At 41.7% G+C, this 144,179-nt stretch overlaps 2 protein-coding genes across 2 annotated transcripts; both read left to right on the top strand.

Moving 5' to 3' along the window:
- Positions 1 to 41,499: 41,499 nt before the first annotated feature.
- Positions 41,500 to 110,874, top strand: LOC147612213 (pyrroline-5-carboxylate reductase-like). The gene is made up of 8 exons (XM_086784101.1): positions 41,500 to 41,747; positions 109,047 to 109,095; positions 109,186 to 109,277; positions 109,565 to 109,637; positions 109,722 to 109,842; positions 109,992 to 110,097; positions 110,215 to 110,293; positions 110,410 to 110,874. The coding sequence occupies exons 1-8, from the start codon at positions 41,553 to 41,555 to the stop codon at positions 110,517 to 110,519; spliced, it is 825 nt and encodes a 274-aa protein (XP_086640227.1). The 5' UTR covers positions 41,500 to 41,552; the 3' UTR covers positions 110,520 to 110,874.
- On the top strand, positions 96,049 to 96,621 carry LOC147612214 (uncharacterized). The gene is made up of 2 exons (XM_086783883.1): positions 96,049 to 96,265; positions 96,383 to 96,621. Exons 1-2 carry the CDS (start codon positions 96,049 to 96,051, stop codon positions 96,619 to 96,621), a joined length of 456 nt encoding a protein of 151 aa, XP_086640009.1.
- Positions 110,875 to 144,179: the final 33,305 nt, after the last annotated feature.

Raw genomic sequence — 144,179 nt, 5'->3', positions numbered from 1 at the left:
TTGACTTTGACACAAATACTGTGTTTGGCACTAACTAGTATGGGATCATTGACTTTGACACAAAAACTAGCATGGGATCACATAGCGAGTCACTAGTTAGCACTATAGATATGCCGTTTGCTGCGAGCAGGAGGATGTCAAGATGTAGAAAGAGATCGATTGAAGGAGGAGTGAGTGTGCCTCCAAGACCTATGCGAGAGAGGTGGAGTGCGGTGTGTTTGAAGACATAGAGAAGACCGTTGATCAAAGGAAATTGTGCCATCATAATCAAAGCAAGAGAGAGATGCGAGTGAAGGCTTCATTTCTAGCGCGCAGCTGCAGACCCTACGGAAGCCCCATTGGCACCAGGTTGCAGCTAGGCCTGTCCAAGAGCAGTGCGTGAGGTGCGAGGAGGTGCTAGAGCCTACGCAGTGGCCCAAGAAGTGCTCCCAGGCTACCTTCAAAGAGACGAGAGACTCTTGTTCTCTGCGATGGCAAGGCGTTTCCATGGCTACTTGAGTAGAGGAAAATCCATAGCAACGACAGAACAAAAGCAAGAATGATAAGAGTGCAGACATGGGAGGCAGAGCTGCGTAAAGCACAAGAAGTGAAGTGGGTGTCACTCTTTTTCTGGACAAGAAAGGGGGGGGGGGGAGGGGGGGGGTATATTTGGGTGTCGGTTCCCATATGACCCCACCTCCTTTTTGATCCTATGCATATGTTTAAAAACATTGGAGAGTGAGGACATTTGACAAGGATCAAGGATGTGGTTGCATGTAGGGCCGCCGACCTTCAAAAATCCAGCAGAAAAACAAGAGTTATGGCCTAAATATAACTTCTTGTAGTGTACTCATATCACTTACAAAAGAGCACCATGGATCCTTACTAAAGAGGAATACAAATTAGCTCTACACTACTCGAGGGGTTCACCTAAAAATATGTAAGTGTAGTCCCTGAGTTCACTAGGAGGGGTATATTAATTCAAAAACGTTATAGAATTACATTTGCATGAGGGGTTTTTAAACCAATTTTGAAAAAAAAATCATAAGTTTATGAAGAAAAAGGGATCATTTTATTCATAAAAGTATGTAAGTGTAAGGGGTTTTTTTAATACCCCTTAAATGCACGTGATACATAAATGTTTTTAGAGGTGAACCCCACGAGTTCTACACACTACAACAGAATGAGGGTCTAACAGCAGCGAAAATAGCACTGTTTTTATAGCTAGAAGCGCAGCTAGGTATCGCGCCATTTTTCGCTGCTAGAAACACTGCTGTTTTCGCTACGAGTTTGCTGCTCAACACAGCGACTTATATTTTCATTGATGAGCAGTGAACGCTCTGTACAGCAAAAAAAGAGATGGGACAGAGTGGGGAGTCTACACAAGACTCCCCAGTGGCCCTAGCTCTTATTTTTTTTTTTTGAAACAGAGTCACAGATTCAGATTTGTAACACAAACACAAATACAAGAAACACATACATTGTGGAGAATGCAATTGAGCCCAAAAAGTTATTGTATTTTAGAAATTGTTGGGCCTTTGGTCATATATACATAATTTTTTTACAAAAGAGGTATGAAGAGGTAGGTGTCTAACTAGAATCCTCATTGGATTCCGAGTGATCTTCATCATCCGATTCCTCATCCTCTTCACTTGCTTCACGTTGATAATCTGGATCCTCCTCTTCTTCTTCCCCTTCATCCTGCATACATGCTATCAAGCGTAAGGTAAGGAAAGCATGGAAATACAATTAGACTTAGAAAAGAGAATGGTTTAGGCAACACATTACCTCATCAGCTTGAGTTCCCAAAATGGACTCATCCAAGCATACACCTCGTGTATGCATCCACACCGACAATTGCGGACGGCGGGCTCTATACCCAGAGTCAATTCCTCCTTTGTTGGGTCATGCCCAACAACCTCCCTCTACAAAAAACAATTAAGAAAATATACAATTATTCCTAGAAAACAATTTAGTACAAAATCAAATGAAGGTAGAGAAGAAATGATACTTATTACGAAACAAGCAAGAAAGGAGGATTTCCCATTGGATCCGAAGTGCGAAGCCCCTCACTTCCGTAGTCGGGAAGCACTCGCCGTTTATTGTTGAACAATGGAATGGGTCTCTTGGGGGCTTGCTCATAATGTGTAGATAATGAGCCCCCTATTGGGGAGACGCATCGGGAGAACTAGTGCTGCTTTTTCAAAAGCAAAAGCAGCCAGCTCCCCCCTCGCTAGCACGTCTACTATCCCCCCAGACTCCCTACTACGTCGTGGTGATGGTGGTGAAGATGGATGTGAGGGAGTGAGGGTGGCTCTAGTAGAGGAAGGTGGAACAAGTGTTATTGATGGCGAGTTAGGTTATGTAGGTATACTCTTGAAAATCATTGGTTCTCCAAAATCCACTTATTGAATGACATTCATATGGAGCATGGGCAAGGCCGAGTACAAGTCTTGGGTTGCTTGGAATAGATTAAAACCCCTCATCCATGGCATCTTAGACAAATGTGAGAAATGCACTATTAAATTCTATTATTTAATAGTATATTACAAGAAATCTTTGTCCTCAAATAAAAAAGAAAAAGCAATGTATGTTACTTATCCATATAAATGTTACAAATGTATAACTTTTTTAAGTTAAACCATACAAAGCTTCTAAAGCATACAACATAAAATAGTTAAAGAATATGCATAAACCACACAAAGAATATATAGAGAATACACACAAAGAATATAAAACCATACAAAGCTTCTAAATCATACAATCATAAAAAGTTAAAGCATATGCATAAACCACACAAAGAATATATAGAGAATACACACAAAGCATATAAAACCATACAAAGCTTCTAAATCATACAATCTACAATTGTTAAAGCATATGCATAAACCACACAAAGAATATATAGATAATACACACAAAGCATATAAAACTATACAAAGCTTCTAAATCATACAATCATAAAATAGTTAAAGCATATGCATAAACCACACAAAGAATATATAAAGAATACACACAAGGCATATAAAACCATACAAAGCTTCTAAATCATACAATCTACAATAGTTAAAGTATATGCATAAACCACATAACGCATATATAGAGAATCCACATGAATGAGCTAAAGAATATACAAGTTAAATGCCATACCTCGCATTATCACATCTATGTTGTCTCATCTCTCGTATCTCTCAATACAAGAACACAATTGCATCCACCCCCGAACTATTCCTCCAACTGGTTCAACACCATTTTCTTTCTTTGGTTCAGTAAGTTTCTATATTCAAGGTATTCTATTATCTTACAATTCATGTGGTAGTGCTAGTTACTCCTAACTACTTCCATTAGAACTACATTTGAATTGGTAGTTACTCCTAACTACTTCCATTAGAACTACATTTGAATTGGTAGTTACTCCTAACTACTTCCATTAGAACTACATTTGAATTGGTAGTCCTTCCTACTACTACCACTAAAACTAGCATTTAGATTGGTATTTTAACATAGAAACGTTCTAGAGACTTATGTAGCTAAGTAGGTATTGCTAGCAGTTACTGTTAACCAGTGATACTATTAGACATTGGATAGCAGTGTTTCAATGTCTTTAAGTTCAAAAGATAGTGTTGGTTAGTGCTTAACAAGTCCTTGTAGAACAAGTATCTTGATTACGAATTATTATAGCAGTGTCCTAGTGCCTTACAGATTTTCATAGAAGTATCCTAGTGCCTCATAGATTATCATAGGAGTATCCTAGTTCCTTACACAGTATCAAATGGACTGCTAGATTTTATTATAGCATAATCTGATGCCTTTCACTTCACATGATCGTGGTATCTAATGCTAATAAGTTCCACTAAAATAGCCTTTTGGATTGCTAGTTACAATGGTAATGTTCTAGTACCTATAGTAGTTCTTTGTAGTTAGTGCTGACAAGTGCCACTAAACTAGCCTTTGGACTACTAGTTATCATGGTACTATTCTAGTTCCTTACAAGTCAATAGGTAGTTCTAGTTAGTGCTAATTAGCACAACTAGCCCTACTCAATAGGTAGTGCCTTACAACTTAGTAGGTAGTGCTAGTGCTAGTGCTAGTTAGTGCTACCAAGTTACCATAGGTAGTTAATGAAAACTATGTTATAGTGTTTTATCGCTCTTTTGGTAGTGATAGTTAGTGCTAGTAGCAATTACAAAGAACCTGGTTTCTGTTGGACAGATATGGTTAAGCAGGGTCTGCAAAGTGAGGTTTAATCCTCAAGGATGTTTTGTGGAAGACTTCAAAAATAAGTGCCGCTTGGTTGCAAAGGGTAACAGAAATGGTAGGATGTATACTTTGGATGTAAGCATGCCTGAGATAAAGACAGCCATGTTTGTGCATGTGGAACATGTCATTACAGATATTGACATATGGCACAAGCGCTTGGTCATGTCAATGTACAACGACTGAAGTCTATGCAGGCCCAAAATATTATTTTGTAGGCTTGCCAAAGTTTAAGGTTGATGGTATGCATAAGGTATATGAAGCATGCCAAGTTGGTAAGAAGGCCAAACATGCTTTCCTACACATGAAAAGCATGTCAGTGCAAGGCCATTGGATGTCATACATTCAGATTTATGGGGACCCGCAACAATTGCAGGTTGCAGGTACTATGTTACATTCATTGATAAACCACACTAGGAAAGTGTGGGTTTATTTCATGAAGGAGAAAAGTGAGGTGTTTGCTCACTTTAAGAGATTTAAAGCCTTGGTCGAGAAGGAAAAAGGCATGCAAATAAAATGCCTAAGATCAGATGTGGTGCCCGAGAATATTTCTCTAATGACTTCAGCGATTTCCTAAGAAAGCAGGGAATCAAGATGCAATTTACGTGCAGGTACACTTCGCAAGAGAATGTTGTTTTAAAAAGGAAAAACAGGCACATTGCAAAAGTGACAGGTGCCTTGATGGCTGAAAAGAATATGCCACATTACTTTTGGGCAGAAGCACTAGCATCTGCTGTGTACATTATGAACATGACACCCACTCCAAATTGTTCATGGTATGACTCTTGAACAGATTCAGTTTACAGGCATAAGACCGAATGTGTCTCACTTGAAAGTTCTTGGGTGTATTGCGTATGTACATGTTCCTCCTGATGAAGTGAGAACAAAGTTGGATCCAAAGGTAGAGAAATGCATCTTCCTTGGTTATGCTATGGAGCAAAAAGGTTATAGATGCAATAACCCTACCACTTGTGAGATGCGAGTAAGCAGAGATGTTGTCTTCGATGAGATGAGTAGCTGGTATACACTAGTAGTGAAGGCAACAGAAGATGTAGATGTAAGAAGTGCTGATGTTGCACCACATGTAGAGTAGCAATCACAGGTGTGCTGAGTGGACCTGGGGAGTCCTCGAGCAGTGGATCCAATGTTAGCCCATGGTGGAACCTTTTTTTCCTGATCTATCAGCAGGTCACTCATATGTGGATGGTGACTCTAGTGGCTTTAAGCAGAGCCTTGATAAGGAGCTTGGCATTCCGTCTGTGGTTACTCCTGGTGGTGTAAGGAGAACCAAGGCTATTTTGAGGACACCTGGCAGTGATCTAGGTGTACGTAGGTCTATGAGGGTTAGATACCTTGATGACAGGTTGAGATATGATGGATATACAGCCCATCATTATGCTTACATGGTAAAACATTGGATGCAAATGCAACATGGGAGTTAGTGCCTTTGCCTAAGGAAAATAAGGCAATTGGATGTAAGTGGGTGTATAAAGTCAAGCACAATGGGAGTTAGTGCCTTTGCCTAAGGAAAATAAGGCAATTGGGATGTAAGTGGGTGTATAAAGTCAAGCACAATAGTGATGGTTCAGTGTGAGCAGGTACAAGGCAAGATTGGTTGCCTAGGGCTATGCAGCACAGACTTATGGCATAGACTATGAGGAGACATTCAGCTCAGTTTTGCAAGAATGGCAACCATGAGAGCTGTCATTGGCTATGGTTACAATGAAGGGTTGGTCTTTACATCAAATGGATGTAAAGAATACTTTCTTGCATGGTGATTTGCAAAAGAAGAAGTGTACATGATGCAGCCACCAGGTTATAGGAGTGGTGCACATCCAGATTTTGTGTGCAGGTTATACAAAGCCTTGTATGGCTTGAGCAGGCACCCAGAGCATGGTCAAACAAGATCAGGGAGTATCTTGTTACCATTGGATTTTAGATATCCAATGTAGATTTTTCACTATATGTGAAAAAGACAAATAAAGGGATCATGCTATTAGTCATCTATGTGGATGACTTGATTATCATTGGTGATAGTGATTCAGACATACATGATGTTAGGATGCTTTTGAAGCAGAAGTTTGAGATGAAGGATTTGGGTGAGCTGTGGTATTTCTTGGGCATAGAGATGGTGAGATCACCTCATGGCATTTTGCAGAGGCAGTATGGCTTGGACATGTCGTCCAAGTATGGTATGACAGGCTATAATCCTATTTGTACGATTCCTCCCCCAACCCCTTTTTGATGTCTAGTATCTTCTCATGTAATCAATCCCTCTTCAGAAATATAAAGGCCTTGTTTCTAACTGTTTTAGCCTAGAGAGAGAAAAATATGCTAGAGAGAGAATATTCAGATTATGAATATTTTTGGATGGAAAAATAACTCATCTTATTAAAATAAGTTCCCCTGAAACAGAAATTCAAAAAGAATTTTCCAATGTGCAATTGGAATTAATTGGAAATAAGTATAAAGAACCTTAGTCTAAGGGTCTAGATTTTCAGAAATTTTTAGATTATGGTCCAATTAAGGTTCCTATGGGCCAATAGCATCAATCCATGTGTAGGGAGGAGATAAATCCAATTTGTAAAAGAAGATACCCAAAAATGAGTAAATGCTCACATAAGATGAAGAGTTGAAAATGTACAAGGTTTATTAGTAAAAAACTATGAGCAATATTAAAAATATGAGATATTTTGGGTATCCAAAAATGAGTAAATGCTCACATAAGATGAAGAGTTGAAAATGTACAAGGTTTATTAGTAAATAAACACATATGTAAGGAAGGGGAGTTCTTTAAAGGAGGTGCATATTTCACATAAGATGAAGAGTTGAAAATGTACAAGGTTTATTAGTAAATAAACACATATGTAAGGAAGGGGAGTTCTTTAAAGGAGGTGCATATTTCACATAAGATGAAGAGTTGAAAATGTACAAGGTTTATTAGTAAAAAAACTATGACACATATGTAAGGAAGAGGAGTTCTTTAAAGGAGGTGCATATTTCACATAAGATGAAGAGTTGAAAATGTACAAGGTTTATTAGTAAAAAACTATGAGCAATAAAATTTTGACACATATGTAAGGAAGGGGAATTCTTTAAAGGAGGTGCATAATTCACATGCTTGAATGAGTTTTAAACTCAAAAATAATGTGATATTTTTATCTCTCATCTCTCTTGAACCAAACCAAATCAAAATGGAACCAAACCGAATCAAAAAGTAACCAAACTAGGTCCAATTCTAGTCCAAATTCAACCAAACTGACTTGGAAAATTCTAGAATCAGTTTGTTTGGTTAGGAGCTCAAATTTTCCTATAAATAGAAGCCTCCCCTTGTTGAAAAAAATATAGAGTCTTATGCCTTGTTACTCTACTCCACCTAAGCCAAAATATATAGTGTCTTATGCTTTGTCACTCTACTCCACCTAAGCCAAATTAGATAGAGTCTTATGCTTTGTTACTCTACTCCACCTAAGCCAAATTAGATAGAGTCTTATGCTTTGTTACTCTACTCCACCTAAGCCAAATTAGATAGAGTCTTATGCTTGTACTCTACTCCACCTAAGCCAAAATATAGAGTGTCTTATGCATTGTTACTCTACTCTACCTAAGCCAAGAGTTGTGAATTCTTTAATAATTCACTAGTTTTTGATACTTCTCTCTTTCTTCAATCCCCATTGGTGGCTCCATCAACATACTAAACCAATTGATTGGTTGGGGGCCTCTACCGTGAATAAAGAATCAAGCAAATTATAAGGTAAGTATATTGAATTTTGATCTTTCTATAATTTCTCAATGATTCTCTCTTCTCCACCCCTCTCAAGCTTGAGAAGTTTAATTGGTATGGTTTTTTAAATGCTATTGAAGTTAATTGGTGAATAGTAGTGAAGAGTTACATAATTTAATAAATGCTATAGAAGTTAATTTCCATTTATGTTTAAATTCTAATGGTTTTTATGTAATTTCTCTCTCTCACTCAAGAAATGGTCATACTCATGAACCATTCTCAATCCAAATGAAGCTTTTCATAAAGCCTTTCCTTAATCCAAGATTAAGCTATGCTTGAGGCCAAATTAATGGCTTTTTGCTATGCTTTTAGTTTATGCACATTGATGATTCAATCCATTATGGATTGATGATCCAATTAGAGACCATTCTAATTGTTTTCTTAATGATCCAATTAGAGACCATTATGGATTGATGATCCAATTAGAGACCATTATGGATTGATGATCCAATTAGAGACCATTCTAATTATTTCTTTAATAATGAACTTTATCCCTTAGAAAAAAAATTGAGATTTATCAGTCATAGTAGCGGAGCTATGGCAAAATTTTTATAGAAATTACGCATAAAATAAATTCATTCAAAGTATAAAAAGAGGAATTCCTACCATATTCTAGAAACTATCATCCTAGATTAATTAAAAGAATTTTATTATGCATGGAGATGTGGATGTTGCATGTAGACGAAGATGTATGGATGTGAGTGTGAATGTGGAGGTGGATGTATGCATGGGACGTGGATGTATGCATGTAGAAATAGATGTGTAGATGAGGATGTAAATGGAGATGTGGATGGATGCATGTAGATGTAGAGGTATAGATGTAGATGTGAATGGAGATGTGGATGTATACATGTAGATGTAGATGTATAGATGTAGATGTGGATGTGGAGGTGGATGGATGCATGTAGATGTAGATGTATAGATGTAGATGGGAATGGAGATATGGATGTATGCATGTAGATGTAGTTGTGAATGGAGATGTATATGTATACATGTAGATGTAGATGTATAGATGTAGAAGTGGATGTGGATGGGGATGTATGCATGTAGATGTAGGTGTATAGACGTAGATGTGGATGTAGAGGTGGATGTATGCATGTAGATGTAGATGTATAGATGTGGATGTGAATGTGGAGTGGATGTATGCATGTAGATGTAGATGTATGGAGGTGAATGTGAATGTGGATGTGGATGTATGCATAGGGATGTAGATGTATGCATGTAGATGTGAATGTATGCATGTAGATGTGAATGTACGCATATAGTTGTGGATGTATGGATGTGAATATACGATTGTGATGTGAGGGAATCTGAAGTGATGAGATGGAAATGATGTGATGGGATGAGTATACATATAAATGGAATATGGAATAAGTAATGTAGATTGAGGAGGGATAATGTGGAAAAATGAAAGTTAAAATAGAAATTGTATTGTAAACTGTTTATAAATGCTGTTTGTAAATGCTGTCTGTAAATGATTGTTTTATGTCAAGAATGCTGGGGGGAGCATTTTGACCATCTTGTGATTAAGGTCGTGATGAGAAAGTTGCAACTGCTGACGGGGAGTCAATGAAGGACGTCTCGCGTAGCAAGGTCGGCCGAGGTCTTGACCAGCCTCGGTGCGATTAAAATGGTGAGCTTCCGGTACGGTGGATGAGGGGCCAAGGAAGCGGCCTATGCGTGAAGCGCTAGGTTACCTGCGAAGGATCCTAGAGGGTGCTGACCATACGGTGCTCGGGCTCTGGGTCGCCTAGGATACCCACGCGTGCGTCGAGGAAGATATTGGAACAGAGTTGGAGTTGTTTTCTGAAATCGAGCATGGATCTGGTTGATTGACCTTGCTGGTCTTCAATGGATGAGTCCATGGCTCCTTATATGGATCTGTTGGTTGATCTTGCTGATCTTCAACGAGAGTCCATCATGTTAAGTGATTATATTGCCAAGTATTATGGGCTAGGAACTATCGAAACGGCTCCTGAGCGTTCTAGTTGCCAATGATGCCATAGATACTCTGATGAAGGAATGATGGGAAATTAAGAATCAATTGGATAAATTGGAAGATGGTGATCAATGATACTATGGTTTTATTAAAGGATTGTTTTAAACTGGTTGAATCTGGTTGAAAAAGGCAATTTCATATTGGGTGTGTGAGTGGTGTGACTAGTTTTATTTTGCATGAACATCCGGCTAGGGGCCTTGGAACTCTTTTCCTTGGTACCCGGGACAAAACCTAACCAAATTTTTAATTGGATCCCATCACTACAGTGGTTGGGTGGTTGGCTAACCCATGGGATTGGATGGGGTTAGGCTGGACTGATGGATCCGTAAATCGAGACTCAAATTTTTGTTTTTACGATAGATAAAATAAATCCCGGACAGTAACTGTTCTATGGATAGGAATCAACGGCTGTGCCTCTTGAATGGGGAAAAAAGCGTTGATCCCAATGATCCAAGTGCAAGTTCTTCCTTGACCTGACCAAGTATCTTATAGATGCATTTGGATCAGCTCGATCAGAAATGATCTTGACTACGTTAGAGTAAAAAGTTATCCTGGTGGAATCGCCCGTGCTTTCCGGTAAAGGAAGTTTTTCCGGGTTCGGTTTTGGAACAACCGACGGATTAGTCTCTTATCCGGATATCCGTGGGTGAGGCCCCGAATGTGGGACCCCTGTCCCACGCGAGAAGTGCTACTTCCGCTGCCAGTATCCTGAATCTGTTGCTCGGTGGGAACAGGGATCTTACACTATTTCAGTATGGCATTTTGCTATTGCAGAGGCAGTATGGCTTGGACATGTCGTCCAAGTATGGTATGACAGGCTATAATCCTATTTCAGTAGTGCCATTGGAGCAGAACACAAAGCTTTCTGCAGATACATGTGAGATTTTGGAGGATCCCACTACAGGCGCATAGTTGATAGTTTGATCTACATGACCATTACAAGGCCATACTTGAGCTATGTTGCTGGACTTGTGAGAGTCAGTTTATACAGGCCCCTAGGAAGCCACACTTGGATGCGGCTAGATGGATTCTCAGGTACATAAAGTCCACAGTTGATTATGGACTTTTCTCTAAGGCTGGTACAGAGATACAACTGCATGGGTACACAAATGCTAATTGGGCTGATAGTATTACAGATACGAGTTCTACCAATGGTTTTATGTTCTCATTTGGGAGTGCTGCTGTGAGTTGGAGTAGCAAGAAGCAGTCAACAATTGCCTTGTCGAGTACAGCGGGCAGAGTACAGAGGTGCTGCTATGGCAACTTGTGAGGTAGCTTGGTTTCAGAAGCTACTTGGTGACATGGGGGAGCCCATTGATAGGGCAATTGTCATATATTGTGACAATATGAGCAGCATACAATTGGCCAGTATAACAGAAGGTTTTAGCAGGAGACGTAGATCTGGTATATGTCAGCATAGAGGATTAGATGGGTGACATCTTCACGAAGGCATTGGGCACAGGGAAGATTCACAAGTTTAGGAGCTTACTTGGAGTGCAGTGTGTGGAGTTGAGCTCGAGGGGGAGTGTGAAGATATTGAGCTCAACTAGTGACATTGATGATCCGCATGGGTGATAGCTTTCACATCTACACCATTGGCATGGTGGTTGGTGAGATTATGGGTGATATGCGGCCAGTGGGATGACAGGCTGTGTGGTGACAGCCATTTTGGATTACTAGAGACTGGCATAGTTATAGCGCCAACTCATTTAGTCGGGTGTGGACCGACCCTTATATGTTGTAGTAGTTTTACTAACCCATATAGTGTGTACTCTTATCTTTATGTTATGTTGGTTGAGTAGAGAAGAAGAAGATAGAAAAAAATTCAGCCATCCATCTCTCTCTTGTGTCTTGCTCTCTCTTGTGTGTGTGTGTGTTTGCTTGCTAGGGTTTGAAGCTCTCCCTCTCCCCCACATTCTCTTTATGAACCTCTAAGGTAGTTAGCTACGGGTCAAAAAGATTAGTAGCTGGTCGAACTGATGAGATCTGTTGAGGGTTCTAACTTCTTGGGACTGGGGATCCTTCCAGTGACTTGAAGTCAGATGAAGGATTATTGGCTCCTAATATAGGTCCTAGTACAATGCTAAAATGGGTTCCGACGATCGAAGGTCCTGAGTCTAGTGTAGGCAAGTACGCACCTACCTTGATAGATACACTATCATTCTAAATACACGTCCAGACTGTAAATGCATGTGAATTAAGGCTAGTTAGGGACAAAGGAATTGAATGGCCAATTTTATTTATTTTTTATTTTTTATTTTTTATAATTTAATTTATTTGTTTCTTTCTATAGCATTGATCTGTGTCATTGAGATAGTTCTTTTAAAAAAGAAACACACTTTTTCCAAAAGATGTGACATGCAAAAGTTAACAATTGTTTATTTTTGTGGTGTTCAAAGAAGGTGTGGAAATGTTGACTTGAAAATAAGGTACAAATTTGTTAATTTGAAAAAGAAGACACATAAATGTTTTGGGTGTGTCCATTCTAGCTTTCGAACAATTTAATGAAAAGGGAATAAATGTGAAAATAAAGTAATTTTAGCACTAAGTGTAATAAGCCATTCTATTGGCCAGTATAACAGAAGGTTTTAGCAGGAGACGTAGATCTGGTATATGTCAGCATAGAGGATTAGATGGGTGACATCTTCACGAAGGCATTGGGCACAGGGAAGATTCACAAGTTTAGGAGCTTACTTGGAGTGCAGTGTGTGGAGTTGAGCTCGAGGGGGAGTGTGAAGATATTGAGCTCAACTAGTGACATTGATGATCCGCATGGGTGATAGCTTTCACATCTACACCATTGGCATGGTGGTTGGTGAGATTATGGGTGATATGCGGCCAGTGGGATGACAGGCTGTGTGGTGACAGCCATTTTGGATTACTAGAGACTGGCATAGTTATAGCGCCAACTCATTTAGTCGGGTGTGGACCGACCCTTATATGTTGTAGTAGTTTTACTAACCCATATAGTGTGTACTCTTATCTTTATGTTATGTTGGTTGAGTAGAGAAGAAGAAGATAGAAAAAAATTCAGCCATCCATCTCTCTCTTGTGTCTTGCTCTCTCTTGTGTGTGTGTGTGTTTGCTTGCTAGGGTTTGAAGCTCTCCCTCTCCCCCACATTCTCTTTATGAACCTCTAAGGTAGTTAGCTACGGGTCAAAAAGATTAGTAGCTGGTCAAACTGATGAGATCTGTTGAGGGTTCTAACTTCTTGGGACTGGGGATCCTTCCAGTGACTTGAAGTCAGATGAAGGATTATTGGCTCCTAATATAGGTCCTAGTACAATGCTAAAATGGGTTCCGACGATCGAAGGTCCTGAGTCTAGTGTAGGCAAGTACGCACCTACCTTGATAGATACACTATCATTCTAAATACACGTCCAGACTGTAAATGCATGTGAATTAAGGCTAGTTAGGGACAAAGGAATTGAATGGCCAATTTTATTTATTTTTTATTTTTTATTTTTTATAATTTAATTTATTTGTTTCTTTCTATAGCATTGATCTGTGTCATTGAGATAGTTCTTTTAAAAAAGAAACACACTTTTTCCAAAAGATGTGACATGCAAAAGTTAACAATTGTTTATTTTTGTGGTGTTCAAAGAAGGTGTGGAAATGTTGACTTGAAAATAAGGTACAAATTTGTTAATTTGAAAAAGAAGACACATAAATGTTTTGGGTGTGTCCATTCTAGCTTTCGAACAATTTAATGAAAAGGGAATAAATGTGAAAATAAAGTAATTTTAGCACTAAGTGTAATAAGCCATTCTAATATATATATATGTATTTAAATACATGGTGTTGAGTGGGGGTTTGCATAAGCATGTATATCATATATCTATCACCACAAGGACCATTTTAGAATCTTTTTTTGACATAATCTGAAATAGCGAATTGATTCTGATGTTGAGTGAATTATATCATAAATATAAATAGTAATAGTTGAATGTACACAATTGAAGGTAAAGGGTGGATTGACACACCCTAGGTGGCCACTCAATATAAATGTATAATATCACCTAAGTTAACTAGTAGGGTATTTAAAATCATATAATGTACACTATATACAAGGGTTGTATTTATTGGCCTCCTTTAAGAGCATGTATACAGTAAGAGAGCTGTCTAGAATATAGGAGGTTGAATCCTGAAATACACATGAGAGATAGGAGCACTTCTTAAAAAGTGAGACTGCCCCAAGGATAAAAATATTATAGCCATGCTTTTACTTTTATTGTGTAAATGTGGTTGGCCTTAAAATTTTGTATCATTTTGTTGTGAAGATGGTGCCTCCCCCCCCCCCCCCCCCCCCCCCCAAACTTTGATGAATAGCAATTGATGAATAGCAAATACAATGGGATGCATTATTGTTGTGAAAGGGGAATTCAAGGCCACCTTATGTTGTAAGATAATGGAAGCAAGTGAAGAAGAAGAGACAACTAGTAGTAAAGAATCTTGGCGAGATGGCTCTATAAGTTGTATTCAATCCACTTCAGCGGGTGATAGGAGTGTCGTCTTGAGAGGATCATTGGACAAGAGTTCAGGTCTTCCACGACTCTTGTAGAGAAAAAGAGTGATGTGTCCTGTCCTGCACTGACCCTTCTTCTACGACTCTTGATTTGTAGTCGTCGTCGTCGTCTGCTGTCAACTCTTGATTTGTCAGAATGAGAGCCTTGTCTCGCGAGGAGGAGGAGGAGGACTCAGGAGGCCCTTGCGTGCTAGGATTGACTACATCGATCTAGAATTTACAAATTTTAGAGCGCTAAATTTTCGCTTACGTATCTTGAAATTTCTAAATATTTCTAAATTGAGAAAATACAATGTACAAGTTGAAATAGAAATACTGCAGCTCTATTGTTTATGGTTTTCATGTTTGTTGTTATTTTAGAGGCTTGGAGATGAGGGACATCACATGTCCATCACCACAACAGTCTCATTCTAGAATATATACATGATCTTGAGTGGATAAGGTTAAGAAACTTCTAAAATCCAACGAGAGACATCGACTCTCAACAACTAATAGTTTCTTCCCTCAATCCCTTCACTCTCTAACTGCATGCCAATAATAATATTAAATAGATGGTGGGTTATTGGTTGATCGCATGAACATATAAAGAGCAGTATATGGACTTTCCATAAACTATAATAATAGACTATAATAGTTGAATGTAAGTACAAGAGATGTACCTAGTACCGACATTTTTAAGAACATAGTTTCTTTCAGGGATGTAATCTTACTAGCTTGTAACGTACTCATATGTACGTAATTTTTAGCATCTGTATAATTTAATGTTAAAAAGTGGGAAATACTTATATAAACATATCATCTCTAATTCGGTTCATGATCATGTTTTTAGAAGGGATTTCCATCTTTATCGTTTTTGTGCGTATTAATCTACTAATTCTCATGGGTTGTTTTTTTTGGCTTCTTTCAGAGCAGCCTTGAGGTGATTTCTCTGCAGGATAGAGAGACACAGAGAGAGAGAGAGAGAGAGAGAGAGAGAGAGAGAGATTTTGAGATTCGGGCCAGCCGTCCTTAGACAAGGAAGGCCGGACAAAGAACATGATTTATGCTCTCTCTCGGAGCCATGTGTGGTAGAACCCAGAGAGGACAAGATTTAGAAGAGGCATACTCGGCCGGGATAGCGCGATGTCCAGCATGGAGGTTGGGTGGACGGGCATCGGAGAAAATCCCTAGATCTTTTTGTTGGTGATTCTCTCTCTGATTTTGAGATTTTGTATTGGCAATTATTATGTCACTTTGGATTGTCAACAATTATGGTTTATTGAAAATCTCTTCATTTTTCTGAAGTATGATGTGATTTTTCTGTAAATTTTGAGAAATTTTGTGCATAGATCATGAACCAAAATATGGATACATTTTAATTTGTATCAAAAACTAGGTTAGGCAATCCGCACTTGATTGCGGCGGCGGATAATGCAGCTCTTGGATGACTAACATTATTTTTTATTTTTGTGATACAGCCCCAGGAGTTTATTTCTCTTGAGAATTGTTTTGCAATTTTGTTGTACAATCATAAGATGGTTGCACAAACACATACTGAAAAGTAGCAGGTGCATTTATTAATCCAAATGGCATCACAACGAACTCATAATGCCCAAAACACGTTCTAAACGAGTCTTTGCTATATCACTGTCTCTGATGCGAATCTGATGATAACCAAATCTGATGATAACCAAATCGCAGATCAATTTTAGACAATATGCAACTCCCTGTGCAAGCTGATCAAAAAGATCCCCTATTCTTGGTAATGGGTACTTATTCTTGATCGTCAACTTATTGAGCTCCCTGCAATCAACACACAGCCACATAGGCCCATCCTTCTGCTTTTTACACCATGGCAACACACCCCATGCGACTCCCTGCTCAAGTAATTTCTGCAATTGCATTTCAATAATCTTTACTATCATCTCCAATCATGCAAAACCTCTTTTCATGACATAATATTCTAGCCTTTCTCGGCACTAACCAATCCATCCCTAAAATGGCATCATACCTTCCTAATGGCAACACATGGAAATCTGCTTTTGACTTGAGGTCAACTATGTGACAAAAGGCATATTCTTGACATAATCCTTACATGCATGTTGTTTTCCCAAAGCAAACAAGCTCTAACATAAGCTTTTTTTGATAAAATTCAGTTATTCCTAAGTATTTTATCACGTGGGGTGATAGAAAACTATGGGTGCTTCTCGAGTCAATCAACACTTAAAAAATACTATTCGCAATCTTAATAGGAATTTTAATAATTAAAGCTCAGTTTTCAGCCTTACCTACATTAACAGTAGCATTGACATGTGCATATTCTTCAATCTCCTCAGCCATCGTTACATCTTTTCCTCTTGCTCCATGAGCATTGTCATTACTTGAAAATTCACGTACATTCTCCTGCACATCTTGACTTGGTTTTTGATCTCTTGTAATTAATCCCTCATGTTCCTCAGGTGATGCTCGTTTGTTTTTGCACTCATAAGTTCTATGACCCTTTTGTGAAAACCAAAAACATAGGCCTTCATGCCATGCCTTTTCTACCATCTCTGGCCACAAATATGTGAAAGGTTGATTACCATTCTTCTTCTCGCCAGTCTACATTCTCTTATTTTGCATAAAATTTCCCTTCTCACATCATAAAACCGATTTGATCTCTTTCTTTTATTTCCAAAGCTTTGTTCATTCTTTCCTATTTGTTCATATGTCATGGCACGCAACATAGCATCTTGGATTGTAGTTGGCTTGTTACCCTGAACCAGAAATTTGATTGCTTATTTAAGCCATCCACAAATCGAGAGGTCTTTCCTTTTTTGTTAAAGAGGGTGAATATTTCTGTAAGTCCCAAAATATATCATGCTATTTTACAACAACAGTAAGTGCCCTCTGTTCCAAGTTTAAAAATTCATTCATTTTCTCCATGTGATATTCTGGGACAGTAATGCTGAATCATATGCTTTTTTATTAGAGGCCATGTGATGTCCTCATTCCAAAGTCCCTGCTGCCTGCGGATATAATAGACTTCCATCAATTCGCAAAACCTTCAAAAAGAAGTATGTCGTCTTTGCCTTAGCTTCATCATTGAAGTTACTTGTTTAAAAATAATCTTCAAGCTTCTTAATCCATGCTTCCGCTTCTTCACTCCTCTACCCCTTTCATCTAAAGGTTGGTAGTGACCTTTTCTTCATAACTTGTTTGAGGGAGAAATTATCTACATGTCTCGATTTAAATCCTCTGCCCATAGCAGTTTTCACGGCATGCACTAAGTCCTGTAACTCCTTAATAGCTTGACGTACTGAAAGATTGAAACCAACCTGTGCAACAACTCTTGGTTGAGGGCTTATAGGAATTTCACCAAGTTCTTGCTGCTCGTCAGAATTTCTTGGTCCTTGGCCTTCTCGTTGACCATGTCTATCATCAAAATTTAGACGATCTTCCATCTCTCCATCTTCTTGGTCATCTCTGTCTTTTTCATTCAAATTCATGGAAGCTCGAGCACGCATGGCTCTCATTCTTTCCTCCAATTCTTGATTCTTGTCAATAAGTCTGATTACTTCCTCTGGAGTTACACCCACATGCAATAATCCTTGTAAAATATCCTCTTCTTGCCCCGAGTTGACTACTGAATTTATTTGATTGGCTAAACAAATGCCTCAAACAAGATTGATTAGTTTGCAACTGAAACTTAACTCTAAGGAGATAATGCCTCCATACATGCAATGCATGCACTATAGCCAATAATTCCAAATTATATGCTGAATAATTGCTCTCATGATGTTTTAGCTTACATGACTCAGATGCGATGGGATTTCCATCTTACATCAAAACCCCACCACGCGCTATAATACTAGCATCTGTTACAACCAAGAAGGTTTTTCCAAGCTCACGCAATTTAAGCACAAGGTCTGTAGTCAATGCATGTTTCAAAATTTGCAAACTCTGGTCACATTGTATAGTCCATATATGAATATTCTACCCTTCCTCAAAAGCTCTGTCATAGGACTTGCTTTATGAGAAAACTCAAAAATAAAAATTCAGTAAAAACCTGCAAGTCCCAAAAATCCACAAACTTGTCTAATAGAAATGGGAGTTGGCCATTCCACAGTGGGCTGCAATCTTCTTGGGATCCATTGAAATACGTTCTTTAGATATATAAGTCCCAAGTACTCCAGAAGAATTCACATTTGGACCTCTTTGCATACAACTTATGCTTTAGCCAATATGTGAAACACTTTCTGCAACTGTTCTTCATGCTCTTCTTTACTTTTTGGAAAACATCAATATGTCATGTAAAAATACCAACACAAAGTCATGCAAGGTCTCCTAAAAAATGCAATTCATGGTGGATAGAATTTTTATAGGAATATAACTTTGAAATCATTTATAGACCAGGACAAGAAAACAAAGTGGCTGATGCATTGAGAAGAAAACCAGAAGTTGCTTTAGTGAGTGCAATCATTGTCATACATAATAGTTTGGAGAACATGTAAAGAGTGAAATCCCAAGTGATTCTTTCTTCAAAATAGCTTTTGCGAGTTTGAAAAAGAAATAGAGGTCACAAGAGGAAATAGATGCATTCGCAAAGTATGAAGTAATTGATGGAATATTATATTATGAGAAAAGGTTATGCATACCTGATGTTGTGGAGATCAAGAGTAAGTTGATGCATGACCTTCATGATATTGCCATAGCAAGACATCTAGGATTTTAGAAGACATATAATAAGGCTAGAAAGAGTTTCTTTTGGCTAGGAATGAAAGCTTATATAAGGGATTATGTGGCGAAATGTCTAAAATGTCAACAGGTGAAAGCTAAGCATGTAAAGAAACCAGGCTCTATGTTACCATTAGATGTGCCAGAGATGAAGTGGCAATGTATATCAATGGATTTTATTACTGGGTTACCAAGGACTAGAGGAGGTTATAAAAGCATTTTTGTTGTGGTAGATAGGCTTACAAGAGCCGCTCATTTCTCGCCTATCAAGAGTTCATATACCGCTATGGATGTGGCAAATGTGTTTGTGAAGAATATCTTCAAGTTACATGGTATGCCTAAAAGTATAGTATCAGATCCAGATTCTCGATTCACTTCAAAATTTTGGCAAGCATTCTTTAAAGCTGTTGGGATATCACTTGGCATGAGTACATCATATCATACTCAAAGTGAATCAAATCTTGGAGGACATGTTAAGAATGTATTGCATGGATAAACCTAGAAAGTGTGATGAATACTTATATATGGTGGAATATGCATACAATAGTAGTCCCCACATTCTACTATTGGAATGTCTCCATTCAAAGTAGTTATATATGGTGGAATATGCATACAATAGTAGTCCCCACATTCTACTATTGGAATGTCTCCATTCAAAGTATTATATGGGCAAGATTGCATGTCACATGTATTATGGTATGATCCTATTGGGAAGGTTGAGATAAGTAAATAGATGCTTGATAAAATGGATATGCAGACAAGAGACATAAGGGAATGCATAAGAGTTGCTCAAAGTTGTCAAAAGAGTTATGCAGACACAAGAAAAAAAGCCAAGAGAATTCAATGAGGGTGAAATGGTATTCTTAAAGGTGAAACCAAAGAAGAGTTCTTGAAGACTTGGAAAGTTTAAGAAATTGGCACCTAGATATGCAAGACCTTTCAAGATACTTAAGCAGATTGGAACACAAGCTTATAACCTACAAATTTCAGGAGGAGTTAAAGCACATAATGTATTTCACATTAGCTTACTGAAGACATACGTGGTTGATCCAAATCACATACTGGGTGATAGTACAAGAGTGGAAGAAGTGAGAAATTTTGAGATAGAACCAGAGACAATTTTGGATTTCAAGGTTAGGAAGCTTAGACATCAGGACATAATTGATCTCGTAATAAAATAGAATACTTATCAAGTTGAAGATGCCACTTGGTTGTCCAAGGATCATGTGAGGAGTCACTATCCTTAGTTTATGCGCTGAGGACAACACTGTTTTTTTGACCCGGGGAGAATGTAACGTACTCATATGTACGTATTTTTGGGTCCATTTGACTCGGTAATTTTTATCATCTATATTTAATGTTGAAAATTAGGAAATACTTAGAGGACATAAAATATTAAGTTTGGTCACAAATATAGTAGTTTTAGAGATGTCGATTTTTGGTCAATTTTGGGACTTTTTATGCATGTTTTGTGGTGTCATTTTAAGTGATTTCTATTCTATAATTAACCATGTTAGATAATGTATAAGAGGGTCTTAGTGAGTAGTTTAGCCTAAAGGAAACTTATATGGGGGTTTACATAGTATATTTAACCGCAAAATAGGTGCCCGAAACAAGGCTCAGACACCAAATTGACCCTTAATTTTCAGTAACGGTCTCACATGAGGGGGTAGATAACTTTATTTTTCAGAGAGAAGTATTAAAGAAAGTTAGTTCATCACAATAAGAACAAAGTCTATGTTTCGATAATTTGGAGATTCCGCACAGTGTGGCCTATTCGTCACAAAATGAATTGAACACCACTTTCCAATGTTTTTATATAATAATAAAAAACGTATCATCTCTAATTCGGTTCAAGATCATGTTTTTAGAAGGGATTTCTATTTTTATCATTTTTGTGCATGATAATCAATTCTCGTGGGTTGTTTTTTTGGCTTCTTTTAGAGCCTTGAGGTGATTTCTGTGCAGGATAGAGATAGAGAGAGAAATTTTGAGATTCCGGCTGGCTGTCCTTAGACAGTGAACGCTGGAAAGAGAATGCGATTTATGCCCTCTAGGAGCCATGTGGTAGAACCTAGAGAGGACGAGATTTAGAAGAGCCATACCCGGGATAGCCGTGACATCCAGCATGGAGGTTGGGTGGACGAGCATCAGAGAAAAGCCCTAGATTGGCTAGATTTTTTTGTTGATGATTGATTTTGAGATTTTGTATTGGCAATTATTATGTTACTTTGGATTGTTACCAAATGCAAGAGCCATGGGATCCACGTATCCCAATAGCCAGCAACCCTTCAACATTGAGCATTTTTCCATGCTCAAACCAAAACTTTGAGGCAAAACTTCACAAAACCAACCTTCTTGAGGCATAATCAGTAGCATATCTTCTCTTGGCAGCTTCTCCTTGTTGACGATGATGAAGACTTCATAGCCTTCATAAAGCTAAAATCTCCATTTTTAGCTTCCATGATGATGAGCAGGTTTTCCATGTTGCAAAAATCCCATTTGCAACTCTTCGGCAGCTTCTATGCAACCTCCATGTTGCAAATCTCCTCTCAAACTTAAGAATGGTAGCTCCAAATCTCTCTCAAATCCTCACAAATGCAAATCCAAATGATAATATGAGTGTGCATATTTTTTTTCATATAACTAAAAATAATGCTTAATCAAAGAACTCATAACCAAGAAAAACTATACATAAATAATCACCATGACCAAGAGCCCACCCAAGCTCTGATACCATCTTAACAATCCAAAAATGGGATTGATCATGGTGATAGACATAGATTAAGCAACATAATTAAGGTGGGTTATACCACAGATTAAGTAACATAATTAAGGTGGGTTATACCACACTAAAAACTCCATGAGAGAGAGAGAGAGAGAGAGAGAGAGAGATTGCACACTCAGCACAAGTTCTATTACATATCTCAAATGAACCATACAATGATATAGGCTCTCTAGCCTTATCCCACTTTACACATCATCATCCATGTGGCACTCCCTTTTCCACTCTTTTGGTTATAACACTCACACACCATTCAATATTACATGTGGCATTCTTATCTTGCCACAATATCTTGCACCTCTAGGGTGCTTTCCCACATACACACAACACCACGATTACATCTCTCAACACGTATGTCAAGGCTATCTCTCCATCATGGAACCGTTCCCTGATATAGTGATAATGCACCTCAATGTGCTTCATTCGCACATGGAAAACTAGATTTTTCACAATTTCTAATGTGCTCTGACTGTCATCAACATAAAGGGTGGTGTGGAAAGATTGTTGTCTGATACCAAGATCAACCAAAAGACCATGGAGCTAGACACACTCCACACTAGCTCTGTGAAGGCTGCCCTGTATCTAGCTTCACAACTACATGTGGCTACTATTGGATATTTCTTGCTAAGCTATGAGATGCATAAACTACCAAGAAGGAAACAATATCCACTTGTTGATACTCTTGTGTCGGAATATCCTACCCAGTCACTGTCTGTGTACGAACACAAGCATAAAGAAGATGCTTTGCTATAAAACAATCCATAGTGTTGTGTGCCTTAAAGGTAGCAGAAGACATGCTTCACTGCTTGCTAATGTTGAGTGTTGGGACAATGCATAAACCTGCTCAATTGTGACACTGCATATTGAACATCCATATGGGTATTGCATAGATATATAAGGCATCCAATAGCTTGCTGTGAGACAGGTGGCTACATCAAAGGGCTCAAAAGAGTCCTCAATTGATAGTTGGAGACTGGGTTCCATATGAGTAGAAATAGGTTTGCAATCTATCATTTGAAACCATTCCAAGAGCTGCTGAATGTATCTTCTTTGAGATAACATGATTCCCCCCTTAGTTGGAACAAATTGGATACCCAAATAATAATGCAGAAGACCCATGTTGGAAACGTCAAATGTATTCTGCAGGCAACGCTAAAAGCTGCAATGTGCCCCTCATCAAGGCATGTCTAACAAGAAGATTGTCCACTTAAAGGTGAGGATAAGGAGATAATCCCCTTATTTGTGGACATAAAGAGTGCTTTCAATGGGCCATTCAAAAACAAGCAAGAGAGCACGTATGCATGTATCTTCTGATACCAAGCACGAGGAGCCTATTTGAGGCCATATAGTGCTTTGCACAAACTGCATAATTGATGCTTTGCACTCTACTGAACAAAGCCAAGAGGTTGTTATACAACATAAACCTCTTCTTGCAAATCACCATTCAAAAATGTAGTTTTGACATCCAACTGATGCACATTCCAATCTTTATGCACATCCACCAAAACAACTAGAGTCCAAATGGTTGTCATACGTGATGTAGGTGCAAAAGTCTCATCACGGTCAATGCCTTTCCTCTGGGCATCAACTTTGGTGACCAATCGAGCCTTACACTCGTTGCAATCATGGATGGGTCTGGGACCTGATTATATCTACAGATGAAGTTGTGGAAGCGCTTGATCATGGTCTCCTCTGTGTAGGGCTACTGGAGCATTGGAAGAGTGAACCATAAGGAGTTGAATTGCAGCTTGGGGTTCTTGTGCTACTCCTCATGGAAGAGGTTCCAAGCCCACCTTCTTTGAAGAGTGAACCATGGAGCATTGGAGGAGTGAACCATAAGGAGTTGAATTGCAGCTTGGGGTTCTTGTGCTACTCCTCATGGAAGAGGTTCCAAGCCCACCTTCTTTGAATCGAAAGGTACTCTAGGTTGATGCGAAGGGGTTGTGGTGCCTCGTAGTAGTTCTCACAAATGAATGACTTCAATATAAAAAAGGGGCTCCTCCATGTTGGTTGCTCGCCCATGAGATCAAAAGTTCTACGATGAGCAGCGCACGCAGCGGGTGGCCAGCGATGGTAGCCTCCCCTTGCTGTCAGGGGGGAGGGGGGGCTCACACCGCTAGGTGCAATGCTTCACGTCGATGTACATATGCAGGACATGGATGGCCATGTGATCCGTGATATGGATGATCAGTGTCGCCTGGAGTTATCGATCGACAAGCAAGATTTGGATGGCCTGCTTGAATTCCATTATGTCAAGGGGGTCTTGCCAGTTAAGTGGATTGAGCAGTGGGTTGACTGCTACACACTTGAGTGGTGGCGGTTGAATTTCTCCTTCTTCCCCAAGGGTGGATGGGGGGAGGGGTGTTTGGGTGGTGGCGGTGAAGAAGAGATGAGGTTGGAATGAAGTATGGGGGGAGGCTTTGTCATTGTTGAAGGTAAATCGGTTAGGATGGTGTGCATGCCTAAATTTAAAGATAAGGATGGATGTGAGGGTGGGTTTGGTGAGGGAGGTGGAGTTGGAAAACAAATGGGAGTAGAGGATCGAGGAGGGGAGAAGAGGGGGAGGGTTGTGGTGGGTGGGGGTGGGGGTGGGGGTGGGGGTGGGGGTGTGCTAGAGCTTAGGTAGGAGGTGCTAGGGGGTGGAGGTTGATGTTGGGGGAGATAATGGGGGTGGCTGAGGTGATTGTGCACCTTAAGCATCGTCTCCTTCGTCGTAGCTTCCTTAGGTGTAAACTCCATCGAGAATTCCACGTGCAAGTCATCCAATTGGATGATGCTCGTGCTTACATCACCTCTATCTATACATGGCATCTCTGGTGGTAGAGGATTAGTATACTAGCTGCAGGGTACATGGGAAGATCGTCTCTTAGGGCAGAGGGAGCAATAGGCAGCATTCACTATGTGTGACAACCCTTACGGTGGAGATATTGAAGGCTTCGGCTGACCTTTGAGAGGAGTAAGGGTACGGATACAAGTAGTCCAAGACTGAGAGATCTAGGGGACTAGCTGGCTCAGTGGGCTGACCGAATCAAAGTAGATGGCACTAGATGATGAGGGTGGCTTGGAGAGGGTGGGTAGGGAGGTCGAAGAAGATCTGGGGGTGGGGGAAGGAAATGAGACCTTGGAAGAAGCATAGAGAAAGGAAGGAAATGTTGGCAAGCAAGTGGGAGCTTAGTGAGGACATAATTGTATATCGTGTCGAAGAGGGGCTCATCCAAAAAAAGGTCATGCTGTAGAGTAGGTTGAGCTGGACACTTCTCTAGTGGAGGTTGAGGAACTAGAAGGGGTTCTGTGGGAGAGGGCAAGGAGGGGTAGCTCCATTGTTCAGTGTCCATGAGGGCATCCACCTTCGTTTCTGTGGCACTCTCGAGGAGGGGGCAAATGGCGTCAGTGGGGACTATGTTGCTCGTGCCTTTGTTGCATCCAGTTCGGCCTCCTTCTCATGGAGTATCTTGTTCAGTGTCCATGAGGGCATCCACCTTCGTTTCTGTGGCACTCTCGAGGAGGGGGCAAATGGCGTCAGTGGGGACTATGTTGCTCGTGCCTTTGTTGCGTCCAGTTCGGCCTCCTTCTCATGGAGTATCTCCTCCGAGATTTCCCACTATCGTTGGAAATAGAGCTATGTCTTGCTAAGTTCCTCTTCAAGGGTAGTAGCTCGGGTGCTAGGAATCTGGCGACAACTTGGGCTAAGGAGAGGTCATTGTGGGCCCTTTGTGCGGCTTCTTGTGCTTGTTGAAGCTGGTGCTAGAGCTTTAAGATGGTGGAGATGTCCTAGATTAGCTATTGTTCCTTCTCACCAACCATTGTCTAAAGATGGAGGTTGTTGAGGTTAGTTGTGTACAAATCTTCAATAGTCTACCTGTTGCTCTTGAGCTTTTGCCAGAAACATTTCTCGCTAGGCCATGACTGCAACCTCCTGCTGCTTGCTGGCGATAAATAGAGTCTGTCATTTGGGTGATGAGCTCATGGTCCATATGAGAGAAGCCCAAGGAAAAGTTTGAGACTACCCCATGTGCCACATGTACACTCTCTACATAGGCCTCACTAGATCAGAGGCTACCTGTTCTTTTCGAGTGAAGGGTCTCCAGCATGTTGAATGGAGAAGAGTGAGGAGAGGAGGGGCACGTATTTTTGTAGTGAGGAGGGAAATCTGTTGAGCTCATCAAGGGCAGGGTTTCATAAAGATTCTGGTTAAAGAAATCATGTTTCTGCCTATCCTCCTCAGTAGCCTTGCGCCTTGCTTCCTTAGCCTCCTGCTTCTCTATTGTAGGACCTTGGTTGGGTGGTGGGGGAACGGGCTCCTAGCCCTTGGATTCTGGTTGATGGCTCTTTGCTAGTGGTGGTTGGGTAGAGAATGGCGGTGGAGGCATGGAAATGGGTACTGCATCTGGCCCACTGAGCTGGATGACCCTAGGAAGATCCTCCCACCCTGTAGTATGGTAGAGGACTTTGGTTAGGACTATGGTTGTGTGAGCTTTCCTTGAGGGTTTGAGTAGACTACTACATGTAGCTCCTTGTGTAGATATTCTGCCCAATTCATGGGATGCCCTTGGTGTGTAACCTAGTCGAGCTTATCTATCCATTTGGTGGCCTTAAAAATTTGCAATGCCCTTGCTGGCATCACCAACTCCTCTTGGGTGATATTATCCCATTCTACTCCATCTTTTTTTGCGGTGCCTCTATAAGTGCCTTTAGTCAACTTTGGGGCATTGGTTGGCTGCACGTAAGGTTGGTCTAGGTGGGGGAGCTAGAGGGCGTCCACACTGAGATGCATTGTTTGCCTCTGCCCTTCATTGTCGATCACCGTGCCCATTTGCACATTGGCATCATAGGTTTCTGTAAAATATAAGCACTTATAAAGATCTAGCTCCCACGACTCCATAGTTGGCAGGCCTCCGAGCCCCAACTACTCTAGGTGGGTTACCATTGCTAGTTCGGCTGCAAACGGCCCTATAGCATGGACCTATGAAATAAAAGAGTTTGTGCTTAACTTTATGGTTATTCTTCCTTAGGGAGTGCACGGTATGGCCGGCTGACCTCCTTCATTAGCGGCTCCCCCAAAAGTAAAATTTGAATCGGCGGGTGGCGGCCGTATTCCTCAAAGCATTGGGTGGTGGAGGACCCCCATGGATAAATCTAAGGTGTCAGCCACATGGGTGAGAGAGAGTGCAGGAAGTGAAATCTTGTGAAATTATTTTGCAAGAGTTTTGTTACGCTGAATGCTAAAAGTGAGGAAATGAGGGGGTGGAGCCCATATATATAGTTTTCCAGAATGACACGGCTGTGGTAAGTTGAATGGTACGGGTGTGGCATCCCCAGCGAACGAGCATGGCAACATGAATGGAATGGGCGTACCAATTGGAGCTGATGATGAATGGTCATCGCAACTTGAATGAAAATGGTACAGTCGTGGCACTTCATGTTGGAGTTGGTACGATCGTGGCATCTAGAGAAAACATTAGAATGGCCGTGGCACATTTGAACGATTGGATAAATTCAATTGGATATTGGTACGACCGTGGCAACTTAAATGATGAATGATACGGCCATGGAAAATGTGGTACAGCCATTGCAATTTGAAGTTCTAAGTGGTCGAGCCATGGCAAAGGGGGCTGTGAATGGTATAGCTGTGGCAAATTTGGTACGGTCGTGGCACATTCGAAATGGTCATCATGGCACTTCTTTTTCTTTAGGTGGACACCCTGAGTCAGGTTTTGAAAACTAAGAAAACAATATTGGTTGATACATAACTGAAAAGATAGTGTGGGATAATTAAAAGTGGTGGGATAATTATTTTTTCGCATGCATTCTCTACGTACACTGTTTCATTTGAAAAAATTCATTAGGAAAAATTTGGACTATGAAATGGGCCCTGTTAGAAATCTTAATTTTTAGTAATCTTTTGATTAAAATTGTTAATTTTGACTCCATAGTGGGAGACAAACCAAATGATTCTCCTATTTTTTATAGACTTTTTAGGTCCTACCATCTACATTTTATCCACTCTCTCACTACTTTTATAGTCTATAGTTTTGAAATATTTTAATCCATTACTTTTAGATGCAAGTTGCATCACCATTCCCAATGTTTCACTTTTCGGCCACCATAAGGGGGGCCCAAAAATTGACTTTTTTAAATTTTTTATTTTTATTTTTTGACTTTTTTCATCAAAAAAACTTTCCTTATACATATATAAACCCAAAAAGTGAATTTTTTATATCATTTCTTAGTCATAACTACCTCATAACAATCTTGTCATATCTTTCTAACTTCTATGATATCTAATAATTGCAAGGTACATTCTAATATTTTATACCAAAAGAATGCAAGTTGCATCACCACGTCCATAAGGGGGGCCCAAAATTTGATTTTTTTAAATTTTTATTTTTTTGAGTTTTTCCATCAAAAAAACTTTCCTTTTACATATATAAACCCAAAAAGTGAAATTTTTATATCATTTCTTAGTCATAACTACCTCATAACAATCTTGTCATATCTTCATAACTTCCTCAGAATCTTCACTATTGTCATACCTTCCTAACTGCTATGATATCTAATGATTACAAGATGCATTCTAATATTTTATATCCCAACATAGAAGGGCATTTTTTGAGACCACTAAAATAATGACTTTTTGATACTTTTCACATTTTAGTGTATTTTCATTTAAAACTTTCTTCCCCAATATATATATATATATATATATATATTAAAAAGTTTATTTTTTAATATCATTTTCAAAACCTTATCTCATTTAATGTAATTTTTTAATGTCATTTAATGCCACCCCACTCCTTTCATTCTTCACTCTCGTCATATCTTCCTAACTGCTATGCTATATAATGATTACAAGATGGATTCTAATATTTTATATCCCAAAATAGAACTTGGGCATTTTTTGAGGCCACTAAAATAATGACTTTTTGATACTTTTCATATTTTAGTGTATTTTCATTTAAAACTTTCCTCCCAAATATATATATATTGAAAAGTTCTTTTTTTATAATCATTTTCAAATCCTTATCTCATTTAATGTAAATTTTTAATGTCATTTAATGTCACCCCACTCCTTTCATTCTTATCATCTCTCTTAATCATAACCAAAATCTTTATTTTTGGAATATCAAAAATGGCTTTTTTAGAGAGATATATTCATAACATATATTTCTCTAAGATCATTCCAAATGTTAGAATATTATTATCTAATATAAATCCCTTTTCTAATCTTCTATTAATTTTATTTTTCTGTCATCTTGAATTAGACGTGCCTTTAGATGATATTACGAATGGTAGAAAGCATAAAGTAGACATTCACATTCGTATAGATGAAGATTATGCACTAGCAAAACGTCCCTATGTTAGGCAACCATTACCTAATTCAACCATGTCCACACTAAGAAATGAGGGAAAGAAGAATATTGATCTTTGGGTGGATGGGAATCTCTTCCCCTATGATCCTTTAACCTTGTACAGTCCACCATTTTGTGATTTGTATGCACGTTTTCAAAGCCTGCATGAAGAACAAAGAGATAACATCAATCATCCGTGATCCAAATTACAAGAGAGTCATTGAGGTGGTTTCAAAGAACATTATGCAAGACATCAAGGGGCTTATTAGTGCAAGGGATGTACAAGATACATGTGATGAAGCCAACATCAGTCTTGCAAGGGTTACGAGGGAATTTATGGAGTCATCAAAGGAGCTCTTCGTACCCAAGGGATTCAAGGAAACTTTCTTTCTCCTTCCTACAAAGTATCATTAAAAAAGAAGGCAAGCAATGCAAATGTTAAATCAATCCTTGATGAGTATATTCATGTAGAAGGAACAATGGTTTTAGATTCTAAGTCCAAGGATAGGCTTGAAGTATAGTACAACACATACAACAACCTCTTTGTGGACCTAAAGAACCTTCGACGACATATGATCCGATTCTATAAGGTTTCACATCAAGGTTGGGTTTGAGCATTTATCGTTTAACTTACAAATTTACCTTATCAATGGCATGAATTACATGTGTTTTTTGGCTTGGTTTATGTGATATGTAGAATCAGAGGGAGTCATATTGCTTTTACTGAAGTTAGATGAGGCTCAACTAGTAAAAGGGAAAATACTGGGAGCAAATGGGAATCACATATATGAATGAAGCAATGGCAAATGCAAAGTACAAGGATAAAATCCCTTCTTTCAGTGTTCAATCTGAGAAGGATAATTGGTGGCTTGGAGCCTTTGAGGTTCCAAAGGAGAACACTGAGGTGTTGAATTGGATGCTTCAACGATGCCCTCAAATTCTAGAAGTCATCAAACAACAGATGAATGGGGAGGATCTTGAAGTGGATGGTGTGGGCTCCTTTCGTGTGGATTGAAATCTAGGTGGTGATTTCAAGACCATAAAATGCATGTGTAATTGTGACAATAGTGCACAATGCCTCCATCCGTGTCCATTGTGCATGAAGCAGTCAATTCTCAAGCCAAAGAGTGAGGATGAGCTCCGATGGTGGGTGGAGGAAGGATCCAAATTGGGCAGCAATTATTCCTTTCCCAATGAAAAGTATACACTTTTGCACATTGCATGCCATGATGAGGATTTTTGATAGGTTGATTAAGCTTCACATTGACTATGCATTCATCACTATGCAGCCAGTCATGCTCAGCCCAAGGGAATGTAAAGATTGTGAAAGATCTTAAGAAGTCTGGGGCACATCATATTGTTGCTCAACAAGTGTCAATGAGCGGTGCAAAAGCGAGGCGATTCTTGCATCCTATGAACGATCAAGGGAGGAGCCTACGATGGGAGCATTGGAAAGATCTTTGCAAGTGCACCAGAGATCTCAACAAGGATCCAACTCTACAAAACAAGCAAAAGAAGGTGTGGGCTTACTTTGACAAGGTTGTGACAACTATGTTAAAGAGCACAACAACTCAAGAAGAACAAAGTGTGTTAATAGATGTGACAGAATTCATCAAACTTGTTAGTGAGAGTTGGGGAGATACCTCCATTACATATTACATGGTAAGATATTCTCATCTTAATTATTGTCGTTCATTAATTACCATTGTAATTGTTAGAAAACATGGGAGCTCAAGGATGGATTGAGCACATGATTACAGCAAGGATTAAGAACTAGGAAGCAAGACTATTCTTAAGCATGGCTAGATTAGCTAAAGACAAATCATATGAGCATAATGACAATGTGAATAAGGCAAAAGCTGAGTATTTTCTTCATTAGATGAGGAGCCTTTAAATAGGCTGAAGTACAAAAGGATTAAGGAGGAGATTAGGATCTAATCCTAATCAAGATGCTTATCACTTGCCTAGAAGTGAGCACCCAAAGCCTAGAGTAGAGTGCAAGAAGTAGAGATTCTCCACTAAGGCATATAAAAAAGCTGAAAATAGGACCATCCAAAAAGGAGCTACTAACCCTTAGAGAAATAATCTGCTAAGGTCTAAATCTAAAGCCAAGCTACTAAACCATAGAGAAATAATCTACTAAGGTCCACTACTAAAGCCATGTAGAGAGGCCATAAATTCCAATACCCTCCCTGGACCTCAACATGGCCTGAAAATAAGGCAAGAGCATCCAAGAAGTGTGAAGGAATACCAAAATACCCTCCCATGTTCCAAACACTAACTATGGGACTAACCAAAAAGATTTGCCCTCCCAGGAGGCAAATGTCTAAAATGTTACATGAGCTACATCATGTGGTACTTAGAGGTAACCATACAAAAGTCCCACTACTACTACTACTAAGAATGTTACATGAGCTACATCATGTGGTTCTCAGAGGTAACCATACAAAAAGTCCCACTACTACTACTAAGAAAGTTACATGAGCTACATCATGTGGTGCTCAGAGGTAACATATATTAAAAAAGACTTCAAAAAGCCCAATCAAAATCAATAGAAGCAAAATTTGCTTCTTCTTCCTTTGTCAAAACTTCTTTTTCCTCAACCAAGTGTGCTTTATCCTTCTTTGTTGGTGTAGTTCTTTGTGCTCTTGGTCTTCTTTGTGTCTTTACATCCATGAAGAGCTTTTTCTCCACTTGGATTGTAGTCCTTGTCTTCCTTCTTGTGATGATGCTGACATCTTTTCTTTTCTTGATGAAGTTCAATCTGCATGGTGTGCATGCCATCAATGAAGGATTTTGAGATGAGTACAGAAATCCCATTGTCCCAAACAATGCTGATACAGATTTATACCCGATTTTGGATTAACAAATTGACCACTCAAATCAAGGGGCAAATCTGATTTGATGCTTTTTTACAGAGGTTTAGCAACACTCAAATGTGAGATATGAACCATTAATGGCCCTAAAAACCTCAGATGATTAGCACTAATCAAGGTATTAGTGAATGTAATTTTCTAGTTTTTGAGCAGACAATACCCTCATTTGTAGAGCACCGTCGGAGGGGCAAATCAAGGGGCTTTCTTGATATGAACCTTTGGCAAGCTGTAGCAAGTCCTCAATGGTAGGTTTGAACCCTCAATGGTCCAAAATCACCTCAAAGATTAGCATTAATCACTTGATTAACAGAGGTAAAAAACTGTTTGCAGTGTAGAAGAAGAGGTAAAAAACTATTTGCAGTGTAGAAGAAGGGGTAACCTTGGAGTGAAAGAATGGATGTCTTTCACTAAACATTTTCAAAAAGGCTTCAACATGCTTCAATAGCAATGTGTCCACATGATAATCATCACCCTAAACACTTGATTAAGCAAAAAAATCATTACTTAATCTCTATTTTGACCAAAGTGCCTTCTGTAGTTGCCACAGTGCTAGAGGAGCTACAAGCAAACGTTTTCAGCCAGATTTGTGATGCTACACGCGTGTTTGCCATGCTGCCCAAAACCCCGGGGCTCAGAGGAATTAGATCAATTTGTGGTGATTGGCTCAATTTTTACAAAAAACGAAAATTTTTCCTTCAGGATGGCGATGGCGATTCCGCCTGTTGTGAGCGTCATTTTGCTTCGAGCCTCCACATAGAGGGTCGCCTAGGGGTTAGCTTGAAGCCCCTAAGAGGGCTTGATCATTGTTGAAGTGGTTTGTGCATAGCAAGGCAATGTTCAGCTGTGGGTGCAGATGGGCTATGGTGAGAAGAGGTAAAAGTGACTTAATTAATGAGGGATGATTAGCAAAAGAGATTAGGGACTACACACAGCTTGAGGGTGACTTAACCTGGCTCTGATACCATGTTAGAAAACATGGGAGCTCAAGGATGGATTGAGCACATGATAAGAGCAAGGATTAAGAACTAGGAAGCAAGACTATACTTAAGCATGGCTAGATTAGCTAAAGACAAATCATATGAGCATAATGACAATGTGAATAAGGCAAAAGCTGAGTATTTTCTTCATCAGATGAGGAGCCTTTAAATAGGCTGAAGTATAAAAGGATTAAGGAGGAGATTAGGATCTAATCCTAATCAAGATGCTTATCACTTGCCTAGAAGTGAGCACCCAAAGCTTCTAGAGTAGAGTGCAAGAAGTAGAGATTCTCCACTAAGGCATATAAAAAAGCTGAAAATAGGACCATCCAAAAAGGAGCTACTAACCCTTAGAGAAATAATCTGCTAAGGTCCAAATCTAAAGCCAAGCTACTAAACCTTAGAGAAATAATGTATTAAGGTCCACTACTTAAGCCATGTAAAGGGGCTATAAATTCCAATACTTTGCTTACTAAAATTCCATAAACATTTGTCTTCATAATTTCTTACTTGGACATTTTTTCATAGCACATTGTATATGCACATGGACCATATTTTCTACAAAAATACGGGTCTTTGGATATGTTCAGCACCCAAGGCATGGAAAAATCACATTACGCAGCCAAAGAAGTGTACTTCAAGAATACTCGACAAGGTGGAGGGAAGACACTTGCAAGAAATTTTACTAGGGAAAAGGCTCAAATGTCAGCAATTGCTGAAGCCGCACGACTCAAAAGAAAGGAGGCAAACAAAGAGAAGTGGAATGGAAGTTCAAGAGCAGGCCATGTTGCATGGCGTGCCACAATGGCAAGACATGGTAGATGTTGGGTTAAACGTGTCTAATTTGGTGGTTTTTGTAATTTTTGGCCAGTTTCAGACTATCTGAACACATTATAAATGACTTTATATAAAGGTCTAATAGTATCATTCATTCTCATTTTTCTATATTTTGACTTCACTTTTTGCCATGGCTTGCACGAAAAACAATGCACGTAGTAAGCTTCCACCATCACCTCATCGTCCTCCACCACCACCTCCACCTCCCTCTCTCCCCCTCATCCAGACACCACTGACCCTGATCGAGAGACAGGGAGTGATGTTGACCCTGATGGAGTGCCATGGGCTAATACTCCTATCCCCCCAATACGTTCCACAACTCTGGGGGGAAGAGCTTGCATCGAGGCATGGGTCCGTTGCCAACACGAGAAGAGGTGGCAGCAGCAAGGAGGAGCAATGGAAGCAATAGCAACAGAAGCAGCAGCAGCTAAAGGAGCTCCATCATCCTCTTGGCGTAAACGTGCATGAGATTGGAGTTCTCATGCACATCCTCCTCAACCACCCACAAGAAACCCTCCTCCTCGTGCCCCTAGGAGGAAACAATGTAATGGCATGGTAGCTCTAAAGGAGATTCGGAGGTTCTAGAGAAGAGTGTCGACCTCCTCATCCCCGAGGGCTCCTTTTGCACGTCTTGTCAAAGAGATACTATACGATTTAGGGGGCCAAGACAAGAGGATGCAAAGCCTTGCCTTGGCTGTAATCCAAGAAGCAGCAAAGACATTTTTGGTCACCATGTTTGAAGATTCTAACTTGTGTGCAATCCATGCAAAGCGGGTCACAATCATGTGTAAAGATATGAAGCTGGCACGCACCATTCGACATGATAACCTATGAATATTTTTTCTTATGATGTACATGATTGGACAATGTAAAACTTCATTTAATATATTCTCTTTTTAGTGCTTCTCAAGTTGTCCATCAAAGCCTTGACTGCATGTGTATCTGTATCAAAAAAATTTAAATGTATTTGATTTGTATATTTCATTTACAAGGGTGATTTATGTATTTCACTTGTTAGTATGTATAGTTTGAAGGCTTAAAAAAGTAAAAAAATCCCCAACCTGAACAGGGCGACTTTTGCCTAGACAGGAAGCTTGTTTGGGCAAAAGTCAACCTGTTCAGGTTAGGGGTCTTTTTGCCTCCTTTGTAAACCTTCCTCTCAACCATATGTATTAAATTTTTTTTTGTTTTAATATTATTTAGTTGTAAATTTCTTGGTGATAGCAAAACTTGCAATGTATGATAACTAAGTGATATCAGGCCCAGTGTGAAGGTACCACATCTTTTATGATCTTAATATTACTTTGTAAGGTAGTATATATCTTTAATTTTAATTTCTTAATTTATAATAAGGTCTATATAAATCTAATAAAAAACTTTATCAGTTAGGTCTCCACGACCTCATTCACAAGATGGTCAAAATGCTTCCCCAGCATTCTTGACATGAAATAGTCATTTAAAAACAGGTCATAAATACAGTTTCTATAACGAACTCTCATCTTTCCACATTGTTCCACATCAATTCACATTACTTAATTCACATCCAATTCATATGTATTCCCATTCTCATCCAATCACATCATTTTCCATCCAATCACATCTTTCCTCATTTATCCTCATTTTCCATCCAATCACATCTTTCCTTATTTATCCTCATCACATCTCATCCACTCGCATCTACCCATATCCACATCACATCACATCCATTTCACCACATATCTCATTCATTCACATCTATCCCGATTCACATCCCATCACATGTCATCCATTCACATCACATCTCATTCATCCACATTTATCCCGATTCTCATCACATCTCATTCATCCACATTTATCCCGATTCTCATCACATCACATCACATTCATTCACATCACATATTATCCTTTCACATCTATCCCAATTTACATCACATCTCCTCACACCCATTTCACATCACATCTCATTCATTCACATCTATCCAATTCACATCACATCACATCATCGCATCCATTCACCTCCATCACATTCATTTACATCACATCGCATCCATTCACGTCCATCACATTGCATCCATTCACGTCCATCACATTCATTTACATCACATCCATTTACATCCATCACATCACATCCATTACATCACATTCATTCATATCCATCACATTCATTCTTATCACCATCCCATCACATATATTCTATCCACATTACATCACATCCACATCATATCTCATCACATTCATACATATCTCATCACATTCATTCACATCACATGTCATCCTTTCACATCTATCCCAATTTACATCACATCTCCTCACACCCATTTCACATCACATCTCCGATTCACATCACATCACATCGCATCCATGCACGTCCATCACATTCATTTACATCACATACATTTGCATCCATCACATCACATCCATCCATTCACATCCATTACATCACATTCATTCATATCCATCACATTCATTCTTATCACTATCCCATCACATACATTCTATCCACATTACATCACATCCACATCATATCTCGTTCATACATATCTCATCTCATTCATCCATATCCATCCAATCATTCACATGTAGTATTACCCACATCTATTCATACATTCATATCTATCTCCACATATATTCATGTCACATCACATCATATTCTCACATACACATCCACACCATTCATACACATCCACATCCATTCTTTCACATACATCCACATCCATTCTTCACATACACATCCACATCCATTCTTTAAAAGGTCATTGGATGTAAGTGGGTTTTTAAGTTGAAACGAAAGCCAGATGGCAGTGTTGATCGCTATAAGGATAGACTTGTTGCAAAGGGTTATGCTCAAGAAAAGGATTTTGATGAGACCTTTGCTCCCACTTGTCGTATGACTACCATTCGTAGCATTTGTGCATTGGCAGCTCATAATGGTTGGAATGTACATCAGTTGGACATAAAGACTGCGTTCTTGAATGGAGATTTGCATGAGGATGTGTATGTATCGCAGCCTCGTGGTTTTGTTCAAAGAGGGCAAGAAAACAAAGTGTGCAGGTTGAAAAAGGCTTTATATGGTTCAAAGCAAGCTCCACGAGCTTGGTATGAAAAGATACATGCATATTTGACTGCACATGGTTTTCAGAATAGTCCAACAGAAAGCACTTTGTATATTGAATGTGTGGATGATGTACATCTAATCATTGCTCTCTATGTCGATGACATGCTGCTCACAGCACCAAATGAGAGTCATATTGCTGATTTTAAGGTTGATTTGAATGCCTCTTTTGAGATGTCAGATTTGGGGCATTTGCATCATTATTTGGGGATACAATTTAAGCAGTGTGATGTCAGATTTGGGGATATAATTTAAGCAGTGTGATGGAGGTATTGCTTTGTGTCAGACAAAGTATATTGAGACATTGTTGCGGAGATTTGGCCTTGAAGACTGAAAGCCTATTGCTACTCCAATGGAGACAGGTTTGAAGTTGAGTCTTTATGATGCTGGAGATCACTTTGATGTTACACTCTATGAGCAAGCTGTTGGTTGCCTCATTTATGTATGCATTACGAGGCCAGACATTTAGTTTGCAGTCTCACAGGTGAGCAGGTTTATGCATAACCCAGGGTCTCAGCATTGGAAGGCAGTTAAACGCATCTTTCTCTACTTGAGTGGCACCATACATCTTGGGCTGTTTTGTCCCAAGGGGGGATCATTGCCGCCAGATTTACATGCTTTTTCAGACTCAGATTGGGCTGGTTGCTATGACAGAAGAGTCTCTACAAGTGGTTTTTGTTTCATGCTCGGTAGCTCATGCATATCTTGGTTGAGCAAGAAGTAACCTACTGTGGCCACTTCTAGTTGTGAAGCTGAGTACAGGGTAGCTTTCACAGCTACGGTTGAGTGTGTGTGGCTCAGATGGCTTATGGCTAACTTGGGTGTTGGACAGGAGTCTGCCACCTCTATCTACACTGATAGTCAGAGCGCATTGGCAATTGCGAGAAACCGAGTATTTCATGCTCGCACAAAGCACATTGAGGTGCATTATCACTATGTCAGGGAGAGACTCTCAGCAGGAGAGATCAGCTTGGCATATGTGCCAACACAGGACAACCTCGTCGATCTTTTCACAAAGGCGCTTCCTCGTCGTGTGAGAAGTTTGAAGCTTTCCGCAAAGCTTTGGGCTTGCTCCCCTTTGTGGACTGATCTACTGCGGGAATGGCACTTCCCTATACATGAGTGCCAGCTCTCGTTCACACCATCACGCCCAAGGGGGATTTGTTGCCATATATATAGGCAGTGATGTGTGTGAACACACTTAGGACTGCCGAGGCACTTTTTCCCTCCTTAGGAGGTTTTTTCCCCTGGCTTGTATATACGCCTATCATTCTAGGGCTAACTTATCTTTTGTACATTGACACAATCTAATACACTGTGTGTTGTGTGCATTCTCGCTTCTTCTTCTCCAAGCTTTGTGTGCTTTCCTGCAACCCTAATTCCAACAAATTCTTTGAATTTAAATAAAATATCCATTAATTTCAATATGCTAGGAATTTCTCTTTTCCCATTTGAATGATTGAATTCCAAATGTTATAAGAATTCCTTTTTTATCATTTAAATATTTCTCATAGATAAAATAAATTTATCTAAAATTCATCTTTGGATTTAAATAAAATATCCATTAATTCCAATATGCTAGGAATTTCTCTTTTTCCATCTAAATGATTGAATTTTAAATGTCATAGGAATTCCTCTTTTACCATTTAAATATTTCTCATAGATAAAATAAATTTATCTAAAATTTATCTTTGAATTTAAATAAAATATCCAATGATTTCGATATGCTAGGAATTTCTCTTTTCCCATCTAAATGACTGAATTCCAATTGTCATAGAAGTTCCTCTTTTATCATTAAATATAATTACTATAATTTTCTCATTTCTTAATTATTTAATTACACATAAACTTAAAAATTAGTTTTCCATTGAATGTGACAAAAACCATTCTTTTAACCTAGGATATTCAATCCTAGAATATGATAGGAAGTCCTCTTTTCACGTTAGCATAAGAATGAATTATGCATCCATTTCTTAAAAATTTTACCATAGCTCCGCTGCTATTACTAGCAATTTTTTATTTTTTATGAAAAGAATAAGACATAGTAAAATAATTATGATAGTATAACCATCTTTTAGCATTAAATCCAACTTATAGATTTATCCCATAATATGACCATATTTTTCAAGCATATAAGTATTAAAACCATTTTCTTAAACCTCTAGCTTCACAAGCCTAGAGTTTGATTTGTGAATAGAGAATTTCTCCATGAGAAGCATTAATTGAATATAGAATAGGTCATAGGAATGACCATTCTTTGGGGGAGAGAGAGATATGCAAAAAAAAAAACATTTTAATTTAAGCATAAATGAAAACTTTGTGTTTAATCACTAAAATCCATTAGAGAGCTTCGATTGCATTAAAGAGCCTTTCAATTGAATACTTCTCAAGCTTGAGAGGGGTTGAGGAGTGAGAAACATTTAGAGATTAAGAAAAAGACCATAAATCACACTTTACCTCTTATTTTGCTTGATTCTTTAGTCTAAGGAGAGGCCCCCAACCAATCAATTGGTTTAGTATGTTGATGAAGACTCCAAAGAAGGTTGAAGAGAGAGAAACTCCATTCTCTCCAAATTGTAGAGGATTTTTAGAGGATAATAGAAAATATCATTATTTCAGTATAATACAGGCATGGTATAGTTTACATATTTTTTTACAAAGGGCTAAGGGTCTATTTATAGGTGAGGGAGGCCTCTAACCAAGTCCAACTAGTTTCTAGACTTTTCCAGGTTAAGTTTGGCTAAATTTGGACAAGATTTGGACCAGTTTGGCTCTCTTTTTGATTTGGTTTGATCCAGGAGAGAGGAGAGATAAAAATATCTTATTATTTTTGAGTTTAAAACTCCTCCACATGTGAAATAGGCGCCTCCTTGAAGTGCCCCCTTCTCCTTACCAAGGTGTCAAAAATGTATCATTATACCCAAAATATCTCATTTTTTAAAGTAATATTCATAGTTTTTTACTAATAAACCTTGTACTCAGTCAACTCTTCATCTTATGTGGGTATTTACTCATTTTTGGGTATTTTTCTTTTATAAATTGGGTTTATCTCTTCCCCACACTTGGATTGATCCTATTGGCCCATAGGAACCTTAATTGGACCATAATTCAATTTTTTTTGAAAATCTAGAGCCTTAGACTAAGGTCCTTTATACCTATTTTCAATTAATTCCAATTGCACATTGGAAAGTTCTTTTTGAATTTCTGTTTCAAGGGAAACCATTTTAGACACTAGGAGGATTTTTATATCAAAAAATATCTCAATTTTGGATTATCTCTCTCTAGACATTTTCTCTCTCCAGGCCAAAACAGGGTAAAACAGGATCTTTCTTTTATTTTAGAGAGGGGAATAATAAGATCAGAAGGGGAGGTTCTTACACCTGTACACCTCAAAAGCTGGAGGGAGGAATCTTACAGATATTCCCATATCTATCCAAACTGAGGGATGAAAGAGATCTACCTGGGATATCTCATCCTTTAGTTGCAAGTCTTGAATGATTATCCGAATGAGTCTCGATGAGCTTGAAAGGTACACTAGCTGATTGGTGAGCGATTGGTATAGTGTTAAGTCGAGTATTACTCCACTTAAGTGATTAGTTGCACACTCACAAGTTGCCAACAATGGCTGACTTGAGCATATTGGGATCATGTACACAGATTGGTAATACAACCCATCAATTTTCATTCACCCACCTATCTTCACTACTTGTGTACCTTGGTCTTTCGAGAACCCTAGTCCTACTTGTTAGTGCAAAGTGATTGCCTCTAATATAAAAGGAATCGACCAAACCTGACCGTAGAATAGCACCAAGTTTGACCTAACACCATGGGCTATTACGACTTGGAAAAAGGAGTAATATCAATGGAACAAACAAGATTGCTTGCATTTACTTCATTGTGACTTTCTGTAATAGCCTTCTCCATGTGACCTTGCCCTTAGTAATGTTTCAAAGTTATAACATTGTTATAACATTGATTGATATTTTGAAAATGGTTTTATTAGGACCAGGTGACTCCATTCTCTCTCTCTCTCTCTCTCTCTCCTAATGGGTGGATAGCTAGATTACCTACTCATGTACTTTAGTCCCTAAGATGCCTGACCCGATTTTAGTGTATTTTTCATTATTAAAATTTAATAATCATGGTTCAAAGTTGGCAATGCCTTTATTCCAAGGGATAAAATAATCCCTACATCACCTTTATATATTTTAGTCATAATCCCTACATCACCTTTATATATATATATATATATATATATATATATATATATTGGAAACTCTCTTTTTTTTTTGGCGTTGGGCCACACTACCTTTAGGAACCACGCTGGACATTGTAGGGGGCCACATTGGGCATCTTTATGTGTCCGAGGCATACAAGGCCTTGTTGTGGGGAAGAAGTATGGCTGCTGCCCCGCTTCTAGAGAGCAAGTCCCTAGGCTTTATCGGCGCAGGGCAGATGGCGGAGGCCATCGCTCGCGGCCTCGACCGTGTAGGCGTTCTGCCAGTTAGCCGCATGTTCGCTGCCGACGTGAATGCCCACCGATGCCAAGTGTTCCGGTCCTTGGGCGCCTCCGTGTGTGATTCCAATGCCCAGGTTTTTGTCCGCTTCTGGCCTTTCATTCTATCTTTGGTTTTACCATGTAGATATGCAAGCACATGTAAAGCCTTAATGTCTAGCTCTCTCTGTGTGTGTGTGTGTGTGGACTCAAAAGGAAACGCCATAGGAAAAAAGAAAGAAAGAAAAACCCTCCTAGTCAGCTGGAGAGAGGGTTCATGTGTAAAGCTAAAACTAGTCCTTGAAGATAAGATGTGTTACCATAGGAAGAAAAATCAACATTTGTTTTTTTGTCACATGACGAGTTTCTCTAAATTGTAGAATTAAGAAGCAAAATTTTCCAATTTAAGCACATCAATTAAATATTTTACATAGGAATAAAGAACTTTCTCTTGTTGGGGCTCATAGAAAGAGTGTCATTTTGTTGCATGTTGATAATTCTTTATCCTTCATAAAAGACAATAGCACAAATTTTTTATATTCACTAAAAATGTGCTTCCAATTAAATATATATATATATTTTATCATGAGTTCATATTCCATTCCTAGTCGCACACGGGAATTTCACCCGGCTACACACATACCATACTAACCACACACACACCATACTAACCATGCACACACCCGAGTACGACAAGGGGTACCACCCTTTCGAAATATTGGCCACTTTATAGGCAGTGGACAAGCCGCGGACGAACCCCACAAGTTCGTCGTTCGGCCAATTGGAGTGAACACCTTGCATAGCTTTGGTAGAACTGGGCGTCCTAAGTCGAGTCACGATCTTTGATGTCCATGGCAACCATTGTCTTTGATCCAAAGTGTGAGCTTGAAGGGCAAGCATTGCACATTGATGTTGCCGCAGGATCGCCGAAGAGGAAGGTGGAAGCAAGCACCATGACGATCGAATGATGACGACCTAAGGAGTGTGGACAGCTGCCTACGTGCCCGCTTGCACGCGAGCACACCCTTAGTATAAGATGTCCCAAGAAGATTTGAATCCAAGACCTCTTGTAGAAAGTCCAAAGTCTTATCCACTAGGCTATCGCCTTGCAATTAAACATTTTAGATTGGAAAACTTAATAAAAAACTTCCTCTTTTTGGGACTCGCATAAAGAGAGTCATTTTGTTGCTTGTTGATAATTCTTTATCCTTCATATAAGACAATAGCACGAACTTTTATATTCACTAAAAATGTGCTTGCAATTAAATATTTTAGTTTGGAAAACTTTAAATTCTTTTTTTTTTGGGAATCACATAAAGAGAGTCATTTTGTTGCATGTTTATAATTCTTTATCCTTCATAAAAGATAATAGCACAAACTTTTCTAGATTCATTAAAAATGTGCTCCATTGATGGAGCTTCTTAAGATCCTGTTTTCAAAGCCCTTCTCACTATATGGCATTGACTTTTGCTTTCTTGGAGTGGTCAAAGCGAGAGAGAGAGAGAGAGAGAGAGAGAGAGAGAGAGAGAGAGAGAGAGAGAGAGATATTTACGTCTATGGAAGACCTTAAGTCTCTATGAGACCATAAATAATACAAAGGTACTATGGATATATTGAGCCATAGAAAAACTAAACAGGGAATGAAAAAATGGAAAAAAACACCAAGGTGTGTATATGATTGTAACATGCGGAAGCTTCGGGGGAGATTGGTAACTTCAATGCTCAGAAATAAGTACACTTGTCGCGACGAAATTAACGCACAAAACTGAATGTAGATGTTTTTTAAATTAGAGAGAGAGAGAGAGGGAGAAGAGGACACAATATTGGGTCCCAAATACCCTATATAGGGCTCCCACCACGAATGGTGTATTTGCTTTTATTAGAATGTGAATAAAGAGTTGTGGGGTCGAGTTTACCATTATACTTACTGAAATTTATTTTCTCGGGAAAATGATTTGAGGAAGCCGCTGTTGTCAATCTTGCGTCCAAAGCCGCAAGGTAACGCTCATGTTCCACGCGTCGCATGGCTTCGCCTTCGCGTTGTCAGATCTCCAATGCACGCATTTGCAACTCAAGCATTGAACTCGGCTGCGATCGTGACTCTTCGAGAGGGTCCCTATGTAGAGGATCTGGAATTTGGGATACGGAAGGAGAGGGAGGAGGGGATGGAAAACTCGGCGCTCGAGAACGGATGCGTTCTTCTAGAGCTAGTATCTACGCCTTATGCTCTTCCTACTTTGGTTTGCGATTGCTCGCTAACATCTCTTTAACACTCATGCCTGATGCCCTAGCTGGGCTGCGTGGTGCACTTTGGTCTCAAGGTTTTTGGTCTCTCTCATCGTCGAAGCTTCCATAGCAGGAAAACGCACTTCCTTTCCGGAGCGCAATCTGACCAACCACTATGTGTGCGGGAGACTTCCGGAGGCTGAAAACCAACCGTCCTTCGAGGGACATGAGTCACTCCGAAAGGGGTAGTCTGAAAACCAACCACACGAGCGAGAAAAAATTTCTGGTTTCTTGTTGAATCTTTACACTTGATGTCACCAGCCTGGACATTTCCCAGTCTGAAAGGGGTCTAGTGGACTCCAGGATGTTTAAATATTTGGAAAGTACAAGCTTTGGGAATGGGGGATTATCCTAGAATACAAAGGACCACACTCCTAAAATTTAGGAGAGTTGCTATTTTTGGCCCAACTCCGATGGAAATTCTGTTCGCGTCATTACATCTGGAATTGAGCAGATACCAAGAGTTGGTAAAGTGCCTATGGCAGAATGTCTACGAGTTGGGATATTTTTAGAGATAAAGTTTATGGAGATTGGGACATGTGGCAAGGAGGTGGACCAAAGTGAGACAAGTGGCCTGACATTTGTTAGAAAGTGGATCAAAGTGAGACAAGTGGCCTCACACTTGTCACTTCAGCTATTGTGTGGCTCTCCACTTGTCATCGTAGCCTTCTCTTGCCATTTTAGCTCATGGGAGTCCCAAATCTATAAATTGGAGCCCTCTCTCTTCATTAATAGAGGCTCTCTTGCTGCACACTAGCCTCTACCACCGTTGAAGGTTGCTCTTATGATGGCTACTCTCTTTCTCTCTGTCTTGAAGGCTGCCCATGAAGAATACCGGCTGTTGGGGATTGTTTTGGAGGCTTCCATCGCGAAGAAATACTGAAGGCAAGGGTATTCAATCATTTATTATGATTTCTAGCCATTGTATGTGTTGTACCAGCATTTGTACTTGCTGTACCTGTTGTACCAGCCACCGTACCGGCTCTGTACCAACCATTGTACTTGCTGTACCGGCTGAATGGAGAGTTGTACTTGCTGTACTAGCTCTATTGCATGAAGACTCATGGTTTTTGGGGAAGAATCAGTACCCACACGGAGGTATATGGATTATATTGTTGGCTTGGCATTTCTACAGCCTATGTTCCGGCTTGGTAGCCTTGTGTTGGGCTGTGTTATGGCATTTGTATAGGGATAATCCGGCATCTACTGTGGGGAGAGTAAGGCCCTCAAAGCTTGTACATGATATTATTCTCCTTGGGTAATAAAATACTCCAATGGGGGGGGGTCGGCCCATTCCGGCCTCTATGCAGTGTCACTCGTGCAAGCTCCATTTGCAGCATTTGTGGATGTTTTGTCCAGCTTTATGTTTTATGCAAAGTGATGATGGATATGTGTTAAGGTTGTGGCCATGTTTAAATGTTTTAATATGCATTGACGGTATCAACAAGTGTGTCAAAGGCCCTAGTCCCCCAAGCACCGCCGCCGCGAGTTACATTGGTATCAAGCATAGGCTTTCTTGGAAGCGGAGGCTTCCTTCTATCAATAAGGAAGAGAAAAGATCTCAAGTGGGGACCACACTTACCATCATTGCTGTTAAGCATGGCCAGCCGCGTCATAGCTTATGAAGCAAGAGCATGAGCAGTAGACAGCTTGTTGATCTAAGGATTTATGAATTCACAAAATTTATCTTTGAAGTATGGAGTTGGCTTTATGTGCACATGTTTAGCACTCTTTCCATATGGATATTGTGGATTATATTATCAAGCTTACAGGCAAGCTATATGGAGATATATCTCAAGATATCTTAAGGATATGGTGAGGAGATATTTCTTTTGGCTTCATGGCCAACCTGGCAAAGAAAAGCTAAGTATACTTTGAGTTTGCAAAGTTAGTGCTTTTGCTATGAAGTGTTTTTAATGTTCACTAACCCTTGTATAGCTATGCAAGGAGAAAGGTGCTGTTGTTTGCCTTGAGATGGTTTCAGGGAAACATTGTTTATGGCTCCCTTTAATGGGATGAATTCTTTTCATGGCTCTCTTTATTGGGATGGATTATATCTATGGAGATTTCTTGGACGAGATTTATATAGATATTGGGCTTCACAAGCAATTTCTATGGACGAATCTGTTCAAGTTTATAGAGAAGAAATCTTTGGATATCTCATGGATATGATGCTTTTATGGATAAAGTCCACCTCTACTCCAAGGTGTGTGGTTAGCACGGAGTATGTGGGCGGAGTACCTGTGAGGATTGTGATACTCTTGTGCAGGGCGGATGTACCTGTGAAGAGGCTTCTATAGGGCGGATGTACCTGTGTGTAGGGCGGATGTACCTACAGATTCTCTTGTTTGAAATGTATTCATTCATAATGTATTTGGAAGAATCAGGTGCAGGCTGGTGGTGAATTCCCAAGCACCCGTAATCTTGTACTTGCGTGTCAGGCCTAGAAACATGCGGATGCATGTATGTATTATACCTGGGCATGTGTATGGATCATATGAATGGATGCATATGAGTCCAAGGACATGGCAGGACATTTGTGGACTTTCGGGCGGTGCCCGTGTGGATTCCGGCCATGCACACATGGTGTGTTATGATGGCAGGCGGAATATTTTCAAGTACAAGAATGATGATAGGTGCAGAAATGCGTATGGAACACCAGGTTATCTATGCCTGCGACTGATTGTTTTATCTTGTTACTTGAGCCCACAAGGTGTGTGGTCAGAGTACCAACACGGAGTGCAAGTGGTAAAGTGGACATGACGGCCGATGTCTTGTTGGTAGGAGACTTATTTTGTCTCGCCCATTTACTTGGGACATGGATTATGATATCTGGACTTATGGGACTGTTTTGTCTCGCCCATTTACTTGGGACATGGATTATGATATCTGGACTTATGGGACTGTTTTGTCTCGCCCATTTACTTGGGACATGGATTATGATATCTGGACTTATGGGACTGTTTTGTCTCGCCCATTTACTCGGGACATGGATTATGATATCTGGACTTATGGAACTGATTTGTCTCGCCCATTTATCTTGGGACATGATTATGATATCTGGACTTATGGGACTGTTTTTGTCTCGCCCATTTATCTTGGGACATGATTTTGATATTGGTATTATGGAGACTTATTTAGTCTCGCCCATTTCTTTGGGACATGGATTCTTCAGTTATATTGGATTTTTGAGACTGTCTCGTCTCGCCCAATCGATGGGACATGATTATATCTTGAATATATGGCTTGAAGCTTAAAGTTGCGGACAACTTTTAAGAAGCTGGGGAGGATGTCACCAGCCTGGACATTTTCCAGTCTGAAAGGGGTCTAGTGGACTCCAGGATGTTTAAATATTTGGAAAGTACAAGCTTTGGGAATGGGGGATTATCCTAGAATACAAAGGACCACACTCCTAAAATTTTAGGAGAGTTGCTATTTTTGGCCCGACTCCGATGGAAATTCTGTTCGCGTCGTTACATCTGGAATTGAGCAGATACTAAGAGTTGGCAAAGTGCCTATGGCAAAATGTCTACCAGTTGGGATATTTTTAGAGATAAAGTTTATGGAGATTGGGACATGTGGCAAGGAGGTGGACCAAAGTGAGACAAGTGGCCTGACATTTGTTAGAAAGTGGATCAAAGTGAGACAAGTGGCCTCACACTTGTCACTTCAGCTATTGTGTGGCTCTCCACTTGTCATTGTAGCCTTCTCTTGCCATTTTAGCTCATGGGAGGCCCAAATCTATAAATTGGAGCCCTGTCTCTTCATTAATAGAGGTTGAAGGTTGCTCTTATGATGGCTACTCTCTTTCTCTCTCTCTTGAAGGCTGCCCATGAAGAATACCGGCTGTTGGGGATTGTTTTGGAGGCTTCCATCGCTCGCGAAGAAATACTGAAGGCAAGGGTATTCAATCATTTATTATGATTTCTAGCCATTGTATGTGTTGTACCAGCATTTGTACTTGCTGTACCTACTGTACCAGCCACCATACCGGCTGTACCAGCCACTGTACTTGCTGTACCTACCACCGTACCGGTTGTACCACCATTGTACTTGCTGTATCAGTATTTGTACTTGCTGTACCTGATGTACCAGCCAGTGTACCGGCTGTACCAACCATTGTACTTGCTGTATCGGCTGAATGGAGAGTTGTACTTGCTGTACCAGCTCTATTGCATGAAGACTCGTGGTTTTTGGGGAAGAATCAGTACCCACACGGAGGTATATGGATTATATTGTTGGCTTGGCATTTCTACAGCCTATGTTCCGGCTTGGTAAATCTATGGTTTTCTTGATTTTCTTGTTTTTTATAGTTGATTAAAGTAAATTCTGATGCTATGCCTTGATGAAAAGGTCATCCCCTTCTCTTCTTTACAATTTAGCCTTTCTTTATCCTAAAATGTTTAACAAAAAGATTAATTAAAGTTTTCTTATTGTTTACTCTCTTGGAAATTGAAAATTGTGTAGATTAGAGTCCTAGACATCTAATTGGGGTTAAATTAAGTTGAAAATAGAATGCTAAAATTGAGAAATGGTCAGCCATAAAAAGGAGGTTATGGTAAAATTTTTTAAAATTTTGTGGAAAAGAAAGTTTATTTTTATGTTACTCTAAAAGAGTAATTCCCACCGTTTGTGCATTCTAAAAGAAATATTCTAATTTACTTCATGTACATATTCATCTATGAATATGCATGGATATCACTGATATTAATTATTGAATTTAATTTCTATGGATAGAAAGATGCATAATGGAATTTTTTTTAATTATAAAAGTGTTGTTTTCATTGAGTTTAATTTCTATGCATAGAAGGATGCATAATGGATTTTTTTTAAAATATAAAAGTGTGATTTTTATTGAATTTAATTTCTATGCATAGAAAGATGCATGATGGAAAATTTTTATTACTATAAAAGTGTTTTTTTTCATTGAATTTATTTTCTATGCATAGAAAGATGCATAATTGGGTAATAAAATACTCCAAGGGGGGGGGGGGGTCGGCCCATTCCGGCCTCTATGCAGTGTCACTCGTGCAAGCTCCATTTGTAGCATTTGTGGATGTTTTGTCCAGCTTTATGTTTTATGCAAAGTGATGATGGATATGTGTTAAGGCTGTGGCCATGTTTAAATGTTTTAATATGCATTGATGGTATCAACAAGCGTGTCAAAGGCCCTAGTCCCCCGGGCACCCGCCGCGAGTTACACTTGAAGTAGGTTCTGATACCACTGTAACATGCGGTAGCTTTGGGGGAGATTGGTAACTTCAATGCTCAGAAATCAGAACACTTGTGGCGACGAAATTAATGCACAAAACTGAATGTAGATGTGCAAAAAAATAGAGAGACAGAGAGAGAGGAAGAAGAGGACACAGTATTGGGTCCCGAATATCCTCTGTAGGGCCCCCACCACAAATGGTGTATTTGCTTTTATTAGAATGATGCAAAACTGAAATAAAAGATTGAACCTGAACCTTCTTGGCTGAGGAGAATCCTCTGCCCTTGACCTTCAATCCTTCACCCCTTTTGCGTTAGCTTATCCTTGGTTGTCCTGGCCCTTTGATAAGCTTCAGCACTTGGTGAAATAGGAGATGAATGACCTGAATATATGCCATGGGTATTTATACCCCTCCAAGGTGCTGGTCGGCTGTCTAAAACCCAGGCGGCTATTTATAATAAACCTCACGACCTGAGTAAATAGCATTTAATGCTAAAACAGCTTGCGCCTCACACAAGTAGGTGCTAGCCACCATGCGCATGAGCTTTTGGCTGCTAGGTAGCGCGTTTGGGCTGCCCCACACGTGGCCTACAGCCTTCTAGGGACTGGGTACCTTGTCAGCTGCCTGTCTAGGGGCACTAGGGCTGGCCTACAACCCTTCTAGCCCATCCCATGGCTGGTGGGCACAGCCAAGGCCTGCCTGGCCCCTGTGGGGGTGGTTCTACACCTCCCCCATGCCCACATATATGTCCTTGGGGTAGCCCCATGGGCTGGCCCCTTTCCTATATGCAAACCCTAACGGTCTACACAGTGGTCTGGCATCCAACATCATACCAGATACACAGAACCACTGACATCAGTCCAGAGGGAGACTCACAGCGCGGATTGGCACTGTTTCATTTGCAAGACAATTGGACGCATGTGCAGGACAATGCACACCTGACCTCGGATGACTGGAGTGGGACCCTGGTGGCTGACTCGTCCCAGACTGGGTCGGACGATTGGAGTGGGACCCTGGCTGACTCGTCCCAGACTGGGCTCACATGGGACCAGTTTTCCACCCCAGGTCCTGCACCTTCTGTATAGATATGTCTACGTGGCATCCAAGTGTGGGATGCACGTGACAATGATTCTCCCTCGTCAATGAGCACCAATATGAGGGCAAAAAGAGGGTCAGGCCTCTATGATGGGAGCATGCCATGTCGGCAGAGAACCTCTCAGATTTGTCTGGATGGTGGAGGGTCCTCACGCTCTAGGTTGGGGGTGCTTGGCTTCTAGAATGGATCGAGCTCTCTTGCTAAGAACTCCTCTGGGGCACGGACATAGTTGTCACGGTATGAAAATACGATACCGTACGGTACGATATTGTACGGGAATTTTTCGTATGATATGAAATTTTGGGATACCGTATGATAAAATACGGTTTTTTTAAAAATAAAGAACACCTACAATGTCATGTGCACAGTGTGTATCTACCGTGTGCTATACGCATGCAAGACTAGTTTCGAGGCTTGGGGAAGCTTGGAACTAGGCAGACTGATTGACGAGCTGAGTTAGGGAAATACTAACGGGCGGGCACCCAAGTATGGACGGGCGGGCGGCCAAGTGTGGACGCCCGATGATTGGCCAAGAGCCTATAAAAGGGTGGCCAAGGTTAGTTATTGTATCATAGAGAGTCTCGCGAGTTTGTGAGAGCTCTATGGTCTTGGAGCCTGGATCTAGTGCAGACGTGCACCTGCTTTATGCAGCCGAGGCTGGCAGCAATCTCGAGGCCCGCGAGGGCAGCTTCGTGGCGGTATGGGACGTCGCGAGGAGGAGATTGGTCGGTACGTCATCCTAGTTAGCTCAGCTCGTGGCTCGGTGGGGACAGCCAAGACTGTGGGCTTGCCCACGGCTGTCATGGTTGGGAGGTGAGTCAGGCCTGCACCCCCTTGCTTGTTTGTTTGTTCGTTTGTTTGCAGGATTCGAGTTTCGAACCAAGATCGATCACGAGGGGATCCGTGGGGATTTGACAGTGGTATCAGAGCATACCTCGTGAACGAGCAAGTCGGTGGTAGAGAAGAAGAGGTCGAAGAACGGTATGTGTTAAAAAAGCTTGCTGTTTTTTCTGTGCATACTGCAGTTTTCAGATTTGGTATGTGTTTTTTCTTCATCAAAGAACCCCATGTTGATGGGGAGATGGTAGTTTTAGTAGAGTTGATTGCTTTTGCAAAGAAGAGGCATGTTTACGCATAAATTGCAGGGAGAGAAACAGAAAAAAAGAAAAAGCATGTTGCTTTTCGTTGTTTTTTGGCGTACAAGAGAGAGTGATCGGTTTTGAGAAGAGGCGCTGCAGGTTGGGACAGGTGTTGCTGGCGTTGGGCTACAGGCGGCTGAAGGCTAGGCCTGCCAAGCCAGGCGGCCAGGCAGCCAAGCCATGTAGGCGCCTAGGCTAGGCCAGGCGGGCTGGTGCCCAGGCCAGGCAAGGCGGGCTGATGCCCAGGCCCGGCCAGCGCCCAGGCCACGCACAGCAGGCCGGCACACTGAGGCCCACGCAGGCTGGCGAGGCACATGCCGGCGAGTTGGCACGGGTACAGCCGCACGTAGGACACGCAGGCGCCGGCAGCTCACCGACGGGTTAATCCAGGAGGAGAAGAAAAAAAAAAAACCAAGGAAAGCACGTTTTTTGTAGCTTTCGTTTTTCTTTTAGAGTTTAAAATTTTTCTAAGTTTTAAAAGACCCTCCTCCAAAGTTTAAAGGTGTTTATTTTTATTTTTAAAAGAAAAAAGAATATATATATATATATATTCAAGAAAAAAAAACAAAAAAAACAAAACACAAAAGCTAAAGCAAAAGCTAAGCCTAGCTTTTGGAGTTTTTTTTGGCTTTTGGAACCTTTATAAACCCCCTGAAGTGGGCTTCTTGCCACACATCTCTCAAGTTCTCAAGTTTTCAAGCTCTCAAGCTCTCAAGTTCGCTCGCACTTTTATTGTGCAAAGATCGAATTTTCTCTCCACGTACCCTCTTCACGATGTCAACCCAAGAATCAGAGTTGGAGCCCCTTGTGGAACGCGAAGGCTTGCCGGCTACGGAAGGTACCGATGCCAATCTTTTTGACGATTTTGTGTCAAAATCAGATTTCCAAGAGTTCAAAGTAGCTCTCGAAGCTTCTTCGACGGAACGTCAGGCTGTGATTTACGCCCGATGACCGGCCAAGAGCCTATAAAAGGGTGGCTAAGGTTAGTTATTGTATCATAGAGAGTCTCGCGAGTTTGTGAGAGCTCTATGGTCTTGGAGCTTGGATCTAGTGCAGACGGCCCGCGAGGGTAGCTTTGTGGCGGTATGGGACGTCGCGAGGAGGAGATTGGTCTAGTCATATTTTTTCTTTTCAGCATAGGGACACCAAGTATAGTATTTTAGGTGATTGTATCCATCCCTCTCAGGGACCTCTTGTAAATACTATTGATTTTGGAAATATAATGGATTCTTCTTTGTATACCGCTTTTCATTGTGTCTTGATTCCTCTTTCTTCTTTTCTCATCCCTTCCGTGGATGTGAATGAATTAAGTGTGTTTGAAAGCAAAGAATTACAGAAGATACTTGATTCATTTCAAGATGTATTTCCTAAGGAATTGCCATCGGATTTACCACCTGAACGGGCAGTAGATCATCGTATTGACTTGATCCCTGGTGCTCATCCTGTCAGTATTCCACCTTATAGGATGAGCCAAGATGAGGAAGATGAGTTGGCTAAACAACTCGAAGATTATTTGAGGATGGGCCAGATCCGTTCAAGTAAATCACCTTGGGGTGCACCTGTGTTGCTTAGAAGAAAGAAGGACAATACTTGGAGAATGTGTATAGATTACAAGAGATTGAACAAGCTGACCATTAAGAACCGTTATCCTCTCCCTAGATCAGATGACCTGATTGACCGGTTAGCAGGAGCGAAATATTTCACGAAGATAGATTTACGTACTGGCTATCACCAGATACGTATTCATGAAAGGCATGTCGAAAGAACCGCCTTTCGGACTAGGTATGGCCATTACAAGATATCACCAGATACGTATTCATGAAAGGCATGTCGAAAGAACCGCCTTTCGGACTAGGTATGGCCATTACGAGTTTCTTGTATTACCTTTTAGGTTAACCAATGCTCCAGCCACTTTCCAGCAAATGATGAACGATCTTTTTCGTGAACATTTGGGAAAATTTGTGGTGGTGTTCTTGGATGATATTTTGATTTATAGTCGTACTCTTGAGGATCATGTCAGACACCTCATGATTGTCTTAGCTATTTTAAGACAGAATCGACTATATGCTAAGTTGAGTAAATGTGAGTTCTTTATGACCGACATCATTTACTTAGGACACAAGATCACTCGAGATGGGTTGAGCATTGACTATGACCGAGTTCAGAAGGTTTTGGACTGGCCTATACCACGAACAATGAAACAACTTCGTTCTTTTCTCGATTTTGTTGTTTTTCTTCGGAAATCTGTACGGGAGCACTCTCAGCTCACACTACCGATGACTGCATGTGTGTGATGCGGATGATTTGAGGAAGGAAAGCTCGTTGGGCAGAGTTAATGCAAGATTTTGATTTTGAGGTCCGTTATTGGAAAGGGTCCATGAATAGTATTGCAGATGCGCTTAGTCGGATTAGAGAGGTGAATACTTTGTCGTTCACCGAGATTTCTACTGACTTATTTCAGTCATTGAGAGGGCTTTGCTGGACTGATAGTTATTTTGGTCCATTTTGGCAGAAGATCCAAGACGGGAGCTCATTGATTGACCAAGACTCGATGACTGAGCAGTCTACCATTCAGGCTGTAGGAGGCCAGTGGATGATTCGGAATGGTTTACTGTTCCGTAAAATGACAAAATTTGTGTACCACAGATCCCGGACATTAGCTCCAAGATTCTTAAGGGGTGTCACGACGCCCCTTCTGCTGGACACCCTGGGGTACACAGGACGCTATCATTAGTGAAACACACTTTTTATTGGCCGAAGATGAAAGGGTATGTAGAAGATTATGTTCTCAAGTGTCCAATTTATCAGGCAAATAAAGCTGAACGCTTTAGACAGGTTGGGTTGTTGCATCCTTTGCAAATCCCAGGTAATAAATGGGAAAGTATTTCCATGGATTTTATTACCGGATTGCCAAGAACACATCAAGGCTACGATTCTATATGGGTTGTGGTAGATCGCTTGACAAAAATGGCTAGATTTTTATCGACCCGGAAGACTATTACAGCTACGCAATTAGCTCGGCAGTTTATCGAGCAATTGTTTAGACTGTACGGGTTACCGCAGGACATAGTTAGTGATAGGGACTCTAAGTTTACGAGTGATTTTTGGAAACTTGTTTTTGAGAAGTTGGAAACAACTTTGAATTTGAGTTCCTCAGATCATCCTCAATCTGATGGCCAGACTGAAAGAGTGAATCAGATTTTGGAGGATATGCTTCGGGCATATGTATCCAAAAGACAGAGTTCATGGGAGGATTATCTTCCTATGTTAGAATTTGCATATAACAGTACTAAGCATACGAGTACAGGTTTTAGTCCTTTCATGCTTATGTATGGTTTTCAACCAAGATCACCTGTTACAGTAGGATTCTTAGGACTTCAGCATGATGCAGCACGTAATTTTTTGCAAGATATGCAGGAAATGTTACAAGTTGCAAAGGAATCTATTAGAAGTGCTCAAGACCGAGACAGGTTTTATTCTAATAGACATCGTTCACCTAGAGAGTTCTCTGAAGGAACGATAGTGTATTTGCGAGTTCCGAAAGATTCCGAGACTTTACGGACAGGTAGATCTCCGAAATTATCCCCTAGATACTGTGGACCATTTCGTATTACACGACGGATTGGTTCAGTTGCATATGAATTGGATTTGCCTTCTCATGTGAAAGTTCATCCTGTATTTCATGTCAGTAGACTTAAGGAAGTACTGGGTGGAGCAGATCAGTTAGTTACTCCTCAAGAATCTAGTGCAGACGTGCACCTGCTTTATGCAGCCGAGGCCGGCAGCAATCTCGAGGCCCGCAAGGGCAGCTTCGTGGCGGTATGGGACGTCGCGAGGAGGAGATTGGTCGGTACGTCATCCTAGTTAGCTCAGCTTGTGGCTCGGTGGAGATAGCCAAGACTGTGGGCTTGCCCACGGCTGTCATGGTTGGGAGGTGAGTCAGGCCTGCACCCCCTTGCTTGTTTGTTTGTTCGTTTGTTTGCAGGATTCGAGTTTCGAACCAAGATCGATCACGAGGGCATCCGTGGGGATTTGACATACAAACATAGACATTTTCAATTTGGAAGGGTAGAGTCTAGAGAAGTTGTTTCAAACCAAAATATCATTAAAAACAAGTTTTAAGTGACAAACAAAAGTACATAAAGCATAGAGGTGCGATGCGATCAAGCGTGCTAGGCGCGAGTACAAAAAGAGAGGCTAGAGCCAAGGCCCAAGGAGTGACTAGACAAAGGCATCACTATCAGAGCTCTCGTTGAAATCATCCTCATGAGAAGAGGACACATCAGTGGCCTCGCCGAAGTCGCCATCGCTAAGAAGGTTGCCCTCATCATTGAACTCGGGCTTTGTAAGCTCATGTGAAGCCAAAGGGAGTATCCTCATCTACAAGAGCGAGTGTGGAGCTACCCGAACCACGCTGCACATAGGTATGCACTAGGTCCCTGGAAGCACCACGAACCGTGCATCCACGGCTTTCTAGTTGCACTCCTCTGCCACTACCTCCACGCCCACGACGAGTGCGAGTAGGTCGTCGATCAAACGACTCGAGCTCTCGATAGATCTCTGCATAGATCCTCTCCGCCTCCTCATCTTGCACTTTGTTTACACTCTCAAGAGTGCCCCTTGTGAGCTTGAATGCATCCACATTCACCTACATTGTACAATGATCAAGTGACGAGCAATGTATTAGACTTTAGTTTCAGATTTCAATAAACATTGAAGTTTGAAATTTGAATGCTTATAACTTATAAGTTGTAACTTATACGTGTCTCGCCGATTCCATCCTTTGCATTGCGCGCACCATGCGCAAGTTAGCGCGGCAATACACTAGCTGCCCTAACTGTTGTATGCTCAAGTGGTTGCGTAACTTCGTGTGTACAAGTGAGTAGGAACTCCAGCTCCTCCACATGCACCCGAAGAGCAATCCTGAGCTAGGATTCTCAAAGCCACCTTTTGGAGGCTTGAGAGCGCATACCCAAATGTCTCCCACCAAAAGAGGGGCTTCACAAGGGATTCCCTCTTCCAACAGGTAGTAGATGCAAACGCGGCTCCTCCCCTTTGGTCATTCTAGCTTATGAGCTCCTCAAGGAACTTCCTATGGCGATCCTTCAGCAATGTTTTGGGCAAGTAAGCATCTCGGGCTTCAAGTAGCTCCACGTTGGTGAAGAGGGCGGGTGATTTGTAAGCTGGATGCAATAAAGCGGCAAGACCATGGATAGGTCTTCGCATCCACTTCCATCTCTTCTCCACAATGGCCAACATACCATTGCGCTTCTCCTCGTCGATGGAAGGAGAAGCGCGCAACTCTGCTATGGCCTCTCTCATGAAGTGAACGAGAAGGTCCATGGTGGCTCCCTCCATGTCGGTCATCCGCAATACCCTATAGAAGGGCGTGACCGCAATGACAATAGTGCGGACCGACTGCCAAAACTCCTCCTTTAGGCAAAGCCGTTGCATGGCTTTGGCCTCCGCCGATTCTCGCTCATCCCACTCATTCCACATTGTGGAGACCACTGTTTGGCGAAGGGAGGATTTCACATCATGGAGGCGCTCCAAGAGGAGCCACATGTAGGCGAAGCGTGTAGATGACGACTTCTTCAATTCCAACTTGCTATGTTCGCGGAACATGGCAAGCACCTTCACCTTTGTGGTGAAGAATTCGACAATAGAGATAGCTTCGGTCATTACTTCCTTCATCCACACTAACTTGCCCATATCCTCCATGAGCAAGTCAATGCAATGGGAGGCACAAGGCGTCCATACTATGGAGGGATAGTCCTCCTCGAGCAACTTCCCCATCCGACGGCAATTTGAAGCGTTGTCGGTGATGACTTGCACCGCGTTCTCCGATCCGACCTACATGTCACAATGCACATGAATGGATGCAATGAGCGTATGCGGTATGAGACTTGAGTCATGATATAGCCACATATGATATCACATATACTAAAGCCTAAACTTTAAAGTTTAAACTTTAAAGACTTGAGTTCAATTTGAAACTTACCTCCATGATGGCTTGCTTGATATGGCGATATATGAATGCACCCAATGTTTTCCTCCCCGCCTTTCTGGAATCCACGCCCCGCACAAAGTATGTGCCAAGAGGGCAAGAGACAAGTATGTTGATGATGCGTCTCTTCTTCCCGTCAGTCCATCCGTCGGAGAGGATGCTACACCCATACTTGGTCCATGCTGCCCGCACCGGATTGAGAGATCTATCGATTCTCTCCCTCTCATCCACAAGCCTCTTCGTGCACATGTCATGATAGGAGACGCTGGTCCATCCTTCACATGGGCCCACATTTGGAATGGCTTTCACCATTGACTTCCATTGATCTACCTTGAGCACATGGAATGAGAGATTGCACTCAATAATGGTGCGTGCAATCTCTATATCCGCTAGCCGTTGCCATTCTCGGAGATGTGATAGAGAAGAAGAGAACCCCCTGGTGGCTTCGGCTAGAGTGGCTTGCCTCATGGGAGACTCAAGCCTTTGTCTCTTTGAGGAGGCGGAGGCGGCGTGTCACGATTGTAACGTATGTATGTATCAGATACTCTCTTCATTGCTGATTGTGACGTATGTATGTATCAGATACTCTCTTCATTGCTGATTCTTGTTGCAGATGCAAAGAGTAACCAGCCAAGGGAACCCCTACCCTCGACTGGTTTTGCGACTCTTCGCCAAAGGATGTACCTCTTCATCGAATAGCCACATCCCTTCGACGAATGGTTGTATCCCTTGATGAATGGTTGTGCCTCTACATCGAATAGACACATCCCTTAGCCTAAAGTTGTATCCTTTCATCTATGGTCATGTCCTTTCGTCAAAGGACATGCCTCTTTAAATTTGTCTCTTCATCTCCTATATAAGAGACCTATTGTACTCAGTTTAATCAATTCAATTCAATTCAATCTTCGTGGGACTCTTAAAAAAAAAAAAAACGGGCGTGTGCTACTGTGAACCGACACCCCTTTCCGTTGGCGATTCGGCTACAACCACCTCCCCCGGGCTGTCAGGATGCCGCCATCTTCACGTTCGCCCCCCTCTCCCTGGCGATTCGGCGACCATCTTCCTCCCGGCTGTCAGTGGGTTCTCCCGCCTCTGCCCACGCCACATAGTCTGTGCGCTCCTGCCATCTACGTGCATGCTTCATGGACAACTTTCCAGAGGAGCCCGACATGCACATCTCCTACTTGAGTTACATCGACAAGATCCCCGAGGCTTTTCTTCCCGAACACAGCCCTCCTCGTGCCCCCACTCCGGAACCGGTGCCACTTTCCACCGATGCTGGGTGGATTCCAAGTCTCCCGGACTCTCCTATCCCAGTAGCCTCGGCCTCACAGGTGTACCGCATACATGTCAGCAGCCCGCATGTAACCGAACCCGACACTGGGGCGATCTGGACTATTTTCCTCACCTGCGAGCCACTGCACCTTACTCATTTCGAGTACTTTCTGTCACTCAAATACCGAATTGCACGAAAACAAAAAGGTGGCATTGGCTAGTACCCTCTTGAAAGATACCGCCTTCCTTTGGTGGCGACGCAGGATTTCAGATGGCAAGTCTACTCCGACGTGGGATAAATTTTGGCGTGCTCTTCGCAAGGCTTTTGAGCCTGCCAATGCGAACTTTCATGCCAGGTCTTCTCTCCGCCGCCTGAGTCAAACTGGCTCCGTGGCCGCGTACAGCTCAAAGTTTCAAAAATTGGCTCTCTAGATAGAGACACTCAGCCCCTCTGACCAGCTTCACAGCTTCATTGACAGGCTTGAACCCACGATCCAAGACGAAGTCCATAAGTACAATCCTGCCACCCTGGATGAAGCAATCTCGTATGTCGAGCGCATTAGTGATTACAGGCGTCCTCCTAGGAACTTTTCCTCCGGCGCATGTTCTTACTAGCGGAATCGACCCAATGGAACTAGCCAACCCCAGCGTCCCAATCCTGGATAACCCAACTCTCGGCGACCATATTCTGGACAACAGTCCTTCCGGTCGCGCTTTTCCGTGCAAGCTCTCGCGTCAAACGCAGGATCTTCTCAAACTGAATCCTCTGGCAGCAGAAACCGAGATCGGTCCCGACAGGACCGTCGCAGCAATGATCGGCGCAACTTCAAGCGAGAAACCTCTTCAAGACAGCAAACTTCTTCATTGACTACCACTTCATCCCAACCTAGTCATCCAGGCCTTTGGTAATCACCGGTGGTATGAATGTCCTCAGCGCCCTAAACCCTCCAACACTCGGTGCAATTCTCAGGTGGACAGTTGCCACCATGCTGATCATGACCCGCCTCCTGTGAAAGACAAAAACAAACTAATAGCTTGTTTTGTTCGTGTTTCTGAAGTTGTTAGTACCCTGATGCTTAATGGCCAAAGTACCAACCCTGTTCTGGTAAATCTTTCCAAGCATGTCCTTAATCTTTTGGGTTTAATTGGCGACCATCCCATCAATGTGCTGGTGGGACAGTGGCTGTTCCACTAATTTTGTGCGCACTTCTTTGGTTCACAAGCTTCGCCTACAGACCCGACATTTTGTGGATGCTTTTCAAGTAGAGCTTGCTGATGGTTCCTTCCTTAATTGTAACAAAAAGGTGCAACAGCTTCAGTTCCAGATTCAAGATTATCAAGATCACCTTAATTTTTCAGTGATGCCATTGTCACATTATGACATGATACTGGGACAATCTTGGCTGTATCGATATGATCCAGTGATCAGCTTTCGTTCTCATTCAATCCAGTTATACCATGATGGTCGAGAGCTGGAACTTCGTGGCCTTTTCAGTGCCAAACCCATCACTGTTGTTTCTGCCCTGCAAGTCAAACGTCTCGTCCGCAAACGTGACTGTACAACATCCTTGGTCATGTTACGGGAGATTGAAGCAGAAACTAGTGAGCAATCTCAAGCCTCGTCACATCAACAACTGCTTACTTGGAGCCCTTCTTCAGGCCTTTTCAAGATCTGTTTCCGAATGATCTTCCGACGACATTGCCTCCTCGTCGTCCTGTGGATCACCCGATTGATCTTATCCCAGGTCAACCTCCTCCAACCCGAGCTCCATACCGTGTTTCTTACTCTGAATCTCAGGAGATACAAAAGCAATTACAGGAGTTGCTGGACAAAGGTCACATTCGTCCTAGCAAAAGTCCCTTCGGAGTCCTGGTTTTGCTTGTCAAAAAGAAGGATGGATCAATGCGGCTTTACATTGATTACCGTGCTCTCAATAAGCTGACAATCAAGAACAAATTCCCTTTGCCTCGCATCGATGAGTTGTTCGACCAACTGCTTGGTGCCAAGGTGTTTTCCAAGATTGATTTGAAGTCCGGCTATCATCAAATTCGTATCTGTAATGGTGATGAATACAAGACAGCCTTTCGGACAGAATATGGCCATTATGAATTCTTGGTCGTACCTTTTGGGTTAACCAATGCCCCGGCCACTTTCATGACCCTGATGAATGAAATTTTTGGGCCGTACTTGGACAAGTTTGTGATCGTTTATCTCGATGATATTCTGGTTTTTAGCCGATCTATGGTCGATCACAAAGAGCATTTACAGATTGTCTTTGAAGTACTACGCACCAATATGCTGTACATCAACAAGAAGAAGAGCGAATTTTTCAAGAACCATGTGGAATATCTTGGTCACATCATTTCTGCTAATGGGATTGCAGTAGATCCTAAGAAGATTCAGGCGATTTGGCCTTTGCCTCTCACCATTTCAGATGTGCGATCTTTCTTGGGACTTGCTAACTTTTATCACAGCAAGGTGCATAAGTTTTCAGAGATTGCTGCCCCTTTGACAGAATTGACAAATCTAGACAAACTTCAGTGGTCTTATGAAGCTGAGCGATCCTTCAATGATCTCAAGCATGCCTTGACGACAACCCCGGTCATGGCCATTGCAGATCCCACCCAACCCTTTGATGTAATGACAGATGCCTCAAATCGTGCTTCTGGTGGAGTTTTGATGCAGAATGATCGTGTCATTGCTTTTGACAGCAGGAAGTTTTCAGCCATTCAAAGCAGGTATCTTGTGTATGATAAGGAGTTTTTGGCAATCGTGCATGCTTATCGGACTTGGAGACATTATCTTCTTGGAGCAAATTCAGTTGTACGTACAGATCATCAATCTCTGACGTACATTTTCACTCAACCTGCTATGAACTCTCGACAAGGCCGATGGGTTGAATTCTTGGCTAATTTCCACATGATTATCCAGTATGTTCCTGGTCTTCAGAATGTGGTTGCAGATGCTTTGAGCCGCATGCCTCGAGTCACTAATTTTGCCATCACAGATGTCCAAATGGAAATTCCTGCTTGTTTCAAAAATGAGTATTTGACTGATAGAGATTTTGGAGATGCGTTCCGTGCTCTCAAATCTTCTAATCCCAGTCCTGCAGAAATGAACATGTTTGCAGCCTACATCATCATGGATGAGTTGCTGTTCTTTTCTGATCGCATTTGTGTGCCTCACAATACTTCATTGCGGAAGATTCTCATTCAAGAGCATCATGAAGTTCCTTATGCTGCTCATCCTGGTATCAACAAGACATATCGGCTTTTGTCTGCTACATACTTCTGGCCTCAGATGCAGCAAGACGTTATCAAATTTGTCAAAGCTTGTAATTCGTGTCAAATAATGAAAGCCTCTCGACAACTTCCACAAGGGTTACTTCAACCGTTGCCAATTCCCAATGAGAGATGGGAAAGTATCAGTATGGATTTTATTACCACTTTGCCTCGTTCATCCAAAGGCAATGCTCAGATTCTTGTGGTGGTTGATCGATTTTCCAAAATGGCGCAGTTCATTCCTTGCAAGAAAGCTGCTTCAGCCCCAGATGTGGCGTCATTGTTCGTGCAACATGTCTTCAAATTGCATGGTTTGCCGAAGATCATCATCTCTGACAGAGATCCAAAGTTCACTGGACATTTTTGGACGTCTTTGTTCAAATCTCTTGGCACGAATTTGTTGTTCAGTTCAGCCTATCATCCTCAAACAGATGGACAGACTGAAAGAGTCAATTAGATTTTGGACGAAATGATTCGACATTACATTCAATCCCATTTGGCATCATGGAAAGATTATTTGCCACTCGTGGAATTTGCTTATAATAATTCCCATCATTCAGCAATTGGATTAACTCCATTTCAAGCAGCATATGGGCATACTCCTCTTGTGCCTACAAACTTTGTTTTACAACACAAAGTGGCATTGGCAGATCAGGTGGTTCAGGAGATGCAAGATGTGCTTGTGCAAGTTCGAGATAAATTGGTCCATGTGCAACAAAAATATCAAAAACAGGCGACCTCGCTTCTATGGGCCTTTCAAGATTCTTAAGAAAAATTCAGTTGTCAGTTACAAGTTGGAACTTCCACCTGCATGGGGGAAGGTTCATCCGACTTTTTACATTTCTTGGCTCAAACAGTATGTTCAAGGAGATTTGCCTATTCCAGACTTATCTTCATATGTACCAGAAATTGAAGATGACCATATTATCCTTGTTCCAGAAGTAATTCTTGACGTACGACAGAAGGAAACAAGAAGAAAGTTGACTACAGAATTTCTTGTGAAGTGGATGGATTTGGATGAGTCTGATTCCACTTGGCAAACAGATGAAGAAATGTAGCAGTACCCTAATCTTCTTCAGGAGTTCTTTGACAAACGGATGTCTACCATTTGACACATGGGTTTTATTTTAAATGGGAGGGAATGTCACGATTGTCACGTATGTATGTATCAGATACTCTCTTCATTTGCTGATTCCTGTTGCAGATGCAAAGAGTAACCAGCCAAGGGAACCCCTATCCTCGATTGGTTGCGACTCTTCGCCAAAGGATGTACCTCTTCATCGAATAGCCACATCCCTTCGATGAATGGTTGTATCCCTTGATGAATGGTTGTGCCTCTACATCGAATCGACACATCCCTTAGCCTAAAGTTGTATCCTTTCATCTATGGTCATGTCCTTTCGTCAAAGGACATGCCTCTTTAAATGTGTCTCTTCATCTCCTATATAAGAGACCTATTGTACTCAGTTTAATCAATTCAATTCAATTCAATCTTCTCTCAAGTGTTCTCCTGAAGGTTCTTGTTCTCTAAGTTAAGTACTTAAGTAGTAATTAGTACACAATATGAGGGATTAACAACATAATCCTCACAAGGCGGGGGAGGATGTATCACAAGGCGGGGAAATGACCTCATCATCCGTCCTTGAGCTTCTAATACTATCAGGGTGAGCACCCAATCCACCCTTGATCTTGTGATAGAGAGAGAGAAGTTAGAAGATTCAAGAGATGGATAGGCTTGAGAGAGAGAGAGAGAGAGAGAGAGAGAGAGAGAGAGAGGCTTGAGAAAATGAGAGAGTGAGGCTTGAGTCTTGACTCTTGAGAGAGAGAGAGAGGCTTGAGAGATGGCCTATGGGGGAGAGAGTGGCTTGAAAGTTGAGAGAGAGAGAGAGAGAGAGAGAGAGAGAGAGAGGGGCTTGATGGTCACTTGAGCAAGAGGGGGGGGGGGGGGGGGGCCTTGATGGTCACTTGAGTCTTGACTCTTGAGTAATGAGAGCCTTGAGAGAAGCTTAGGGGGTGGGCATTTTATAGGAATGTTCAATGTTCAATGGCCCATGGCCCATGGCCCATGGCAATGGGCCAAGCAAAGGCCTAAACACATGTGACATGTGACATGTGACATGTCACATGGGCCAAAAGGCAAGCCAAAAACAGCCCTTAAAATGGTCATAAAACAACTAAAAAACGGCGCAGGTTACAGGCAGCACAACGACTATAAACGGCTAATTGTACCGTACGTTATCGTACCGCACGACTCGCACCGTACGAACCAGTTTGTACCGGTACGAGAAACAACTATGGGCACGGAGTAGGAGCGTGGGATTTGGTATTGGACTTTGATGTGGATGCGTGTACCACAGAAATTTGTGATGGGTCTTGAGGTGTCCTATTGTGATATGCAGCGGAAGTCTTTGTATTGGTTGATCCTGTCACACAATATGCTCACACCGTCTTCTGTATCCTGAGTTTCGTGAGTTTAGCAATCCACTTTAATTACTTCAAACTTTAAAGAGTTGAGAGAGAGAGATATGAGAACTGTACACCAGATGGGGTCCCGAATTACCCACTGAAGGGCCCCCTATCCCGATAACGAGATAGTATTTGCTTTATTACTTTAGAGAGAATTACTTTGGACTGTAGATAAGCCGAACGCAAGATCTCGGAGGATCGGAGAGCGGCTGATCTGTGCAGTGCTGTAGAAACACCTCAATGACTTGATCTTGAGCCTATGCACTCTTCCCAAGGGCATGAGGAAGGGCTGCACACCTGAGGCTCAAAGAAGAAGAAGGTGGACTGTTCTACACACTGTTAGAATGCTGAAAACACATATGAATGCTGTGTTACCTTCACCAGATGACTGCTGAATGTGTGGATGATGCACAGAATGCTGAACACTGATGCAAACAACAGTTTCAGGGCTGGAAACTGCTGTAGACTGTTGCTTCAGGGCTGGAATCTGCTGTGGACAGAAACGCTGGGCTGTGGAGGATGCTGTGGACTGAAACGCATGTGAATCTGGGACTGCAGGAGCTGCTGCTGTACGGCTGGGACAGAAACGCAGCACTGTTGCTGCTGGATCAGAAAACGCAGGTGTATACAGGCTGCAAACTGGCGTTGAACTGAAGGTGAAGGGTATGCTGAATCTAGGCCTGAACTGAGTGCTGAATTCAGGGCTGAATGCAAGCACCTAGGGCTGAATGAAGCTAGGGTTTCTCAAGGGCTGGAGAAGCAAGCTTATGGGCTCTAGGGTTGGATTAGTCTTGGGCTGAAAGCAAGAGAGAGAAGAGCTCTTAGCACAATGAAGACTGAATGACAAAAGAGGCTCTAGGCAAGCCTATTTATACTAACTGGAGGTTGGTCATTTAATAAAGTTAATATTTATAAATGCCCAATAATGCAAATAATGCTAAATAAATACTAATAAATATGGAAAAAATACCAGATAAATCCCAGTAAATTCCCTAAGGCTTTGGGGATGTTCTAAATGATGCACAGGCATATGTATGCATATTATGCAAGATGCAGAGTGCTTTCTGATGCAAACCCTAAGGCTTCTACTGACTCTACATGCATGAATGATTCTCTCCAAGTGGGTTAAGGGACTTGACTGACTGACTGACCCACTAAGGCTGAGGAATGACCTACGTAGCTCGTGCCTGACTTATCCTGGACTGAGGATGTACAATGGGGTCACGACGTACGACAAATATCACCCTATTGGGTTCTAAAACTGTACAACTGCTGCACTTTTGATGATGAGCCATCTTGTCACCATGCACTGATGAGTGCAGAGTGCATGTGACATTCCCTCCTGATTAGCTTGGCGGCAGGTTCATGGCTTCCAAGTAGTCCGCCAATAACTGGGGGTACTCCTGGAAGAACTCCTCGTCGAGCCATACGGCTTCATGGGTGCCTCGATCTCGGAATTTCGTATAGAACTGACGAATACGTCGACCGGAACCATGCTTCCATCTATGAAGAAGGATCTGCTCAGGCTCAATAGCTTCTGCCTCGTCTACCACGTCTGGCTGCTGTTCATCTGAAACATCAAACACTTCTGGACCAACATATGGTTTTAGCCAAGAAACATGGAAAACATCATGCATTGTCCAACTGGCAGGCAACTTTAACTTCATTGAGACATCACTTATCTTCTTAACTATTGGAAAAGGGCCAAAACTACGGAATGAAAGCTTGGGACAACGTTTGCCCACTTGTTTCAATCTCTGCTTCATGATACGCAAATAGACCCAATCCCCTTCCTTGAAGTGGACATCTCGTCTAGATTTATTTGCCTGTCTGCTATATGCTTCCTGAGCTTTGGTCAAGCGGTCCTTGACTGACTCAATGATCTCGGAAAATGCTTCCGTGGTTTTATTAGCCTCTAAAGATGGAGACACCATTCTCGTCAAAAGAGAAGAAAAACGGCGACCAAAGGCTGCTTCATATGGAGTTCGTCCGACACTGGATGAATGAGTGTCGTTTAAGATAGCTTGGACCAACGGAAGATAGTGCTCCCATTTGGACTGCTGGTCATGACAGTATGACTTGAGGACATCAAAGGCCAACTGATTATAAATTTCTGTCTGGCCATCTGTCTTGGGATGAAATGCACTAGACAACTGCAACTTCGTTCCAAAGTTTTCAAATAATGCCCTCCAGAAATGCGAGGTAAACTTGGAATCTCTGTCTGATGTTATGGTGCTAGGCAAACCACAAATTGGATACCAATGCTTGAGAAACAGACGGGCTACGTCCTCGGCTGTGGCCGTATGCTTGCATGGGATGAGCATGCAGAACTTACTAAAGCGATCCACAATGGTAAAACACTGAGTGTTACGGGATCCAGTGGATGCTGGTAGAGGCCCTACAAAGTCCATAGATATGTCGATGAAAGGTCCGTCGGGGATAGGCAAAGGTTGAAGTAAACCTGCCTTCTTTGTATGGGGAACCTTGACTTTTTGACAAATCTTACAGGCTTGTACATGTGCATAGACATCACGCCTCATCTTTGGCCAATAAAAGGACCGTTCTAATTTCTCGAGGGTACTGTTGATACCCCTATGTCCTCCAACTAAGGAGTCATGGGCATCGTGGAGAAGAGCGGAACGCTTTTCCCGAGTAACACATAGACGGTTCTTGTAGAACAACCAACCGTTCTGTACTGAATAGTGGCCAGGCTCAGAAGTGAGGGCCAAACTATACTGAGTACCAAACTCAGGGGAGTCGACATATTGGTCTTTCATACTATCCAAGTCCTTCCCCGTGATTTCGAGAATGGTAGCTTCTTGGACTGCCTGGATGCTGGACTTTCGACTGAGAGCATCTGCTACTAGGTTATGCTTACCAGGGATGTATTCAATCATACCTCCAAACTGTTGGAAGATTTGACTCCACCTGGCCTGTCGATCACTCCACTGGGCACTTGGCATAGTCTGAAGCCACTTAAGTGCTTGGTGGTCTGTTTTCACTGTGAAAGCCTGTCCATAAAGAAAAGACTTCCAATGTTTGAGCGCTGTGATCACACCCAAAAGCTCTTTGTCATATACCGAATAATTCTTTTCGGCGACATCCAACTTTCTGCTGTAATATGCCACAGGTCTATTGTCCTGCTGGAGGACTGCACCTATGGCTACATTGCTGGCATCGGTGATGACCTCGAAAGGTTCGTCCCATGATGCTAACTTTAATACAGGTGCTTCTGAGGCAGCTTTCTGGAGTGCACGGAATGCATCAAGTGCCTTACCTGTAACTGAGACTTTCTGCTTGCGAGTCTTCACCCCCTTGAGCAAGTCGGTAAGAGGTGCTGCAAGGTTGGAAAACTGATGGACGTGTGTGCTATAGGCTTGACAAAGACCTACGAATGAACGGATTTCTTGGGCGGTCTTAGGAATGTCCCAATCTAAGATCTCCTGAACCTTTGATGGGTCCAGTCTAATCCCATCGGAACCGATGATGTAGCCCAGATACTGAACTTCCTTAACACCAAAGATAGACTTTTTGGCGTTTATGTAGAGCTGATTATCTCGCAAAAGTTGCAAGACTTTCTCCACATCTTTCTCATGCTGCTCCGCAGTGGCTGAGAAGACTAGTATGTCATCAAGAAATATGAAAACACACTTCCCAATGTGGACTGCGAAAATCCTAGACATCATCTTATTGAACGTTGCTGGTGCATTTGTAAGCCCAAAAGGCACGACTACGAACTCGTAGTGACCATGCTCTGTCCTGAAAGCTGTTTTTGGAATGTCAGCTTCAAAAATGCGGACCTGATGGTAACCACTCTTGAGGTCGATCTTAGTGAAAAACTTAGCACCGTCTAAACGCTCGAAAATGTACTCTATCCTGGGCATAGGAAACTTGTTCTTGATAGTGAGTTTGTTTAATGCCCTGTAGTCTACACAAAGGCGTGCAGACTTGTCCTTCTTTTGGACAAATAGGATAGGTGCAGCAAATGGGGAGGAAGAAGGCCGAATGAATCCGGCTCGGAGAAGCTCAGATAACTGCTTTTCCAACTCGCCCTCTAAAGTCTTGGAAAGATGATAGGGAAACCTGCTAGGAGGGTCTGATCCAGGGACCAAATCAATGTGATGGTCCTCAAGGCGAGAGGGTGGGAGACTGGGTGGGAGATCGTCCCTAAGCATAATGTCCTGGTGTCTGGATAGGAGGTCTGCTAACTGAGGGACTGAAGATGTAATGGATGCTACTAATGAGGGAGGGACTGTTTGAGCACGAACATAAAGAAGTGCTCCTTCTGCTCCCTTGCGGATAGCTCGTCGGGCCTGGAGATGCGAAATCAATGGAATGCCAAGAATGCTTCTATCCCCCCGAATCATGACAGGCTCAGGAAAACCTTTACAAATAGTAAAAGTGTCCTGCCCCCAATTGGGAATAGGCTCATACTGACGGAACCACTGAATTCTTAAGATCATGTCACACCCTAACAGAGGGGAGACGATGAAATCTCGTTGAAATGAGGCCTTCTGAACTTCAAAGGCAAACTGCTGTGCCTTTTGGGAAATGTGGGTGCGAAGACCAGGTGTAAACCCGTCCACATCCAGATGATATGGGACTAAAGTGCAGTTCAATTTATTAGCCAACTGGGGAGAGATGGCGTATTCAGAACTACCCATATCGAAAAGGACTACAAACTGTCGGCCCTGGGCAGAGCCATAAGCTCGGATAAGGCTCTTCTGAGCAGCATCGCTCTCACCCTCCTGCTTAGCATCAAATACCACGGATGGCATAGGATGCATGGAAGGTAAAAGTTGAACTGCATTTCAGGTAGTAGGCGGGGCTGGAGGAGCTGGGGAGGCTGTGGCAACTGTGGCAGAAGGAGCTTTGGCAGCTTGTGCCGCTTGCCATTTGTGGCAATCCTTCTTACCATGCCCTATAATATGACAGAAAAAACATCTATTTTCTGACTGGTACTTCTTTTGCTCCTCTGGAGGAAGATAACCTCCAGTAATGCCTGCTTTAGCCTTTTCATCAAGGGTTTTCTTAGGTTCTTTATCCTTCTTACCCCCTGAACTGGAGCTATTACTGCTGTCCTTCTTAGCATCTTTAGAAGATGCGTTACCTTTCCCTGTCTGTGCAGCTGATTGCTGCTGCTGGGGTTTGGTACTGGACTGAGATGCCTGCTTGGGCTTGCCCCCGTTGAGCTTCATTTCTTCATTCTGAGCGAGAGTCAAAGCCCGGTCATATGTACTTGGTTCAAAGTTACGAACTGTGAACCGAATGTTGGAGTCCAATCCACGAATGAATTGCTCCATCTTGGCCTGCTCAGATAACCCTAACTGCTGTGCTAAAGTAATAACCTTACCGGAAAACTGAAGCACTGGGGAACCGTTCTGTCTGAGTCCATAGAACTTGTCTTTCAGACCGGTCATGTACTGTGGCGGGAGAAATCTGGTCTTCAGGTCATGGACAAAGATGTCCCAGTCAAAGGCTGTGACACCTGTGGCCTGGTCTGTATGAATACTAGACCAATGCTGCCACCAAGTGACTGCCTCACCAGTGAGATGGGGAGCCGCTAAGTGGACTTTGTCTTGTGGGTCTGTGATCCTAGCTAATGGAAAATGGGCATTAAACTGATGAATAAATTGATTAACTGAAGAATGATCACACTTACCATCATACTTGCTGAAATTCGGTTGACTGCGAATGATGGTGGTTGAAGCTGCTGCGGAATGCTGGCTGGTGACACCTATGACTGGGGAGACTGAGGAGAGCTGCTGATACCTCAAGCGTATGGCCTCCTTTTCCCGTTGGTGTTCGAGTAACATACGTTCTTGATCAAGCTCACGTTGGTGTTCCCGAGCGGCGAGTTCAGCCTGATGCCGGTCTTCATCGATCCTGCATTGGGCTTCCTCATAGTCCCGTCTTTCTTCTTTTTCTCTTCTCCTTCGGGCCTCGTCCTCTCTCCTTTGTTGTTCCATCTGAAAGAAGAGGGAGATGTAGTCGGGTGCTGCTGGAGGTGTAGAAGGACGTGCTGCTGCTGCCTCCAAGAGTTGGAGACGCTCCATGAGTAGCTGGTTCTGAGCTCTTAGAAGAGCTATGGTGTCTGCTGTAGGCGGAAGAGCAAGGTCTCCTTCGGGGGAGACGTCTTCCGGCTGATGAGTACTCTCTCGTGTAGACATGATGCTGAAGTCGGTGGTCGTGCCGGAACGCAATCTAACCATCCGAGGATGCCCCCACGCTAGGATACGGTGTGTGTGGACTATCTGAATCTGATACCAATGTGATATGCAGCGGAAGTCTTTGTATTGGTTGATCCTGTCACACAATATGCTCACACCGTCTTCTGTATCCTGAGTTTCGTGAGTTTAGCAATCCACTTTAATTACTTCAAACTTTAAAGAGTTGAGAGAGAGAGATATGAGAACTGTACACCAGATGGGGTCCCGAATTACCCACTGAAGGGCCCCCTATCCCGATAACGAGATAGTATTTGCTTTATTACTTTAGAGAGAATTACTTTGGACTGTAGATAAGCCGAACGCAAGATCTCGGAGGATCGGAGAGCGGCTGATCTGTGCACTGCTGTAGAAACACCTCAATGACTTGATCTTGAGCCTATGCACTCTTCCCAAGGGCATGAGGAAGGGCTGCACACCTGAGGCTCAAAGAAGAAGAAGGTGGACTGTTCTACACACTGTTAGAATGCTGAAACACATATGAATGCTGTGTTACCTTCACCAGATGACTGCTGAATGTGTGGATGATGCACAGAATGCTGAACACTGATGCAAACAACAGTTTCAGGGCTGGAAACTGCTGTAGACTGTTGCTTCAGGGCTGGAATCTGCTGTGGACAGAAACGCTGGGCTGTGGAGGATGCTGTGGACTGAAACGCATGTGAATCTGGGACTGCAGGAGCTGCTGCTGTACGGCTGGGACAGAAACGCAGCACTGTTGCTGCTGGATCAGAAAACGCAGGTGTATACAGGCTGCAAACTGGCGTTGAACTGAAGGTGAAGGGTATGCTGAATCTAGGCCTGAACTGAGTGCTGAATTCAGGGCTGAATGCAAGCACCTAGGGCTGAATGAAGCTAGGGTTTCTCAAGGGCTGGAGAAGCAAGCTTATGGGCTCTAGGGTTGGATTAGTCTTGGGCTGAAAGCAAGAGAGAGAAGAGCTCTTAGCACAATGAAGACTGAATGACAAAAGAGGCTCTAGGCAAGCCTATTTATACTAATTGGAGGTTGGTCATTTAATAAAGTTAATATTTATAAATGCCCAATAATGCAAATAATGCTAAATAAATACTAATAAATATGGAAAAAATACCAGATAAATCCCAGTAAATTCCCTAAGGCTTTGGGGATGTTCTAAATGATGCACAGGCATATGTATGCATATTATGCAAGATGCAGAGTGCTTTCTGATGCAAACCCTAAGGCTTCTACTGACTCTACATGCATGAATGATTCTCTCCAAGTGGGTTAAGGGACTTGACTGACTGACTGACCCACTAAGGCTGAGGAATGACCTACGTAGCTCGTGCCTGACTTATCCTGGACTGAGGATGTACAATGGGGTCACGGCGTACGACAAATATCATCCTATTGGGTTCTAAAACTGTACAACTGCTGCACTTCTGATGATGAGCCATCTTGTCACCATGCACTGAGTGCAGAGTACATGTGACACCTATCGGGGCTTGGCCTGTCGCTTAGTGTGCTGCCTTAGCACTACTTTCCTGTGTCGTTTGATCTCCATCAAGTACATGCCCAAGCGTCTCTATGGGATCACCCATGCGAGTGGCCCCCCCTTGGTGCTTCCTCGGCGGCATCACCTATGGGTGGATAATTAAGCGCCTACGGGCAGTGGAAAATCAATAACTACGGGAGGATCTTGGGCCTAAGGCTAGTCGAAAAAAATAATTTCTCTCTTTTGGTTCAGAATTGCTCCATTTTGGGTCCTGTGCCTTCCATTGCTTGGAAAAGACGCTGGAAAAGGTGACACCACCGGCAACGAGGGGGGAATTCACCCTGATTTTCCCGGAATTTGTAATTTCCTTGTTGTTGTGTGAGAGTCAAGGTTCTCTGCCCAGTTCTGGAGACTAAAGAATCTTATGTGTGGTCAAGCTCCATTTGTAGGCTTGGCTGTGATCTGTTGTATCATGCCAAGTGTGGCCATTGTGATCTTTTGCATCATGTGGTGCCAATGAGCCCCAATCACCATAAGTATGAAGGCTATTCCTTATAACTCCACCCTCACTCCGATGGGTATTTCAGAGTCTCGTGTGTCTAATCATCTTATGTGCACATGCGTGTATGTGTATCCTCCTATATCCATGTGTGAACTTTCCTCAAAAAGGGCTAAGTATATGTTTATCCACCCTATCTGTATGTGTAAACTTATTCATGTATATATATGTGTGAACACCTGTTTAGGTGTGAACACCCCTTATATCTGGATAAGGTAAGTGTGTGCCATGTGGCGTTAGTTTATTGGTGTTTGTGATTTATGTGAGTCAAAAGATAAGGTTTGTAACCTATAAAAGAGTGTATCAGATGTCACATGGTTGTAACTTTGGTCTCATAGGTCACTTTGGCCTTTTTAAGATGTTAATATAACATTTCATTTCTCTCTACAGGTCACTTCTCTCTCTCTCTCTCTCTCTCTCTCTCTCTCTCTCTCGTTCTCCAGTCAAGATGGAGTACCACCCTCTATAGCTGTAACTGTAGCAAACCCTAGATTCCTACAGCTTGCTCGGGCTAAGGTGGCCTGGAGAGTGAGCCGACACCGAGGGGGGGGGGGCGGGGGGCATTATTGACCCCTCAAGCCTCCAGAGCTGCGCGCTGTCGTGCCATGGCACGTCTATGGTGTGAAACCATGCATATGAGGCCATTAAATGCAAATCCAGATGCATGGGATTAAGTGCTATGACTTGAGTCATTATATGATGCCTAAGTACATATGTTCATATTGTAAATGAGGTTCAATAAGACGAGCTGAGGCTGAGTCGGGTCTCGAAGCTTCTGTACATGAGTGTGGTGTGAATTATGGAGCTTTATGCTTATGGTAGACCTTGTAGTAGGGAACACCCTTCTCAACATGTATGGAAATGTGAGAGCATGTATGATATAAGGATTGGTTTTGAAGAATACCCTTTTGAGATATCGTGTCTTGGAATGCCATGATTTCAGTTCTTACTCGGAATGAGCAAAACAAGGAGAACTTCAATAAGATGCTGCACACATTCAAAGTCTTTGTGTATCCTCATAGGCAGAATGATCCCTTCAATAATATCTTCATGTCCATGGATGGTGAACCTAGTGGCAACTATGCTAGTGAGAGCTATTTCAAGATGGCCCTTGCGAGTAGGGTGGTGGTGGTGGTTCTGCTGTTACTCAGACCTCATGGGTAAGTTGGAAACACTCAATTATGTACATGGTCTGCGTGGCTATGTGCATGATGGTATGGGTGGCTCGTCAAAGGGTTATGTAAATGATGTAAATGGCTACCCATGTGCATGATGTGTAGTAGCTTCTCTATGGTATCGATGGGTCGAGTCAGTGATTACCTCTTATGGGAGTGCATGCATGATGCATGCTTTAGTAGATTTATGATATGTACATGATGTTTGATGCTGCTTTGGTCCATGCATATGCATACGAGGAGTAGATATGTCACATGTATAGGAGGTATATGAAGGCGGCAGCTTGCGTGGCAAGAACAAAAAAGGAGATATCCGAATTTAATGCTAAAAAAAAGGTGGCGCAAGTGTTTTGGAATTTTGGAAATACGAAATATCAGCTGCAAAAGGGAAGCGCGCCCGAATTCCTTGCGGGAAGGGGAGAAAAACCAGAAAGATGGCGCATATCGTCGGGGGTGTGCAGAAAAAGGAGAACCAGAGCCATATGTAACCAGAGATTTTAAAAAAGAGAAGGCGGCTACTGTATGGAGCTTCTTGGGGTTAGAATTAAAGGGTGAATGATGCGCTATCAAAGGTGATGATCTACAAAAAAGTCACACATTAAACGACGTGTTCTGATCCTGGCGCAAACGGCAGTGCATGGGAAAATTCGCTTTTTTTTAAACTCAGATAAGTGGAATTTTTGTTTAATGTTACTTACGATTTGAAAAATCGTATAGAAGTTTTTTTTAAAAAGACAAGAAGGCTTTGAAAGTATATATGGTTTGAAGAACCATGGAAAAGAAAGGCACTTGATTTTTGATTGTTAGACATGGTGATTTTTTTTTAAAAGGCAGATGAATATGTTGTACATGCGCCATGTGCCATCTTTTGTCTTGTGAGTTGTTGATATCTGAAAGCAGGTTTTCAGGTGATCAAGAGACATTTTAAAATGATGGAATTGGGATTATATGGTATATGTGATGTGAATGGTCACATGTATATGGAAATCATTTGTAGAATGTGTTATGCCTACATGTGATTGGTTTGAGGCATTTGGAAAAAGAAGTCAGGAAATCTATGCTTGGATCTAGACATGCTCTTGATACACAATTTATGTGCAATCATCAGGCTGAATTTGAGAATGTATTGAGGTGAATTGGCACATGTATATGTCATAAAAAATGGAGATGTCTTATGCTCCTTGAAGAGTTATGTGTGTGTGTTTCCTTGCTGGGAATTAGAAGCTACTCTCACAGCTAGAAGTCTCGCACTTTCCCAGTGACACGGCCCATGTCACGACAGCTTTTGGTGAACCCAACGTGAAACTGCTGGGGTGAGAGTGTGGTGAACTACATAGGGAAGCTATGGCTGAGAATCCTGAGGGTCAGGGGGTTCATTTTGACCCCGGAGTTATGCAAATGTTTCAGATGTTTACTATGTATATGCAACAGCAGCAAGCTGCTGAGAGGGGACAAATTTCCACGACCAAAGCACTGCAGTCAATTGTGAAAAAGGTGGATCAATTTGATGGTAAGGACATCACAAAGTACCTGCGCAATTACACAAAGGAAATGGAGCTAAACAGGGTGACTGAGGAGGATATGGTTAGAAGCTTTGAGCTGGTATGTGTTCTTGAAATAAGAGAGCGCATAAGAGGATTACAGACAGCACATGGTGGCAGAAATTGGGAGGAGTTCAAGCTTGCTTTAAAGGATGAATATTTCATGGAGGATTCCGAGCGGGTGACCAAACGAACTTTCTTGGAATGGGTCACAAAACCCAAAATGGGAATTTCTGCCACAGAGTTGCTAAGAGAGTTTGAGAAGCGCTATGCCCAGCTGTCAAGGATAGAGCGCACAACTTTGGACAGAGAAAAAACAGAGCTCTTTTTACAAGCAGCTGGGAAAGATCTCCAAGAGAAACTGGAAATCCTCCTTGAGGATAAGGATACAGAGCAGGGGCTAAAGTATGATTGGAATGATGTCGAGGATGCGGTCACCATGCTAGCAAAGCGGCAGCGAAGGAGGGATAAAATGGTGATGAGCTCGGCAACCCCTATAACTGCTGTTATCCCTGAGAATCTACCAAAACCAGCTGCTGCAATCCCAAAGGTAGAAGGGCCGATGGATGAGCTTATTAAGGGTATGCGAGACCTAAAATTGAAGATGTCCAGGATTGAGGAAAGAGGGCTACCATTAGGACAGGCTTCTATGCAAAGGCCTCAAAGCAAAGAAGGGTTTACATTCAGATGCATATGGTGTGATGACCCAGAACATGCAAAGAAAGACTGTGCTAGCTATAAAGAAGCCCTCAGAAATCAACTTGTGTTTTTCAAAGATGGGAAAATCCACCTTACAGAGACTGGTCTTCCATTAAGCACAAACTTTGGAAAAGGAGGGATGAAAAAACTGGTTGAGGACATGGTCGCTGGACATGCCATCTCTATGGTTGAGGCAGCAACCATTGGGTTAAAGGTTGGTCAATCAAAGGAGGATCTGAGAATGATGAAGATTATGAGAATGAAGATTTTTGGCCATCAACAATGGAACTAATTGCGTCAAAGAAGGTGTCTAAGCAGGCTTTGCATGAGGCAGGTGACTGTATACGTCTTGAGACTGGCTGGGAAGAGCCTGTGGATTCTTTATCTGTTCATGCCTACATTGCAAAATGCCAGAATAATGAGGCACAGGTAGAGGAAAAGCGTAAGAGGGAAAATGAGGAAGGAGGGCCATCAAAAAGGGTCACTCGTGGTAGTGAAAAGAAGGATCCTGGGCCATCACATATGCCTCCACCACATAGCAGACCTCCACAGGAAGTATCAATGGAAGAAATGCCAGCAAAAATGAAGCATGAGAAGGAGAAGGGTAAAGGGAAAAGTCCACTCTACAAGCTTCAATCTGATATTGAAGCTGCAACAGATCTCAAAAAGGTGCTTGAAGAGAGGATTCTAAACAGCAGGGTGGAATTTACACTAGGGGAAGTCTTGGGGATTGCAAAGAAAGAATTCCATGATGAGATAATTGATATTATACGAAGGAAAAGGCAGTCCATAATTGAATTTATTCCATCACAAGGGGAGGCAAGCACTTCCAAGACTCATGGAGTACAGGTACAGCAAAAGGAAGAGAGAGAAAATGTGGTGGAATGTAATCACTCTGCTGAAGGGGCACAACAAGTGCGCTTTGTGGATGAGGATGATGAAAAAGAAGTTCTTACAAAGAGTCATTACTCCAGGAGCCATTGGGCAAGAGCAACCACTGAAACCCTTGTCAAGATAGGTGACTTGGAAGAGCCGTATGTCGCTCTAATTGATCATGGGTCTGAAATAAATCTTATGGCTAAAAATCTTTACAACAAATGTAAATGGCCAATGGATGTAGATCATGGGTGGATGATTAAAGCAGCTAATAACTCATCTGGAGAGCTCTATGCAGCATGTCCAAATGTAAGGGTAACTATAGGGGATGTGAAAGATGATCAGAACTTCTTTGTTCAGGAGATGTTATCGTATCCCCTCATCCTTGGGCAACCCTACATTACAGCTGTGAGGATGGAAACAAAAGTTTTGGATGATGGCTCGGCATATGCAAGAATAAGGAGTAAAGATGGCAAGAAAGCTGTTCAGTTCTTGACAGTTTGCATTAACCATGAAAGGAACTGTGAGTCTCTTCGAGCACAGTCACTCCCAAAGATAAATAGAGAATTCATGAGCTACAGGGAGATGAGGGATTTTGGCCAGGTGCCATTGTAAAGCGGGATTCCAATGGTACAAGGGAAAATGAGTTCTCGTAGGACTCAATCAATGTAAATAACTTTTCAGCAAATTTTCAGGGATTTTCTAGCTATGGGTCACTGGTCTTTGTAAAAAGCAAGGATTTGAAGCGTGGCATGCGTCGACATGTACAAAATGAACAAAAAAGTCTTGAGCAGTGTGGTCTTTTGGAGAAGAATGAGTTTATTTCAGGGGTGCTTGATGAGGTGTCATTTGTGGATACTATGGATGTGCTTTTTGCTATGGAAAGAGCATGCTTACAGGGTGGAAATGAGATGATAGAGGTGTCATCTGTGGGGATGTATGATATAATCCGGAAATTTGAGGGGATGGAATGTAAAAACATGAATTGTGAGATGGATGCTCATGTTGATACAAAGTACAAAACGGTTGCAAAGAAGGTGAAACCAGTTGCCTTGCCCTTGCCACCAGGAAGCAAGGAGAAATTAGATGAAGCCTCTATGCAACCGAATCTCAGAGATCCGAAGAAAATTGGGCATAAGTTTACACAGGAAACCCTAAAAGAGCTGAAGATTGGTGAAAAGGATTTTTTGTTGCCAGTTGAAAGGGAATGCTTTGAGGAGATGCTTGTAAAACATGGGAAAGCCTTTGCTTTTCAGCCGCATGAGATAGGCTGTGTTGATCCAAGTGTAACAGCGCCAATGGTGATCTTCACTGTACCACATGTGCCCTGGAACTTGCGGCCGATTCCAGTACCAAAGGCTCTCTTGCCAAAGCTGATGGAATTACTAAAAGAAAAGATCAGGATGGGAATTTTGGAGCCATCATGCGCTCCATATTCCAACAGATGGTTTACCGTGCCAAAGAAAAATGGAACATTGCGCTTCATTCAAGACATGCAACCTGTAAACAAAGTCACAATCAGGAATGTGGGAGCAGGTCCGATTGTGGATGAGTTTGCAGAAGCATTTGCAGGGAAAGCTATATACTCTATGGGTGATCTGTATTCGGGATATGATCAGTTCCAGCTGGATATACAAAGCAGGGACTTGACCACAATGAAAACTCCTTTGGGATTAGTAAGGATGTGTACCTTACCACAGGGAGCCACCAACTCAGTGGCGCATATGGTGAATGGAATGAATAAAGTCTTGCGAGACTTCATACCACAAATAACTATGCCTTTTCTGGATGATGTGTCAATAAAGGGCTGTGCTGAGAAAAATAAAGATGAGGATTTGGATTCGAAGGGGTGCCGCAAGTTTGTGGCGAATCATATAAAGGATTGTGATATGATTCTATCCAGGCTTGAAGAGGTGAATCTTACTTTATCTGGACTGAAATCAGTGTTTGGGGTTGGTGAAGTGCTAATAGTGGGGCATCTTTGTAGTACTAGTGGGCGCCGACCTTGTCCAGCCAAGATAGATGCAATACAAAGAATGAAAGAGAGATGCATTAATGTTACAGAGCTGAGGAGATTTCTTGGTGCATGTGTCTTTTATGTTATTTGGATCCCACATTATGCACATGTAGCAGATCCTCTTTATCAACTTTTGAGGAAAAATCAAAAATTTTTGTGGAGTGCAGTACATATTAAAGCTATGCGGAAGCTGAAATGTTTGCTCCAATCATCACCTACTCTAAGGAAGGCAGATTATGAATGTGGCAGGCCTGTGATTGTTACAGTTGATACTAGTCCTACTGGGATAGGATGGGCAGTAGGGCAAGATGATGAGGATGATCACAGGTATGTAATCAGATTTGGAGCAAAGGTATTAAGCATTCGTCAACGAAAATATCCGCAGATCAAGAGAGAGTTATGGGGAATAGTCACTGCTCTAAAATGTGAAAAAGAATATCTTATTGGAGCATCTGTACTTGTGGAAACTGATTGCTTGCCACTCCTTGGGATGATTGCAAGCTGCATCACTCCAGATATCGCTATGCTTAGGTGGATTGCCTATATTAAGTCACTAAATCCTGAGTTTGAGCATATTGCAGGAAAAGATAACCCAGTTTTGCAGATATGCTATCAAGAGCCAGGTATGAAGATGAAGAAGGGATGATTAGTGACATTGATGATGTAGGTACAAGATTCTATACTACTGCATATGCAAAAGGGGACCATACTTGCTTATCAAATGCACTCGAGTCTTTTAGTGAGAAAATGTATGAAGGAGATTGGTTGCTTATTGGTCAATACTTGAGTACTTCGACAAGACAGGAAAATTGGTCTGACTCAGAATTTAAGAGGATCCGCAGAAAAGCATATGGTTATTTTCTAAAGGATGGGTACCTCTGGAAGCATCCTAAGCAGAGGAATGCTATGCCACAGAGAGTCATATGTGATAAAGAGACTCAAGGGAAGCTCATGAAAGAATTCCATGAGAGTCTCTGGGCTGGACAGCGAAGTGTGTGGGCCACCTTTGCCAAAATAAAGGAAAGATATTGGTGGAAAGGAATATACAAAGATATTTCCCAATATGTGGAAACATGCATGGTATGTCAAATGTACTCAAATGTGCGACATCGTGATGGCTTGCAACCAACTTACCCACCTGCCATGCACTACGAATGGGTAGTGGATCTAGTTAAAATGCCTTTGGGAATTTGGCAGATGCGGTACATAGCACTTGCAAGAGAAGATTTGACAAATCAGGTAGAAGGGCGTGCTCTTAGAACAAAGAGTACGGAAACAGTATGCAAATTTCTCTTGGAAGATGTGATTTGCCGGTATGGTTGTGTTGGGAAAATAACAGCTGATAGGGGTGAGCTAGATGTTGAAGAAGCAAGGGAATTCTTCTCTAGAATTGGCATCAAACTGTCCCTAACATGTGCTTACAACCCTGAGGGCAATGGTAAAAGTGAGCGAGGACATCCTCCAATTATTAAAGCTTTGGCTAAGGCATGCAGAGAAAGAATGCGAGAGTGACCAAGGCTGCTACCATATGCTTTGTGGGCTGACCGTACAACTCATAGCTCAGTGTCAGGATACATGCCCGCAGAATTAATGTATGGTCAGAAACCAGTAATGCCAGTTGAAGAAGTAGTTCCAACCTGGAATGTATTACCCTGGGTGGAAGGATTGAACAGGGAAGACCTCCTTGCATTGCGAATAAGGCAGCTGGAGAGGAGGCCTGAAGATGTAGAGCTTGCTAAAGCTCGTTTGAAAGACGCAAGGTTGAAAAATAAAGAAAGATTTGATAGAAGACACAGACTCCGGCCAAAACCTATTGAAGAAGGTGATTGGGTCCTAATGTATGATAGTAGCCTTGACAACCAGTTCACTGTTCAAAGAAAGTTTGCAAAAAGATGGTTTGGCCCTTACATTGTCAAGCATGTGCATGGAAATGCCACGTATACCCTGTGTGAGCTTGATGGAACAGAGATAAAGAATCTTGTAGCAGGCAAAAGGATCAAGATGTTTAAAAGAAGACTTGACAGTGATCCTTTTGATTCACAGAAGACTCAGGATAAGAGGCTTGACAGTGATAGTATGGATATGGTTGAAGAGGAAGAAGATGATCTTCTTGGTAATGTAGAAGATGAAGACGACATCCAGATATATGTGGATCTTGATGATGATTTGGCACATACCAGAGGATGTGCAGGTTTAGAGGGGGTGGATGTCGTGCCATGGCACGTCTATGGTGTGAAACCATGCATATGAGGCCATTAAATGCAAATCCAGATGCATGGGATTAAGTGCTATGACTTGAGTCATTATATGATGCCTAAGTACATATGTTCATATTGTAAATGAGGTTCAATAAGACGAGCTGAGGCTGAGTCGGGTCTCGAAGCTTCTGTACATGAGTGTGGTGTGAATTATGGAGCTTTATGCTTATGGTAGACCTTGTAGTAGGGAACACCCTTCTCAACATGTATGGAAATGTGAGAGCATGTATGATATAAGGATTGGTTTTGAAGAATGCCCTTTTGAGATATCGTGTCTTGGAATGCCATGATTTCAGTTCTTACTCGGAATGAGCAAAACAAGGAGAACTTCAATAAGATGCTGCACACATTCAAAGTCTTTGTGTATCCTCATAGGTAGAATGATCCCTTCAATAATATCTTCATGTCCATGGATGGTGAACCTAGTGGCAACTATGCTAGTGAGAGCTATTTCAAGATGGCCCTTGTGAGTAGGGTGGTGGTGGTGGTTCTGCTGTTACTCAGACCTCATGGGTAAGTTGGAAACACTCAATTATGTACATGGTCTGCATGGCTATGTGCATGATGGTATGGGTGGCTCGTCAAAGGGTTATGTAAATGATGTAAATGGCTACCCATGTGCATGATGTGTAGTAGCTTCTCTATGGTATCGATGGGTCGAGTCAGTGATTACCTCTTATGGGAGTGCATGCATGATGCATGCTTTAGTAGATTTATGATATGGACATGATGTTTGATGCTGCTTTGGTCCATGCATATGCATACGAGGAGTAGATATGTCACATGTATAGGAGGTATATGAAGGCGGCAGCTTGCGTGGCAATAACAAAAAAGGAGATATCCGAATTTAATGCTAAAAAAAAGGTGGCGCAAGTGTTTTGGAATTTTGGAAATACGAAATATCAGCTGCAAAAGGGAAGCGCGCCCGAATTCCTTGCGGGAAGGGGAGAAAAACCAGAAAGATGGCACATATCGTCGGGGGTGTGCAGAAAAAGGAGAACCAGAGCCATATGTAACCAGAGATTTTAAAAAAGAGAAGGCGGCTACTGTATGGAGCTTCTTGGGGTTAGAATTAAAGGGTGAATGATGCGCTATCAAAGGTGATGATCTACAAAAAAATCACACATTAAACGACGTGTTCTGATCCTGGCGCAAACGGCAGTGCATGGGAAAATTCGCTTTTTTTTAAACTCAGATAAGTGGAATTTTTGTTTAATGTTACTTACGATTTGAAAAATCGTATAGAAGTTTTTTTTAAAAAGACAAGAAGGCTTTGAAAGTATATATGGTTTGAAGAACCATGGAAAAGAAAGGCACTTGATTTTTGATTGTTAGACATGGTGATTTTTTTTAAAAAGGCAGATGAATATGTTGTACATGCGCCATGTGCCATCTTTTGCCTTGTGAGTTGTTGATATCTGAAAGCAGGTTTTCAGGTGATCAAGAGACATTTTAAAATGATGGAATTGGGATTATATGGTATATGTGATGTGAATGGTCACATGTATATGGAAATCATTTGTAGAATGTGTTATGCCTACATGTGATTGGTTTGAGGCATTTGGAAAAAGAAGTCAGGAAATCTATGCTTGGATCTGGACATGCTCTTGATACACAATTTATGTGCAATCATCAGGCTGAATTTGAGAATGTATTGAGGTGAATTGGCACATGTATATGTCATCAAAAATGGAGATGTCTTATGCTCCTTGAAGAGTTATGTGTGTGTGTTTCCTTGCTGGGAATTAGAAGCTACTCTCATAGCTAGAAGTCTCGCACTTTCCCAGCGACACGGCCCACGTCACGACAGCGCTTTTGGGCAAGTTGATAGTTCGTGGCCTTCTTTCGGGCGGCGAGTCCTGGAAGGATTTCCACCTTGCTAGGATCTTCGCCCCCATCTTGGTTTTGGGAGGCTTGGCCCTAGAGTACGAGATGGATCTTCATGGAGATGTGGGCTGGTGGCTTTCATTTGCAAAGCAAGTCTCTTGCATGCTTGGGATCATCTTATGCACGCCATTTAGCAGTCGGCGCCAATTGCATCCGAGGAGTGTCTCCGATAGCCTCTGGTCTGGAACCCTGTGGTCCGTTTGCCCAGTGGTCACATGCCGGGGGCTCGCCTGCACGTATCCTAGGGAGCTTTGAGTATGGGTCCTGCTCGGTCACTTGGATATTGATTTATTTTTAGACACCTGCCCCTCGGAGCACAAAGAGAGGAGTACGGGGTAGGGACAGACTTAGTCTCGACATCAACTCGTCCATCCCCCAAGAGTGGCTGGTCCCAACCCTGGAAAGCCCCCCTCCCTCCCCCCAAAAAAAAGAAAAAAAGTAAAAGAAAAAAGTGGTTAGGAGTGTTCACTAGGCATGGCATACCTTTGGCTGTCAATGGCACTGATGAGAGCTCCACCTTACTCACCTTCTCTATCAGCTTTAGGCGACTTTCAAGTTATCTTTGAGAGAAATACACCGGCCCCAGACTGAGGGAAGGTGTGCTGAAAACTCTCGAAGAGACTGAGCATCTTTGCCTTGGGATGACAGCACAAGTAGGGCTGTAAGTATGCACATGCAAGAGCCTAAGCATACATGCTTGAATTCTGATCATAATCTCTGATTTATGATTGATGATTTTAGGACTGATCTGAGCCTGCCTTTTTACACGCTTCAGGGTGCCCAGTCGGCTACCCATAAGCCTGTCAGCTGGCTGAAAATGTCCATGACTGACATTAAATGTCAATCGGCTAGCAACTGTCTCACGACTAACATTTTATGCTAGTCGGCTGCCTTTATCAGGTGAGGTGGTTGCTAGTCCTGGCCGACTGGTCCACAGCCTCCCAGAGGCTGGTCGGTTGAGCCTATGGTATGGCTAAGGGGTTGGCTACCCCCCTTGCAAGGCAAGCCCAACTTGGGGGCTGCCTTGGGGCTGGCCTTATGGCTGGTCCCCTCTACATGAAGTGCATTTACATGCTCTAATGCATCTACTGCGATGGCTGGCATCTACATGCTCTTGAATGCTGAATTCTCCATAGTGGGTTAAGAGCTTAGAGGATTGACTTGACACTCTAAGGCTGGGAGACTGACTATGTAGCTCGTGCCTGACATGTCCCGGACCGGGCTCACAAGGCATACGACAAATAAATCCTAAAAGGTACTACTTTTGTACATGATTCTTGCACTGTTGATGAGCTAGTTTGTCTTCGTGTGCCACAGCGCATGGGTGCACATGAAATTCCCTCTAGCTTAGCTTGGCGGCATCATTCCTCCAAATTGTTGGAACAACTGACTCCATCGGTGCTGTCTATCGCTCCATTGGGCACTTTGTATAGTTTGCAACCACTTCAAGGCCTAGTGGTCTGTGTTCACGGTAAATTTTTTCCATAAAGAAAAGGTTTCCACTGCTTCAAGGATGTGATAACCCATATCAACTCATATACAGAATAATTTTTTTTTGCATCATTCAACTTTCTGCTGTAATACGCCACTGGTCTACCTTCTTGTTGCAAAATTGCTCCTATGGCAAGATTACTGGCATCGGCAATTACCTCAATAGGGTCATCCCATGATGCGAGCTTAAGACCTGGAGCTTCCGAAGTTGCCTTTTACAAAGCAAAGAAAGCCTCTAAAGCAAAACAAACTGACTGCTCGATGAAGCTCCCGCCCCCCCTCCCTGCTCGCGTTGCTTGCACAGCTGCGCCTGTCGCCCTCCCTGCCTGCTCGCCCTCTCGCCTCCCCTTGCTCCTCACGCCTCCCCTTGCCCCCCCGCCTACCTTCGCTGCTGCGCCCAGCATTGTCCGCCGCCTTTCCACTAGGCCCCCCCCCCCCCCCCCCCCCCCCCCCCCCCCCCCCCCCCCCCCCCCCCCCCCCGCCGCCTGCATTCGCTGCTCCGCCCCCTCCCGCTTGCCTTCGCTACCGCCGCCCTTTCTCACCTTCGCGCCCCCCCCCCCCCCCCCCGTTCATCGCGCCCTCCTCCCCTCTGCAGCGCCCCATCCCCTCCGCCGCTCGCTTCCCTCCCTTCTTGCTTCCGCCCCCAGGGGGTTTTGTTTTCCTTTTTGCTCTGTCTTCCGCCTCTCTGTGTGCAACTCGGTTCTAGCAGGATCCCGCCTTCGCCTCGCCTTCGCCGCAGCTTCAGACTCTGATGGAGGCTCCTCCCGCTCCGCCTCAGAGGGACTCATCCGCAGCCCCCTCGCCCGCACCTGAGGACACCCCCATCAGGCTTTCTCTTTCGCCAGAAGAGGAAGCGAGCCTCACCGCAGAGGTGGAACGCCTCCAGGCTCATTCCACCATCTACCACATAATCGGTACTCGCCCCAGTAGAGGGGAGATCAGGGATCTTCTTCAGGCCCGCCTTCTTGCAGATGTGGGCAAGATCCTGGACGTACAGCTCCTGGGCCGGGGACATTACCAGATCGAGTTCGAGGCCGCCCAGAGCGTTGCCAAGGTCCTTGCCATGAGTCCCCTTGACATCAGGGGCGCTCGGGCTTTCTTCAGACCTTGGCAGCATGGATTTGACCCAGCAGCGGCGGAGCAGGGAGAGCGCCTTTTCCATGTTACAGTTTGCTTCCCTGGACTCTGCCGGGAGTATCTTCCGCTCCTCCCTAGGCTCGGAGCATTGGTGGGCTCGGTACTAGAGACTGGCCCCTCAGCAGCTTCAGTGGTGGCCAGAGCAGCTGGGCTACCTTCGGTCAGAGTGTTGGTGTCTGACATCTCCTCCCTTCCTAAGGTAATTCAGCTACCTAGTATAGGGGGGGGATGGATAGACCAGAGAGTGGAGTTCTCGGGGCTCCCGAATCAGTGCTTCATTTGCAGGCAGGTCGGCCATCTGGCCAAGGCCTGCCCTCGCAGGAGACCCCAACCCTCACCACAGCAGCAGGCTACTGATGGCCCGCCCACAGATTCGGCTCGGCAGGCTGCCTCCGGGACACATGCTCAGGCCACAGAGACCTCGGAGTGGCAGCCTGGACAGGGGCGCCGCCGAGGGAGACAGCCACAGCAGCACGCCCAGAGACCGCTGCAGTAGCAGCCACAGTCTCAGCCTCACTGGGTTCCCGTGAGGAACAGCTTTTCTCCCCTCCAGGAGGAGACCCCCGCGGCGACGACTGAGGACCAGGAGATGCTAGCACCCCCTCCTTCACCCCCCCCCACCCCTGTCGCCTCCCACCGCCTCGCTTCCACCATCGCCTCCTCCCGTCCCCGCTCCGGTTTCGGCAGCGGCTCCCTCTCCACCCCCCTCGCCCCCCCCCCCCCCTCCTCCCCCTCCGCCCGCCTCACCTTCCCGGGAGGCCCTGGCAAACCCTGGCGTTCACCTGCAGTCCAGAGAGCGCTGAGCACTGACCTCGCTCGAGCATCACACAGGAGACCTACTATGCCGATTCGGGCTTCACGGATATCATCTATCCGCAGTCGGCTGAGTCGCCTTGGCATTAGACAGCGCTCGGAGGCTTTTGATTATGCCTTCACACGGCTTTTTGGAGCAGAGGGCCCCCATGAGCCAGCACCCATCCGAGTTCATGTAGTGATACCTTCGGCCCGCGGGAAAGGAGGCACTAGACTCAGCGGTGGCCTTCTCGTTCCCTCTATGTGGCCCTTGCGACCGGGAGTGGACTCTAGAGCTCGCTATCAGCACTTTGAAGACTCAGGCAGTTGAGTTTTCTCATCACATGAGCGATCTAGAGGTGACAGATGTGATAGGCCGACTTTGGGAGTTGGCTCATTTTTTCTTGGATCCCGGGAGTGTGGATACCTCAGGGATTCGGCATTTGGTCGTTCGCATAGTGGCAGACTTAGCACGCGACCCTGGATATGTGTGTATACACGAGGTTGCTCTGTCAGAGCGGGAGGCAGTCGTCATGGGCCACAGCCATTGGCGCCTGATCCGGGATTCTTGCAGTACACCGGGTGGGTAGATTCGCAGCCGCTCGGATGGGGACTACTCTCCATCCAAGCCGCTTGCGAAGGCCCGCCGTACGGCTGAGACAGCATCCACCTCAGCAGGGCATCCATGAGGATCATCTCATGGAATGTACAGGGCCTTGGCGGAGCACATTTTATACGCTATCGTGGTTGCTTGAGGCAGGAGCTTCAGAGATGACTGGTTGGTGGCAGCATTGATATTTTGATGATGCAGGAGCATCACTTGGGTGAGAGCAGGATCCGGAGATATGGTTCGGTGATGCCTGGTAGATGGGACACTTTTTGGTCTGCAGGGTTTGGTCCTTTGGGTGGACAGGGAGGAGTATGCATGGTGATTGCAGATGTATGGCGGCACGCCATTGTGGATCAAGGGATCATTGTGCCTGGTAGAGCACAGTATGTCATTCTGAGGATGCATGATGAGCTATTGGGCGTGCTCAACGTCTATGCGCCCAATCATGCTAAACTGGTTCCTTGGCCTCTTATATCTCCCAGTTCACCAACTTGATACTGGAGATTGATTCTTTGTCCCCAACGGACGAACTTCATGTCTTCATTGAAGGGCTTAACCCCACACTGCGTGCCGATGTTCAGAAATATAACCCTGTCGATCTTGCCGATGCCATACGATATGCCGAGCGCGTTGCAGACATTAATTCTCGAAATTCGGCCTCTTCCGGTCGAGCTAATGACTTTCAGAAAGCCAATGGATCTCGTATGAGCCGAGATAGTCGCAGAGAGTCATCTGGCTCTTCTACCTCCCAGCCTAATCCTCAATGGAATAATTCTCAACAACCTCGCCGATCAGAAGGATCGTCCTCTTTTCGGTTCCGACGTTCTAACTCCTTCCAACCATGCAGTTCGGATCGTGGACGGTACCAAAGACGTGACTAATGCCCCAAAAGACCAACTCATCGACAGAATTCTAATGCTGAACCCCCCATTTCTGCGGAGAAACCCCTAGTTGCTGACAAAGGAAAGCGTGCAGTTACTCACCATGCTATTGCACATGCTTCAGTAATTACCGCTACTGCTACAGTAATTACCGCTATTGCTACAGCACAAACTGCCTCTTCACCGTTGCCTCAGCGGTCTACTCAGGTTTTGGTTCTTCAAGGTTCTATTTCCAGTCACCCTATTCGATTGCTCATTGACAGTGGGTGTTCTCATAATTTTGTGGGAACCACCTTGACTCAGAGATTGAAGATTCGGACTTCCCCAAGTAATGTTATTTATGAAGTAGAGCTTGCCGATGGTTTCACATCCTCGTGTAACACCATTGCCAAACACCTCTCCTTTCGAATTCAGCACTATCGTGACAAATTGGATTTCCAAGTCATGAATTTGGCACATTATGATATGATCCTTGGTCAAGAATGGTTGTATCAATATGATCCCTTGATCAGTTTCCGGAACCATTCTATACAATTTGCTCAAAATGGTATGCTTGTGGCTCTCAAAGGAATCAGAGACCAACCTTCTACACCTACCCTTTCAGCTCTTCAAGTGAAACGGTGGGTCGGCAAGAGTGGTTGTTCCTCAGCACTTTTAATGGTTTATTCAGCCAACGACCCTCCCGAGGACATAGATACAAAGGTGATGTATCCCAGGCAACCTTTCTTTGCTCCATACTTGGACCTTTTTCCTCGGGAGCTTCTTGCGGTCCTCCCACCTCGTCGACCAGTCGACCATGCTATTGATATTCTTCCTGGCAGTGCTCCACCTACTCGTGCTCCATATCGAGTTTCTTTTACGGAATCTCAGGAGATACAGCGACAACTTACTGAACTTTTGGAGAAAGGACATATTCGACCAAGTAAAAGCTCTTTTGGAGCTCCAATGCTTTTGGTGAAAAAGAAGGATAAGTCTATGCGTCTTTGCATCGACTATATTGCCCTTAATAAGTTAACTATCAAAAATAAGTATCCTCTTCCACGCATTGATGAATTGTTTGATCAATTGCTCCATGTAAAGGTCTTCTCCAAAATTGATCTTAAGTTTGGATATCATCAAATTCGCATTCGTGAAGGTGATGAATATAAGACAGCTTTTTGCACAAAATATGGTCATTACGAGTACTTGGTCATGCCATTCGGGTTAACCAATGCCCCTGCAACATTTATGAGTCTGATGAATGATCTTTTTCGTCCTTTTTTGGACAAGTTCGTCATTATTTATCTTGACGACATCCTGGTGTTCAGTCGTAATATGGAAGACCACAAGGCACATCTTAAGATCATTTTCCAGGTGCTTCGAGACAATGCTCTTTATATTAATCCAGGCAAAAGTGAATTCTTCAAGACATCCTTGGAATACCTTGGACATGTTGTTTCAGCAGATGGAATTTCCGTGGATCCAAAGAAAATACAGGTTATTGTCAATTGGCCAACTCCCACAAACATCCATGATGTTCGTTCTTTTTTGGGACTTGCCAACTTCTATCACACAAAGGTTCATCGATTTTCCGAAATAGTTGCTCCTCTTACCGAACTTTTAAAGTCCGCTCCGGCATTCCAATGGACTGAAGCCGCAACACAAGCTTTTGAAAATTTAAAGATAGCTTTGACAACAACTCCTGTCATGGCTATTCCAGACCCTACTCTCCCCTTTGATGTTTACACGGATGCTTCTGATATTGCCACTGGTGCCGTCTTAATGCAACAAGGACGTGCCATTGCGTTTGACAGTCATAAGCACTCTGCAATTCAAGGACGATACCCGGTATATGACAAGGAAATTTTAGCCATTGTTCATGCCTATCATGCATGGAAACATTATCTCCTTGGTGTGGATTCAGTGGTGAAAACAGATCATCATTCTTTGAAATATATCTTCACGCAGCCAGTTATGAATGCTAGGCAAGCACGTTGGGTCGAATTCTTAGCCAATTTTCATATGACAATTGAGTATGTTCCTGGTCTTACCAATGTGGTTGCGGATGCCCTCAGTCGTATGCTGTTAGCTTCGGTCTTGGCTATTTCTATAGTTAAAATGGATATACCTCAAAGTTTCAAGGACCGTTATCCAACAGATCGTGATTTTGGAAATGCATTTCGAATTCTCAATTCTCAGAATGCAACTCCTTCCGACTTAAAGATTTATGGCGCATACACAATAGTGGATGGTTTATTATATTATCAGGACGGTATTTGTGTACCTCATGATACTCATGTTCGAAGAGTATTGGTGAAAGAACATCACGAGGTCACTTATGCTGCACACCCATGTATCAACAAGACTTATCGTCTTTTGACAGCTACATACTATTGGCCTCAAATGAAGCAAGATGTTATTAAGTTTGTTACAGCGTGTCTCTCATGCCAATGTATGAAAGCTAGCAGACAAGTTCAAGCTGGTCTTCTTCAACCACTTCCAGTTCCCAATGAACGATGGGAAAGTGTTAGTATGGATTTTATCACTTCATTGCCACGTTCTTCTAAAGGCAATACACAGATTCTTGTGGTGGTTGATAGATTTTCTAAAATGGCACATTTCATCCCATGCAAGAAAGCAGCCCAAGCTTCAGATATTGCAGTACTGTTTTTACAGTATATCTTCAAACTTCATGGATTGCCAAAATCTATAGTTTCGGATCAGATCCAAAGTTTACAGGACATTTTTGGACTTCGATATTCAAGTCTCTTGGTATAAATTTACTCTTTAGCTCTGCTTATCATCCTCAGACAGATGGACAAACGGAACGAGTTAATTAGATTCTGGAAGAAATGCTGCGACATTATGTTCAGTCTCGATTAGCTTCATGGGAAGAATATTTACTGTTGGTAGAATTTGCTTATAATAATTCTTATCATTCTGCTATTGGAATGACACCTTTTCAAGCAGCTTATGGCCATACTCCCCTTATTCCTGCCAACTTTATTCTTCAACATAAAGTGGCTTTAGTAGACCACCTCATTCAGGAAATGCAAGATATTCTATTACAGATTAAGGATAAGATGATCAGCGTCCAAGAGCAATATCAACGCACAGCTAATAAGCGTCGTCGTCACATTGAATTTCAAGAAGGAGACTTGGTATTATTATATATTGCCCCTCATCGATACAAGACAGTGAAATCAGTTTTCCCAAAGCTTCGCCCAAGATATTATGGACCCTTTCGTATTACTAAGAAGAACTCATCTCTCAGTTATAAGTTGGAGTTACCACCTTCTTGGGGTAGAATTCATCCAACTTTCCACATTTCTTGGCTCAAGAAGTTTGTGGACGGTGATTCTTCAGTTTTAGATCATTTGGATTATGTTCCAGAAATCGAAGATGAACACATACTCTTAATTCTAGAGATAATTCTTGATGTCAGACAGAAAGAAACACGACATAAACTCACTACAGATTTTTTGGTTAAATGGAGAGATTTTGATGATTCTGACTCTACTTGGCAAAGTGATGAAGACTTACAGGAATATCCAGAACTTCTTCGGGAATTCTTTCAAAGACAACCATCTCTTCTTAGCTGGAGTCTTATTTTAAGTGGGAGGGAATGTCATGATTGTGACTAACTCTCTTAATCTCTCCTTAATTACTCATTAATCTCTTATTAACTGAAAGGACACCTGTGAAGGGTCACACCCTTACACATGGGTCACTATGAAAGGACATGTCTATTCATTAAAAGGCACACCCCTAAGTCCAAAGGACATAACCGTTGACTCAAGAGCCACACCCCTTCCCAGGGATGTGTCTCTTCACTTGTACCCTTTCGGCCTCTATTTAAGAAAGGCCCCTGTCTCGATGCAATCATCTCAATCTTTCTATCAGCATTTGTCTTATGTTTGTTAATTAAGTCTTAATCATGTTAATAAAGCTATAAAAGCTTTATTAACTATAAAAGCTTTACAACTCCAGTGGGTCCCCCCTTCTTTGCCTACACTCAACAGTTGGGCTGCATGATTCAGATGCCAGAGGTCGAGGGCATTCCAGCAGCTGCAAGACACTGGTAGTCTCAGGGCCTCCCTCAGTTTCTCTCAGACTTCTGGAAGAGGATGTGGGATATTTTTTGGCCGTGAAAGATCACTCTCTTTTTGTGGTAGCTGGCATATCGGAACCTGGCTGTTGGCACTTGGCTAGCCATAGGAGGTAGGCCAACAGTCTGTTCGAGGTGTGGCCATCCCCAAGAGTCCCAACGTCATGTTGGGGTAAAGGCATTATGCCCACCCTTATAGTGTGTATAAGCCCATAAGTTTTATAGTACATAGTACACTTAGTACATTAAAAGTGCTAAGTGCACTATGTGCACTAGAGCAAATATACATGTGTGATAGGGGAGTCACACACTCATACTTTGTGAGTTGACTTATCTCCACATGTCTCTCTCTCTCTCTCTCTCTCCCTTCTTCTCTGTGTGTGTCTCCCACATGAAACCCTAACTATTTCAGCTGAGCTTCTTTAGCTCCTTCAACTGGTATCAGAGCTTGATCACCTCCCTCTTCTCACAGTCCCCTGTTGATTACTCTACTGGTCGCTTCCTACTGGCCGTACCATCTGCACGTGATCACCCTGCTGTTGGTCGCACTGTCTATTGTGCGCCTGCTGGTCTTACTTAGCTTGTCGAAGAGCCCTGTCTATTGCTGGTCGTACTGCCTTGGCTGCCCAGCGTAGGCAGCCAACAGACCACGCAGCTGAGCCAGGCGTGCCCAACCACAGCGTGGGCTGCTCAGCTGCTGCCCAGCAGCAACAGGCACGTTGCCCAACCAGGCAGCCAACAGCTGCTGCTCAGCCAGGCGCACCACAGCGCAGCAGCAGCATCATAGCGCAGCCAGCTCCCAGCCTGCACAGCAGCAGCTCTCAGCTCGCAGCACCAAGTCCAGCAGCAGCTCCCTTCAACAGCCGTACAGCACACAGTAGCATCCGTACCTGCACAGCAGCAGCAACATCAGCACACGAGTTAGCAAATACCACGCTGTCGTGCCATGGCACGTCTATGGTGTGAAACCATGCATATGAGGCCATCAAATGCAAATCCAGATGCATGAGATTAACTGCCTTGACTTGAGTCATTATATGATGCCTAAGTACATATGTTCATATTGTAAAGGAGGTTCAATAAGACGAGCTGAGGCTGAGCCAGTCTCGAAGCCTCTGTACATGAGTGTGGTGTGAATTATGGAGTTTTAAGCTTATGGTAGACCTTGTAGTAGGGAACACCCTTCTCAACATGTATGGAAATGTGAGAGCATGTATGATGTAAGGATTGGTTTTGAAAGAATGCCCTTTTGAGATATCGTGTCTTGGAATGCCATGATTTCTGTGCTTGCTCAGAATCGATATAATCAGAATGCTTTGGATTTTTTTTCAACTGATGCTACTGGAAGGTTTGATGCCAGAAGACTTCAAGTCAGGAGGGAGTTCAAACTTAGTACCTCTACTAGTTGCTGCATCTGCTCCTCTGCTTGAGGAATTTGAAGTATCCAGAAACAGATCAGGGGCCAAAGAAGTCTCACAACTATTGAGGTTTCTTGGCCTTTCTGAGTGTAGGCATTATGTCATGTCCATGGTCTCTTCTAAATTCTATGAAGGTGCTTCATTAGCGAGCTGGTACAAATCGTCATGTTTTATTAATGAGGACATTGCGGGTTTATTGGAGAAGCTAGAAATAGTGGTTATACTCAAAGGTGTCACTATTGCGCTTGAAGGTTTTGGAGGTCGGAATGATCCACTCACTCCTCAACAGAGCGTTATCGAGGACCCAGAGATAAAGAAGCTGGAACTTCATGCCTTGCAACATATAGTGGAGGCTGTCGAGATCCCACCTGATCTCGTTATTGCCACAAACGAGACTCGAGATAGCCATCAAGCTGAGAAGTTTGTCCATAGCTCATACTACTTTCTAAGGATAGCAGATGCTATATTGATGGAATCCATCTGCGTTTGAATGCTCGAGGAAACCCTAAGCTAGAGCCATAGCCATAGCCACAGCCACAGCCATAGCAATAGTGAAAGCCATGGCTAAGGTCTGAAGGTGTTTTCTCTATAAGGGGTTGTGTTTGTGTATTCTGGTTCTACACCATGGCCTTCGCCGCGAGGTCTTCTTCCTCAAGCTTATGGCGATCAATACTGGGCCGCCTTAACGGCCCCCACAGCAGCACCCCTCCAGCAGCACCGGCTACGGATCTCTTCTCAGTGGATCACTAAGGACATCCAAGTGCTAGCAAATGGAATTGTGAAATATCTGGATACTCCTTTTTCTGATGTCAGGGCATTGGAAGATCAAGAGGCAGCAGCTGGAGACGTATACGCAAGGTGGTGGCTTGCGTGGCAAAGATACGAAGGAGTTTTTTTTTTTAAAGGAAATATCCGAATATTAAGCAAGAAAAAAGGAGGCGCAGTGTATTTTCAAACTGGGAAATTCGAATTTTTAGCTGCAAAAGCGAATGGAGCCCGATTCTCTGGCGGGAAAAAATGGGAAAACCAGAAAAGCAGAGATACGAAAGGGAGAGAATATGTAGAAACGGGGGGGTGTGAAAAAAGAGAACCAGAGTGGAATTCTACCAAAGATTCAAAAATGGTAAGGAAGGCTACTGTATAGGGCATCCTGGGGTTTGAATTGAAGAGGAAATGAAGCGCTATCGAATGACATGATCTTCAAAAATCTCACAATATACAAGGGAAATGATGTCAAAAACAATACGAATGCTGATTTTGGCGCATACTGCAGTGAAGCAGAACGTGGGAAAAGCGATATTCATAAATTCGCTTCTTTTTTTAACTCTGAGATAAGTAATATTTTTGTTGTTTTGTTACTTACGATTTCAAAAAAATCGTATAGTCTAGGAATAAAAATATTCCCCCTTTAAGGTTTCTTTGGGAACAAGAAGGCTTTGGGGAAAAAGGTTTTATGGTTTTGGAGAGTCTTGGAATAGGAAAGCATCAAAAATACAAATAGTTTCCTGGATTTGGATATTATTTTGTAAAAAGCTACTTGGTTGGATTTTGGATTGCTAGACATGGAGTTTTCTAAAATCACATGAATATGTTATACATATGCCATATGTCATCTCTTGCTTTGTGAGTTGTTGGAATCTGAAAGCAGGTTTTTATGAGATCAAGAGACATCTCGAAATGATGGGGTTGGCAATATATGAAATATGTGATGTGAATGGTCACATGCATATGGAAATCTTTTGTAGATTGTGTTATGCCTACATGTGATATGTTTGAGGCATTTGGAAAAAGAGTCAGGAGATCTATGCTTGGAACTGGTCATGCTCTTGACACACAATTTATGTGCAATCATCAAGCAGAATTTGGGGATGTATTGAAGTGAATTGGCACATGTACATGTCATCAAAAATGGAGATGTCTTATGCTCCTTGAAGAGTTATGTGTTTTTGTTTTCCTTGCTGGGATTTGAAGCCACTCTCACAGCCAGAAGTCTCGCACTTGCCCAGCGATACCGCCCACGTCACGACAGTTTTTTGGTGAACCAGACGTGTAACTGCTGGGGTGAGAGTGTGGTGAAATACACAGGGAAGCTATGGCTGAGAATCCTGAGGGTCAGGGGTTCATTTTGACCCCGGGGTTATGCAAATGTTTCAGATGTTTACTATGTATATGCAACAGCAGCAAGCTGCTGAGAGGGGGCAAATTTCCACGACTAAAGCACTGCATTCAATTGTGAAAAAGGTGGATCAATTTGATGGTAAGGACATCACAAAGTACCTGCGCAATTACACAAAGAAAATGGAGCTAAACAGGATCACTGAGGAGGATATGGTTCGAAGCTTTGAGCTGGTATGTGTTCCTGAAATAAGAGAGCGCATAAGAGGATTACAGGCAGCACATGGTGGCAGAAATTGGGAGGAGTTCAAGCTTTCTTTGAAGGATGATTATTTCATGGAGGATTCTGAGCGGGTGACCAAGCGAACTTTCTTGGAATGGGTCACAAAACCCAAATTTTTTTTTCAACTGATGCTACTGGAAGGTTTGATGCCAGAAGACTTCAAGTCAGGAGGGAGTTCAAACTTAGTACCTCTACTAGTTGCTGCATCTGCTGCTCTGCTTGAGGAATTTGAAGTATCCAGAAACAGATCAGGGGCCAAAGAAGTCTCACAACTATTGAGGTTTCTTGGCCTTTCTGAGTGTAGGCATTATGTCATGTCCATGGTCTCTTCTAAATTCTATGAAGGTGCTTCATTAGCGAGCTGGTACAAATCGTCATGTTTTATTAATGAGGACATTGCAGGTTTATTGGAGAAGCTGGAAACACTGGTTATACTCAAAGGTGTTACTATTGCGCTTGAAGGTTTTGGAGGTCGGAATGATCCACTCACCCCTCAACTGAGAGTTATCGAGGACCCAGAGATAAAGAAGCTGGAACTTCATGCCTTGCAACATATAGTGGAGGCTGTCGAGATCCCACCTGATCTCGTTATTGCCACAAACGAGACTCGAGATAGCCATCAAGCTGAGAAGTTTGTCCATAGCTCATACTACTTTCTAAGGATAGCAGATGCTATATTGATGGAATCCATCTGCGTTTGAATGCTCGAGGAAACCCTAAGCTAGAGCCATAGCCACAGCCACAGCCACAGCCATAGCAATAGTGAAAGCCATGGCTAAGGTCTGAAGGTGTTTTCTCTATAAGGGGTCGTGTCTGTGTATTCTGGTTCTACACCATGGCCTTCGCCCGCGAGGTCTTCTTCCTCAAGCTTATGGCGATCAATACTGGGCCGCCTTAACGGCCACCAGCAGCAGCACCCCTCCAGCAGCACCGGCTACGGATCTCTTCTCAGTGGATCACTAAGGACATCCAAGTGCTAGCAAATGGAATTGTGAAATATCTGGATACTCCTTTTTCTGATGTCAGGGCATTGGAAGATCAAGAGGCAGCAGCTGGAGACGTATACGCAAGGTGGTGGCTTGCGTGGCAAAGATACGAAGGAGTTAAAAAAAAAAAAAGGAAATATCCGAATATTAAGCAAGAAAAAAGGAGGCGCAGTGTATTTTCAAACTGGGAAATTCGAATTTTTAGCTGCAAAAGCGAATGGAGCCCGATTCTCTGGCGGGGAAAAATGGGAAAACCAGAAAAGCAGAGATACAAAAGGGAGAGAATATGCAGAAACGGGGGGGTGTGAAAAAAGAGAACCAGAGTGGAATTCTACCAGAGATTCAAAAATGGTGAGGAAGGCTACTGTATAGGGCATCCTGGGGTTTGAATTAAAGAGGAAATGAAGCGCTATCGAATGACATGATCTTCAAAAATCTCACAATATACAAGGGAAATGATGTCAAAAACAATACGAATGCTGATTTTGGCGCATACTGCAGTGAAGCAGAACGTGGGAAAAGCGATATTCATAAATTCGCTTCTTTTTTTAACTCTGAGATAAGTAATATTTTTGTTGTTTTGTTACTTACGATTTCAAAAAAATCGTATAGTCTAGGAATAAAAGTATTCCCCCTTTAAGGTTTCTTTGGGAACAAGAAGGCTTTGGGGAAAAAGGTTTTATGGTTTTGGAGAGTCTTGGAATAGGCAAGCATCAAAAATACAAAGAGTTTCCTGGATTTGGATATTATTTTGTAAAAAGCTACTTGGTTGGATTTTGGATTGCTAAACATGGAGTTTTCTAAAATCACATGAATATGTTATACATATGCCATATGTCATCTCTTGCTTTGTGAGTTGCTGGAATCTGAAAGCAGGTTTTTATGAGATCAAGAGACATCTCGAAATGATGGGGTTGGCAATATATGAAATATGTGATGTGAATGGTCACATGTATATGGAAATCTTTTGTAGATTGTGTTATGCCTACATGTGATATGTTTGAGGCATTTGGAAAAAGAGTCAGGAGATCTATGCTTGGAACTGGTCATGCTCTTGACACACAATTTATGTGCAATCATCAAGCAGAATTCGGGGATGTATTGAAGTGAATTGGCACGTGTACATGTCATCAAAAATGGAGATGTCTTATGCTCCTTGAAGAGTTATGTGTTTTTGTTTTCCTTGCTGGGATTTGAAGCCACTCTCACAACCAGAAGTCTCGCACTTGCCCAACGATACCGCCCACGTCACGACAACGCCCCCCCTTCCTGCAACAAAAATCAAGAAATTCAGTCTGTAAATCGCAAGAAATCAGAAATTTCAGAGGTATTTGCTTCAATTTTGGGATTTACATGTCCATTATCATCAATTGAGTAGGTACAGGTCCTAATGGCTCAGATTACAATTGGCAACATTGGGTGACATTGGTCACATTCCGGGTCAATTGGCAGAAAATTGGGTGTTAACATTTGGGGCTTTTGATGTGATTGTGCCATTGGGCATTCATACATGGTGTATGATGTGAGCAATCTCACATTCGGGGCTAAATTACAGGAAATTGGAGTGCAAATCAAAGGGCTTTTGTGCCAATTGGGTTGATTTGCATGCAGGCACTGGCATTTGATGCTTTGGGCAATGTGTTGATGCCTGTCAAGCACTCAATGTGCCAGTAAATCAAAGGGCTTTTATGTATTGGATGTATATGTGGCCAGGGGGAAGCATTGTGAAGACTCTGGATGCCTTCATGTGCATTAATGTACCATTCATGATCAGAAATTGATCTTGAATCAAGGGCCTTTTCAAGATTTTGTGCTTGTTGAGCTTGGCAAAGCAGCAGGGAAGACTTTTATGCCTTGAACCCTCAGTAATCCACTTGCAGTCAAGGGGCTTTTCCCCAATTTCTGTCCGGGACTGTTGTATGCAGTGGTGGGGACTGTCAAGGTCTGATTTTCACTCATTTGGACAGCCAGGAGAGCATTTATTGCTACTATACTTGCCGGTACAGATTTAGTACATCATTGGTGAGCACTTAGTACTGTTGTACAGTATTTTGGAAGGGGAACAGAGCACATCTAAGGTGCTGTCATAAATCTGCAGCAACCAGATTTTGGTGATTTTATCACATTCAGTGGGAGGAGAGTTGCATTCGTGCTTCCCGCAGTGGGAGATAAACTTTGGGAGAACAACTGTGAGCACTTTGTGTGCTTTGGTGCAGTGTTTGCACATCTTGCAGGGAGTCAGGCATTGACTGTGTCAAAGGTTGCATATTGCTATGGCAACCACAGGTGAGAGGTCTTCATTGCTTCACATCAAGAAGCTTGAAGGCTCACATAATTATGACATTTGGCAAACCCAGTGCTATAATGTGTTGCTATAGAAGAAGCAGCACAAGCCCATCAAAGAAAGGGGTGTAATGCCCGCTTCTCTTACTGCTGAAGAATGGGAAGATATGGATGAGCTGGCAAGATTCACCATCATGTTGTCTGTGTCAGACTCTTTACTTTTCAGCATACGTGAAGAGAAGACAGCTTGGGGAATGTGGCAAAGATTGCAGGACTTGTATGCCCAGCAAAGTGCCTCAAGCAAAGTGTATTGGTTGAAGAAACTCATAGGTCTTCAAATGAAGGAAGGGGCGTCTATGACAGCCCATCTAAATGAGTTTAATGGTGTTGTCAGCCAGGTCATCAATCAAAAGTTGGCAATGGACGATGAGTTCAAAGCCACCTTTCTCTTATGCACTTTGCCAGAGAGTTGGGACACATTCAGGACAGCCACTAGCAATTCAAATGCTATGCCGTCATATGCAGATGTGGAGGGTGCTCTCCTTCAAGAGGAGATGAACAGGAAGAACAACTTTGTTGGAAAGTCCAATGCAATGAATGCACGTGGGAGATCCCAGTAAAGGGGTAAAAGCCAAGAACGGGGAAGGAGCAAGTCCCGCTCCAAAAAGGACTTGGAATGCCATTATTGTGGCAAGAAGGGACATTTCAAAAAGCAATGCTACAAATGGAAGAATGATCAAAAGGAAAAGGGCAAAGGCAAAGACAAAGACAAAGATGAAGCCAAAGATGCAAAGCCAAAGGGCAAAAGTGGAGTCAAGATTGAAGAAGTAAATGTGTCACATGCAGGTGACAGTGAGGATGAAGTCCTATTCATGTCTTCACTTGATGCCCATTCACTCCATGCAGGAGATGGTCATGGTATGCACTCATGGATCATTGATTCAGGTGCCTCCTTTCATGTCACAGGTTGCAGAGACTTGTTTGTCAGGTATACTGCTGGCAATGAAGGAGTAGTGTATTTGGGTGACAACCATGCATGCCAGATTCTTGGCAGAGGTGATGTGAGGCTTGTGTTTTCAGATGACTCACAGCTTATTGTTACCACATTTGGTAGTGGAAAGTGGAAGATTAGTAAGGGCTCACTGGTTGTTGCCAGAGGCTCTAAGGTGGACACTCTTTACTGCCAGAATACGCAGCGGAGATGATGACCAGATCTGGGAACACACGAGCAAAAACGCAGGCAGAAAAACAGCACAAGAGTGAGAGAGAGATGTAGGCGTGTAACCTGCTCTATATACACAAGAAGTTCCCGAGAAATGATACAAATAAGGTATGGGGACTGGGGGTCTATATATACATCCCAGAGAGGGCAGTCGGCCAGCAGAAAGAGTGCCCACGACTGATGAAAAAGTCCCACGACTGCATAAATGCAGTCGGCCAGCACACAGATGCCCACGACTGATGAAATCCAGTCGACCAGCAGCCCAGTGGCCCACGACTGATGAACATCCAGTCGGCCAGCACTGGAGTGCTCCTGGCATCATCTGGCAGCCCTCCCACGCCTCAGAAAAATGAGAAAAAATAGGGGAAAAATACGGGGAGCGAGGAAAAATGATAAAACACCTGATAAGGGCGGGCACACCAACAACAAAGGCCCTGGTGTATAAATCTAGACAGGAGATGACTTCTAACACCCCCTCTCAGCTCCTGGCTATGTAACCAACCACTGGGAGCTGGGGTGCCGCCTGAGCAAATCCTGAGAGAGCGACTTCGTGAAGAGGTCCACCGTACTGTCCTCCGTCGAACAGAACTCTAGCAAGATGTCATCAGCAACGATCTGTTCACGAACAAAGTGCCTCTGGATGACCATGGGTTCCCCCAGTGGAAGGCCAAACCTGCAATGTAACCTCCTGCTGCTCCGTAAAACTGCTCCTGGGCCATAAGTAGATCTCCTCGTGTCCGGATCTCCTCCCCAAACTGAGTCACTCCATCCGTGGAGTCGGACTCCATCCAACAATCCCCCTCCTGTGTACAAGAGTCCATGATCCTTCGCATGCCGCAGAAACCACAGGAAACGCAATCCTGCTTCCCAAAGAGTCATCTGCAACCATGCGCTCAACCGCCTCATAAGGAAGCTCCCGTCCAATCTGGTGTCCATCAACCAGATCAATGAACCATACAGCTTCTGAGTCATAGAGACATCACACTGCTCACAAGGATCAACACCTGTTACGGTGCACAAACAAGTCCTGGAAACCTGATGAAACCTGTCAACCACCCCCTCTGAATCCGGAACCACAAAGCCTGGAGAAACCACCTCCTTCTGCAAGTAAGCACCTGCCACCTGCCTGGCTTTCCGAAAGGTCCCCGTGGAAAGAACATCCTCATCTACTGGAGGTTCTATGTCCCGAATACTATGAGACATCAGAGCATAAGTGACCTGTTCAGCTTCCTCTGACTCACGAACACAAGAACTACCAACATCAGTACTGAAGTTCCTGCCAACTGTTGCCATCTACTGGCAAGCTATCCACCACATGGTCTTGGAAAGCCCACACCTGCAGCGTATCCACACTTGAGTAGCCATTACCAGACTGCCACTCATCACAATCCTGAGGACCTGGGAGAGAGAGTGCTGAAAGCCTATAAACTCCATTCTCCACTCCACCTTCCCAAACCACTTGGCCTATTGCTTTGTCCCGGAGAGCAACAAAATGCTCATCAAACTCCACCCGTACGCCAGTCTTGCAAACTTGATGCACTGACAACAGATGAAAACCAAGTACCGGAACATACAACACCTGGGAGGAATGCTTCCCTCCTCTGCCATCGGGAACTATCTCCATCTTGCCCTCACTGTGAACTGGGATAGTGGATGTATCACCAGTAAGAATATGACCAGAAAGCTTGCAGAGATTCTGTAAACCGGAACGGGAAGGAGTCATGTGCTTGGAAGCACCACTATCGAGAATCCACTCCCGAGTATCCATTGCGGAGAGTCCTTCAATCTCCTCCCTGCCTGAAGAAAATGAAGCATCGGTGTCCCATCACCTCCAGGTGCACAAAAGCCGGAGTCTTCATGATTTCTGCTGAGGAATCTTCACCCTTCTCGGTCTTCCGCTTGGGACATTGCCTCCAATAGTGGCCGTTCTCGCCACAATCATTACAAGTCCTCTCTGCCTTCAGTTTCTCGCGGTCAGCGTCGGACTTCTTCTCAGAAGACTTCTCCGATGAAGCCTTCCCTTTGCTCGAGTTACGGCCTTTCGACCGTTGGCCAGTTAAGGCCTCCGAACCTCCACCGTGAGGAGGGTTCGTGAATCGTTCCTCCTGGTCCAGGACCATGGGCACAAGCTCCTCCCACGTGATGGTGTTGAGCCTGCCACTGGTAATCAACGATGAGTAAAATGCTGAGTACGAAGAGGGCAAATGTGACAGCAACGTGATGGCCATGTCCTCTGACGATATCTCCTTCCCAGCCTGAAGAACTTCCTGCTGACGAGCCTGCAGCTTGTTAATATGCTCCCGCATCGTCGACGACTTTGCAGGGCTCATAACCCGCATCTGTACTTCCAAAGAAATCCTCTTCATGGGCGATACCCTGTTGTACAGAGAAGCCAAATGCTGCCATATACCTCTGGCCAGCGTCATGTGCTTTACATGATTGATTACCTGCGGTGTGCAGTTGAGGAAAATAAACGAACGGACCTTGGCGTTGACGCGATCCCACATCTGCGTCTGGGCCTCCCGGTCCTTTCGGGTTGATGGTAACTCCCCTTCCTCTACTTCCGGTCATGGAACACCAACAATGACGAAATCGGCGAGGTCGTAGGACTCCAGAACGGATTCCATCATCACCTTCCATATGCCGTAGTTGCTCCCGTCCAACTGACGGTCCACCGGGAACGTGGGGAGTGTTGGGATCTTCACATGTCTCTTGGCCATCTCAAACAGATCTGCCATTGTGGGGATGTACTCTGAAAAGGGTGGATGGGTGGGAACAAAGAAGAAATAAAACCTGCAAGTGGCTGTCCAGCAAATCAGCCCGCCTTCCTCTTGCTTCTCCTCTTCCCGAACAGTCCAAAACAGTCCACCAATCAGCCACAAAACAGTCCCCCTCTTGCTCACACAAATCCCAAGACCTATCTAGAGCCTAGGGCTTTGATACCATGTCAGAATACGCAGCGGAGATGATGACCAGATCTGGGAACACAAGAGCAAAAACGCAGGCAGAAAAACAGCACAAGAGAGAGAGAGATGTAGGCGTGTAACTCTGCTCTATATACACAAGAAGATCCCGAGAAATGATACAAATAAGGTATGGGGGCTGGGGGTCTATATAAACATCCCAGAGAGGGCAGTCGGCCAGCAGAAAGAGTGCCCATGACTGATGAAAAAGTCCCACGATTGCATAAATGCAGTCGGCCAGCACACAGATGCCCATGACTGATGAAATCCAGTCGGCCAGCAGCCCAGTGGCCCACGACTGGTGAACATCTAGTCGGCCAGCACTGGAGTGCTCCTGGCATCATCTGGCAGCCCTCCCACGCCTCAAAAAAAAGGAAAAAAATAGGGGAAAAATACGGGGAGTGAGGAAAAATGATAAAACACCTGATAAGGGCGGGCACACCCACAACAAAGGCCCTGGTGTATAAATCTAGACAGGAGATGACTTCTAACATTTACTTCATGCATGCTGGTGTTTGTCACCATGCTAATGTAAATGCAACCGAGCTACCGGAAATCTCTATGTGGCATAGCCGGTTGGGACACATGAGTGTCAAAAGGAATGGGGCAATTGTCTCGTTTTGGTTACTTGCCTTATCTAAAGTTCTCAAGTTTTCAGTTTTGTGAGCATTGTATATATGGCAGGCAACTCCAGTGCCCCCACAAGAAAGCTCTTGGAGAGAAAGATGCTCAGTTAGAGCTTGTGCATACAGATGTATGTGAGATGCCTCAGCTTTCTTTGGGAGGGGCAAAATATTTTGTGTCTTTTATTGATGATGCCACACGCAAGGTGTGGGTTTATCCTCTTCGTTTGAAGAGTGATACATTCTCAGTGTTTGAGAAGTTTGTTGCTCATGTTGAGAATCAAACTGGCAAAACACTGAAGGCTTTGCGTTCCGACAATGGTGGAGAGTATATGTCCAAACAGTTTCAGGACTTTTGTGATGCTAAAGGCATCAAGAGGGAGCTCTCTGCTCCTTATGATCCTCCACAAAACGGGACAGCAGAGAGGATGAACATGACCATTCAGGAGAAGGTCCGTTCTATGTTGTCACATGCTGCGTTAGCTCATGGTTTTTGGGCTGAAGCTGTTATGACAGCCGTTCATCTTATAAACAGGTCACCTAACACGAGGCTTGGTGGGAAAGTGCCAGAGGAAGTATGGATAGGGAAGCCTCCGTCCTACAAGCACTTGAGAGTGTTTGGTTGCGTTGCGTACGTGCACATACGTAGGGAAATACGCACCAAACTTGATCCTAAGTCTCACAAATGCATATTCCTAGGATATGGTGACAGAGGTGAAATGGGGTATAGACTTTGGGATCCAGTGAATAGAAAGATTATACGCAGCAATGATGTCATTTTTGATGAAACATGCATGTATAAGGAGCCTGCAAGGCAACAGGAGCCTGGCAGAGTCATCTTTGATGATGATGGACATCATGGACAACAACCAAGGGCTGTAAATCAGCCATTACAGCAACAAAACCAGCCCTTAAATGGTGCTGAAAATGGTCCAAATGGACAGCCAGAGATGGCAGAAGATATCCCTATGGATATCCCACAGTTAGAGGAGATACCGGGCATGATCTTTCAACCTTATGGCATGGAACAGGAGCCACCAATAGGTGATATGCAGGCTGGACAGCAACCTGCAAATGATGATCATTGGGTACGGAGGTCCACAAGACCCTCCAGACCCCCTGACAGGTTTGTTCCAGGGGTTGACTACTTGATGCTCACTGACTGTGGGGAGCCCTCTTGTTATAAGGAGGCTTTACAGAGGGCAGACAAGGCTCTTTGGGAGCGTGCTATGAAGTCAAAGATGGATTCTCTGCACAAAAATGGAACATGGGAGTTGGTGCATTTGCCTACAGGCAAGAAGGTTTTGCCATGCAAGTGGGTTTATAGGCTCGAAGTTGCACCTGATGCAAAGCCAAGATACGAAGCCAGGTTAGTGGCTAAGGGCTTCAAGCAGGAATATGGTGTGGACTTTGATGAGATCTTCTCTCTAGTGGTCAAAATAACCACACTTAGAGCTGTATTAGCTTTGGTTGCTCATGATGATCTGGATTTGATTCAGATGGATGTGAAGACTGCTTTTCTTCGTGGTGATCTCCATGAGGAGATATATATGCAATAGCCAGAGGGTTATGCAATGAATGGAAAGGAGAAGCTTGTATGCAAGCTGAAAAAGAGTCTTTATGGGCTCAAACAGGCACCAAGGGAATGGTATCATAAATTTGATACATTCATGAAATCCCAGGATTTCAGGAGGAGTGACATAGATCACTGCTTATACACCAAGAAAGCTTTGGATGGCAGTCTATTGATCCTCATCTTGTATGTTGATGATATGTTGATTGCCGGGAAATCTCGTAAAGAGATGGATGGCTTGAAGAAGAGGCTGCATCAGACCTTTGATATGAAGGATTTGGGTGATGCAAATCACATTTTGGGTATGTGGATACTTCGGGACAGAAATCAGCATGTGTTGTATTTGTCTCAGAAGGAATACATTGGCAAAGTTTTGCAGAGGTTCAATATGGAGGGGGGGAAGAAGACTAGTACTCCTTTGCCTCCATATGTGAAACTCAGTGCTATGGACAGCCCACAGTCGGATAGTAACAGGGCTGATATGGCCAAGATTCCGTATGCTTCAGCTTGTGGCAGTCTCATGTATGCCATGGTTGCTACCAGGCCGGACATTGCATTTGCAGTGGGAGTGGTTATTAGATACATGGCCAACCCTGGCAAGAAGCATTGGGAAGGAGTGAAAGGTGTCATGAGATACCTGAAGGGCACACAGGATATGTGCATCTGCTTTGGCAAACAGGATGCATTAGATATTTGCATGGTTACATGGATTCGGATTATGCCGGTCATCGAGATAATCGGAAGTCTACTACCGGTTATGTGTTTACATTCACAGGAGGTGCTGTGTCATGGATATCCAGGATGCAGAAGTGCATTGCCTTATCTACTACAGAGGCCGAGTATATTGCAGCCACAGAGGCTTGCAAGAAGGCATTATGGCTATCTCGGTTAGTGGTTGATTTGGGTTATACAGGGGATATTCCATTGTTGCATTGTGACAGTCAGAGTGCCATCCAGTTGGCAAAGAACCCTGTCTTTCATGCAAAGACGAAGCCTGTGGATGTGAAGTATCACTTCATCAGAGAGGTGATAGAGGACAAGCTGATTCAGCTTGTCAAGATTCATACGGATGACAACCCGGCTGATCTGTTGACAAAGAGTTTGCCTCCAGAGCGGTTTGCTCATTGCAGACACTTGATGGGCATTGGATGAGGCCAGTTTCAGCCTTGATATGGCCTTGTATATTATCATGTACATGCTGATTTTTTCTTTTCCTTCACTTAAGGGCACATTGCCTTTAAGTGGGAGGTTGTTGGGGTAAAGGCATTATGCCCACCCTTATAGTGTGTACAAGCCCATAAGTTTTATAGTGCATAGTACACTTAGTACATTAAAAGTACTAAGTGCACTATGTGCACTAGAGCAAATATGCATGTGTGATAGAGGAGTCACACACTCATACTTTGTGAGTTGACTTATCTCCACATGTCTCTCTCTCTCTCTCTCCCTTCTTCTCTGTGTGTGTCTCCCACATGAAACCCTAACTGTTTCAGCTGAGCTTCTTTAGCTCCTTCACGTCATTGTCTTTGGGATTGCCGAAAGGCTTTCGATAGGTTTGGTAGAGGATTCTCTAAATCTTGACTATGGACCGGCCCCCCTCCCACACAGTTACTTGGGGCACCGAGGCCGATGCCATCATGGCATATGAGGAGGGTGGGGTCGGCCTCTCACCTTCGTATTTCTGCAATGCTAGTCCTAGCTCCATCCACTGGGCATTGGACTCTAGGTTCTAGCGAGAGATGGGAGATTTGTAGTAGTATTGCTGTGTGGCACATTTGGAGAGTTTGATGCAGCGAGCCGTGAGGCCATCAAGGGGCGAGCGGAGTCCATCTGGAGCATCTGGCTCGATATCATTCATACCTTATGTAGATAGTGGGGGGAGCCTCAGGGTGGCTCTGACCGCATGCGGAAGCACCGGGAGGCCTTCTTCAGGATTTGGTGTCATGGTCCCTTTCTCATTGTCAGTGGTGGTGAGCCCACTTGGCACTATAGACCACCTCTGTGGTTGTTTTCCCCTCCCCCCCCGTTGTATGAGATAGCCTTCTCCTCCTAGAGCGGCTAGCCGGAGGAGAGTAGCATCCTCCCCTTTTTTCTGTTTTGACTCACTTCCCCATGCGGAGTCGAGTTTGTACTTGGCCAGAAGGATCTCTTTCCTGGGGAAAAAAGGGTGCATCGAGTGAACCATAAGGTCAAATGCATGCGCCCTTGGACTTTCAGGCTTGCAATTGTGCAAACATGATGCAAATCACGCGCAAAAAAGTTTTTAGACAGTTCTTGCATCTTGCATTGATATTCTGGGCAGGATAGAATTGACTGGTGATATCAGCAATGCAAAAAGATTGTGTTGAGAAGCTCAAGGGGAATCTTCTTCAGGTACATGGGCTACTATTAAGGGTGGATGTATGAGTGGAATTACTGATAACCCCTCTCCTTATGAGTGTTCAAAAGAAGCCTATTTATGGGACAGAACCCGTCTCTCCTTGGCTGGACCCATAGTGCTAGCCTGTTTCTCCTTGCCATGATGTCACGTGCACGCCCATGCCATGGCTAATCCTGTGCATGAACAGTCTTGATCCCTGGTTAAGCATCGGTAGCAGCATCATCATCAGATCATCAGAATCAGCATCAGCATCAGCATCAGTATCAGCATCTTCATCATCATCAGCATCTTCATCATCATCAGTATCATCATCATCAACACTAGCAGCATCATCATGGGAGAGCATAAGGGCCTGTTGGCTGGCAGCAGTACCCGGCAGCAGGCAGCCAGGTACTATGGAGTGGGCAGCAGGTGTGGTAGGACCAGAAGACAAAAGCGCAGAATTTTATCAGTATTTTCTCAGGGTTCATGTCCACAGCAGGCCGACAGCTCCTGGTGGCTGGCCGACTGCATCCCAAACATATATATAAGGCATTCAGTCATCAACCATTTCATCAAGTCCTGGTAATGGCTCAAACACAATGCCTTCCACAAACAGCACTTCTCCTGATGGAGCGAGGCTCACAACAGCAGCGAGATCACCAGAAACCCTAGGGCCAAGAAGCTGTTGGCTCTGATACAACGTGAGCCGGAAAGATCTGGGCCGCACCCACACCCCTCCTGCCTGGCCACCCAAGGAGCAGGCATTCCCAAAAGTGTGCACGGGGATGCGTACTCCCTCTTACTCATATACCCTTCACAGGTGTTCCACTCGTGCATATGGGATAACCAAGAAACCAGCTGCCACGTGGCTTGAGGAGGTAAGGTTGTTACCTGCAACAGGGGAGTGCTGACATTTAGTTTGTGGTCCTAATCTAGGAGGGGATTCTTGCAAGGCTGGCCTTGGCATTGGGATTGCAGAGTGTATGTTGAAACATGGAATCCCTACACTCCAGGATACATCAGTATTTTAAAAAACGCTGCATGTTTCAACTTTCAACCTGTATTTTCTTTGGAAACACATTGGAAGGGGGATAATTAAATGGTTTCTTTGCAGGTGGTTGAAAACACAGATGTCCTAATTCTTGCTGTGAAGCCTCAAGTTGGTATGTAGGTGTTTTTTGCTCGCTTTTGTATTATGGAGTTTTATGATAGAGCACATGAATGGAGAATATCATTTGGATGACTCACTGCAGTGGAAAAAGTTTTAGTGGATCTCAAGCCGTACTTCACAAGAGATAAGCTGTTGGTATCAATTGCAGCTGGGGTCACCCTATATAACTTGCAGGTATTGGCATCCCCCAGTCCTTGTTTTCTTTTTTATTTTCCTTGTAGTTCCTTTGGAATCTATATTTTGGGCGGCTTCACAACACTTTTTTTTTTTAGTTCCTTTTTTCACTGCTCTGACATATCCAACAACCCTAACACCTGTCCAGGGAGAGGGTGACCTCCAGGGGCCACCTGATGAACTGGCAGGCCTGCCTAGGTGCTTCCCTTCTGAAGCCACCCTTGTTGATCTTGGTGCTTTCCTTCAAAGTGGTACTGAAACTGTGTTTTATGCATCTGTGCTTCTAGAAATGGGCAGGAGATGTACGGGTTGTGAGAGTGATGCCCAATACTCCTTGCTTAGTAGGAGAGGCAGCAGCAGGCTAGACTCTAGACTCTTCTTCCAAGCTGGAGATTTGATTTGTTTTAAATATTACAACAGTTTGATTTTACACGTATTTTACAGTCATGAGCCTTGGAGAGCAAGCCACCCTGCAAGACTCACTTCTGGTGAAGACACTTTTTGAAGCCGTTGGAAGCATTCACGTGGCTGATGAGAAGCTTCTCAATGCTGTGACAGGCTTAAGGCATGTATTTGGATGTAATCAGGCAGTTTTCATTTAAGTGATGAGGAGACACATTAACATTCAGCTACACTAGCTAGACAGAAAGCCTTGAATGTTACCTGATTCAGCAAGATTGCAGTGATGAAGTTTTGATGTGTGATGTCCTGCAGTGGAAGCGGACCAGCATATGTTTACCTTGCGATTGAGGCTCTTGCAGATGGTGGTGTAGCAGCAGGGTTGCCAAGGGATCTCTCCCTTGCTCTGGCATCCCAAACAGTAATCTACCATTGTCCCGTCTCATGCCTCCTCTGGGGGTGCATTCATTTGGCTGTGTAGCGTTGGCCAATCTTGTGTGATTACAGTTAATTGATTCAGGATCAATATGTTTAATAGGTCCTGGGAGCAGCAAAGATGGTTTTGGAAACAAAGAAACACCCAGGGCAGCTCAAGGATGAGGTTGCATCGCCAGCAGGTACCCTAGTGTACATTTTTATTCACATTTGTAGTCAATATTAGCTTGGAGAGAACAAAGGCCTGATAAATCTACTGCTAAATGTTGCTAAGCTTGGTTAGACATGTTCATGTTAGGTACTACCATTGCAGGCATTCAGGCTTTAGAAAAAGCAGGCTTTCGTGCAGCTCTAATGGATGCTGTTGTGGCTGCTGCCAAGAGGAGTGAAGAGCTTTCCAAGTTGTAGGATTAGATTCTTCTGATGCTCCATGCATGATGAATTTAGAAGTGTGATTGTTTACCACATGGAGTTTTTGAATCATTTTCTTAGACTTAAGGAGGCTAGTAAAAAGGACTAAAAGGAAATTGTAAGTGAGGTTCTTCTCAAATCTTTCTCATACAAAGTCACTCATGTTTTGGGTTCCAGTCACAAGGTGCTGCACCCTTTAATCCTGTGCTTATGATTGCTCTCATATGTGAGAGCTTGATATATATATATATATATATAGAGAGAGAGAGAGAGAATATGGAAAACTTAGTTGGAGTTGGAGCTATATTTACCAAAAACGTAATGTTCTAGTGTTGCATTGAATTGGTTAAGGTCTATTTGGTTGAGAGATTGTTTTATTGGACAAAAAGGGTTTTAGTAAGCTATGTAGGTGTCATGCACAAATTAGCTCGTCTATGATGGATGCTCCGAGGTTTGGATGACTTTGTCTCTTGTCACATCTTTAGTCTAAATCTTGCCGCTGGGTGTCCCTAAGAACCTAGCCATTCCACTCGTGGTAGGTGGTGAAATCTCTGTCTAAATCATCGAATAAAAGTTGAGTCGATTTTTTTGGTTTCCGTGCATCGGGTCTAGGAATGTCTATTTGCCAACAAAATGATTACAAACTTCAGTCATACCTTTCAGTGTTGCTCGAACTATGCTACCCATGAAGGTTTTCTTTTTTGGGCAATGACATGGTCCCACACAGGAAGTTCTTTGTCAAGTTTCAAGCATTAGATTCTCCGTAGTTCTCTTGGGTAATAATGACACGACGATTTTCTCACTGGATGGGAGTGGTTAGAAATGCAGCATGGATGTCTGGAAATTGTTGGGTAATTCGAAGCAACTGTGGATTGAAGGAGTGCTGTCCATTATCTCCAACCCTTTATGCCTCGATAGTGTTGACTTACTATTTCTATCATCATTGCAATAATTTCATTGTCTTTGGAGGGCGGCAAAATCATTATTTCATCCTATTTGTCAAATGGTATTGCACTAATTTCATCATAAGAGGGCTTGCACATTTAACTTGATGCACGTCAGGGATGGAGAACAAAAGGGGGCCAATGATCCTCTCGATCACATGGTGTGTATAACTAAGCATGCTCTCACCCGTGGAGGGAAACATGTGGGAGTGGTGTACTACATGGTCAAGATTACCCATTGTCTACTTTTTTTTAATGGGTTGGAAAGAGGGTTATTTTTTGGGGTAGAAGTTAAGAGGTATTGTTTGTGTGGTGGGGGGTTGGAGCTGATCAAGAAGAGGTAAGTGAAAGCCTTAAAAAAAAAAGGGGTTTATATGAGGACATGGAATGGAATGGCATAGGATTGTTAATGCAATTATGAAGCAATCGTCTTCTTGATGTATGTGCTTTGCACTCCGTGATAAATTATTGTTGTCTCCATTAACCGTTATCTCAAACTCAAATGTGGTCAAGATGGTCTACTAGCCAAGGCACCATCAAAACCGTCGCTGATATTGGATCTACTCTGATTGCATGTAACAAGCATTGGGCAAGATATGCTCTTCAAAGATTTCTTGCTTGATCTAGTCCAGCCTTTTAAACACTGTTGTGCGCCTTCTCACTTGCAAGCTGGAGTGTAATCTCATTGCCTCTAATTATGAAGTCCCGTGTTCTCACACAGTTAGTCATGAATTTAGGCTCTTACGTGATGATAGTGTCCGTTATTCCCTATGTCAATGCAATCCTTGCATGAATGCATTTTTCTACCTTATATTTTGTTGAGGAGTGATTCTTGTTGTCAAATGAGTGATTCTATGGCACCAAAGGCTAGCATTTCTACCCGGCTTGTGCTAACCACAATCAGTCTAACGTCTCTTCTCCTCGTCCTCCCTTGCCAATTCGCGTAATATCTCCCTCTTCCCCTCTCTTGCTAATGAATTTAGGCTCTTACGTGTTGATAGTGTCCGTTATTCCCTTTGTTGAGGAGTGATTCTTGTTGTCAAATGAGTGATTCTATGGCACCAAAGGCTAGCATTTCTACCCAGCGCGATGTCTATAATGGAAGAGGCTTCTTTGTCCCTTGCTTACTGTGTTGAAATCATCTTTCTCACTGCCTTGACTACAATGAAGACTCACGAGTCCAAACAGTGCTTGTTGAGGATGTTGAGGATCCTTCCATCTCCGCAAGAACACCCGTATGGAGTTCCGTTGCTTTTAAATAAAAAAAATATTTGTGCTGTTTTTGTTGATATTTAGTTGCGACGAAGAGGGGAAGAGCTTGAAAGGAGGATGCAAACAATGCGTGAAAAAGAACAAAAAAACAACTTCGACACTAATCCACGCAATTTTCTTGTTAATTTTATGTTCTCTAATGCTACGCATGCATAAACAAGAAAAGAAAACAACTTTCACACTCTAATCCACACAATTGAAGCTTGCAGAAAATGTTTTTTTAGAGTGGTTGCCACACCTAATTACAATTACTAAGCAATCCCTTAGCTTAAATACAATGAAATCCAAGTCTCGTGGGTTTAAATCTCATTCAACATGTTGAGGTATCGAGCTCGATTAGTGCAGATATGGATGACATGTCAGGATGCTCTTGTCTTAAGTCGGGACATGATAAAAGGAATTGTTTTAAGTCCCAAGGACAAGAACTTACTGGGAATGGTAATGATAACTATGGACCAAACTTTGTATGTTTTAATAGGAGATTTCTTTTTCTTATAGTATGTACTCTTATGGTTATAGGAGAAGAGAAGAGAATATTCACTCATCCATCTCTTTTGTGTGCTTGTCTACTTGTGTATGTGTTTGCTTACAAGGAGCGCAAGCTCACCCTCTCCCCCACGTTCTTCTCATGCTATCACAGCGTTGGTTTGCATGAAGAGCTCAAGAGGAAAGAAAAGGAAGTGGTACGTGGGTAAGGATAACACCATCTCTTTCCCTAGAAAATCTCTTGAGAGATAGCTGCTGCTAGTTAAGAGCAGCAGGTAACAGTCACAATAGTAAGGTGTACTGTCACATCTTGAGCCACCCTTTAGTGACGTTCGTATTCAGAATTTGGATCGAGGTCATTTTGAGTCCCATTTTGGCACTCTGTGAAAGTGTTGATTTTGACTATATATATGCCCAATTATTGGTTTTCGTACATAGTTATGGAAACAATTTGGTTGCAGGATAGTTTGTGTAGAGATTATGAGATTTGCAGGTTGTTTATGGTAGATGTATGTTTATGTGATTAGTTCACATATAATTACAGTAGTATCGTAGGAGGCGACAGTGTTGGAGATTGCAGGTTTGCTATAAGTGTAGAAGTTTTTGCAAACATTGTTTTGCATATTTGTTTGCAGCTTGGGAAGATTTGCAGAAAACTAAAATTACATTTGTATTGAAGGTTCCAAGTGAGTATTGGCTAGTACACTTGATGGGGCAATGAATGGGATACAAAGAGAACCAATTATCAGGATATAGTTGAATATTGAGTGATCAAATCTGATGTGACTTTTAGGTAATAACTTATCCCAAATCTAGATTTATGTATATTTTATAAGAAATTTATTGACTTCATTTGTTTTTATGGTAGTTTATTTCTCGACACAAACAAACATTATGCATGCGATTTAGGTATAGAAGATGGAGGCTTGTTAGATGTAATGTTATGCCATATATACGATACGTACGATCCCAAGGTTGGATGGAATACATTGGTGAAGTTATATGATACAACTAATCAACCAAAGAAGATGCAATTTAAAAAAAGATACAGTGTGACACGTAACAATAGGAATATAAATGATTATGTGCAAGAGATTAAAGGATATGCAGATGCACTTGCATCTATCGGTGCACCTATGAAAGATAATGATTTGGTTGCCATTACATTGAATGTTCTGGGCAAAGACTATAAGACATTTGAAACCTCTATCAGGGTTACAGGTGGTGACCCCCCAGATTTTGATGAGTTGGTCTCTTTGCTTATTGTGGAAAAAATGAAACTTGGCTTTGATACCAATGTAATTCTCCTTGCATCAATAGTTTGAGGACTTTTAAGACTAGAACTTTGATTCTCCACCCAACCATATCCCAGATAGACTCTAAACACATGGTTATATAGGCCTAGGTGATGCGTGACCTTCCAACTTCAGCCCCTTGACCTTTCAATGGCTAGGCATGGCCCTTTCACTATCCAATGCCTCCTCAAGTCTCCCTAGGAGGGGGAGCCTACTTCTATGGCCTTTGGGATTCCTTTATGCACCATCTACATCCCTTTTACATTGACCTTAGTGCCTATTAACCATTGCTTTAGGTATTTCCAATTTGAAATCCCCAGAACCTTATTTACATGCAAACCTTTTACGTATAAATAATCTTTTCTAGTCTTACCTTATAGTGTTTCCTCTCAATCTCATAACATTTCCTCCCCCTTGAAAGAAAAGTTTTCGTCCTTGAAAACAAACTCAAGAAACCTTTTCTTTAGTGTAGCCACTCAACTTGGAATAATTTCTCTTTTATAAGTATTTCAATTATAGAAACACTTCCTTTAGTAGAGAAATATTACTTTCTCGTTCATGTGTTCTTAAACTCCCTTTCTACGAGAGAGTATTGTTTTCTTTTAAAAGCACCTACTATCCATGTAAGTATCATTACACCATACATATCTGACATAGTGTTGAACTTTATGTTAACCTTAGAATAATGAGGTTGGCTTTAACATCTTCTTCTAAGATGAATATTTTGTTTTGGTTGATGCTAAACACGAGGACAAACCAATATGATTATGTCCACCAACTTTGTATATGTCCTTAATAAGAGGCTTGTATGCAGTTAATGACTTTGTATTGCTGTTTTTTACTTCTCGAGTGTCATGATTACTCAGAAGCTTTACCTAGTTACCATTAACCCTTTTCCTAGTGCACACTTGTATACGCTAACTAGAACCAATCTTACGGGTAACCTCCTTTCCGTGAGACACAATTTCCAAATAAGATTGTTCTATTACCTTTTAGTACCTTACGTACTAGTTGACCGACCTTGCATAACATAAGCAATGAAGAGTAAAGTAACCATTTACTCCTTGGCCAATTTCTTTTACTTCTCGAATGTCGACTCAATCGAGAAATTATTTTGGATGAGACAAACTCAACCTTGCTGTGTCATCTCCTTTCGAATATTCGTACGTTGCCATAGCACACATCACTAGGCGTCCCATTCTACCTAGTTGCTTCTAAGTACCTTGAGTAACCGGTCATTAGCACTAGACCCTGCCTTTTAAAAGTTTGGACGTCCTTGAATTTGGATCTAGGTAATAACTTTTTTTTTGATACACTTCAATAAGTGAAACAATGTCCACATAGACATTTCTTTTTATTGGTAAACCTTTTTCAAGAAACTTATTTGCTTGATAACTTTTATGCATATAAAGAAACAATTATAAGGTTCCTTGTACCATGTCTACCATTATGGAATCCACGACCAATAACCACTCGTAATAATGACCTTTATGATGTGGCCAAGGCAAACCACTTTATTATATCACCACGATGAGAATTCACAGTCTTTCCTCGTTTCCAAGGATTTAGACTCTTATTTATAGATAAAGAGGCCGCTTTTACCAGACATTAACTATCTTACCAGGCATTAACGATCTTTTCCACTTTTGACTCTTCTTTAAGTGATTCCTTTGAGCTACTATCTTTTTCAGTCACTAGCATCAACTGCATTTTCCTATTTGAGAGTTATCTCCTTTAATCAAGTAATTCCAAACTACTTGATAGCTAGGGTTATTACCACATTTTTCTTTTAAGTGAGCCAGCAACTCACTTTCTAGTTGAGTAAAACTCAACTCATTTATCATGGGTGCTCGACTTAGAACATCTACCCACAGCCTTAAATTTTGCTTTTCTATATCTGATTTGAAAATCAAACTCTTGTAGGATTTCATCCCATCTAGCCTTTCTATCTTTTAACTCCTTCTGAGTACTTAACCATTTAAGACTTTCATGGTTAGACAATACTTCCAAATTTGCACTATATAAATAATGATACCACTTAAAAAAAACATGCACAATTGCAAATAGTTATTTTTCATAAGTTGAATAATTACTTTGATCTTTGTTTAACTTTTAGTTTCAAATAATTTAGTTTTTTTTGGTAAATAATTTGTTTTTCCTCTATAATAGAAATACTTTTCTAAGGTGCTCAATATGTTCTTGTTTATTTTGTCTAAAGACTAATATATCATCAATAAAAACCACCATAGATTCTCCTAAATATAGAAGTAGCGAGAACATTAGGTAGACCAAAAGGCATAACTAAAAACTCAAAGTACCCAAAAGATGTCCTAAATGTTGTTTTTGGCACGTTCAATTCTAGCTTTTACTTGATGATATCCAAACTTCAAATCTATCTTACTAAACTATTTAGCACCTTTGAATTGATCAAACTACTCATCTATCCTAGAAATAGGTTTTTTTTTTTGTGTGATTGAATTTAATCCATAATAATATATGCACAAGCACTTATATATGCATCTTTTTTCTTCACCAGTAATATTGGTGAATTCTAGAGAGACTTACTTGGCCTAATAAAGCCTTGTTCTAAATATTTAGGCAACTTATTCTATAAGATGACTTACTAATTGTCTTTGAATCCTTTAAAACTTCTATGGGATGATCTATCTCTCTATCCGAAGGTAAACCTTTTGGTAATGTTTTTGGAAAAACATATTTAAATTATTCTAATAAATTATTTAAAGAAGAATTAACTACTTCACAAATACTTGAATCAAAATTTTCATAATGGTTTTTAAGCTGAGGCATTGCACAACAGAAAAACATTTGTTCTATTCCATTATCTTGATGAAGCTTTTGGAGCTCAATATTACATATCAAAGAAGGAGAAGATGGTACATTGTTTCTCCTTGTAATGTAATAAATTTTTCTTTATGCTCAAATGTTAGTGTATTATGAAAATAGCTTCTCAAGTGTTTTCCCCAATGAAAATAATTCAAATGTGCATTCCTTTATTTAACCGCTCTCTCAAAATCTTGCTTTTTTAGAAACTTACTAGTAGGATTGGATTTTTGATTTTTAAGAGGTTCTTCCTTTTTAAAGAAAAAATCCTTTTTTTTAAAGAGCCAAAATTTTCTACATGAGGCTTATATGAATTTTTTAAATCATTTTCTTTACGATTACCATTACCTGTGGTATCGTCAAAATGTTTTATAAATTTTATAGCCTTATCTAAGTTTTTTTGGCTCTGGAGCGAACTTCCTTCTTGTGCTCCCTTTTTAGGTTTCTAATGAAGCCTTTTACTTTTTTAAAATTGTCTGTTCCCTTAAGCTTTAAGACAATTTCTCTATAGCAAGCTATATATTGAGTGAAATTTGAAGTCTTTTGTTCCATAGAACAATTATCCCACTTCTCCCAATCTTGGTCTTCTTCATTCTTAGGACGATATTTCTTTAAGAATAATTTCTTAAATGAATCCCAAGAATTGGGTACTTGCCTTGCTCCCTTGTAAGGATAGGCTAGCTTCAATGGGGCGGTTATGATCAGGCACATTTCTTAAAAGATGAAAATCTTACCATTTTTGTAGAAAATAATGGACTACATCTTTATTTCTCTCCTCTTCTCCATTGAAAGTAGGTGCCTTTATTTCTCTCCTTCTCTTCTCCATTGAAAGTAGGTGCCTTTAAATCTTTGAATACCATACCCTGGTCTCTAGTTTTGGGACCCTCTTCAACTATGGCTTCATTCAATTCTTTTTCTAGAGTTTTTTTCCTTTCCTCATCAATGCTATTTTTAGATATTTCATTTACTTCCAATCCTTCCCCTCTCATTAGGACCTAAGAAGACCCATTATTTTCTCAAGTTTATTCTCTATATTAAAGATTTTTTCTTTCATTTCTTTCATTTCTATATCCTCATACTCATTAAGATCTAAATCTTGCATATCTATTTCATTTGTTTTTAATATCCTCTTACATGTGGAAAGAGAGACATTGGGTTTTCCCCCTTCTCCCCATTTTCATCCTTCCCACTTGAGAAGTCATTTACTCTAACAATAAGCAAAATTGAAAGTTTCTTACAAAGCAAAAAAAAAAATTGCAACACAACGACCTTACTTGGTTGAGTAAATACGAATTGTCTCTAATGATGTGAATAAAAATTCTGTTGATTCTTTATTGTTCTTTGATATTTTCTTCAATGATTCTTCAAGGTTGTCACATACTCCACTTGCTTCATGTAGAATCTCCAAAGTATGCCCAATTTATTAGACAAGAGGTATGCCCAATCTATTAACCGTATTAGTATGGGAAAGATTTAAGAAGTATATTAAGGATTAGCTTATGAAAATGAATATAAAAGAGATTAAGGAGAGTAGAGATTAGAGTTAGCAATGAGTAGCTCAATGGAAACATGGAAAACAAATCATTTAACTCTGATACTAATGTAATGCTCCTTTCATCAATAGCTTGAGGACTTGTAAGATTAGAACTTTGATTCTCCACCCAACCATATCCCAAATGGACCCTAAACACATGGGTATATAGGCCTAGGTGATGCATGACCTTCCAACTTCAGTCCCTTGACCTTTCAATGGCTAGGCATGGCCCTTTCAATATCCAATACCTTCTCAACTCCTGCTAGAAAGGGGCGCCCACTTATGTAGCCTTTGGGCTTCCCTTATGCACCATCTACATCCCTTTTACATTGACCTTAATGCCTATTAACCATTGCTTTGGGTATTTCCAATTTGAAATTCCTTGAACCTTATTTATATGCAAACCTTTTACATTTAAATAATCTTTTCTAGTCTTATCTTACGGTGTTTCCTTTCAGTCTCATAACATACATCATCTAGTACCAATGGTGGGTGCTAGAGGCAGGGAAAGATCTAGTTTGACAGGTCGATATGGTTGGCATGATAGGCTACCTTGATAACAACAAGAATCATAGCCATCATTTGGTGCATGTGGTGGTAGAGATTTTCTCCCTCATGCTAGAGGGAGATCTGGATCTCATGGTAGAGGTCATTGGCAACCACAACAACAAAATATATATGGCATTGAGTGTCATCATTGTGGTAAACTTGGACATATGGCTAGAGATTGCTACAAAAAGTCGAATGATCTTCGTTGTGGGTGGTAGAGTGTAACATGGTAACTATGCATCATTTAGCAATGAGGGGTATTCAGATCATTTATTTTCTATGAAGCATGTGATTGGCACTATGTCACATAAAGGGAGTGATGAAACATGGTATATGGATTCAGGTGTATCAAACCACATGTGACATGTCATGGTGTCATAAGACCTCATGTACTTCTTAAAGAATAAATCAAATTCACATATACATCAAGAAACAAAGCATATACTTGAATTAAATCAACAAGATTTAAGCATAAAACAAAACATGAAATAGAGTAAACATTACCATCAACACACTATTGGGTGCAATCTCCCTTCTCATGCGTGTAATTCCACTTTCATGACATGAGTATTTTGAGAATTGTATTCAAAATATAGCCCTAGGAGCTAAGAATAGTTGTGTGTACAAAATAGGGCTTGCTTTTCCACTTTTACAAAAATAACTCAAGCACTAAATCTTGTTCCCACATTGTGTAAAATAACAAAAACTCTTCTAACACGTGCTAGTAGTAATATAGAAGCGCGACGCACAAGCGTGCATAAATAATATGCACAATCGTTTGGAATATGGCCAACAAAATAACTCATACAAATTAATAATAATTTGAGATATTTTAGACAAGATCCTCCATGTGTGACATACGCACTATTTATCATCGATCTCACAAACGTAAATATATTAGTTGCTCTAATTAATTGCTATCTCAACAATTAATCCTAATATGAAACATTAATAGGGATAAACACAACATACTCTCACCACTTGTTACAATTCGATGAGAGTATTATTATACACATCATCTAGTATGGCATGTCTTACCACCTTGTTATACTTGAATGAGAATATCAGTATACACAACATGGCACACCATTTGCATAAACCACTTGTTACACTTTAACTGTGTGTAGTTATCTAGCATAGTCCACTTGTTTCACTTTGACCCCACACAGTTGTCAAGCACGGCCCTACTTGTTACACTTCAACAAATTACATTTGTCAAGCATAGTCTCAAGCTATACAAATAATACTAGGTAACTAGTATTCCCCATTCAGCTTAAGGGTGGGGATTATGTAACATCCCTCTTGCTTGGATAAGCAATTGGCCTCAGTTGCATGCTTGCTTATTGCGAGCAAAGGAGATCAACGTCTTATATTATACAAACTCTAGTATCTTCTCTAATTATAACAGATAAAAACTCTATCAAGGAATTCTATGTGTAATAAATTCTAGTGTCCCATACCACTAGAAATTATTCCACATAAATCTAGAGGTAAGGATGCAATGAGATTATTCACACATGATTAATCTTTGTGTCCCATGCCACACAAGAATAATATGTAGTGAAAATTCATAAAGCATAGTTCAAGATGAAAGGGCAAGTTACTCTAAGAAGTTCTACTTTTGATGCATAAAAACTCTCCTATAAAAACTCTTGAATATAATTTATTGTAAAAATATTCAAATGAAATGAGTATGTTACCTTAGGAGTCGGAATACTAGGGGTATTCTTCTTTGTCATCATTGATCATATTTATCCCAAGTGAAATATTCTTTGACTTTTGTGGAGAATTCGATGCCATATTCCAATCTCGTTGCACGTGAAACACTTCTTTGAGAATCATCTTTATTAGCTTGTTGAGAATCCTCAACCTTGGTATCCATACCTATGTTATTGCCTTTGATGGCTTTTTCAAATGGTTTTAGAAAAATGTTAGGCTTCAAAAACTTTGATGTCGAGGTGTCTGAGGTGTCATTGCTTCCTTAGGAATGCCGTTTTTCTTTTCAAAATTCAAGGCTAAGGAAATAGTTGACCTAAGAGAGTGTGGTCAAAATATGTTCACTTCTTCTAATCGAATCGTGGGTTTAAAACATGCTATAAACTTCCTTCTTCGATCCTTGGTGTGAACTTTCTCAATTACCTGTCTTTGTAGCAAGGTTTACCAAAATCTATCCACATAAGCGGATATATTCTCTTTCTCAAGCTTTCTGAAGATAGACCATCGTTGTCTAGCCCTAGCTTTGTAATCTGAGGGTAAGAAATCTTTCTTAATGAGCTTCTAAAATATCTTCCAAGATTTTGATCTATGCTTGGTGGTCAGGGATTTAATATTCACGTGATCACAAGTTTTTTCTTGTTAATAACACATGTGAACATGTTAATAACATGTTTACATGATTACACGTTCACAAAATAGCAGGTTGCTGGTTACCTGGTAAATAACCGGCCAAAATCCCGTCGAGATTCAGGAAAAACTCAACGGGCCCGTCGGGGCCGTCAGAATTCCCGCCGGGCAACATATTTCTATATATATGAAGCCCTGCGGGGCCCCTTGGGGACAGCTATTTACACACAAGTAATGTCTTATCTGCATGTGGGTAGTGTGGGTGTGTGAGTACTCGTGCGGGCAGCCGCCCACAGTAGTAGTGTGCGGCTAGATGTGGGTGGTCCGCCACACGAGAGATGCATGTGTGTAAGGCCATTCTTCGGAATGGTGCTTATCATGGGGCACATGGTCAGTAACGCGGCCGAGTTGTGTCCTATGGTAAGTATGGCACGTTGTAATGGTACTAGTCGGTAACGCGGCAAGCATAGTATCATTATGACGATGTCACCTTCCCTTCCCTTTATCAAATGAGGGCATATGGTCGGTAACGCGGCTAATTTATGTCCGTATCCAATTCCTATTCCCATAGATTCGGGCGGCACCTTGTTGGTAACGCAGCAAAATGGTGTCGTTCGCTAGTGCATATGCTTTGATTGCATATTGCGGCATTTGATTGGTAACGCGGTCAAAAAATGTCGTAAATTTGTTTGGTTTGCCGGTAACGTGGCCTGTGTTATTTTTATTGCATGTGATACATGCGATACTTGGTCAGTAATGCGGCCTGAGTATCACATGGGTCATAGTTTAAATCATATTATCTACAAGTCTCATTTCATGAAATAGTAAAATCAAAGTAACAAAGTAATAACCGAAATAACACTAAAAAATAGATGATATTCTCTCTCTCTCTCTCTCTCTCCTACCTCTATCTTTACTTGGGTGATTATGGCTAAACGTCCATGCAAAGATGACAATGTAAACAAAACAATTCTACACACTATTTTAGTCTATCTTGGAGAATTTACGAAATCATTCAAAATGTCTTCTACTATTCACTCTCTCTCTCTCTATATCTATCTCTCTCTCTCTATTTTCCTTCTCTTATCTCTGTCTTGACTAGGTGATTACGGTTAGATTTCCATGTATAGATCACAATGAATATAAAACAATCATATACATTGTTTTGCATTATCTTTAAGAATTTATAAAACCATTTAAAATATCATCTTTAAATTTTTTTAAAATTATTTAAAATGCCATAAAGGGATTATAAACATTATTTTGGCACTGTCTTTAAGAATTTATGAAACCATTTAGGAAACTATCTTTAAACATTGCTGAAATTATTCAAAATGCCATCTAATATAATCTCTCTTTCCATCTATTTCTCTCCTCCTTCCACTGTCTTGACTTAGGTGATTTTGGCTAGACCAGTGAATATAAAACAATTTTAATCTCTCTCTCTCTCTCTCTCTCTCTCTCTCTCTCTCTCTCTCTCTCTCTCTCTCTCTCTCTCTCTCTCTCTCTCTCCTCGCTCTATCTCTCCCTCGATTCACGTGATTATGGCTAGAAGGATATGTATATATGACAATGAATATTTAGCTTGACTGTTCTGTGCCTTTCCTCTCTATCTCTGTCTTGATACTCTCTCTCTCTCTCTCTCTCATATATTTCTCTTGATCTACTTGATTGGTGGTAGCAGTTCAGTGAATGTGCAACAATGGATGCTTCTTTTGTTTGATCAATGATAATTAATGTGACACACTTGTTACGGTTGTTTTACCTGTTTTAGTGTAAAGCGTAAATGGATAACATGTTGATGTATTGCTTGATGTTGTTTTCAATACTATTGTTTGATATTCTGTTTTTGTTATGTATCTAAAGATATTTGCTAGATTTGCGACGATGGCCACCATGCTCTCCACCGAAGAGCGAAAGATCATCCTGCAAGCCATTCGAGCAGAGGCAGTTATCATAGTGTCACAATGTTCAGAAGAAGCTGTCAGAAAGACTAATGAGTCAGATATCCTCATGAGAGACCTCGTCGTGTAGATCTGGGAAAATGCACAGCGTCGTCTCAGATGCGAAGGCAACGCTGAATTGTGTGAAAGACGGAAGTTAGTCGACTTTGACTACCAGCACAGGATACACACTATCTTGGGGAGTATGCGTTCGGCATACGAGGATCTCAGAGATCCCGCACCACCTTCTGCCGACTTACGCCGTCTACAACTGTGGGATGCAACATGGAACGAGCAGAAGGTGAAGAGCAAACGTATGAGAGTTCTTTTTGCAGACACACTTCCCAAAAGAGTGCGCATCGCCCAAGATATAGCCGCTGCACCGTCCGGACAACCGGATGTGACAGGAACGGGTGCAATCATGCGTACCATTTTCAACGAGCGATGTACACACCTTATCGGCGTTCCGCACGAGGCCTTGATCGAGGGGCCAACAATAGGGTCAGGAGCTTTTGGCACAGTGAAGGAGTATAAGGTCCAGGGCATCTCATTTCTTCTAGAGCACGTTACTTTTTGTGGAAATCTTTACAAGGGAGAAGACAGCTCAAGATTTGAGAGCTTTCAGGCAGAGCAGGGCATGCAGGTTCTACACCGGGGTCCATCGTGCGATGCATAGCCTTCATTAAGGAATCGCCGTGGATCACTATTTTTCCATTATATAACGGTGGCTCGCTGGGTGACACGCTCTTGAAGATTTCTTTCAGATACAGTGAGTTTACTAGAGCGATGTACCGCTTGGATCAGGGATGGAAAAAGCCCCTGCCTGCTCACATACAATTAAGCCAGGTGCAGCTCGCTCAGATAAAGGAGGTGGCTTTGAATATGCCTCACATTATGCATGCCCTGGTGGATGGCCTAGCAGCCGCACACATGGCTAGCATCATTCACACTGACTTACATCCCTTCAATGTTGTGCTAGAATTTACAAAGAATTTAAAAGCACGCATTGGTATCATTGACTGGGGCCTTGTGCTGAGAGTGCCCAAAAAGCGAGTATCGCTCAATTTTGTATTCGAAGCCAGTAAAAATCCAGAAAAGGTGGCAGAGGCTCAAGCTTATGTCGGCAGGGAGCGGAACAAGCGACCATGGATAGCTCCAGAGATTTTTGATCCTCTCTTAGAAGATGCATACACTCCTGCGAGCGATGTTTTCACCTTGGGATATTTATTAGAGGTGTTATATGAATGTTGGAGGAAAGTGCAAGAGTTGTGGATGGGCGGCACTACTCACGACAAAGCCACCGTGGACGCAATTATATATAAAGTCAGAAATTGGATGTGCTTGCCTAATCGTGATGAGAGAAAATCTCTCTTGTTGCAAGTAGCAAAATTTTTTAGATCACTTAAGACTGAACCAGCAAGGGCGCAACGTCCGCTGGTGGAGCTTTCTGTATCATTTAATCCTATTATGTAATTGAACATGGTGTCCGCCTTACTTTGAAGAATGACCAATGTTTTCTAGTGTGTGCAATGTTTTGAAGTATTTTTATGTTAAGTGGATACTTTCCAAGTCTTTGCATTTCATCTTTCATCCCGTGGTGTTTAAAATTAAGTTTTTGAGGATAATGATGAATTTGTCGTACGTTTTATTTGCGTGATCATTAAAAGCCTAAAGTCATCTTTATTTGTCCTCTATTCGTGCAGACATGGGAGATGCACAAGCGAACGAGCGCCACGAGCTGGCTAAGAAGTCGTACGAGCGCATGAAATCCCTTACACACAGATTGACTGCTCGTGAAGCGACTAGAACAGCATGCCCGTTGTCAAAATGGGCAAACCCTTCTTATGCCCAATGGAAAGACATCAACAAACAAACAACCACAGATATGATTAAACAGATATGGCCATGCCTAGATGGCGAGATCAAGAAGGGAAGGTGGAAGGTGTTGCGGTGCAATCAAGACGACATCAAAAATAATGCCGAACGAATATTCTTAGAAGTGTACGGTCGTCCTCTCCACAATGCAGACGCTCCACTGTATTTTGCCAAGATGCTGTATGCCTAGTTTGTCCTGCAATCGCCTGTGGACTTCGCTTCTAGAGAGGTCACTGTCAACACCCATGATTTGCGTGAAGAGACAATGACCTTCACAAGAGAGGAGCTTGCTCTCATGGTGGAAGGGGCTGGGCTAGAGCTGAACATGGTCAAAGACAACCTAGGGGCAAAGCTCGCAGAGAAGGAGCAAGAAGCAGTGAGATTGTCAAAGGCCCAAACTCCCCCCCCGGCCAACAGAGAGGTTCAAGAGCAGCTCACCCGGCTTAGCCAAGATGTGCAAGGACTATTTGCACGTTTAAATCCTATGCGTCAAGGGAATCATATTTCACATTTTTTGATGCATACTGAGCTTGTGGGGGCTGCTAGCGGTGCTACTAGTTCCTCCACCTCGCAATGTCCCGTGTGCTACAAACCATTCGACGGTTGGAGCGGCCACTATGTTCTACCATGTGGCCACTACTATCACTTGATATGCTTGGTGAGACACATGCAGAATGTGTCCACATGTGCATTGTGTGGCATAGCAATTAACCGTGGTATTTATGCTATGTTCAGTATGGCTAATGAATACAAACCACCGGGGTCACCCTCTGCTACTCCTAGTGTACTTCGCAATCTCTTTCAAGACGAAAGCTAAATGTACAAACACTTCTTGCGTAATGGCAATCTTTTTGTAATGACAAATTGTACTGACCAATTGTAATGACAACTTGTAATGACAAATTGAAATCTTTCATTTGAGTTGATAATTCATATAATGAACTTAATTTTAAGGAACTTCAAGTTCCTTCTTCCCCTATGTCAACATCGTTCTCTAAAATCCTTTCACTGTCTACTCTCCCATCTGCTTGATTGAGCTCATCCGAGTCAATGCTTAGATTATCTTCTATCTCAAGGCTAGTGCACAACGAGGTCCAACGTCAAAGTGCTCATCTTCTACATCATCACAATCGTACATCCATCTGGGCATATCTTCTTCATATTCTTCGCTTTCAATGTGTCACAGGATTTTTTCATTGCAATACATGTAAACAAGTTTATCAGCTCGGTCTGTAAGAAGTCGATTGCGAATAGTGCTGTGAATATATTTGTACATACTCCAGTTTCTTTCTGAGCCTGAGTTCGAAGAACACTGGCCTAGAACCTTCATTGCAAGGTTGCGCAACAAAGCATAGTGCTCACCACCATTCATCATCCACCACTTCCATGCAGGTTGCTCTTTAGCCAACAAGGGAGTTGGAAAAATAGACCTTCTTTCAAATCGAAAACAGGACATCTCTTTTATACATTTTATACGACCATCAACATTGTCATAAAAAGTGTTAACCAATGTGTAGAAATCCTGAACCACCTCAACATTAGACATCAAATCCATATTCCAGTATTCAGGATCTAGCATATAAGCAGCACTGTGTAATGGTGTATGCACTCCAATCCATCTGGCATGGAAGTACTTCAATAGGACTTTTCTTTGTCGACTGGAGAATGGTACACGCCAATGCTTTTCAACCATCGAATGCTCTAATTTCTCAGGACACTCTAAACTCCGCTGGACAGTCCACCATTGCATCCATACTTTTCCAAGATTAGGCGCTCTTTGATCAAGATTTTGTATCGCATACATAACAGGCATCATTAAGTGGTACGCATCCATTACACTGTTCCACCAGGTTTTCTTCGTGAGCGCCATCTTTAAGACTTTGATTTTCTCTTTCACTCTTTCAGTCTGAGTGCTCTCCCAATCATGAAATGCCAAACATGTAAATGTTTCACAAACTGCATCTTTGTTTCGAAGAAGAGACTCGAAAGTATAGAAGTGAGTGCAAAACCTGGTCTCCGCAGGAAGCTTTAACATAACTGACATGCGAGGCCGAAAAATATCTAACACTCTCTGTCTCGAGCATAAATCTCACAAGCTTGCGAACAGTTTCGACGATTGAGGCAAACCATTTGGTATCATCACTTTTATACCAATCTTTCAATACAAGATTCAAACTATGAGTATTGCAGCCGGACGGGAAAACATGTGGATACTACCGCTTTAAGATTTTGGATGCATTCTTGCAATTTTTTGCATTGTCCATAACAATTTGGACTACATTTTTGGCACCCACTTCGTCTATCACAGAGGCAATGATACCAGCAATATACACCCCAGATTTTATTGCACCAGCCGAATCCACGGCACGCTTAAAAGTCTCACCTCTAGGTGAAACAACCATTATATTAATTAATGGTTTTCTTTGTACATTGGACCATCCATCGCTAGCTATACTACATCCAGAAAGCTCTATGTTGCTAAAAATTATTCTATGTACACGTTCTTTCACTTGAGCATAGCATTTCTCCAATAGATCATTTCGCATAGCATGATACGAAGGCGGTGAAAACCCTGATCCAAATTCACCGAATTTCTTCCATGCTCTCTTCCAATGCTCACTCTCCACCATCACCATAGCACTCCTTGAAAAGTAGATGGCTTCAGCAAGGGCGAGCTATGCATCATCGAGCAGACCGTTACGTAAGCTTTCCTGCAATGAAGTTTGACGCATGGGTATGTTAAAGTGATGCTTGCAAGAAGATGCACTTGGTAGATTACTTTCTGGTTGCATATTTTTCTAGGATCATGCATTGACTCTCATTCCCAATGTGTGTGTGTGTGTGTGTGTGTGTGTGAGAGAGAGAGAGAGAGAGAGAGAGAGAGAGAGAGAGAGAGAGAGTCTCTAAATGTATATGTGTGTGTGTGTTTGTGTGCGAGTCAGATAAATGTGTGTGTTTGTGTGTGAGTCAGATAAATGTGTGTGAGTCAGATAAATGTGTGTGTGAGTCAGATAAATGTGTGTGTGTGTGTGTGTGTGTGTGTGAGAGAGAGAGAGAGAGAGAGAGAGAGAGAGAGAGAGAGAGAGAGAGAGTCTCTAAATGTATATGTGTGTGTGTGTTTGTGTGTGAGTCAGATAAATAAATTGAGGGAGTAAGCTAATAAAAGTGAATGTGTGGTGTGCGTGTACATGGATGTGTGTGTTTGAGAGAGAGAGAGAGAGAGAGAGAGAGAGAGAGAGAGAGAGAGAGAGAGAGAGAGAGAGAGGCATATTTCAATATTATATATGGGACGACCCTCTTTTAGGATTGAAAGAGGCATCTTTCAATACTATATGTGGGATGACCCTCTTTTATAATTGAGATGAGTCTTAAATTAAAGCAACATTCAATTAGGTACATCTAATATGAATATACACAAGCATTGTAAGATTCCTCCCCAGCCCCTCAAGATGTCCATTTTCTTCCCCTGTAATCAATCCCCTTTTCAGAATAATAAAAGATCTTGTTTGTACCTATTTTGGCCTAGAGAGAGAAAATGTTCTAGAGAGAGATAATTTAGTTTTTAGAAAATGTTCTAGAGAGAGATAATTTAGTTTTTAGATATCTTGGTGATGCTTCCGGAGTTTGATGATTAGAACAACAATGTTCTTCTTGCCTCGATACATTGGCAGTAGATGAGAACAGTTTCCTTGTTTCTTTCTTCTGCATTTCGTCTCTTAAACGTTTGGCCACTGCAGGTGCAGAGGGGTGGGTACATCCTCGGCCTTTTTTCTTCACTCCCCCTAAAAAGTGTTCTCTTAATCGAGGCGCTCCACCTGATTTTACTGCGTGGCATAGCTTACACTCCCAATCTATGAATTGGTTACCGATGTTAATTGCATATTGCCACTCTATCCCAGGTGCCTTTTTTTTAATGCTATTCTGAATTTGGGCTCTATTAGAAGTATCGCTAGGTCCAACGTTTTCTTCCATCTCAAATAACCTATTCAAGCAAGCATACAATAATGAATACACAAACAAAGTAACAACAAAGCCACTCACATATTACAAAACATATATCACCACAGAAACATAGAAGCCTTAAAAAACCAAGTGATTACTGAAAAGCTAAAATGTAGCCAAGCAAAAATCCGAAACTAGTTTGAATCTATTTTGACAAAAATAAAAGATCGTCATATATGTTGATCGTCATATATGTTGTTTATTGTTTTTATTTTAAAAGAGAAAGACATTCATGACGATTCATGCTAACTGCTGCAAAGGATGACTGAAAGTTTTTTGCCTATAGGAATTTTATTTTTCAACTTACAGAACCATAGATATTAATTTTTGCTAGACTTTTAGCGTCACGACAAGACAAGACGAATGCATAAATGTGTATTCTAAGATTAAGATACATGTAATTGAAAAATGCATACAATGCACATTGCACCCCCGATGAAGGATGTCTTTCGTACCCAATTAAGGATACTTTAAACGAATCAAAGATCTATGTTTGCCCAATACTCTAGTATAGGACAAAAGACCTTCTCTAAGACTCTAACATTGATAAAGAAAATCAAAGATCTATGTTTGCCCAACACTCTAGTATAGGACAATAGACCCTTGTCTAATAAAGACTATATCAAATATCAAGAACCAATACAAGCCCCTAAGGAGGACTCTTGGCTCCATCAAACCATTTATAGAGTAGAATAAGGTAGACTACCTGCGCTGCTCGAACGCAAAGTTGAAGTGACTCCAACTTTGTCCCTAAATCTCCACGAGTATTAGCTACGAACCGCACTCTGACCACAATTCAAAGAATTGAGGACTAGTGGCTCAGTAGCCTTAGAAGTGCCAACAAGGAAAGATAATAGCCCCTAAGATAAGGATGTTCTTCCCTAGAGGACGCTCCTAGCCAACCGGGAGCTCTCTAAGCACTTCAAGGAAAGATGTGACGCCCCCAAAACAAGGACAATCTTCCCAAAAAGCCGGCTGAAGGGTGTCGGGCGCCTTTTATAAATAAGAATTATGCCCGCCGGGATTCTTTGTTTCGCGGCGAGAACGTCAGGAAACAAAGAATCCCGGCGAGTTTACAGGAATAGTAAGTTTTGGCCGGTGTAAGAGATCAAGTCTTGTGAATATATGTTGTGATCACATGTTTTAGAATGTTAATAACACGTTTTGTTAACGTGATCACGAATTTGTGAACACGTTTATGAAATCCCTGTTGGTGGTTCTAGTCACATTCCACTATAATGCTGCATTGTCCATCAAATGATTGGTAGCACACTTGATTTTTTCCTTCTCAGAGCATTTAAATAATCATCAAGTTGACTAAGCCAAGAAACTATCATGCGGGCATTATTCTTGCCATTAAAATTTTGAAAGGTAAAAGCTTTGCGGCTAATTTTCTTTTCTTTCCTAGACTCATGAGCTCTAAAAGTAACTTACATAGCTCTCTGAATTTGGACATATTGGAGTCTGAAGATTCACCACTAGCATGTCTATGCCTCTTCTTGCAGGATACATATCCTCTAGATCCATTCTCAACTAGAATCTAGTTTTGGAGTGACTGAATTTGCTCTTGTATGGTTGGGGGTAGAGGATTCATGATGAAAGAGAGATGTGGAAAGATAAAAGGTGTAGATTTTAAATGTAAAAATAAAAATTATCAATGTGCTTGAATTTAAGTTGGCAAAATATTCAAAGTAGAGCTTGTATGTCAAAAGATAAGTGGCAGAAATATTTTTGTTGATTTTGATTAGTTAACAAAAATCCTTGGTTCCAAAAGTCTTCAAAAGTTTAAGAATATTGCCTAAGAAACGCGCATGATGTAGAAGATAACTAGCAAAATAAGTCCTTGATGCCAAAAGAATCCAATTAATAACGCACTGAAGAAGTCTTGAAAAGGTTTGTAAAATTTTGTAGACGAATCCTCCATCAAATTTTATTCACTTATTGAAATTTGGCTTCTGTAAAGCTCTCTCTCTTTTCTTTATTTTTTCTTTTTGTAGCCAATGAAGGCTTTGAGCTTGTAACAATATAAGGCTTATACTAGATAAGCTTTGAGAGTTATAAGATTAAAAAAAAATTCTTATAATAATATTAAGCTTTAAAGATTACAAAGCTTAAATATTAACCTTAAAAAAAAAGAAATAGAACGCTTTCTTCTTGGTTGTGCATCTGCGTGTTGTAGCACGGTTGTGAGAAAAGAGAAATCTCCAACTCATTTCTGATTCGCTACCGCCCCCATCAGTGGTGGATGGAGAGAGAAGAGAGAAGCAATCAATTTCTTTAATTCTCCTCTTAGTAAGCTGAATTTTCCTCTTGGTTAAGCTTTAATCCAAGGATTTATCTACTATAAAAGCCTAATAAGCAATTTCTCTTAAATTGATTTATGGCTAACTATCCACCATCCATTATAGATTTTTATCACGAGAAAGGGTCTGAAAGGGTTTGCCAATCTGACAGTTGAGCCAATTCCTCCCTTGTATGTCGATTTCTTCCATATAGACAGATTAACAAGAGGTTAAGAGACGATGAAAACTATTTTTCATCATAAAGGGTGGTATGGATTAGAAAACTCCCATAAACCTTCCAACCCAAGAGTCCTTAAGCTTTTGTCTTCTTTATCCTCTAGATTTTCATGAGCTTTTCCCTATTCTTCAAGCGTAAGTACCCATAGCTCTTATATCATTGTCTCACAAGATCTCTTGAACTTCTTGAAGAATTAATCAAACTCACATACACATCAAGAAATAAAGCATAGACGTGAATCGAATTGACAAGATTTAAGCATTAAAAAAACATGATATAGAGTAAACATCACCATTAATATACTATTGGGTGCAATCTTCCCCCTCATGCATGCAACTCCACTTTCACGAGACGAGTATTTTGAGAATTATATTCAAAATACAGTCCTAGGAGCTAATAATAGTTGTGCGTATAAAATAAGGCTTGCTTTTCCACATTTACAAAAATAACTCAAGCACTAAATCTTGTTCACACACTATGTCTTCTAACATATGTGCTAGTAATATAACAATGCCACGCACATTTGGCACATGTCTAATAAAATAACTAATAAGAAGTAATAATGATCCGAGATGATTAGACAGGATCCTCCATGTGCGACACACACACTTCTTATCACCTATGTGATAAACGTAAACACATTAGTTTCTCCACTTAATTGCTATCTCAACAATTAATCCCAATATGAAACATTGATAGGTACAAACACAACATACACTCAACTTGTTACGATTCGATGAGAGTATTATTATACACATCATCTAGTATGGCATGTCTTACCACTTGTATGAGCATATCACTATACACATCATCTAGCATGGCACGTCATTTGCATAAACCATTTGTTACGCTTCGAATGTGTGCAGTTATGTAGCATAGTCCACTTGTTTCACTTCGACCACACATAGTCGTCAAGCATGGCACTATTTGTTATACTTCAACAACATACACCTATCAAGAATGGTCTCAAGCTATACCAATAATACTGGGTAACTAGTATTTAATGTGGGGTCACCCACCACGATACCAATTCACTAGCATGGCACACTAGCATCCAGGCACCCTTGTTGAGATAAAGGGTGGACATTATGTAACACGTGCACAGAGTGGTTTGATGATGCCTACACAAGCTCATGGATATATTACTATTGGTGATGATACGCAACGTCCTATTACACATGTTGGTAGTGTACCATTAAGGATGTATGATTGTAGAGTGAAAACCATGTCTGAGGTATTGTATGTGCCATCTATTACAAAGAACTTAGCATTTGTTAGACAAATCGTAGAACAAGGATTATAGGTGAGATTCAGTATAAGCATGGATTTTTTGTTGAGGACTTTAAGCATGGTTATAAATTTATTGTGCCAAAGGTAAAAAATAAGGGAGATTGTTTAAGCTATATGCAAGAATACTAGAATTGAAGTTAGCCATGTTTTCTCACAGTCATGGGGGGATAGTTCCAGACATTGATATTTGGCACAACGAGCTTGGACATATGAACATACAAAAGTTGAAATCTATGCAGATAAAGGGAATTGTTGGTATTCTACCAAGATTCAAGTATGATGGCACCACACATGTTTGTGATGCATCTCAATTTGGGAAACAAGCTGGGTTTCCATTTACTAGAGATAGTCAAATAAGTAGGAGACCACTTGAGGTTGTGCATAGTGATATTTGGGATCCCATTCAAACCCAATCAATAAATGGGAGCAGGTACTACATTACATTTATTGATGATTTCAACAAGATGATATGGATTTACTTATTGAAAGAGAAGAGTGAGGCATTGAGAAAGTTTAAAGAGTTACTTAAAGCACTTGTGGAAAAGCAATATGGTCACTGGATCAAATGCTTGAGGATAGATGGTGGTGGGGTGAGAGTATACCTCATATGCATTTGATGGATTCTTAAGAGAGAACATGGTATTAGATGGTAGCTCACATATACTCCTCACAACAAAATGGGGTTCTTGAGAGAAATACTAGAGGGATAGGTGAAATGGCAAGGGAGTTGATGAGAAGAGTATGCCATTATATTATTGGGTAGGGGTATGTGCTACAATGGTGTAGATCTTGAATAAGACACCTACAGTGCCATACATGAGAGTACTCTTGAGATGAGAATGACAGGTTTTAGGCTCGACCTTGGACATTTGAAAGTTTTTGGATGCATTGCTTATGTGCATGTGCTAGATGAGAAGAAGATAACATTGGATATAAAAGATAAAAAATGTGTGTTCATTGGGTATGTATAAGGTATTAAAGCATACAAATGCTGCAACCTAGTGAGAAAGCAGGTTCTCATAAGTAGAGACATGATATTTGATGAGATGGCTAGTTGGTATAAGCAAAGTGAGAGTGTCATGATTGATGACATTGGTGCCAATGAGGATGTACACTTACCTTCAGAGGAGTCTACTAGTTTGTCTAGCCCACATAAGACATTTAGTAGTGACAATGCGGGTCCATGGTCATGAAGATTGAGACATGAGGTGAGCACTGGAGTGTAGTGCATTGGACAATGGTAAGAAGAAAGTTGAAGGCATCGACATTGGGAATGTAGGTTATGACTTATCTAGTTCAGAGAGTCTTGATATGACATTAGGACATTTTGGAGGTCATTTGTAGGGCCTTGTAAGAAAATTATCGATTCTTATTTTCTCTCTCTAGAAAAATCTTGAAATGTTAAAATAAAGAGAATGTAAAAGTCGTAAAAGTGTAGTCTCTGAGCCAGAGAGGTAAATCTTCTCTCCTAGGTGGCTGTCATAAAGTTCGTTGGAACCTTCTTTGAAATGATACATTCAAAACTGCAAGAATAAAGTTAGTTCAGGAGGATGTTATTGCATGGAAGACAGTTTTTTTGGAGGGAATGAAAATCTTCATCTCCAATTTCAAAAGATAAATGCAAGCCTTCTCTCACCATAGCGAGTCATATTCTTTCACTCTGCCGCCTCATATCCAACTTACTCATTTCTAGAACACTTCAATGGAGAACAACCATGTATACACTCATTCTATTGAAGAGTCTAATCATGAAAGCATTAAAAGAAAGTACCATCTGCACATTGATCTAGATAGTGAGTATGCGCCCATTCCCCATTCAAAAATGCAGAAGTGGTCAACTATTGCACTCATTAGATGTCAAAGATCATATGAGGTTATCGGGGAAGCAACATATAGATCTTTGGTGTGATGGCTCCATCTATCCTATTGACCCCTGTATTGCTTCACATCCTCCCTTTTCAAATCTCACAAATCTCTTGTGTTTTGCAGGCGATGGTGCCAAAGGTTTACTAGGATATTGCAAGTCAATTTCTTACATGCAAGAAAGAGAGAGGCATTATTCACAACATTTAGTAATCTGAGCTTCTTGGCTTGTCTACTGAATGCGAGACACAGAAAGTTAGATTGGAAGAACAAGAGTGTCAAATCAACAAACTAAGAAGTGACCTCCACAAATATAGAGAAAAAGACACAAGCATTGGACCATGCATATGATGGCGGAGAAGAAAGCTCAAAAACGTCAAGAACTTGAGGCCCGATTCTGGAGGCCTAAAAGAAGAGAATCCAAGCCATAAGGTAAGATTGCACTCAATCCATTCCCATTCACATGTCTTTTATGTTAGCAATGAATATTATTCTATTTACTGGGCTCCTTTGTTATTTACGTGTTCTCTATGTTAGTAATGAGTAGTGTTGTATTTGTAGGGTTGTTATACATCCTGATGAGAATATCAATCCCTGGGCTCCTTTGTGATTTACATGTTCTCTATGTTAGTAATGAGTAGTGTTGTATTTGTAGGGTTGTTATACATCCTGATAAAGAGAATATCAATCCCAATATTAATCCAGCAAAGCAACTGAAATCATTAGTAACATCAAGAATGACAAGAGAAATGATAAAGGAGAAGAAGTTCAAGGTGGTTCAATGAGATAGAGTGGAAGAATTTGTAACCAACAATATAGTTTCGGCTCTGCGGATATTCAATCTCCCATGGATTCTGTAAGATTCCTCCCCAGCCTCTCAAGATATCCAGCACCTTTCCCTGTAATTAAATCCCTCTTCTGAAATATAAAAGATCTTGTTTCTAACTGTTTTAACATAGAGAGAGAAAATATTCTAGAGAGAGAATATTCAGATTTTGAATATTTTTAGATAGAAAAATTTCTCATATTATTAAAATGAATTCCCCTGAAACAGAAATTCAAAAAGAACTTTCCAATGTGCAATTGGAATTAATTGGAAATGGGTATAAAGGACCTTAGCCTAAGGGACTAGATTTTCAGTAATTTTTGGATTATGGTCCAATTAAGGTTCCTATGGGCCAATAGGATCAATCCATGTGTTGGGAGGAGATAAATCCAATTTTGTAAAAGAAGATACCCAAAAATGAGTAAATGCTCACATAAGATGAAGAGTTGACTATGTACAAGGTTTATTAGTAAGAAACTTTGAGTAATATCAAAAATATGAGATATTTTGGGTATAATGATTACATTTTAACACATATATAAGGAAGGGGAGTCCCTTCAATGCTCACATAAGATGAAGAGTTGAATATGTACAAGGTTTATTAGTAAGAAACTATGAGCAATATTAAAAATATGAGATATTTTGGGAATAATGATTCCATGTTGACACATATGTAAGGAAGGGGAGGGCCTTTAATGAGGCGCCTACTTCACATGCTTGGTTGAGTTTTAAATCTTCAAAAATTGAGATAATTCATCTCTCCTCTCTCTCCTAATTCAAGTCTAGTTCCAAAAAGTTAGCTTAACTGACCTAAAAATGGTCAAAAAGTGACCAAACTGATTTGGAAAATTCTAGAACCAGTTTGTTTGGTTAGGAGCTCAAATTTTCTTATAAATAGAAGCCTTCCCCTTTGTTGAAAGAAAGATAGTGTTTATGCACTGTTACTCTACTCCACCCAAGCCAAGAACTGTGAATTCATTAATAATTCACTAGTTCTTGACATTTCCCTCTTCCAAAGATTGGTGGCCACTCTTGTTCAAACAAGAGTTGAATTCTCAAACCATCAAGCCAAAGGAAAGCTATCAAGGTCTTTAGTAAGTTGGTGATTCTCTTTTTTCACCTATTTTATGGGTTTTATGGTTTAAATGGTTTTTATGCTTTATGTCTTCTCTAAAAATGTTATGCCTCATTACAAAAAGGCATTCCCCTCTCTTCTCTAACAAAACCAACCATTCTCTATCCTAGGTGAATGGTTAATTGATTAATGTCAAGTTTAGTTTTAAAGACTTAGAAATTTGAAAAATGGTCAGCCATACAAAGGAGGTTATGGCGAAGTTTTTAGAAGTTAGTGAAATAAAATTCATCTTTTATTATTCTAAAAGAATAATCCTTATGGTTTCTATATTCTAAAGTATCATTTTCATGCATAGAAGATGTATTTTGATTTTTTTATATATCAAAGTGTTACTTTTATCATTTTTATTTTATTGTATAGAAGTATGCATAAAGGATAAATTTTTATATCAAAAGTGTTACTTTTATCATTTTTATTTTATTGCATAGAAGTATGCATAAAGGATAAATTTTTATATCAAAAGTGTTACTTTTATCATATTTGGATTTCATGCATAGAGGTATGCATAAAAGATTATTATTTTAATGTAAAAGTGTTACTTTTATCATATTTGGATTTCATGCATAGAGGTATGCATAAAAGATTATGTAAAAGTGTTACTTTTATCATATTTAAATTTCATGCATAAAAGTTGATTATTTTATTATAAAAGTGTTACTTTTATCATATTTAAATTTCATGCATAGAGGTATGCATAAAAGTTGATTATTTTATTATAAAAGTATTACTTTTATCATAATTGAATTTCATGCATAGAGGTATGCATAAAAGATGATCATTTTATTATAAAAGCGTTACTTTTATCATATTTAAATTTCATGCATAGAGGTATGCATAAAAGTTGATTATTTTATTATAAAAGTGTTACTTTTATCATATTGAATTTTATGCATAGAGGTATGCATAAAAGATGATTATTTTATTATAAAAGTGTTACTTTTATCATATTGAATTTCATGCATAGAGGTATGCATAAAAGATGATTATTTTATTATAAAAGTGTTACTTTTATCACATTTAAATTTCATGCATAGAGGTATGCATAGAAGATGATTATTTTATTATAAAAGTGTTATTTTTATCATATTTAAATTTCATGCATAGAGGTATGCATAAAAGTTGATTATTTTATTATAAAAGTGTTACTTTTATCATAATTGAATTTCATGCATAGAGGTATGCATAAAAGATGATTATTTTATTATAAAAGTGTTACTTTTATCATATTTAAATTTCATGCATAGAGGTATGCATAAAAGTTGACTATTTTATTATAAAAGTGTTACTTTTATCATATTGAATTTCATGCATAGAGGTATGCATAAAAGATGATTATTTTATTATAAAAGTGTTACTTTTATCATATTGAATTTCATACATAGAGGTATGCATGAAAGATGATTATTTTATTATAAAAGTGTTACTTTTATCATATTGAAATTCATGCATAGAGGTATGCATGAAAGATGATTATTTTATTATAAAAGTGTTACTTTTATCATAATTGAATTTCATGCATAGAGGTATGCATAAAAGATGATTATTTTATTGTAAAAGTGTTACTTTTATCATAATTGGATTTCATGCATAGAGGTATGCATAAAAGATAATTTTTTTTTATATACTAAAAGTGTGATTTTCATCATAAATGAATTTTATACATACTTAGATGTATAAGAGAATTTCCTTATTTCTAAAAGTGTAATTCCTATTAAAATGAATTTATGCATAAGAAGATGCATAAAAGTTTGATTTTTAATTCAAAAGTGTCATTCTCATCTAAATTGAATTTATGCATAGGAAGATGCATAAAAGATTGAATTCTAATTCAAAAGTGTCATTTTCATTTAAAATGAATTTACGTATAGGAAGATGCATAAAAGATTGATTTTTAATTCGAAAGTGTTAGTCTCCTTAAATGGAATTTATGCATAAATAAATGCGTAAAGAAATCTTATATCAAATATAAGAATTCTCTTGTATTCTATCAATAGATATGAGATGTGATAGGATGTGATAAGAGGTGTATGAGATGTGATAAGATGTGATAAGATGCTTATGAGATGAGATAGGTTGTGATAAGAGGTGTATGAGATGTGATAAGATGTGATAAGATGCATATGAGATGATAGGATGTGATAAGATGAGTTAAGATGTGATAAGATGTGTATGGGATGAGGTAAGAAGTGTATGTCATGGGATAAGATGTATATGGGTTGTGATAGGGCGAGAATGGATGTAATGTAAAAGAATAGATGTGAAGGTGTATGTGGTTATATGAATGGGAATGTGGAAATGGATGTATGAATGTGAATGTAGATGTGGATGTATGAATGAATGTGGATATGGATGTAGATACGGATGTGGATGTATGTATGTGGATGTGGATGTATGAATGAGGATGTGAAAATGGATGTATGCATGTAGATGTGTATGTATGAATGTGAATGTGGATGTGGATGTGGATGTATGGGTGTAGATACGGATGTGGATGTATGTATGTGGATGTGGATGTATGAATGAGGATGTTTAAATGGATGTATGCATGTAGATGTGGATGTATGAATGAATGTGGATATGGATGTAGATACGGATGTGGATGTATGTATGTAGATGTGGATGTATGAATGAGGATGTGAAAATGGATGTATGCATGTAGATGTGGATGTATGAATGAATGTGGATATGGATGTAGATACGGATGTGGATGTATGTATGTGGATGTGGATGTATGAATGAGGATGTGAAAATGGATGTATGCATGTAGATGTGTATATATGAATGTGAATGTGGATGTGGATGTATGAGTGTAGATACGGATGTGGATGTATGTATGTGGATATGGATATATGAATGAGGATGTGCAAATGGATGTATGCATGTAGATGTGGATGTATGGATGTGAATGTGGATGTGGATGTATGGATGTGGATATGGATGTGTATGTATGAATGCGGATATGGGATTGGATGCATGATGTGGATGTACGAACATGGATGTGTATGTAGATTAATGAATGTGAATGTGTATGTGAAATAATGTATCGTCGATATGAGTGAATGGATGAGGATGAGTACACATATGAATGGAATGTGGAATAAGTAATGTGGACTGAGGAGGGATAATGTGGAAAGACGAGAGTTCGAAATAGAAACTATATTTTGTGACTGTTTGTAAATGACTGTTTTATGTCAAGAATGCTGGGGAAGCATTTTGACCGTCTTATGGATTAAGGTCATGGAGACCTAACTGATAAAGTTGCAACTGCTGAGACGGAGAGTCAATGGAGGACGTCTCGCGTAGTAAGGTCAACCGAGGTCTTGACCTTCGGTTTAAATGGTAAGCTTCCGGTACGATGAATGAGGGACCAAGGAAGCGGCCTATGAGTGAAGCGCTAGGTCACCTGCGAAGGATCCTAGAGGGTGTTGACCATACGGTGCTCGGGCTCTGGGTCGCCGAAGATACCCACACGTGCGTCGTGGAAGATATTGGAACAAGGAGTAAGAGTTGTTTTCTGAAACCGGGCATGGATCTGGTTGATTGACCTTGCTGGTCCTCAACGGATGAGTCCATGGCTCTCTTATGGATCTCTTGATTGATCTTGCTGATCTTCAACTAGGATTCCATCTTGATTTTTATATGTGAAAAATTTTGACAGGTATTATGAGCTAGGAACTATTGAAAAGGCCCTCAGTGAACAGGTGATGAGCGTTCTGGTTGCCAATGATGCCATAAGTACACCGATGAATAAATGATTGGAAATATGGATTCAACCAGAGAATTCGAGGATTCTCATCAGTGACATAATGGTTTCATTAAAGGATTGTTTTAAAGCTAGTTGATGCTGAGAAAAAGGCAATTTCATATTGGGTGTGTAAGTGGTGTGACTAGTTTTATGTTTGCATGAACTTCCGGCTAGGGGGCCTGGGAACTCTTTTCCCCGGTACCCAGGACAAAACCTAACCCAATTCATAATTGGATCCCATCACTACAGTGGTTGGGCGGTTGGCTACTAACCCATGGGACTGGATGGGGTTAGGCTGGATTGATGGATTCGTAAATCGAGACTCAATTTTTGTTATTACGATAGATAAAGTAAATCCCGGATAGTAATTGTTCTATGGATAGGAATCAACGGCTGTGTCTCTTGATGGGGAAAAAAGCATTGATCCCAATGATCCAAGTGCAAGTTTCTTCCTTGATCTGACCGAGTATCTTTATAGGTGCAGTCGGATCAGCTTGATCAGTAATGGTCTTGACTACGTTAGAGTAAAAGTTATCCTGGTGGAATTGCCCGTGCTCTCTGGGTAAAGGAAGTTTTTCCGGGTTCGGTTTTGGAAAAACCGACGTGGGTGAGGCCCCGAGTGTGGGACCCTACCCCACGCAAGAAGTGTTACTTCCGCTGCTAGCACCCCGAATCCATTGCGTGGTAGGGACAGGGATCTCACAGATTCAAGTGGAGTTAGTCGTAAGGGTTATAGTGCCATCCAGAAGTCAGTGTCATTAGTCCTTGAGGCCAAAGGCAAAATAAAGCAAAGCTACTCTCAATACCTACAAAAGTTTGGAGACATAGGGAGGAATTAAACACAAAACAGCTTCACTATGTTTGTCACTCATACTACATTGTAGGAGAGTTTAAGGGAGAAGGTGGCAGCATATTCTATAATGAACACAATAATATATTCATGGACTTGGAGCTCTTGCAAAAGAGAATGGTGGAGTTCTATGACAAAAGAGAATGGTGGTGTACTTCAATTTGTCATCAAGCTTGATGAGTGCGAGATTATCAAGGAGAAAAGGATGCAACTTGGTCACAATAACACTTATGAATAGGGCTCTTTCTAATTGCAATAGGGATGATTCAAAGTATTTTAGCGTGCAGTGTGAGACAAACATCTGGTGGCTAGGTTCATTTGAGGTCAAGAAAGAGGACCATGAATCCTTGTTTTGGGTATTTTATCATACACATATGCCCAATCTCATCAAAGATTAGATGAATGTAACCAGGATGCTCCATGTAGAGAAAAGGGGAGACTTTCAAGTTTAATGGCATCTTTGCGGGTGACTTGAAGACTCTCAAGTGCTTATTTAATTCCAGCAAAGGGGCCAATGCAAAGTCTCCATGCCTTTACTGCATGGATTCCACAAGGGTGATGGACTCTAAGTGGTGGAGATGACCACCGAATAGATAAATTTTGGATGAGAACTTTAAATCAGTGTTCAAAGAGGAAAGAAGACATCCATGCATTGGAGAAGGTGCTATCTGAAATTGGACTACATGGAGGTAATGTCTAGATTTTGAAGGACACTGAAAAGCCATCTAATGAAAAGGAAGTTCTAATGAAGCCCTCTATTGGAGGTGTTAAGGCAAGAAAGTTTCTTTCCAAGCCAATGAATAATCAGCAACACAAACCCACAAAGTTAGGAAAGCAATATACAACAATCTATATAAGCAGAATCGAATACCAACAGTGGAAAAAGCTGCATAATGTAGTGAAAGACCATGAAGGTGCTTCAAGGAATGTCAAAGCAGATGTTTGGCGTTCAATTGATACTCTGTTCCAAATGTGTGAGAAAGTCTACTCCCAGCAAGACAAAAGAGCTTTCAAGACAACTTACAAGCATTCAAAAAAGCATTCAGAGCTACTTAGACTGACACTAACATTACACACCACATGGTATGTTTCTAGCTTACTCTTGTTTCCTAGCCCTCGATACAACTTACATTGTATGTTTTCTTATGCAACATATTATCTACAACCACATGCAATCAACAAGTATGGAGATCCTAGCATTTGGAACACACAAGGGCTTGAGAAATCACACTAGATGGCTCGAAATGCATATTTCAGGCACACACATCATGGAGGTGGAAAAAGTAAGGCAAACAACCTACAAGAAGTGTTCCAATGGTTCTATAGAAGGATACTGTAACAACTACACAAAAAAGAAACCTTAGGTCATCCAAATCGATGCACACACTTAGAGATATGGAAAGGAAGAGATTGAAGAATTTCAAAGCATTTAAAAACTCAGATGCCATACAAGCACAAAACAAATGGAGAGAAAAAAAGATTTTTGTTAATCATCGTTGGACAGATAGATGTAACACATAAGTCTTTTACAATGTATCTTTCCATTCTAATGACTTTTGTAATTCTTGTGTGTGGTTCTGGCTTTCATTTATACCTTAGCAAACGGTGTTTGCCATACTCTTCTAGTTCCTGTGGGTTCTTTATGCCTAGAGACAATGCTATTGTAGCATAGGTATGAAAGTAACCTCTTCGGGAGTTGGCATAACCAGGGTAGCATCCAAAAATTTCTAAGGAAGTGGACTTCTCTATCAAAATAATCTTCTCATAACTTTTAATAATAATTGTTCCACCTAGAAATAGGGACAATGTCTTGAATAAAAAATTTGCAACTCTCCCTTCCTGGCTCATGGCATGGTGGTAGATTATCATCTTTGCCTTAGACAATTTGGGTAGGTAGTGAGAGAGAGCCGTGTCTCGGCCACAATACTCCCTTTTATGCCTGCAAGAATTTGTCATTGACTTTAAATGTACTCTGCAAAATAAAATAATTAAGGAAACATAAATCTACATATCACAGAGAGAGAGAGAGAGAGAGAGAGAGAGAGAGAGAGAGAGAGAGAGAGAGAGAGAGAGAGAGAGAGAGAACTCGAGTCTCATCTGTCTCACAAACAGTTGGTCTTGCCAAAGGTTAATAGAACTTTTGCTATCTTCTCCTACTTTGTTCATCCACTCCTTTGTGGAGTCATTTAACTTATCATAGCCATATTTGGCCTGAAGCTCCATGAAGGTCCTATCGTATGGCGCACAAAGCCATCATCTTTGAACTTCTATGCTTTGCTCAAACATATGCTGAGCCAAGGCCTGATGAGGAGGTGAAAAATGAAGAACCCAAGACTGTTGAGGC

This window comes from Cibotium barometz, chromosome 46, assembly GCF_041138505.1.
Source record: "Cibotium barometz isolate CiBa-2024 chromosome 46, ASM4113850v1, whole genome shotgun sequence".
Classification (NCBI taxonomy): Eukaryota; Viridiplantae; Streptophyta; class Polypodiopsida; order Cyatheales; family Cibotiaceae; genus Cibotium; species Cibotium barometz.
Note: the sequence above shows the minus strand (reverse complement) of the source record. Positions and strands in the feature narration are given on the sequence as shown.

Coding starts and splice junctions, on each gene's coding strand:
- LOC147612213 (XM_086784101.1), top strand. CDS start 41,553: ATGGCTGCTGCCCCGCTTCTAGAGAGCAAGTCCCTAGGCTTTATCGGC. Junction 109,278..109,564: donor TCACCCTATATAACTTGCAG/GTATTGGCATCC, acceptor CTGTGCTTCTAG/AAATGGGCAGGAGATGTACG. Junction 110,294..110,409: donor TGAGGTTGCATCGCCAGCAG/GTACCCTAGTGT, acceptor TGTTCATGTTAG/GTACTACCATTGCAGGCATT.
- LOC147612214 (XM_086783883.1), top strand. CDS start 96,049: ATGCTACTGGAAGGTTTGATGCCAGAAGACTTCAAGTCAGGAGGGAGT. Junction 96,266..96,382: donor CTCTTCTAAATTCTATGAAG/GTGCTTCATTAG, acceptor TTGCGCTTGAAG/GTTTTGGAGGTCGGAATGAT.